This window comes from Patella vulgata, chromosome 6 (genome assembly GCF_932274485.2).
Source record: "Patella vulgata chromosome 6, xgPatVulg1.2, whole genome shotgun sequence".
Classification (NCBI taxonomy): domain Eukaryota; kingdom Metazoa; phylum Mollusca; class Gastropoda; family Patellidae; genus Patella; species Patella vulgata.
Window position 1 is genome coordinate 13291476 of NC_065884.2, and position 121896 is coordinate 13413371.

Below are 121896 nucleotides of genomic sequence, written 5' to 3' on the forward strand. Positions count from 1 at the left end.
GGAGGCGAGGCTGCTGGGGTTAGATGCTTATACCCTGGGACAACTCCTTGATTGCATTCCTCAACATGCATATATTGGGTCTTGAGCTCGATCCCGGTGTTGGCTGAGAAATACCCTCGAGATTTTCCGGTGTTGCTTCCCGTTGTCTGTGGTACAGGCGATGGGCCTGACAAGGACAGTTGTCGTGTCGTTCGGATGGGACGAAAAACCGAGATCCCGTGTACACATTGAGATGCGCGTAAAAGAACACTTGACAGTTGGAATGTGATATAGCGCCGCTGTCCGGGCAAATATTTCCTCATGGCACACTGTATGGCGTATGCTCGCCTTCATTAGCCCAGTCCGGAGCAGAACAGTAGAACATTAAACCTCATTTTATTTCATTTCGTCATGTTGCGGTCCTCAAAGTTTGTTTCCGGTGACACTCGAACTAGTCATACGATGGAAAAAAAAGAAGGGAAAGCTAAAGGGGTGAAAATCTTGAATGTGCAGACCAAAAGTCCCTACGGCCAGTCTGCGCTCTTCTACGGCGCCGAACACACGTATGTGACGCGTAAGGCTCGTGTACAGATTTACTACAATTCCCCCCGTAGACTGCCCATAGTAGCACTACGGTTGATTGTAAGCTAGGGTTAAGGTAACCGCAAGGGTTGATTTACATTAAAATTGTTATTATTATTTGCGTTTCTTTATCGACGTTTTCACGCCAGGATATTGCTTTACGTGTCATCAACACAAAGTACATGAGACACCCCCCGCCATCTCATTCGAGATTATGGCTAAGTTTTAACCGATTTTTATAGGTTTCTGACTGCTTAGGTTTACATTCATTGAGTTAGCCGGTTTGCGTAGATATTCAATCTTGGGCGAGTTTTAGTTGATCTGGTACAGTATTAATTCTTTGGTGGGTTTTATCTGCTTCGGGACGGTATTAGATTATTTCAGTTTCTTCCAGTCTGGTGTATTTTAGGTTAAGGACTAAAGGGTTATTTCTGGGCGACAAAGTAATAATAAAATTCTTAGAATTTTTATAATAGGATATAATGTTTCTTATCGACTCATAAAAAGGATTCTTCAGCTTTATTTTGTTGCAAAATGTACCATCGACACTTACCAAAATAGAAGAAATACGCTGATAGTTATGTTATCAAACTGACACGCAGATGTTTTTTGTCGAAAATCTATTACTTGATAATTTGGTCAATGCTTTATATAAGAAAGAATTCACTTGCTGTAGTTGGGAATGACATCAATTATTTTTTCAATCTAATTCTTTAAAACATGCTTATATCGAGCATTTCTTTTTCGGTGTCAGATTAAAAATTTCTATGAATATCGTCAATGAATTCCACGAATCTTGATTATAAAAAAAAGATCGAGTGACTTTATATATAAGTAACATTATATTATACACAAAGATAATCCAAGTTTTTATTAGATTCTCTGAGAGATGTTTGTTACAAAGATTGACACATTCGGACAAGAATTCATAAACTCAGACCAGTCAAGAACATTAAGCGTAAAGCAGAGTGTCAGAATAAAAATTGGAAGCTGGGTCGATTTTGATTAAATAAGAGAAATAAGAGTATATATATATGACTAAAATTGCCTCTATCTTAAAGGGGAAAAAAGACATCTTAATTATATACGTATAAAAGGAAAAAACTAAGTCGGTGGAGTAGACAACTTTCTCCTGCTGGATGCTTGGTTTGTTGACGGGGAATGCATTAAGTGTTTTTCTAATCTTGTGAAGAAAGTTGATCTCTGTGGAAATTATCGTATACCCAAACCCCCTGCAATATTAGCCAATTAATTTTTTTCTTCCATTCAAATGTGAAGAAATGTCGATCGGTTGGCGCCTCTATAGTTTTATTGGATGCTTTAAGGTCGGGGCAATTGATCTTTTCTTTTGGATTTTCACTTTTCAGCGCAAACAAATTTACTAATTTCAACTTGTTCGTATTTTTTTGTCATCTCGCGTTCTATATTTCGCCTGTTTTACACCTTGCACAAACAAACTACACACCGTAATAGTTGATTCATTATACAATTTTTGTTTCCAAAGATAATGGTTTTTGTTGACAGAATCGATCGTTAACCTATGACTTGTTACAAGCCATCAATCGCTTTCAGGACGACTTTCTGTAATCCTGAAAGATATTGTTAATGTTGTACCACTGTTCAAACAACCGGAACACAATAATAAAATGTACTTTGACTTTTTCCAAATGCCCTCATCACTTAATTAAAATGAAAGTAGAAGTTAGTTTATTTTTTTTACTCAATAACATAAACATATAGAACCTCGTAGTTATTGAATTCAGTTGAATTTTTTTATGTGCCCCGAAGGCAGCCATTTTCTGAATAAAAAAAATCCGTTAATAGAATTAAGGCCATTTACATCTAAATAAGCTTACATACAGATTTTGGTTTTTTTTATGTGAAAGGCAGCTGCCCCATTCTTTACTTCAAATTCGGTCAATATTGGATTTCAACCGATATTGAAATGAAATGAGGCTTGATGGCCAACTTTTTCTGCAGATGTCATATTGATCGACCCATATATCCGAATAAATGCAAATGTCACAGAATATCAGACCTTACACAATAAAAAGTAATGTTTCCAAAAAGTATATTGGTCTAAAATTTAATACTAATGGGTGTCTAAAGTTAACACTACATGCAACGATTCCAGTAATAAAATAACAAAGAACTCTGTTAGCTATGCTAGCTAAATACAAAATAAAATCAGTAAGAGGTAGAAAATCATTTTATGTAACATAAAATCTAGTTTAATAACGAAGAAAACCTCTTTACATTACGTGGTTGATATGTAGGCCTACCTTGTATAAAGGTATAGTCTCTGTCATTCAGACAAATATTCTACGAATAACTATTGAGAATAACTAGTAGTCCGGTGGCTGAAGGGGTCGGGGCGGCTCACCACCCGAGCTGTGAATTTATGAGACCAAGTTTTTCTAGACCAGTTTTCTGCGTAGATTCCGCATCGGTGTGGTGATCAGGCGTTTGAGGGGACGTTTCCGAGATATGGAGGGGGGGGGGATTCTGTTCACATAAATGATGATCATGTTATATATTAATAAAACATAAATTTCTAGGACTGTCATCTCTAAATATGTGTAGACCATGCCCATAGACAAATGTTTTGATTTGCGAGGTGAGGGATTGCAGATGTGCGTGTGTGCAAGAGTGGGGGGGGGGGGTAAAACTGGCAGGAAATGAGTTCACGTTGATATAAATGCTTAGGGCTTGGTAAAATCATTACTTTTAATTCCGTTGCACATCTCTAAATATGTGTATAAGATTCCCATTGTGTGTGTGTTGGGGGGGGGGTAGCAACCACTTGGTTCAAAATTGACATAAAAAGTGGCTTCTCGTTAGCTTTTTCGTTTAGTACCAATTTTGTCATTCAATATATTACATCATAATGGTACTGTTCAAGAGATCTGGATAACAAAAAACCAATGTAAACAAGAGACATGTTTAGATATTAGTTTATTCTTATAGTCTTCATCAAAAGATTCAAAATCAAAGTTCATATTATCAGCGGGATAAATATCTTCTTGATGACTGACCAAGCTCGCATATATCTTTTGGATATGCTTCAGATACCCATTCACATTGCAAATCTTTATTCCAACTATGCATTGCAAGGTCATCTTGTTCTATCATTGGTTTTGCAACATAATTGTTGCGTTTAATGTGCAGCAAAAGACCCTCACGCAAGATGGTAATAAAGAAAGAAAGGGTTGTTATTTTTCATCACGATTAAAATTCCTCCAGAAAATCGTTCTTCTAGTGTCATCTACTGATGTAAGTCGCCTTTCGCCGTACAAACAATTTATTCTAAACCAGCAATTACGTCATCAGAAACATCATTTGTTAGTCCCAGCTCTTTAAAAATTGTTAAAATTTGAAGTCAACTTGAAAAAGAAAGACAGATATTCATTACCACTGAAAGCATGTACCGTAGGCCGAGATATTCTCGACACTTTCCATAATAATCTTGACTGAATCAAGAAATATATCAAGATTAGTATTGAAAGTGTCGACAATATCATAGAACTGAAAACAAACCACGGGGACACCAAAATAGCTTACCTACTCCTCATCGCATTGCAAATTAATGGAGGCGCTGAAACAAATTGTATTTTGAGTTCTTTCTCGGGCGAAATAGACATCCCAATCATTCTCCTCACAAACGATGTTCCAAAAGTACACATTTTTATCGATAATGAGATGGGAAAAGGTTGAAAATATCCCAAAAGGCGACTTACATCAGTAGATGACGCTTAGAAGAAAGATTTTTTGGGTGGGAAAAAATAACAGATCTTTCTTTATTACCACCTTGTCGTAGTACATGGTCTTTAAACGCTGCACATTAAACGCTGCAATTATTTGGCAAAAATTTGAAAACAAGCTGCAAAACCAATGATAGAACAAGATGACCTTGCAAAGCATGGCTGGAATAAAGATTTACAATGTAAATGAGTATCTGAAGCAAATCCATAGGATATTATGCGAGCTGTTGAACAGCAACCAAGAAGATATTTATCCCGCTCATATTATGAACTTTGATGTTGAATCTTCTGATATAAAAGAATAAACTAATATCTAAACATGTCTCTGATTTACCGTGTATTTTATTTACATTTCCAGACATCTTGAAAAGTACCATTATAATTTAAAGGAGCTAAATCGCTAATATTTGGGACCTCGAAATTGACACAAATGGGTCGCAACGTATATAATAATGTAATATGAATGTATATAAACTGATTAACATTTAATCGTTTCCGCTTTTACTCTAATTTCAAATCAGATATGTTCGGCGAAATACGCTAGAAGTCTCAATCGAATGGCAGTCTCTATAGTGTCTGGTTATTCCAGTCGTCACCGATAGTATTTATTGCACATGCTCTCCAGATAAGAATATGACGTCACCGCTTGACATGACTTGTGGAATATGTCTAGCCTCGTTCTTCGAGTCCATTCTTACCAATTGTGCTGAAACGCATTATGGTACACGATTCGTGTACGAATGGTAAAATGTTTAATTTGTCTTAAATATTAGATATCAGAATCCCATCTTTCCCGGTAAGATCACAACATCAATGTTGATTTAAATTGATAAATAATTCGTGTTTTCAATGTCGAAGACTTTGGATGATATTGAGTTAGAGACTTGGCTACTTTATGTTTTGAATGACGAAACTGGTATTGAACGAAAAAGCTAACGAGAAGCCACTTTTAAGGTCAATTTTGAACCAAAGGATTTCGGTCCTCAAAATTACATGTGAATCTTGTACACATATTTAGAGATGTTTTGTGAAGCTCTTAAGGAAATTGCCATTTAAATAAACATCAACTCATTTCCCGCCACCCCCCCCCCCCTTTTACACACGTACACCTGCAACCCCCACCCCACCTCGCCACAAATCAAAACAGGCATGGATTATGGGATTTATTTCGGGAAAGTGCGCAACTCTTACTTGAGAATACGAAAAGAAACGGGCGAAAAAGTATATTTCGGGAAGGGGTGCAACTCTCACCTGAGAATACGAAAAGAAACGGGCGAATAAGTGTATTCCGGTATCGACCGTCTTCCTACCATGATTACAAATACGGATTAATATGTATAGCCCTGCATCTATCCTTTTCCCTTCAGGATTAAATCAGTGAAAGGAAACCGGAGGACTCAGAGAAAACCCACGAGGCTGGACACGTTCAAGCGGCGAACCGAAACCACCCCACTTGACTCAATGACCCTGTGATTTCATGCGTACGCGTTAAACCACTAGACCCAACCATCCTGTGAGTATGGCAGGACCCTAAATAAAATAATGATCTCACGTGGTTTCGGGGTCATTTTTAATCTTTAATTTCCGTCGCTTTTGATGAATAGATAAGCAAAGCAATCTCTGGAGGCTTCGTACTCAAAGCACCATTTACAGTCAGTTATTCAAATATTTTCTTGTGTCCTCGGGGAGAGAAGCCCTAGAGTGGAGGCATCTTACATGGTCAGGCTCTGAGGACCCCGGATACCAGTCCGTCCCTGCCAATTTGTTAATAAGTGTTCTCAAATAGCTCCTGTCCACCCACGCAGATTAATAAAAACAATTGGGTTAACAAGAAATGAGATATTCTCAAGTAGGCATCTTATTAAATACACCCCGCTCACTAGAACACTTTAATCTGACTAACAGAATTGGATTGAAAATATCTGTAACCTTGATCAACGACCAACGATTTTTCTTAAACAAAAATATTCCACAGACAGGAATACAAGGAATGCATTGAGCAGAGTCGCTGCATTGATTAGTTACGGAGAATAAAACCATAACTGGCACCTTATCGAATCTAAAACATTGATTTAATGCCATAGCCAGCTGACGACCTGCTAAGATTTATAATCTACAGCGAAACATGTCAACTATCGATGCTTTCTCTTCATTCACAGAACTCTTTAAAAACTTTCAGGAGAACTTTGCACCCCTATTCTATCATGTAAAAGTTGGTACCTTATAATAATCAATGGTGGTAAATGTTTAATATGCCCAATTGCTCATCGTAACGAGAACCTAATAAATCTTGTATTGATCCTAGTTCATGGGAAGAGACCTTTCTATTAAACAACCTGATTGTTTTTGTTTTATTTCTCTCAGAATTGCTGGGCAAATTCAGGACAACAAAGGTTTGGCTTTTTTTTCGTACATTAGGTATAAAATTGTTTTTTTTATAACAAGTCGATTCATTATGTGTAGCTTGAACATGTAATTTTTGCGCGAAAGAGTTGAAATGGAGAGAGAGAGAGGGGTGGGGGGGGGAGAGGGAGAGAGAGGGGGAATACCTTGTCTCAGACCACTCACCTGTCCAGTACATGTGGAGAGAGTTAATAATAACAGACTAACAAAACTAACAATAATTGTTCACAATTAAATCTTAAGGACGACCTGCCTCGTTTGCGAGATCCATTACATATCAGAGACCAGGTCTCAGACCACGCAGCCCCTCCAGTAAAGCACAGACAAATATATACCCATGTACAGAAAGTCTATCATAACATGATGTTAGGACTAACACGACTAACAAAAATATTTCAAAATTAAATTGTAAGCACTACCTGTCCCTTTTACGACATCCATCACCTTCTAGTCAGTTAACAGAAAGCAAAGCTGGAGAAATACTTAACTTTTTGAACGTATAATAAAGCATGTCACACAAGTCTACATGATTCTGTGTTTTTTTATCACTTGGTTTTGTCTGTTTGTAATAGGATTTGTAACATTTTCTATCAATCAAGAATTATTTCATTACAGCGAGAATAATGGCACTTTTGAGTAAGGTTAACTCAACAAATCAATTCATTTAAAGCAAGAACACGGGGGTTTTTACATTAAACAAAATTATAGATTACACAAAAACATCTCGGCAAACAGCGATACACATAAATTTGAGTTAAGTTAAATGAACTGCCGAACTTCGAGCTTTGGACACAATCGGTTCAAGGTTCTGCAAAAGCAATTAATTAAATAGCATTAATGGTGGTGACTATATTGTAGGCAAAATATTTCGTAATTGATATAATATATTGTATTAAGAAATGAAGGAAAAATAATTCACCATTTATGGCACAATAATTGGATACTTCGTGATTAAGAAACCGGGTGGGTGAAGTGAACGACACCACGGATAGAAAATGATAAATTAAATTTCGGTTAAACTCGGATCAAAAATCCCTCTGTGTCAACATATTTTTTTACTCCTTCGGCGCGGATGGTCAGATGAGTTTTTGGGTCGAGATCGAGGTTGTGCGTTTGGAGGGCACGTGTCGATATTTTTCGACGGACCCTAAAGGTGTTACGAATCATACAATACTAGTAATAGTATCTTATAGAAGAGGAAGTAACGTCATATCACTAAATGACCCCCCCCCCCCACCCCGCGCTTCGTGGTTAGTGAGCCAGCACCTTCCAATCTGAGTCATAAAGGCAATGGTACCTTCTAATATCTTAGACAGAAAGATAAATTAAAACTAGGCACAGATATCGTATTAAAATGCTTTATCTTTTTCGAAATTTTAGACCCCACCAACGTCAGCCCAGATGCGCGGCCAGAGAGAGTTGGGTGCTAAAGAATGTCCCGTTTATTTCTTTAACGGATACAAATCTATTAGCTATTCACATTGTAGACTGCGAGCTTGCTATATTCTCTATATTATGAATAATAAAACGTATCCAGATTCAGATAAGCGTATATCAACAGTACCACTAACTTTCGCGGGCTGTAGCGAATCCCTTTGGTTTAAAATCTGAATATTTTTGAACTAGCCGATATGAAATCGGGCAGACAGAAAGAAACTATTAGAGAGTGTCGAGATAATTCCAGATTCTTTTAACGTAAAATAATAACAAGAATCTTCAATTTTGTTCACAAACATCTTCACCAATCTGGCAACCTCTCACATTTAGTCTCGACTGTCATATAGTATGTAGGTAATAACACAATTAACAAAGCAATTTTTATCGGTCTTAAGCTCATTAGGACAAGTGGCTCGTTATCAAAGAGTGGAATTCATATTTCTTATAATCAATATGCCCGGCCAACCCTAACACTAGCCATCTATTAAATACACTCTACAAACCGAGTGTCTCCGTCTAATGGTCAGCCTATTATAATATCTTAGGAGCGATGCTTCGTCTCTTATTGCGACCTAGTAATCTAACGTACTTTAAGATAAATTGAACAGTACTTTAAGAACTAGATTTGTCAAATCCAAAACTGATTAAAGTGAAAATAATACGAAACGAAACGAAAAAGGATGAAAATTTGAAAGTGAAAATAAAACGAAACGAAGACGTATGGAAATTTTGAGTGAATTTTCAAACTCCTTTCGTCTTTAGAAACCCCATTACTAGAATTTGTGATTGGAAAATAACTTGAGACATAATTAAAACACCTCAAAATAAAACGAAATGTAGTTTAAACACGGTTTCTGTTTGATACTGATTAAAGTTGACTCTGTATATTTCCGTACCCTTCGGAAACATGGTGGTAGAAGGGGGGGGGGAGAGAGGAGGTCAAGTTTTCGTGATATCTAAGACCTCAAAATTATGTACGGCTCAGAAATTTGTTAGCATAAAAACTGTAACGCATACCAATCCCCATTGCTTCCAGACACCCATCAACAAGAGAATCGCAACTGCTAAGGTCACCATAATATATATGACTTAATGTAGCTGTCTTGACATAGAGACATAAATAAAAAATAAACCAAGAACATTCATAGGGTCGATTAGTCAATCATTCAATCATTTCTTGTAAGATTTCTTTCTGTGTGGTTTTATTTAAAGTTGAGTCATTCGCTTTAGTTGTAAAATGCACACAAGCGTTAAGAATAATGCTTAACATTCCGTATTCCGCACTTTAATGTGAATCATACTAATCACCGACAAAATATTTTTTTTAATTTTTATTTTTTGTTTGTATTTATTTATTTATGTATTTATTTGGTGTGTGAGGGGGGGGGGGGGGAATCAATATTTCAAATATCCATAGGTTTTTCAATATTTTATGCAATCATTTAAATCTTGGATAGGATGTGTAGAATATGCATATTTATGTGTCGGTCACTTCTTGCAATGAACTGAAAAGAAATGAGGTTTACCTTCCCATTGTTCCTGGGGTTGGATGGCCGAATGGTTAGCACGTGTGCGCTGTATTATACGGTCTGTCAATGAGTCAACTGGCGTGGTTTCGATTCCCCGGGTTCTCTGGGTCCTCCGGTTTCCTCCCACTGCTAAAGACCCCTACGCGCAAGCGAAATTATTGAAATAAAATTGAACAATGTGTTGGTCCCGAAATGACCTGGTTTGTGTCGAGTGGACGTTAAACCCCATTTCTCTAACTCTCCTACTGTTCTGTTCCGAACTGGGCTAATGAAGACGGACATGCGCCATAAAGTGGTCTATGAGGGACATTTTGCCCTGACAGCGGCGCTACGGCCTACTCTTATGTCGAATTCAAACTTCCAAGGGACCTTTCACGTGTACACCAATGAATACAAGGCACCTCGTTTTTTTTGTCCCATCTGAACGACTAGACAGCTGTCCTTGTCAGGCTCTCCGTCCTGCACTAGTAAAGGGAAACCACGCTAGAAAATCCTGACCAACTCTCTCGGCCAACCCCGGGAACGAACACGCGTCCTACAGGCTAGCGGGCCAACATCTTATTCACTTAGCCACCGTGGCTCGGTCACTTCTTGCGTTACATTGGGTACTATGGATATGAGAAACGCCCTTGTCGGTTCTTGTCGGTGAATAGTAGTGCCACACTATTTTACCACCTCTGTCTTCACCACATAGTTTTATATAAACTTTTTTTATTGCGCTGTTAATCAATATTTATCATTTATCAAAACTATTTTCACATCATATTCTACGCACTAAGGGTTCTTTCAAATTGTGTGTTCACAAACCAAATTACCTGTCAAATAAATGGATTTAATTGCATGTTTTAGCTCATTTCTCAGAGTAAAATACAGAATATAATTATTAATTAAGGCTTCAACATGTCATAACAAAGGTTAAATATTGAGATTAAGATTATATGCAATCAAAAGTACTCAAATCCATACATTCTAACCGTTTCCACGTTGGTTTCTATCCATTTCATACCAGCATCTTTGTGTAATGGTAATAAGTCTGCCATCTTTGTAATGCAGGCCAGTCCATTCTTCGTGTGTGTGTGTGTGTGTATGGGGGGGGGGGGTCTTTTATTTTAGGATGCGCTTAATTACATAATAATAATAATATTAAAAAAAATAGGTATTCTTAACTTCTGAGATATGTGAACAATCTAGATAATTTCGTTAATTATTGTGCTTAATTACATAATACTAATAGTCTTTGAACTAAAATGGTATATATTTTTGAAATATGTGATCGGGCGGGATTCTCAGTTTGATAACATGGCGGATAATATAAGAATGTATGACCAAATTCAGTGTTCAGCTAGTTAACACTAGGCTGCCAGGCAACACAGTATGTACCCACATCAGATATGTCGTCCGTGCAGTCACTAATGGTTATTTGACATGAGTTTTAAAGTAGCTAAGTCTCTAATACAATATCATCCCATAATGCGTTTCAGCCCCAGTTGTATCAAGAGACTCGAGGGACGAGGCTAGACACATTGCACCGAATATAACGGCGTATATAGACTGAAATAACCAGACGCTAGAAATTTGCACTCGCTTGAGACTGCTGGCTTATTTCGCCGAACATAGATGATTTGAAATTGGAGTAAAAACGGAAACCATTGAATGTAAATCAGTTTATATACATTCATACTACAGTATTATATGCGTTGCGACCCACTTTTGTCAATTTCTAGGCCTCAAGTGTTAGCGATTTAGCTCCTTTAAAGTAGGGTTCTGAAAAGTAGTTCCAGGACCAACTATAATAGGACAGTTCATAATTGGAGTAAATGGGCACTCACTGTAAATATATTTACACCTGTGTACATAGGAATAACTTATAATAAATATTCAGCGTTGTCTGTTGCTTAGCAATGAAATTGTGCCAACTTTAATATTGGCTTAATAATTGTTAAAGATGCATTGTTCATTTATAAAAAGTAAAAATACTTTCTAATGATAGAAACACTTTCATCATTAATGGCTTAATCGCTCAGTAATCTGTTGAATGGAACTAGATTACAAGCAAATAAGGTTAGTTGTGTTCTGTTCACACGAGTCTACAAAACGAGCACGGACGATAACTCCAGAATTAAATAAAATGCAATAGGCAGTCTTGTTTATTATCTTGTCAGAAACATGTTACGGAGAGCGAAAAATGGGGTTTAAAACCAACTCCGCAAAAAAAACTAGGTCATTTCGAGACTATCATAGGGTTCAATTCTATTTCAATAATTCTTGTTCGTGTAGAGGTATTTAGCAGTTGGATGAATACTCACGAGATTTGAACGTACACGCTGGGAATCGAAACCACGCCAGTTGACTCAATGACAGTCATTAGTACTTAAAACACATGCTTTAAGCCATTCGGCCACTCACCCCGAATAAAATATTATATTATGTACCTCATTAAAAAAATAAAATTATCTAGATTATAAAAAAGGTTTCCTTTGATAAGATTATAGACGTCTAAGGATCTATAGAGAATGATGTATTATCTACGCCGTGGATGGGTCGAGACAAAATATCGACAATACAGCTTTTAATCATGTCAAATCCATGGAAATTCTGATTTATTTATTTTTATAAGGAGCAAATACCAGAACAACCTTAATTTCGTTATATAAAATCCTGCAATTTTTAAAAAGGATTAAATAAAATAATTATGTATGAGTTTTAACAGAGTAGGGTAATTGTTTTGATTTCTCGGCTGTAACGGTTTTATTGGTAGGATTTTATTTGATCTAACCATACACCTCGCTACAACCAGAATTACATCTAGTGTTTACTCAACGAAACTTCAAAGACTTTTTTTGCGCATGATCAAGTGATAATTAAATTTAAAAATCCGAATAATTACCCTGGATGTATTCATAGCCTTTTACGTGACTCTTGACTAAGAAGTTTTTTATATTTAGTAAAACGGGTATTATGCCAATTTATTTAACAGCGGTAACGTGAAATGAAATGAAATGGGGTTTAACTTCCTACTGTTTTGCTCCGAACTGGGCTAATGAAGACGGGCATACGCCATACAGTGTGCTATGAGGGAAATTTTGCCCGGACAGCGGCACTACGGCCCAATCTTAAATCGAATTCCAACTGCCAAGGGATCTTTTACGTGCACGCCAATGTGTACACGGGACCTCGGTTTTTCGTCTCATCCGAACGACTAGACAGCTTTCCTCGTCAGCCCCTCCGTCCTGCATCACTGACAAGGGAGAACCACGCCGGAAAATCTGGATGAACTTTCTCGGCCAATGCAGGGATCGAACACTCCTCCTCCAGGCTAGCGAGCCAGCGTCTTACCCACTTAGCCACGTGAAAGCCTTTTTATCCCTGTGCAATATAGGTCTACGTGTGTCGCCACATCATTATAAGGCGTCGATAGCACGTGCATTGTTTACATCGGACCTATTAACACAGACTGTTTCCGGCAGAACTGGTGCTTTTTACTCGTTTTACGCCCTTGCGTACTATTCTATATAGCCATTTCCACTAAATATGAAATTTTTTTTTTTATCTAAATATACTTCCAACGCATTTTGTTATTTTTAATAATTTAAAAAAAATTGTTCTAGAATTTAATTTGCAGAAGAAAAACGTCAATATTGAGAGCTAATTAACCCGCCCGATGTCATCACTCTCAGTGATAGTAGCAGTCAAGTGAATATTTACTGCTGATCAGTTAGGCATTATGCCTTTAAACGTATAGTTTGTTTAGAGCCATCGGGTTTCGCATTTCTTTTACAAGAATTAATTTATTACACATGCGTATGAAATTAAATGAAATGGGGTTTAACGTCCTACTGTTCTGCTCCGAACTGGGCTAATGAAGACGTGCATGCGCCATACAGTGTGCTATGAGGTAAATTTTGCCCGGACAGCGGCACTATGGCCTAATCTTATATCGAATTCGAACTGCCAAGGGATCTTTTACGTGCACGGGACCTCGGGTTTCCGTTCCACCCGAACGACTAGAAAGATGTCTTTGTCAGGTCCTCCGCCCTACTTCACTGACAAGGGAGGATCACACCGGAAAATCTGGATGAACTTTCTCGGGCAATGCAGGGATCGAACATCCGACCTCCAGGATAGCGAAGCATCGTCTTACCCACTTAGCCACCTGATCTCACACATGCGTATGTATTACTATATATGAGTAATATGGAACGAACTAGTAACTAGGTCTGGATAGCATAGGTTATCACCTAATCATGTATTTCAACATTCTGGAAAAGATTATAAATTGGAGAAGATTATTGTTAAATGTCGTATTTTTGAATAAATATGTAGAATAGACATTCCTCTGCCTGCCGAAGGAAATAAAATGTAGTTGTTTTTTTGTTTTGTTGTTTGTTTTTTTTTTTTTTTTGACTCAATTATTTTTCGAGAACATTGTCTTACCGCCGGGTAAAGCTTTGAAGAAAACCGTTGGATAATCGAGACCCAAGACTTTCAAACCGATATATAAATACCTGGTTTGCGTGGGTCGATTTAAACATTCTACAACATTGGATAACCGAAATGGGAAATTCTTTTGAAAGTTATTTTTGAGAACATTTTCTTATCGCCGGGTAAAATTTTGATGAAAACCGCTGGATGATCGAGACCCAAACATCTATATAATATATGGCGCGGGTGGGGTTCATTTAAAGGAGCTAAATCGCTAATATTTTTGACCTAGAAATTGGCACAAATGGTTCGCAACACATATAATAATGTAATATGAATTTATATAAAATGTTTTACATTCAATCGTGTCCGTTTTACTGTGAATTGTCATCAGTTATGTTCGGCGAAATACGTCAGAAGTCTCAACCGCAAGTCAGTTTCTAGAGTCTGGTTATTCCAGTCAACACCGATATTATTTATTGCGCATGCTCTCCAAATAAGAACATGATATCACCGTTTGACATGACTTGTGGCATATGTCTAGCCTCATTCTTTGAGCACCTTGTTACAAATGGCGCTGAAACGCATTATGGTACACGATTCGTGTACCAATGGTAAAATGTTTATTTTGTCTTAAATATTGGATATCAGAAGCCCATCTTTTCCAGGTAAGATCACAACACCAATGCTGATTTAAATGTCGAAGATTTTGGATGATATTGAGTTACGGACTTAGCTACTTTAAACTTCTTTACACCGAGATAAAGTAACAATACGTCATCTAAAATATTGACCGTTTCACGGCTTAATTCACCCTAATAATATGTACTCAGATTAATAATTTAACATTTAATTAAGGAAAGTAAATCAAAATACCAAACGCTAGATAATGTCCCGGCTTGGATTCGATCCGATTTAAAACAGGCAAGTCCAATTTGATTACAATATAGATCTATATTTCGTTTCTTTTTTTATAGTTTCAATGGTCTACACTACATTAAGATCTGACCAGTTGTAGTAAAAGGTCGCGTCAGACGTCGCACGAACGGCTTTTGACCCTATGACGTCAGACATTGATTAATCAGTCAGCGTAGACGTTTCTAGAGGTTTACCCACAGTTCCGTGCATTGCACGCCAAGAAGTCGCCGTAACAGATGGTTTCATTGGCTAATCCCTCACGCCATCTAGAACGCAGGTTATATAGCAAATTTCCCAGATCCTAGCGTAGCACGGACAAATAAAACGAAATTTTGAACCATAAAAACCGAAACGAAATAGGATCTTTGTTTTAATCAGATTGAAGCCAGTTGATTCTGTTCGCCCACAAAAAAAAAATGGAGGTGAGCTTATTCCACAGCAATTTGATTAAAACACACAACCCATTTCTTTTGTTTTTTATAGATCAAAAGAAAATACAGATCTGCATTTTAATCAGATTGATCGAGCAGCATAGGTCGTTGAAATTCCAATGAACATATCTAAATACTGAAGGGAATTCAGACATTTTTGAACGATATTCCCTTTAGATGAACATTGTTAACAATATTGTAGATTGCAAGGCATTGCGATTGCGCTAAAATGAGACTTTAACAGCAGTTAGTAATCGAAAGCCCAACTTTTCAAACAACTATACATATATGGTTTGAGTGGACCGATTGAAATCGCTATACATATCTGGTTTGAGTGGGCCGATTTAAATTTCTTTGGACACAACTATCTTTGAGAACATTATCTTAAGGTTGAATAAAAGAAAACTCTTATCTTTCTGTTCGACTTTTGATTTGGTAACGAGCGAGGATTCGAGAGAAATTGGGTTTGAATCAATAATCAGCATGCAATATATAATTTTCAGGATGTCTTGATTACAACCCTACTTAACGTGTTCGTCATTGGACCAAGAGATTGACTGGATAGAAATTATATTAATCAAGATCTACATGTAATTACTAGGTTAATCATTTATACGAAATAATAGATAACCCCCATAAGTTACCTTGAGACAGTTTCATCTTTGAATTAAGCTAGTATATAAAGAGAGAGAGAGAGAAATGGGGTTTAACATTCACTCGACACAAACTAGGTCATTTCCTGACTAACATATTGTTTAATTTTATTTCAATAATTCGCTTGCGCGTAGGGGTCTTTATCAGTGAGAGGAAACCGGAGAACTCGGAAAATACCCACGAGGTTGGACAGGCGACCCTACTCCTTGTCACGTACAACCGGGGATTCGAAACCACGCCAGTTGACTCAATGACAGGCCTTATGAAACAGCACGCACGTGCTAACCATTCGGCCATCCACCCCCGCTAGTATATAAAACGTAGTTTGGGTGTTCTGTAAACATAAACATTACTCCGTAACCAGTGCGAAAATCTCATCCACAATAAAATCATACAAAATTGTGCATTGCTAACAAAGTAAAGATGTGCGAGAATGGGGTATTCTCTCTAGTTAGTGCGAAACCCGCCCCTACAATAAAATCATTCAAATTGTGAATTGTCAGTAAAATAAAGATTTGCGAGGTTGGTATTGTCATCGACATATTATATATGCCAATGGCTTTTATTATAAATCTTACGATTCAAGGATTTCATTAACCTCCCGATTCCTTGGGGTAGATGCAATCCAAACTGAATTAAGCGTTTTATCATCTGTCATTTACTATGGGTTTTTTTTAAACGAATCTGTATTTCTATTAGCATGAGAAACAACAATTTTTAAACAAACTTTTAATTTGTTATAATGAATTGGTGACAAGAAATGACAAATCGTAGAGTGAAATAATTTGGGGTTGAATGCCTAGTTGTTCTACACGAGTAGAGCGAGAGAGAGAAATGGGGTTTAACGTCCACTCGACACAAACTAGGTCATTTCGGGACTAACACATGGTAGGGGTCTTTAGCAGTGGGAGGAACTACAACGAGTAGGCTAATGAAGACGGGGAGACGCCATAGACTGACAGTTTGCTACTCTTATATCGAATTGAAACTGCCAAGACTTCTTTTGTCAGGCCCTATGCATCCTAATTTTGAGATAAAAAAAATAAATGATTTTCTTGATTATACAACCACAGTTTGATTTATTCAATGTCGATAAAAATATCGAAAATAGAATAATTTTAAACAGGGTAGCTGTACAACATTCAACACCGTATCCGTATCATAAGAACAATAGATTAATCATTGTTTCAATATAAGCCATTGTAGAGAGAACCTGACACAGTGTTTTATTCTGATGCGATCTATGTTCAAGTCAATACCATTTCCTGCTATTTCAGATTTAAAACATTAAAGATAGAAATTCATTCTTGAGATTTCCCTAACTACTGTTACATAGTCATAAAAATTATAGGAACAATGAAATGCAATAAAATGACTCTTTTCAGGATAATTTGGTTGATCTTTTGATCTCTTTATAAGACGCTAGTTTTTGTCATCCGAACATCAAACGTATCAAAAAACGAAGATAAAATTTAGCGATCCTTATTTATGTTATTATTGCCGCATCGTTAGTCAGGCATTGATCATTAGACTTGATTGGTCCATCATTGGAGTCAGATTCGGTGTAATTATAGCTTGTTACATTGATTTGACGAATGACGATCGATAAGTGGAAAGAAGATGTAGCCTATTAATACCTTGCCGCCTAGATATTATTTTCTCAAAGTCTCTGCTCTATACATCATTTATACCACCTTAACTTCCCACATGGCTTAACACCAGTGCACCACCGTCTTTAACTAACTCAACAATACGGTCAGTCATTATATACAATGTTATGAACACGTTAGTCTAACGACAAGAACGCATTAAAAGTCTGATTTAATAAAAGTGTCTTTTCTTTTAAAGAACGAGAGAAAAAATCTATCGATTTGTCTCCCGATTGCCTAAAGATATAGTTACATCGACTTCCATATTAAAAAAAAACCCTCTCCACTGAATTCTAGTTTATGCGCATGTAAGAACATGGTTCTTAAATACTGATTCTGGAATTGACAATTGAACTTTTCGTAACCGATTTTGTAAAAAATACTACGGGTACCCTTGAGATCAAATAACAAGCATAATGATGAAATGATTACATTTAATTAAATCCCTGAGATATAAATTTGATTTTGTTAACTACAATCTTCGGATCCTTACACCGGTATATATTTATCTAAAATACAAACCCTGTCCTGTTATACAGCTAGAGTAAAATTCATGGGTGAGGGGATGGATGGATTTTAAACCTAATTAGTTAGGTAAGTCACGATATGGGTGAGGGGTGGGTGGTGACGGATATTCAAATCCTGAAAACTTATATATTTGTTTTGTATATTTCAGAATATGTTTTAACAGACAGAAATTCTATAAAACACAATGTGGTGGTCAAAAGAGCGGTAAGTGTTCATCAAGTACTAGCATAAACAATTGCCGTTTGGAACAAGCTATGGTGGCCCAAGTTCCAAAGGATAATGGATAAACGACCATTCATATAATACACAGACATATACATACATATGCAGTTTTATTTTAATATTCACTCTTAATATGATGCTATGAAATGACATAAATATTTGTAAATTGTTTCACCCAAAATGTGTAGCGTGTATTTAATGTGTCTAGTAGAATTTTAAAAAAGGACATTGTGCAATGTTATCAAATAAGGGTCAAACGTTCGTTCACTCCTTCATAGGGTTTCTCGACCGCTTTCACATTTGGTGATATCACAGACAACGGAGGCCAAACGTCGCAGTGCAATACAAGTATATTGCAATACCATTTGGAGTGTGTAATGCGCTACCTCGTTTCACAAAATAATAGATAAAGTAACAACAACAAAATACATGTATAAATGTGTATTTTACAATTTATCTAGACGTTCATTAACATTGCAAATTAAATGAATGCGAGTTTTTTTGTATGTTTAATGTTATGAAATAATTCATACATAATTTCAAAGTGTCAAGTGCATGAAAACTGTTTCGTCAGAAAATTGCCGAAATTGTAGAGTATGTTTTACGTGTCTAGTAAAAATGGCAATATAACAACGTTATTTGTTATCAATATTATATTTGCTACATGGATATGTAAGTATAATGAAATCTCAATAGCTTGTGGCTTCGAACGTTTTATCTGCGTTTTGTTTGTTGCATAAATCTGTCTTTGTTAAAGAGGCCACAGCTCTATTAATTATGTTATTAGATTTTAGATTTGTTTGAAATGTATTAGTCCAGTCAGAAAAGGTGGTAATATGTTTGTTATAAAAATAACGTTTTGTCTGGCTATTTTGTCATATCAGAACAGTGTTCTGCGCTTAAAAAAAATAACGAAAAACATAAGACATCCCAGCACTTATAATGTACTTAGGCAAACACAACCCCCGTGTAAAACTTTGAATAGAATTGATGGATGTAGGAATCTATTGGAATACAATGGTATTGTGAAGCTATCGAATCAAGTTAAATAAACACACATCTCAGTGTTGTGTGCTCATCCTACAACATATTATCAGTGCGTTGGTGTCAATTCCAGTAACCGGTAGAATACCACCAAATGATTGGTTAACACGTGGTTATAATTATTGCGTCATAAAATCTTTTAGATTAAATTGTAAGACCCCGGGCTTTAGTACCCTAAGAGCAGTTTCTTGTTCACTGTTTGGAAAGAAATCTTATCATGGCTGCGCAAACAATATCATCCTAACCTAAAACTACCTTCAGGAAATTTTACAAGGGTTTCTTCAAATAGACTTAGGCTTAGCTTTTTTGGGAAAGCAAACCTTATCAAGACGGTAATATTGACAGAGCCAGCCTATAATCTATTTTCTTTCAAACATAACTAACTTAATAATTCACTGTATCTCTATTTATTTTCTTTTATTGCATTATTAAAGTTTATGGTAAGTAAACAGTTATCAGGCATGTCCATCATTATTTTCTCTATTTTTAACAATTTTACACGCTGATTTAATAAGAATTATACTTTCCTACAAAATCAATTTTAGATATTTCATTTGATTAAATTATTTTTGATCTAATTTTAAACCACTATTATTTCAATTTATTTTCTTAGTCAGATGTGCCTGCATACGGGGTACGATAGTATGCGATATATGTAACAATATAACCATATATATATATATATATATATACAAACGTGAATGCGTCTATGCTCGACTTTTCTATGCATTGAATATATTCCTAATATATCAATAATTGAATCGTTAAATTCTTTGTTTATTGTGTCTTTTATGTATGAATTATTATACATGTATTTGTTAGTGTGTTTAATTGCCACATATTTGTGAACGTTATTTTTTGTGGCTGTTTCAACGTTAAATTACCACCACGTTATGCTTTTGTGTTTTATGACACAAATTGTTGTGCAACATTTTAATGTGATCATTTAATATCACCTTTATGTTCCTTTACTTAAGCAAGCACCTGTTTATGTTTTAACCCGCTGATACCACCACACTGGTACACCAGTTCTGTTTATTTGTGTTTGTTAGTGAATTTATTACTAATGATTTATTTTAAACACCTTTTTATACGCCCATATTTACTATGGACGTATATTGTTGTCACTCGTCCGTTGATTCCTTCCCAATTTCTCGTGAACATTTGTTAGTGTGTTTAATTGCCACATATTTGTGAACATATTTAAATTAAAAAAAACCATAACAAACTTTGCTGAATTATTCAATAGGCAAACGGAACTTTTCGACCCAAAATTTCCGAGTTATCTCCTCGTGTACGTTCATTCTTATGACCTCGACAAAGTTTTCGTTGGAGGTTTATAAAACTTGATGTGGTAGTCTATTGGTGCATAATTGTCGAATCCTTAATTTGAAGCACGAACAGCGATATAGGACAGAATTTTCGATAGGTTTAAACCTTTTGTACATATCAATATTCACAAATCTGAAAATCTGCGACAAAGTTCTTGGATAACCAACTAAATCACATAAGAGTATTGCTCAGATCGAACTCCCGTTGAAGCGGTCGCATTGTTGAAACCACTAGAGTATGTCAAACAATCTTCTTCTAATGTGACATCACTACTACTCACTGTCACTTTACTGTTCATCAGTACCACGTTAATTCTAATATAAAAAGTTGTTGAATTCCCTATAACATTATTAGTTAACATCGCTTCATTCACCACGCACTTGCCGTCCATGAGGATAACATATTTTTAGACTTGGAAAACGACTTTGATGTTGATCATATGAAGCGTAAACCATTCCGTCGTATGTCGACCACTGACGGGCATATAATAGATTGCTTCATTTCGAAGGATTTTAGTAAAAAAAATAATTGTTGGTTATGTAGTCATACGCTAACGTTCGTCGGGGGGGGGGGGCTGAATGGTTTGCACGTGCGCGCTGTACCATAAAGTCTGTCATTGAGTCAACTGGCGTGGTTTCGATTTCCCGGTTGTACGTGACAAGTAGTAGGGTCGCCTGTCCAACCTCGTGGGTTTTCTCCGGGTCCTCCGGTTTCCTCCCACTGCTAAAGACCCCTACGCGCAAGCGAATTATTGAAATACAATTAAACCATGTTAGTCCCGAAATGACCTAGTTTGTGTCGAGTGGACGTTAAACTCTCTCTCTCTCTGCCAACAGCAAATACAGATTAACCCAGCAGTGATGTAGCTAGAGTTTGTGCCTTGGGTCTGTGTCCCTCTGGCACCCCGAACCACCGATCATACTTCAGCTGTTAAAGAAAACTCATTAAACAAAGTTGTGTTATTTCCGACAAGAAAACAACCGTTTTTACACACTCGTCCAATTGACCCACCGAACTTATTGGAAGCCGATAAGTACCCAACCGCCCCTACTTGACTTCGCGTTAACAAATCCAAGAAACATAGACAATTGGTCCTAATGCTTCGCTTCACTATGAGGTTCAGCGCGAAGGCAAGAATACAAGAAACAATCAGTGCGAAGCCAAAAAGTCGAGTCACGAGCGAAAGGGTACTCATCGGCTGCCATAAACCCGTCCTATAGAAAAAGGTTCCGCCCTAGCTACTATGGACGGGGTTGCATGGAATTATACATCAAATCTATGGAATTCCTACCTTTTCTTACATATATTTCTTCTTTGTCACTTTCTTTTGTGATCTGTAATATATTTAATATGTATATGTTGCATTAGTTTAATTTCCAACAGTCAACCTGTTTTTAAAAATTGAAAAAGAAAATTCTATAAATGTTTAATAATTATTCAATAATTGTTAAATGTTATACATTTCGCCCTCTAATTGTTTAATAAGTTAGGTTCTGTTAAAGATGCATTCCTACGTGCAGACTGTTTTATCTTTGTGGATATATTTGGACTAAAATATATTAAAAATAATTTATCTATCAAATCTCTATTTTAAGCTGCCTAATTTGACGCGTGACTTGATTGAGTTGGCGTTCAATTTTCAGATTGCACAATATGTCGTTACTTGCTGTCCATTCACCATAAAGTCTAAGTAAATTATTAGATCATCCTCTGCCAACTATTTTTCCGCCGTTTAATCGCACAGACTGAAGTACGTTTAAGTCTCTCACTGTTATCATAATCGCTAGCTATTCGATTAAGAAAACCAGGCGCTCACTACGCTACTCAAGCAGACAACAAACAGACAGGCTGTCAGTTAGTGGTCTCCTTACCTTTGAGTAATGTATGCGCCCCATGGGTGTTTCCACGGAATGCAGTATTTTTTTCTAGTACTTTCTCAATCTGATTAAAACACATATCCTTTTCTTGTTTCGTTTTTTTATAGTTCAAAATTTCGTTTAACTTGTCTTCACAGCACTAAGATCTGGAAGAGTTGTTATATAACAGGCGTTCTAGTTGATGTGAGGAATTAGCCAAAGAAACGGTCTTTTGCGGCGAATTCTTGGCGTGCTTTGCGTAGAACTTTAGTAAACCCCTTAAAACGTCAACGCTGATTGATTAATCAAGCCGCGCGTATGACCCCTGACGCGACCTCCAAGTACAACTGGTCAGATCTTCATGTAGTGTAGGCCATCGAAAGTATAAAATAACGATATACATCTGTATTTTAATCAAATTGGTACTTTGATTGTCTACCGAATATGTCATACTTTTACTGGAAATGACTACTCTTTAAATATTTTCGTTGGTACTTTCTATGTATACCGAATATGTCATACTATTACTGGACAAACTACCCTTTAAAACCTTTCTTGGGAATGCATCTTTAAGAGATTTCACCCTGTCAGCTCTAAGTGGTTTGTTTTTTAATTCAATTTGTAAGATTTTATATAGGAGTTCTCTCCTCGTGAGTTATTTTTTCTATGTTTTGTATCGTGAAGTCAATTTCCATAAATCTTTGATAATAATGTCTTTTGTCGTACAATTCATCATTTGTCAAGGGTTTTTCCCATAGTATATTCATGCTAGTTCGTCTATTGACGTAACGTAAATATTGTTAAATGTGTAGTCACCATGAATACTTCAGAGATTTGTTACAGATACAATTGTTTTTAAATGTCTGTTTGAATTTACGTTGGTAAATAAATGTGCAATGTAATCTACTTAAGAGCATAAAATGTATGTTTTCGTAACATTTTGACACCCAAGCATTATAAACAATTCTAATATTTTCTTTTTTTGTCTTTTTTACTCTATTGTTCCCCCTGGTACCTAAACAATGGAACAAAAGGGATTACGGGTAAGTTATCATTGATTATATGTTTAAATCTATAGAAAAAGAGGTCTTTGACCTGTTCGATTAAAATGGGCGTCATTAGTTTTTTGTTACCCACAGACGTTTTCAACGTATCAGACTATTTCTGTCTTTGGGTGGGGTGGGTGGTCGAAACGGGTCATTTACAAGCAAAAATACCACTTTTTCGTTTGTGGGTACACGATTTATGTTAGATGCGATTCTTGAGTAATTTCATTAGCGATATTCATTTGGACACTGACCAAATAACTGACAGGTTTGCCGTCCCAAACTCCCAATTTCAAAGGATTAAGGGCAGACCAAGCCCGCACAAGCGTAATGTGAAACAGTTTTCAGAGGATTATAACTTGATTGTTTTTAATATAGTCCAGATTGTTGGAAGACCGTAATAGTTGATTTTAGATTTTTCTATGATAGCTATATCTTCTGGTTAATGCCATGCAGCTATAACTAAACTAATTTTAACAAATATTTAATGATGAACCCCATTGCTTTCTCTTAATTTAAACATTTATAGTGAACTAAGTCAACTGGTAGAGCTATTTCTAGGGCAAACAAGAACCTTAGATCGGTGGCGCGTGACAATAAGGCGTACCTAACGGTTTGGGTGCACGTCAAAGAAGTCTTGCCAGTTGGATTCGACGAATGTCACTTCGATTCCGGGTTGGCCGAGAAAGTTGGTCAGGATTTTCAGCGTGGTTTCCCCCTTGCCAATGGTGCTGGACAGAGGTTCTGACAAGGACAGCTGTCTAGTCGTTCGGATAGGACAAAAAACCGAGGTCCCGCGTACACATGGGCGTGAACGTAAAGGATCCCTTGACAGTTTGAATTCGATATAAGAGTAGGCCGTAACGCCGCTGTCCGAGCAAAATTACCCTCATACACACTGTATACGGTATGCCCGTCTTCATTATCCCAGTCGGAGAAGAACACTAGGACGGTTAAACCCCATTTCATTTCATTTCATTTCTTAGATGTGCGCTCATACTCGATTTGTCATACGTACTATTTCAGCGAATCTAAATGTTATTTTTATGGAGTCTAGATCTTATTGAATAGACAGACATAAAACAAATTGATATCTATGAACCAGTGTCGTTTTCAGTCAATAAAGATTTTAGTTTTGATTAAGACTGTATGTTTAGATCGCGACATAGCTCAATTTCCATTTTGACATTTTGTCTGATTACAATACTATATCTTATTATAAATCTTATTGTCCTTGGTCTGTTTGGATTCAGCGATAATAGAAATAAAATGAAATGAAATGAAATGAAATGGGGTTTAACTTCCTACTTGTCTGTAACGACAAGGCTAATGAATACAGACATACACCATACAGTGTGCTTGCTGTGAGAGAAAGTTTGCCCGGATGTCGGCGCTATAGCGTTAACGGGGGGGTTTGATGGCCGAATGGTTAGCGTGCGCGTTGTATCATACGGCCTGTCATTGAGTCAACTGGCGGAGTTTCGATTCCCCGGTTGTACGTGGCAAGGAGTAGGGTCGCCTGTCCAACCTCGTGGGTGTTCTCCGGGTCCTCCGGTTTCCTCCCACTGCTAAAGACCCCTAAATGCAAGCGAATTATTGAAATAAAATTGAACCATGGGCTAGTCCAGAAATGGCCTAGTTTGTGTCGAGTGGATGTTAAACCCCATTTCTCACTCTCGTCCGCGTTAACGCTGTGAAACTGATTGTAGCAACAAGTGGCGTTGCTCATCGTTTGCTTTAGAGATGGGGCTAAGGTCCTGTTCTGGTAACGATTGTCGAATATAAGAGAACGGTTCTTTCAACGATTATGCTCTTTCTGTGTTTAAAAAAAATTGTGTTAAATTGCCTACAGATAAAAGATTCAGGTCCCGAGTTCACAAAGCATTCTCAGACTTAAGTTGAGAATTTACTCAACTTTCAATCACTGTTTATGAGAAATATCTTTGATCCAGAAACACAAAACGTTGCACGTATAGTTTCTTATTGATGTATTTGATACATTCAAACAACAAAAGTTTTATAAAGGAATATATTTTAGTTAAAATAAGGCAAACAATTTTGAGTAAATTCTTAACTTAAGTCTGAGAATGCTTTGTGAACTCGAAACCAGAATGTTTTGCTCTCAATGTCCCAAAACTGATCAGACCCTAGATACGTTAAGAGAAGGATAACAACCAATTATTTGAAGAACCCCCATAAAGATAAAAAGAACCTACAAATCTTTGTTATTGATGCAATTGTACGGGCTATATATTGATACAACGATAGACATTGGTATATCATTTGCTGTAAAGGAGCGGCCGTAACGAGAATTAGTATAGACTTCATCAGCGTTAATATTTATTGAGCGGACTCCAGACTTTATTTAAGAAGCGACCGGAGTTTACACAATTAATCAGAACAAAAGGAATAAGAGTAGGGTGTATGAATTTACATAGGATCGAGTTAATAGATCGGTAGTATAGTTTCTGTTTATACAACATTTAATGAGACCACTGGTTTCATTGATTATATAGATTTATGATGTGCTAATTTATTTTGACTAAGGAGGAGGAGGGGGGGGGGGGGGGGCGGGATGAAATAGGGTGTGATGACCCATCTGTCTGCAATTATCCCTCTCGGTGATACAGTTTATACAACATTTAATGAGACCACTGCTTTCATTGATTATATAGATTTATGATGTGCTGATTTATTTTGAATAAGGAGGAGGAGGGCGTGGGGGCGTAGTGAAATAGGGTTTGATGTCCCATCTTTCTACAATTTTCCCTCTCCCAGTTGGTGCTAATAGAATCTGTGACACAGTTTGTATAACATTTAATGAGACCACGGGATTCATAAATTATATAGGTTTATGATGTGCTAATATATTCTGAATAAGAAGGAGGGGGGATGGGGTTTGATGTCCCACCTTTCTGCAATTATCCCTCTCTGAGTCGGAGCTTATAGATCGGTGGCATATTTTATGTTTATATAACTGTTAATGAGGTCATTGGTTTCATTGATTATATATTTGCGTGGGTTCTCCTTGTCAGTGGTGCAGAACGGATTGCTAGACAAGGACAGCTGTCTAGTCATTAGGATTGGATAAAAAAAACGCATGTCCCATGCACACGTTAGTGTGCACGTAAAATAACCTCTGACAGTTGAAATTAGAAATACGAGTAGGCCTTAGTAAAGCTGTCCGGTCAAAATCACCCTTATAGCACACTGCGGAAACAGGAATACAGGAGCCTGTTACCTATGACTGGCTCTTCATACAAGTTTCTTAAAGACCCAATACCACTCTTGTTGTAACTGAATAATATGTCCCAATCTTTATTCTGGTCAACAAATTGTACTATTTTACAATATTACAATTAATTGATGATACAAATTTCATCTTAACACACCTAATTTAAAAAATTGAACCAAATGATTTGAAAAGCCTGACGTAAAGCTTTTCAAATGTGACTTGGATTTAAAGATATTTTTGAACCCCTTGGACAAGTAAAATAGGATTTAATGGATGATTTACACAACAGGTAGGACACTAACACATCTAGTACTTAGAATAAGGCTATTTTTTATTTTCTGGAGCTGTCAAGCCAGCAAGAGTGTTATTGTCCCTTTAAGAAACATAAGTCTGCAATATCACACTTGGTAAGCGGACGTTAAGCACTACGAATGAACGGACGAACTACTTTTCTGCGCTTATGGAGACGAGCATATAATGTGATATGAAGAACATTTTGTTCGCACAGTGACGTTTCCGCCCGCTCTTCTTCGATTTACAATAGCCAAGAGTTCTTGTATGCCAATGTTTTCGTCCCATCCAAATGACTAGGCCCACTTAAGTTGCTAGCCTCGGGACTGCTAGACAATATGACCTTAGGTTTTCGGCATATCCGATTGACTAAAGAATGTTCTTTCCCGGTCTCTTTGCCCTCAACCACTGAGAATGGAGAAATGAAATGAAATGGGGTTTAACGTCCTACAGATCTGCTCCTAACCTGGGCTAATGAAAACGGGCATACGCCATAAAGTGTGCTATGAGGGAAATTTTGCCCGGGCCGCGGCGCTACGGCATACTCTTATATTTAATTCCAACTGTCAAGGGATCTTTTACGTGTACACCAATGTGTACACGGGACCTCGGTTTTTCGTCCCATCCGAACGACTAGACAGCTGTCCTTGTCAGGCCCTCCGTACTGCATCACTGACAAGTGATCAAGGGATCAAACACCCTACCTCCAGGCTAGCGAGCCAGCGTCTTACCCACTTAGCCACGTGATCCCCCGCTGAGAAGGGAGAACCACGGCTGTAATATCCATAGGACCTTTCACACTCAGCACCGAGATCAAGCAAGCAGGTGCCACTGCTAGACAATTTGATCTTGGGTTTGAGTAAGGGATTTACCTTGATTGTCCCTCTGCCCCCAACAACTGAGAAGGGAGAATCATGGCTGTATTATCCCGATGAACGTTCTCGGTAAGTCATTCAGGACTCCTTTATAGTGGGTGGAGGTGCAAGGGAGTTTAGATCAGTAGTTTTAGACAATAATTGGAATGCATTAACTGTTGATAATCTGTATAAGAAAATTAATTTTTAAAATGAATTGGAAAGTGCGACATGTTCAAACTTCTTATAGAAATGGTAATTTAATATTTGGAAAGTCTCTTCTAAGGCTAATCGTAATAAAACACGATGGATCCGTGGGTTTGACATAAATCAAATCGATCCTTTCAACATGATGTATTTCTTAATATGTATTTAATCATCTACTTTTGTTTTCTTTTTTCCCATTTTCTTTCTGACGTTCTATCATCAGTTGGTAAGTTCTTTTATAACTATACAAACTTGAAACAGGATAATTTCAAAAGACATATTTTATATTTCATTAACCAGTTATAAAGTATGACCTATCCTGAATAATGATTATTTTTTTAAATAACCAGAAGAAATATTGTACAAAAAATATACAAAGTATAATACTGATTATTTTTACTCATAAGATATATTGTACAAAACCTATATAATGACGAATTAAAAGTCATATTTCAAATGTTTTGGTTTAGTTACGCAACCCCATTAATTCACAATTACATTGATAATAGTAAAAATAGCAAACCATATATTCTTTATAAATATATGTTATTATTGAGTTGCTGTATGACTTATTAAATTAAAATATGTTTCTTTCTTTGTCTCTCTTCTGCTGCCTTTTCCAGATGTGTGAGGTATGTGATCTTAAATATCCTGATATTAAGGAATAGAACTGGTTAATTTACACGGATATTAGAAGGCTTTCTCTGAGTCTTGGATCCTAGGTAGCACGAATAGAAACTAACTCTTTATTGTTCTGCTTCCTCTGTTCAGGTGTCTAAGATATAGGCGTCATTTTATTCTAGAGGGTACTTTTAAATTTGGCGTTAGATCTGAATACTTAATTCCACTATATATTAATCCCTGCATTCTGTGAGTCTTGGTTGCACGAATAGAAAAAAAACTCTTTACTGCCCTGCTTTCCCTTTTAAGGTGTCTGAGATATCAGCCTCATTTGTTTTTGGAAGGTACTGTTTTGGCGTTAGATCTGATTATTAAATCCACTATATTAATCCCTACTTGAAGTAATCCGGATGTTCAGTGTACATTGTCTACACGACCAGCGTGAGGGGTGAACGGCTTTTAAACCCTAAACAAACTCCTCTAACAGTTACAGATTCCATGACAGTTCAAATATTGTTGGGATAAATAAAAATTAATTTCGCTTTAGCATTATTCTATTTCTAGTAAATTGTAATTATTCTGTTTTTATTTTCATTGCAGGCTTCTCCGAGGGTAAGTTAATCCTAATATGAACGTGTTTATTTTTTAAACTGCGGGCTAACCATTTTCTTTTTTCTTAAATACATGTATGTTTTAGAATGTTCACATAAGTCCATCGCAATTGGTTCGCTCATATATTATAATTCTTTTCGCTGAAAGATAGAAGTATCAAAATAACTGCCAATAAATGAATCTATGTAGTTTAGATTGGCGAGACAATTCCAGTAAAACGCGCAGACCCAAGGCCATATATGGAATAACTTGTTGTCCAAAAAATAGTGTATTCTTATGTTATGTATTCTTATTAAATCATCGCCTTTATTTCCCAGGAGATGTGTATTAGTTCATACTATTATATATAAACTCGTGTACCTTTAAATTTACACAAAAATGATCAAGAAAATATGTTAGCTCTTGAACGTCATATTACAAAGCAAATGTCACACAATGTCGCAAGGTCTATCAATGCTTTGAAATGGTATTATGTCACACAAGACTAGAAGCATACGTGTAACCACTTTTGACCTAGACAGTATTTGATTTAAGTTTTATTAAATTGCTTTGTTTATTTTTCGTCTGCTCTCAGGATTGTCCGGGCGGTGTAAGTATATTTATAAATATCTCTTTTCCGTATTTAAACAAATATGTGTGATAACCTAGTTTTTCGTCTGTATAATACAATACAGTCTAATTAAAATTATTCGCACATTTCGTTCCGTTTTATTTTGGGTTGTTTGCATGGCTATCATTTTAAACGAAACGAAAATAACTTCAAGTTGTATTAGATTGCATAAATCGCAGATATGAATCTAATCACCGATGGCTGTTTTATGACAAGTATGGTATTTATGCCTAGAATAAATATATTTATATATCGATTTATGCCTAGAATAAATATATTTATATATAGATAGTGTAGAAACATAAGCGATAGTTGTGAAATAAACAACCTGTCACGCCCATTCATCCTCTTTTATAAACACAAAGAAAAAGTATCCCAAAACGCGAATGGTTATTTTTATACATTTGTTCGTGTTTTTATTTATTTTCAAAGTTTATTAAAGCAATAAACAGCATAATATGCTTATAATTCGTGCATTTATCTATTCCAATAAAAAAAACCCAGCCACAACCAAAGTGAATTGTAGAATATTTATTTACGCAAATAAAGTAGGTTTATTTTCTTTCTTTGCAGTTTAGAAAAAGATCTGGTTTACTTCAAGTAAGTTTAATGAAGGGGTAGTGTATGCTGACCTTATAATTATAGCAAAATATAATAACCAGAAGAACTAATCATTCTCAGACTAAGGTTAAGAATTTACTCAAAATTGTTCGCTTTATTTTAACTAAAATATAGCCCTTTACAAAACGTTTGTTGTTTTAATGTATCAAATACATCAATAAGAAACTTTGCGCAAAGTTTGTTGTTTCTCGATCAAAAATATTTCTCATAAACAGTGCTTGAAATTTGAGTAAATTCTTAACTTAAGTCTGAGAATGCCAGGTTGTATTTTGCATGTGCTCTAATTGATTAACTCTAAACACGAAGTTACTGAACGACAACATGTTTCCGCTCCTGGTCCCAGGTGCAGGGATACCCTTTATAGGCTTCGCATGAATTCTATGGCCTCATGATATAGGGGGCCTCCGGCTGTAGTCTGAAACATATGGCATCATCCTCTGCTTTGTTCAATTGTGTTTAAAACACACTTACATCTTCCTTTTGTCGTGAGGGTGGGGGTTAAAGAGGTGCCAAAAGGGCTAATGAAGGTATGCATATGCCATGCATAGGGCTATGATGGAGCCGTTCCCTGACAACGACGACTCCGTCTACTCTTCATCGAATTCCAACTGTTAAGGAGTCTTTTACGTGCACACCAATGTCTTTTCGTCCCATTCTAACACAAATGAAAAATTCCGAGGATCTGTCTCGGCTATCTTAGAAACCGGAGGACCAGGAGAAAAGCCACGAGGTCGGACAAGCGATCCTACTCCTTGTGACGTACAAGCGGGGAATCGAATAAAACGCACGCGTTAACCATTCGGCCACCCAAGGCCCCATTTCCGTATGAATACATTCAATCTTTTAATATCAGTACGTAAAAACACAGAGGATGAAACAATCCTTTGACTGAACCATCATTAGCCGAAACGTCCTGGCCAAAAACGTCGATGGTCAAAACCTCCTACTTGTACATCCCGGTTGGTCTACTGAATGACGAATGGATGAAAGTATAACTTTTATTTTATAGATGCATTATGTAAGAGCCATATCTGCATATTGTGGGTCGTTATTTTAGCTTCAAATGTTATATAAGCTGTTATTTAGACGTTTCTTCATATGACACGGTTATAATCAACTCTCTAGACCATCAGATGGCGGAGATTTAAACGGATTAAAACACGGTCGCCATTTAATAATTTAAATTAAAAATGGCGAATCGAGGATAAGTCTCGAATAACAAGTACCATTGTTACGATAATAAACAATCTATACTACATCTTTTCAAAACTTCAAACGGTAATAACTCAGAATAAAGTAATTTAAACGAAATTTTCAATATATTTATTTTGCGTTATCTATTTTGGAACTTTTATAGCAAGAACGGTCAGCTGTTTATTTAAATCTTACCAGGAGCTAAGTGGGAGGGACGCAATGACAAGCTTTGCGTCATATGTTTGAGTTTTTGCACCCCCTTGAGTTTCTGTGCCCCCTGGCACAAATGCATCTTTAACTAAAAACAAACACAGCATTCAATAATAAACCGTTGCTATCGCTTTTGTGTAAAGGCGCATAGTTGAATAATATATGATGTAGTCCATATCCCGTTATATTTCAGAAACGAAAATCTGTAGATGAGACGCAATTTGATGCTGAAAAATTGTTTCGATTCCTGCTGTACAACTTACGACAAGAAGAACGTAGACGATTAGAAGATTCCAGTCCGTTAAACATGCTGGGTTTACGATCAAACAGAATATTATCACAGGAACAGAGCAGATAATTGGTGAGTTTCGGTTTCCTTAAACTTTACTGGCAGTTTACAAAATTGAAATGACGTGAAATGCGAGTTAACGTCCTACTGTTCTGCACCAACCGGGATGATACATACGGACAGACGCCATGCAGTGTGGTATGTTGGTAATCTGTCCGATGTTCTTTTGCGTGCAGACGATGTTCCTTGTTTCTCGGCCAACGCTGGGACCTCCGTGTACGCGAGCTAGCGCCTTGCTCATAGAGCCACTGGTAGTCACCCCATACTCACGCCGGTCACTTATCAGGGACTTACCATGAACCAGGCTAAAAAGACGGGCATACACCATGCGGTGAGTCATGAGGAAAATCGACGTGTTCGACTATTCTTTATCGAATTCCAACATCCAAAGGTTTTTATGCACGGGACCACGGCTTTTCGTATCATCTCAATGATTAGACGCGTTCTTTACCAGGCCTTCCGCTGCCAGGTCTTCCGTTCTGTACCATTGACAACGACAAACGACGCTATTTTCTCGGCCAGCACCAGAATCGAACTCGGGACCCCCTGGTTAGTGAGCCACCGTGGCTCGTTGTAGAATTAATATATCTATGTTTTATATATGCTATAAGTAGGGTAGCGACAGGTGGTAATATTCCCCAATCTCCATTGATGCCACAAATGAAGCCACCATTACTCTTGAATCTAACCTTTGAAACACGGCTGTTACCTTTCCATAATACATTAAAGTTCGAGTACTCATTAGACTCGTCTGTAAATCATATAGATTTGGGTTGTCTGGCACAAGAAACCGTTCTTTATTAACATCAAAAGTATCAATATTGAATGCATTAAGAAGATATCGTAGACAGGATTAGTCAGCCATTAACCAAACGGTTATGGTCAGTATAATATGAAAGGAACTTCGTTTTCATAATCTGAACAATTAATAATCCTTGGCTAATAAAATCCCCGTCTTCGATAAAAGCAATTAAAGATTTTTAATATTTTCTTTTAAATAGCTTTTAAAATTTTCTTTTTAGCGACCGTCCACGGACCCGTGGTCGACAGCAACCACCACCACCAAGACGCTTTAATCAAAATCATCTGTAACCTTTGAACCACCATCGACTGAAAGCTTCTAGAAAACCATTTCATCACAAAGGATCATCAACATTATGATTTAGAATATGTTTCATTTATTATTTAAAAATTGCAAGAATCCAAAATTCATATTGATCACTAAATGTCTCTAAATCTAGCTCGATTTTGTTAAGAGAGGTTTCTTTGTCAGGGATTCTGAAATAACATGAAAGTCGTATTTATTAATAAAAAGTCTAAATTTGTCCTCATTTTAGACAGCATAGTTCTTGAATCTTTTTGCTAAGTATCATTTAGCATCACTATGAAATTTGTTTTCTGATAATGTATAGATGGTCGTGTACACGCTTTAATGAGTTTATATCTAAAATATTATTATTTCAAAGAAAATTTTTTATTTATTATGTTCAACTAATAGCATGTCTAGTAGATAAAACTGGTGGTAGTTGATGATTAAAGCATCAATCTAGGGGATTTGCCAATGATAAATGGTATTGCATAAAAGACTGTAGTTTTCATTTCTTATCTAAATTTCTTTCTGTCTATTTCGTTTAATTTTGGCCCTTGAAACAATATTGAATACTATTTTATATAGAGAACAACAAGAGTAATTATTATGTTTCATATTTCTGTCTGCATTATGAACACTTCTTTAAGCTGCAGGTTTGAGTTATATAATTCATTGCCAATACCGATCATAGATTATTAGATAGATTGATCAGTCTCTCAGTGTACATACAAGAGTATGCTTACCCCTGCCAGAACTCTTTTGATACAACTTCACCATTGCGTAGTAAAATCTGAGTAATTTCTGACTTACAATAACTCGATTTTTTCTAAGGACTCTTCCGGAAAGAGTATGCTTACGCCTTCCGGGACCCTTTATACAACTTCAGTATTGGGTATTTATTACCGAAGCAATTTCTCATTAGAAGATTTACGTACCATTAAAACTCTTTGTAATAGCTCACCACTTAAGATTTACTGCGTACAATATTGTGTTAATTTTCTCTAAATTTTTCTTAATTTGTTCACATGATTCGTTAGTATTAATATCCGTTTCTACATAATTTAAATAACTTTATTATGTGCTTACAATTGATAGTTAGTTTCACGGTAACGCTGTTATCGGCATACTTTTACTTTTAAGATAAAGAAAATAATAAAAGCCGTCTTTTAGTGCTCGGCATCGTCTGGACAAAATATTAGAATTGTCACATATCTGTCAGATTATTCTACCATGTAAAATATTTCTCAGACAAATAATTGAATTGCTTGAGAGATGTAATAACCACGTGGCAAAATTGAATCAAAGTCCCATTCAAAATTTATAACCTTAAAAATATATCAGACATTGCACACCTTATAATGGAATAAAATGACCATTTTATGACCAAGTTAAGAGATCAACAAGACTGGATTTGAAATAACATGACCATATAATGAAAAGGTTAGTACGATCCGATTTCATAGAGCAAAGGGATATAAGCGTAAAGATATAATTCAACAACATTTATGCTTAGTAAACAGTTGAATTTGTTCAGAGATTAGACGGAATAAATTTATTTTAGTATCGTATTTAGAACATTAAACATTATTATTTGATGTAAAACTTATTGATTTATTTTAAGATTAAACATTATTAAACATTTGATGTAAAAGGTATTGTTTTATTTTAAGACTAAACATTATTAATTATTTGATGTAATTATTCCATTATATATTCATATAAATATAAATATACATATTCTGCTAAACACCTATATTAAAGCCTCGGTTGACTTTTATATGCCTTGTTCGTTTTCATATTTAATGCGATCATATATTGTCATCAATCTGTCTGTCTGTCCAAAATTACGGGTAATACAATAGGTACGGTATTGTAGGTCCCTACAGCTTGAATTATTACGCGATCATATATTGTTGTCAATCCGTTTTGGCTGCCCACAATTACCGGGGGGGGGGGCTGTATGCAGAAGACCCCTAAAACTTGCGTTATTACGCGATCATATATTGTTGTCAATCCGTTCTGTCTTCCCACAATTACGCGAGAAACTGTATGCAGTAGAACCCCACAGCTTGAGTTATTACGCGATCGCATATTGTTGTCAATCTGTCTGTCCGTCCAAAATTACGGGAGAGACTTATGCAGTAGACCCCCATAGCTTGGGTTATTACGCGATAATAAATTGTTGTCAATCTGTCTGTCCAAAATTACGGGTAATACAATAGAGACGGTATTGTAGGTCCCTACAGCTTGGGTTATTACGCGATAATAAATTGTTGTCAATCTGCCTGTCCGTCCAAAATTACGGGTAATACAATAGAGACTGTATGCAGTAGGTCCCTACAGCTTGAGTTATTACGCGATCATATATTGTCGTCAATCTGTCTGTCTGTCCACAATTACTGGGGAGACTGTATGCAGTAGGCCCCTACAGCTTGAGTTATTACGCGATCATAAATTGTTGTCAATCTGTCTGTCTGCCTACAATTACGGCAAATATAATAAAGACTGTATGTAGCGGATCCCTACAGCTTCAGTTATTCAGCGATCATAACTCAAGCTGCAGCTGTTCGTCTGTCCACAATAAATTATGGGTTAATTCTGCAACAGCGACTGCATGCAGTACAGCTTGGATTATTATAGAAACTTACAGTCGGTTCAATTTGTAAACGGAAGTACCCTACTAACATTTTCCCAGGAAAGCCGCCGGAGTTATACTTCTTGATAACGAAACCTTGTTAGCGCTCTACGGGTAATAATCGTCAGTTGACGAAGCCTTATATTGAGGAATTCCAATGATAATTCTCGGGGTTGGCCCGCAGTTACATTAGATCTTTATCAAATTAAATAGTTTGTTCGGTCAGATTGGTAAAATGACAAGCCCTGTTTATTTTCCTAAACATACATTATGAAAGAGCTAAATCTGCCTATTGCAGGTCTTTTTGGGGCCTTAAATGTTATCTAAATTATTCATTGACTTATCCAGACCATAATCAACTCCCGATGGCTTTACTAGCCCGCGATATTTATTGGATTAGAACTCGGTCTGCTGCTTCTGATTAAATCAAAAAATGGATAATCGAGACTATGTTTTGTTATCGTACCGACTTTTTTAACAATTAAAGTGAGAACAACCGGCTCCTTATCTAATCTCCCATAATGTATCTTTAAGTTTTCTGGCAGTTGTTACTGTAGTATGCCCATTGAATACAACATTGTGTTAATACTACGGATTACGGATGCTCCAATTGAAGCTCTATGTAATTTAATTATAGGGTTCCGTTTCGAAAGAGAAATACCCATATTGATTGATTTTTGACTTCAAACAATTGGTCTCCGACCGTCTCTGATCCAGCCTCCTTGTATTATGGAATACTATTCTTGAATTTAAAAGAAGTAAAATTTAGAAGTCCATGTTCCAATATGTGTCCATATTGTTCCAGATAAAGACACCAGGGTCCTGTTTCACGAAATTTTAACTGAAGATAAAATCCAAAGTTTAGTAGATACTTCAATTTTGATTGGCTAAGCACTAAAATCGATGTAATATTATCCAATCAAATTACTAAAATTTGGATTTTATATTAGTTAAAATTTCGTGAAATAGGCCCCGATATCATTTCTAGAAGCGTCGCTCCTTTTAAATCCACCACTTGTATTTCCATAAAGAAATGAAATGATATGGGGTTTAACGCTTTACTGATCTGCTCCGACTGGGCTAATGAAGACGGGCATATGCCATACAGTGTGCTATGAGGGACATTTGTCCGGACAGCGGCGCTACGGCCTTATCTTATCTCGATTTCCAACTGTTCTTTTATGCGCATGTCAATGTTTACACTGGACCTCGGTGTTTCGTCCCCTCCGAACGACTATACGTTGTGCCTTGCCAGACCCCCTGTTCCGCATCACGGAGAAGGGCAAAACACGCCAGAAAATCCCTATGAATTTTCCCGATAACAGGAATGGAACACTGGACCTCCAAAACCTCCACTGTGCCAAGTAGTAGGCTCACCTGTCCAACCTCGTGGGTTTTCTCCGGGTCCTCCGATTTCCTCCCACTGCTAAAGACCCCTACGCATAAGCGAATTATTGAAATAAAAATGAACCATATGTTAGTCCCGAAATACCTAGTTTGTGTCGAGTGGACTTTAAACCCCATTTCTCTCTCCCTAAAATGTCACTTAAACAATTTAAACTTCACCAATATACTAATCAGAATGTGTAACTAACTGCACACAACTGAAACATTTGATTATAATGATCATCCACGTGCACGCCCCCACTCCTCTAATCAAATCATGGCATGACGTGGACAAAAACATTATTATCACGTGCCCTGGACGTGTTTTCAGTTCAAGAATAATAAAAAAATACTTGTATAATCATTTTCAAATGGCAATATCAATAATTTCTGCTTTATATATCGTTATCGATATTATCTTATCGAACCGAGCAGTTGATGTGTGAAACTACACTACCGTATCCTCCACACGAATGACAGATACTTCCCAGATCGAATTGTCCATCTATTATATCGCTGATAACAATCTCTCACTATGATCGATGATAGTATCTCTTTTCAAGTCATTTCTTTTTTTATTTATGAGATTTTTCTTTAAAAGAATCTCCTATAAATCTTTACAGATTTAAATATCTATCTATATCTTTTGGCATTTTTAAAGAGACTCGATCATTCAACGGTTTTAAAGGGACAATAACACTCTTGCTGACTTGAAAGCTCCAGAAAATAAATAATATCTCTATCTCAGTACTAGATGTTTAAGTGTCCTACCTGTTGTGTAAATTATCCATTACATCCTATTTTACTTGTCCAGAGGGTTCGAAAATATTTTTAAATCGAAGTTTCATTTGAAAAGGTTTATGTTGAATTTTTCAAAATTTTTAAATAAGGTACGTTAAGATGAAATTTGTATCATCAATTAATTTAAATATTCTAAAATAGTACAATTTGTTGACCAGAATAAAGATTGGGACATATTATTCAGTTACAACAAGAGTGGTATTGAGCCTTTAACTATTTTTGATGATTTTCAAGGGATTCGATCGTTGTACGGCTCTAACGTATTTTGACGTTTCCCAAGGGACTCGGTCGTTCTATGGTTCTAATTTATTTTGACGTTTTTCAAAGGACTCTATCGTTCTACTGTTCTAACTTATTTTGATGTTTTTCAAGGGGCTGGATCGTTCTACCGTTCTAACTTATTTTGATGTTTTTCAAGGGGCTGGATCGTTCTGCGGTTCTAATATATTTTGACGTTTTTTATATTTTAAAGACTCGATCTGTCTAAGGTTCTGACTGTATTTTCACATCTAAGTTTCTGACTTTTTTCGAGGCCAACACGAAAAACGCCAAAGAATACGGGTATACGCCATGTAGTCAGTATGCAATGGGCCACGGCGTACCCTTAATCAGAGCCGCAAAGCAGTATATTCGATTATTTCGATTTCTATATTTAGAAATATACGCGAAAAAAAAATCTTTTGGTAAAATAATGGAGCCATGTCATCAATTCTTTCCTCAAGTTGTAGGTTGCACCTGTTCCCCAATCAGGGCCTGACAAGAACAGCTGTCTAGTCATTCGGATGATATGACAAACCGAGGTCTAGTGCACTCTTTGGCGGGCACATAAAAGTTGGAATTCGATATAAGAGTAGGCCGTGGCGCGGTTGTCACTGTATGTCGTATGCCCGTCTGTATTAGCCCAGTCGGAGCAGAACAATCGGACGTTAAACCATATTTCATTTCATTTCATCTTTTTGCCCAATCTCTATTCTGAAACCACCTATCTGAACATAGGAAAATATCTTAAAGTCCGTTATAAAAATCAAGAAAATGGATCAATTATAAGTTACTATTTTTATCTTGGTTTCCTTTAACCATCAATATCTTTTGACAGATGCGAAACTAAGACTTGACCTATGTGTGCATAATAATCTATATATGATATATTGCGCAGTCTCGGAATAAAGAGACGATATTTAGCGACACCATCGACCAATAATCACATTTAATCAATTTGATTTATGAGCACATTTATTGCTCCAAAGCGCAATTGCTAGTCATTGACCGGAAGTGGTTTTCAAAGCGTCTTTATGATTCTCACAATGTCTGAATTGTTTAACGTCACGATACGACCTTTATATCTTAATGATCGCAGACATTTTTAAATTTAAGTTAATCAAACACAACAGCCTCAAAGATAAACGCGACTATCCAATCTAGAAAATTACACATCCATGTGGATACGAAATGAAATGAAATTGGGGGCTAATGTCCTCCTTTGTTAAAGACGAGCTTATGTCATGGAGTGAGCTATGAGGGCAATTTTACTCGGACAGCATGCACTACGACCTAGTCTTATTTTGAACTTAAACTGTCAGGGATTCTTTTAAAGATACATTAGTTAAGTGTTTAATAAAGAGTTGGTCATTCTTGCTATAATAATTCAAAAATAGATGATAAAAAAGAAAATATTGACTGATTTCATTCAAATTACTTCATTCTCAGCCAAGTTATCATTGTTTGTAGTTTTGACAAGATGTGTGCACAGTCCTAACCAAAGCACTGGTATATTCGGGACTTAGCCTCGCTTTCCCATTTTTAACTTAAATTTTTAAATGGCGAACCGTTTTAATCTAGTTAAAATCTCGAGTATCCGATGCCATCGAGAGTCGATTATGGTTTTGTTTTGTTAATAAATGTCTAATTAATAGTTTATGTAATGAATAATGGCCGAACCGTTTTAATCTAGTTAAAATCTCGAGTATCCGATGCCATCGAGAGTCGATTATGGTTTTGTTTTGTTAATAAATGTCTAATTAATAGTTTATGTAATGGATAATGGCCGAAGACTGTCCATTATGTAAATAGAAAGAACAACTGAGGGGCGTTAGCGCCGAAGTTTTTCTTTGTATTTACATAATGGACAGTCTGAGGCTATTATCTAACTTAAACCATAGACACTCTTTGTTTAAAATAATAGACATCTTAAAATAATAGTGTCTTGTAACACCTCAGAAATAATGGACAGTTACTTAAACCAACACCGCAGTCATGTGGCTGCCACCGAGTGATTTGTTAACAATTAATACAAACAAAACAAGGATATCAATACAGTCATGTCTTCCAGTGGAGAGGATATATTTATCTCCCAGTCAAAAATTGTTCCTAGTTATGACAATGACAATGTTTGGAGTGACATATTGGATATGGGGGAGAATGCAAATCCAAGGATTGACCATCCAAATTTTAATATAGGGTAAAATATTTATTCTGATATATCGGGTGTGGATACAAACCCTGACTCTAAAGTGGAATACAAAGTCCATAATAATCCTAGTAATTCCAGATTTGCTGAACCGTTGCAACAATTGGAGCTATAAAAGTTAGTTAACGATGGATTATGTTCCCCAGCAGAAAAGAGTGGACAGGAGCATAGGAGCTTACGTACTGTTGGCCAATATTCTCAATTAACACTTTGACAGTAAAGGGAGGAAATACATACAATACTGTAAAGATGTGTCAAAAACCGTTCGGGGTGGCTTGGACCAACGCAGAATACAACCTAAGGTCACTAGAGCGTATCAAAACCTGCAAAATCTACAATACGTCTTTATGAAAAAATACACGAGTTTAAGGTAGGCTACTACTATATGGTTGTTTATTTCGCTCTTTATTACCCAGTCTAGAATCATTTGATGAATATGTACACATTACAATTATTCTAAATTCAGAAGCATTTTGATTGGCTTTTGATTAAATGGGTCGTAAAATTAACTTTTTATAAAATGAATTGACTGGTGATGATTTAGAAAATCATGTTAAAAACCAGATTATTTCTAATTTTCAGACCGACTGATGCTTTTTATCTGAGACCTAGGAAGCTACCAGATTCTAATGTATGGTATGGTGACTCGCCTATGGGAATTCATTTATTACAGCAGACAATAAAACACATCTGTCACGTGGCTAGATTCAAACGGAACTCTACGGACCACTCATTGAGAGCTATCGCAGCTACACGTTTGTTTGCTGCAGGAGTAGATGAACAGCTCATTGTAGAAAAACACTGGACATCGTTCAAGTGAATATAAACGGACACGCGACAATCAACTATAGGACTTGCGTAACATTTTTGTAGCTGAAAACTGTCCAAAACTGTGTCAACTATCAAGTCCAAAACAAAATAATTCAAAAGTGTCCAGTGATTCCAGGGAAATTAACATCCATTCTTCGGAAATTTCAATTTAATTAAAATTTTGTAAATGTTGAAAGGGAAATTAGTAATAAATGGACAGGTTTTTTTGATTTCAGTTGCTTAATATATAATGACTACACTTTATTATTAATGTATTTTTCACTAATAATGGACAATGTCTAAAAATAATGGACTAATTCCATTAATAATGGATTGTTTTCATTAATAATGGACTGTTTGTTTAGACACCAATCCATTCCTCATTATAATGGATTAAAAGAACAAAGGATGACATCATAGCTGTGGTTTAAATAACATTTCAGGCCTAAAGAAAGAACCTGCAATAGGCAGATTTAGCTCTTGCATAATGTATGTTTAAGTGCAGGCAATGCAATGAACACAAATATTTTGTGGCTCTATACACATGTAAGAAAGGGACACACAATTATGCCAAGATGTCCCATAATAATATTGTAATATAGGATTGGGTGTCAATTTCAAGTGTTGATGGAACAAAAACGGAGGGCTAACAATATGCCCCTTATGTCCACGTCAGGACTCCGCTAATACTATTTCATTGTGCACACAGAGAACTGACTACTCTACTTCGAGAACAGATCCCTGCCCTAAATGGCCACCATACCCAACAATTAGTATACTGTTTTGTAATGTAGTCCTACACCGGTTATACACAGAACGATTCATTATACCTTTTCAATTCTAGTAACTGAAAGCAGAATATATACTTCTAAAAATTCTCGAAGAATACTTAATTTTTTCGACTAAAATCTTCGATTTAGGACTTAAAATGTCGGTCAACAACCTTCGTGTCTAATCTCAAGCGGCGCTAACTGTAGACAGACAACGTAAGTTTAGTTTAACACTTTTTTGATCCAGGAACTGATTCCATACAATTGGTAATCTTCTTCTTCAGGGACGCTTTTTAAAAACTAAAGCCTAAGGCTCCATCAATTTGAGTTTGACCAACATTAAACTTGGAATGTTTAATCTATGGACAACTGCGCATTGATAGACCAACACCGATGTTTGATAAGACGACACAATCCCCCGATAGTTTCCCTGACGTCATGTTAGGCTCCCTGGGCTATTGCTATCATTTATTTAATTTGCATCAAATCGATAGAAAAAAACGAAACAAAAAACCTCATTATACACCACCCACATCACAATAGTTTTTTGGGATGAATTTTACATTTAATTATTTATACGAATTCTTAAAATAATATATAAATGTCGAAGAAGTGGGCGTCAAAGCGATCGTTTTCTTTTCAACAACCTGTCGAACCATTATTATAGTTTAACATTTTACCAAAGTTACAATATAAACAGCGAACGGAATACTAGTATATCGATAAAAAAAATAATGTTTGGAGCTGTGAGGTGATAATATATTCAATTTCAGGTATAGATTAAAAAAAAATAACCTGTTCAATATATCGATTTTGTCATTAAGAAAGAAATGTGTAATTATAATATAGATTTTTATCAGAATTTTTTTTTAACAATAGAGCCGATTCACTTTGATCGTTACAATATGGTGTCTTTTGGCTTAAAATATTCATGTTGATAAAACACCTCACATCATCTTAGAAGGTAGCCTTATATTCTTTCTCCAAAACGTCAGTTCAAGGCCTTTGATATATTGGTGATGGAAAGAGAGTTTAATACCACAGATATAGCGTTACCTACAGTATAGCAAGGAAGGAAAATGCAATTGGGTTTAACGACTTACGTTTTTGCCAGAGATATAACGTTACCAACGTTTTGCACCGACTGGGTTACGGAAGATTGGCATGCATACAGTGTGCTATGAGGGAAAGTGCGCCCCCCCCCCCCATGACTTACTCTTATCTCGAATTCCAACTGTCAAGGGTTCTTTTAAGTATGTGTCAACGTATAAACGGGACCTCGATTTTTCCATCCCATTCGAACTTCTAGACACTGTCCTTGGCAGGGCCTCAGGGGAACTTTCTCGGCGATCAACAGGATCGAAACAGAATCTCTTGGTTAGTGAGCCAAAGAACTGAGAAATCTAGAGTCAATGTGGTATAATTTTTGGTGGTTCAGTGATATTTAAGTATTCATCCTTTTGGGGGGACTCTCGGGTTGTCTGCGATATCACCATTGTTGGAAGCGGGCGTTAACACCCACCAATGAATGAGCGAACGGACATGTCTCTCGCCAGCACTGGATTTCAAAATAACTAACACAAATATTTGTAAGCTTCAGTATACATTTAATAAAATCAAAAATCTCGTATGTAGTTCCAGAAACAGGGGTTATACAGAATAATTATACTTTTTATCACAGTTCAGCGGGAGAGTCTCAACTTAAAAATTATGTCGTCATAACGATATAAATAATATCGTTATTAACGTTATAGATAATATCGTTATTAACGTTATAAGTAATATCGTTTAACGTTATAAAAAAATATCGTTACTAATGCTATACATAACATCGTTATCAACGTTGTAAATAATATCGTTATTAACGATATATATAATACAGTTATTAACGTTTTAATTAATATCGTTGTTAACGTTTTAAATAATATCGTTATTAACGTTATAAATACATTTACTACATATTGCTAAATATTTAGCTGTAACATAAAATATAAACAAACAATTATCACGACAAAATGTTATTGCCAATTACGTCTGAAGTCTACAGAATGGAACATGAAATTGCGTATATAGCCTACATAAACATGTCAAATTCGAATATTACACACATAAATATTATGCAAATTCGAATAATAACGTTATAATGTTATTCAAATTTTAAAAATACACAAAACATATAGATTTTTTATTTAGATCTTCTGTTAATTTATTAGGACTATAAATAGAATCTTATTTTTTCCCCCTTATTTCGGAGGGAAATTCCCTCTGAACATGAACTCACCATCAATTGGTTCCTGTGACCTCGCGTAGGAAAAAAAGTAAATCGGGATGACCAACCCTCCTTTAACATCGTTATCAAATATTATTCTGACATATTGGATATAAACATTAAGACCATTAAGATGTTGCAGTCCGAGAAATGTCATTGAATTAACGTTGAAATCAAAGAGGAGAGAATAGCCAGTCAAAATAAAATCAAGTTATCTCCCCTTTTAAGATCAATACTTCAATAATTTCAGTCTAAATCAAACAAGTCATACATCTGAAATGATATATTTCAGGTCGATTAAAATAATAGTATCGAGGCATTAAAGGAGAAATCGCACAAAAATAATATTATTTGCTCGTCTCGCTATGAGACACTCATTTCCTATGTAGAATATTACCATATAGAATTGGGTGCTTGGATGGTCGAGTGGTTAGAACGTGCGCGCTGCGCTGTATCATACGGTCTGTCATTGAGTCAACGGGCGGGGCTTCGATTCCCCGGTTGTACGTGACAAGGAGTAGGGTTGCCTGTCCAACCTCGTGGGTTTTCTCCGGGTCCTCCGGTTTCCTCCCACTGCTAAAGACCCCTACGCGCAAGCGAATTAAAATTGAACCATGTGTTAGTCCCGAAATTACCTAGTTTGTGTTGAGTGGACGTTAAACCCCATCTCTCTCTCTCTCTCTCTCTCTCTCTCTCTCTCTCTCTCTCTCACCATATAAAATTCGAATTTGTCCATGAAAGAGTTTAGAAGAAGTCAGAAAACAATGAAATTATCACGTTACTCAAGGGAGATAATCTGTGTTAGAGACGTTAATGAACTTACTTAATGAAGCAAATGACTGGGATTAGTTAAATTGTGATTATTGTACACACTAAAAGAAACACTAAACTGTCGCTCATACAATTTACATAATAATGCTGTTTGGTAAAGTGTCGTAAGTTGTTAATAGATGTAATAAAATACTATACATACACTTCTAATATAAACACACTATGTACAAATATCACAGTTCTTAGCATTCAGGATAGCAAATACTACTTCCATCTACGTAGTTTGAATTATAAACAAATAAGATTCCCTATATATAATCATATTCGTTCGAAGATCCTCTCAATGGCGGTCGATTATGATATAAATTATTCCATCTTGATTTTTTTTCACTGGGGATATATGAATTGAGTAATTCTTCTTGCTTCTCTATTCTGCCGAATCACATATTTGTCTTCACATCATTCATACCCCTCGGCACTCCCTGTACGTCATTTGCCAGGTGATCTACAAGTCTCGTACGCCATTTGCCAGATGATCTACAAGCCGAGTACGCCATTTGCCTGATGGTATGCACGCCTTGTGCGTCATTTGTCAGATGATCGATCTCGATGAAAGTCGAGTAAATCTACTCCCAGGTAGTTTTAGTTCTTCTAAGTTTCTTCTTCTTCCTCCTCTTCATCGGACGATTCTTCTATTTCTCCAAAAATATTTTTACCATCGAGATCTTCTTTATTGTCCGCAATCGGAGGTTCATCTTTAGCTTGAAGTTTCAGAATTATAACTTCTGATTTCTCATAAAGTCCAAATGTTATCAATCGTCCATGATAAGCGAGTTCACAACACATAATTTTCGTATCCGGGGTAAACACCGCTAGAACTGTTGCATTTTGTATATCCCACACAGAAATATCTCCCGCTAAAACAATCGCTCTCTGTCCTTCATCAACAATAAATATCTTACTGCCCATAGAAAAGCGTAATCCCGAATACCCTTTGATTTTTTGCAATTGCTTCGTTCCCATTGGATCCCAAATGTGCAATTCGCTTGGAGATTTCCCAATAACAACACGATTAGCGGTATCCGTGATAGCTACCGCGCAGACGTCACTTTCATTTTTCAATCGTCGTTTTACATCCCCCGTTTTACAATCCCATAACGTGACGTAACTAATTTTGCTCTCCTCGTCATAGTTTGCGTGTACTAAATGGCTACCGTCATAAGTTAAAGCAGCGACATGCAGAAACAGCATTGAGTATTCGTTCTCTAAAATTTGAGTATGACGTTGAGAGGGGATATCGAAAACACATAAATGATGAGCGAAATAAGAAGCAACTAACGTCTTTTGATCTCCACTAACGATGAATTGTTCCATTGAATTTTCCTTTTCGTTCTTAAGATTCTGAAGTCTAGCGCGTTCCATTTCTCTTTCCTGCTGATCACGCCGTGTCTTAGCTGATTCTGACTCTGCTCGTAGATCCCATGGAGTCATCGACTGGTCTGAGTTGCGTTTTTTCTTTGTTCCCCCAACTCCCAACATGGCCATACCTTTTGCGAATTTTGTTTTAACGGGTTTTTCTTTGAACTCGGGTCGGATTCTGTACACAACGTGTCCAGAAACTAAGTTCCACACTACGAAATGAGATCGGTTATCGGATGGTCCCATCAGATGTTCGTCGTCCAAAAGTACATATTCATGAGACGGTGCCGGCACTATGTAACAACTAGACAATTTACGTTCATAACGCTTTGTTTCGAGGTTATAAATTAAAACCGTTTGGAAGACCGGTTTAGAATCATCGGTAGCATTAGAGAAACCCCGATCAGTGAGAATAACAAGCTGGCTATTTCTAGCAATAACAACGTCAGAAGTGTCAGTCATCCCCCTTTCAATTCGAACAGCAGTTTGTAAACACTTAGCTTTAGCTACATTCCACACGCTGATGGGTCCATGATTCACTGCTTTGGCTACGACGTAACGTGGATTTTCAACCATCGGGAATATCTGGCCGACTCCCATGGATTTCTTTAGTTTTGGTGCATGTTGATTAACCTTTTTACTTAAATTCCAGATGCGAAGAGTATTGTCATCTTTAGCAGCTGTTAAGCAGAATCGGAAATCACAGCAAGCACCAATGGTGGACAGCCGCGCGTGGGTGGCTAGATGTTTGTGATCCTCGGTTTCCAAGTTCCACAGAGCTATGTCCGACGTGTTGTTCTTTTCCGAAGTACAAACGGCTATAGCATGTGAACCATGCAGATTAAGATGTAGTTCTGTTATCTGATCATGCATACACCCACGGACACTACGGATATAGTAGCCCTTCTTGGTATCAAATAGCTCCAGTTGATGAATTTCATGCAACTTCATGTACTGCTGTCTACATCCCAAAACAAAATATTCGGCAGTTATGGCTAAAGCTACGATTGAGGAAGATTCCTCGTGGCAAACAAGCTTTTGAAGCACTTTCTTCGATCTAGCACCTATTACGAGAGCATAACTAGCACTCCTAAACGCAACCAGAACTCGTTCAGTCGGTGAGTTATCAGCAGCAAGAATTGAGCGATCTTTATGAATACAGGTTCCAGGAATACGTTCCTCTCCCATAAAGTTTAGACTTCTCAAATCCCAAGTTCGAATCATGTTGGATCCACAGAAGCAGGCGACCAGCAATGTTCCATCTCCCGCCGTTATTGTAACAGCGGGATCAACGTATTCGGCAATTGTAAACAGACACGCACCACTACTCATGGACCAGATCTTGATGACGTTTTCTTCGTTTGTTATAATGTACGTGTTATTCATAGCAAGTCGTATTCTGGTTACCCGGGAACCAACACCTACTATTGTTTTCACCACTTTCTCTGACCGGAGATCCCAGAGTTTGATAGTTGTATCAGCTGATGCTGTGACTGCTTTAAACCCATCATTAGTTAGAGTAACTGCTGTTATTGGTTCAGTGTGTCCTGACAGTAAATCAAACAAAATGCCACCAGGTTCCGTTAGGCACGCTGCCGATGGTATCAAAGCTGGTAGGGACGATTGTTGAGCTTGTGCAGCTAGCTGGTGGAGGTATGGATATCTTCGTGGATCCCCTGCTGTTGCTGGTATGTCTCTAGCTAAAATACCATGTAGCCTTCCAATAAGCTGAGAAGCTAGCTGTCGAGGTTCGCGTAGCAGAGCAGTAGTTGATAAATGGAGAGCGTCGGACAATGCCTTGAAATCAAAATCTTTGGGATCAATAGTCAAAACATACTGATATTCTTCCAACAGAGCAGTTAGAGATGTTCCGCACAATTTTGCCAAAATCCATTCAAAGTTACAGAGTGTTTCGGACTTGAGAACGTCTGGTTGATGGGAGTTTACAAGATGATATGGTAGCTCATTTATCTTTCGTAGATTGTAAATTCGATCTTTCCCATCTTGTTTAGATCCCTCAGGTTCAAAATAAAGTGGTTGAGGAGACACAAACCTTTCTGATCCTTTATCGTTACCGGGATGTGGTTTTGGTTTTTCGCACCAGATTCCACGGAAATACTCTGCTAGAGCTCTGTGGTAGGATGGTGCTTTATCTCTTTGGAGTAAGTATCTTTCTTGGGCAGCTTCAAAGAAATCAACATGAGTCCAACAAAGCGTAGTTGTTTTATCTGCAGATATTTTTAATAAATAATCCCCAAGATCAGCTTTCAAGCTCTCCCATCTGATTTGAGGTAAACGACGCTTGCATGGTTTATTGAAAGCCGTCACATCGTCCATAACAACATCGTCCAATGATAAAAGATCTTCCATTTCAGAATCTGTAATACCATTTCTAGAAGCAGTGATATAACCTAAAGCTCTGCGAACAATTGGTTCTCCATGATCCCTCTCCAGACGACCAAATTTGATAGTAGCGATCTTTTTAACAGTTTCGCCCAACTTTATCATATCGGGATTCGTATAAGAAGTCCATTCGAGTGCATCTTGGAAAGCTGTTTTTAGATATAGCGGTGTAGGACAGTTGCCAAAAGATTCCATAAGTATGTCGTATTGGTGTTCTGTTAACCCCTTCTTCTTAGAACTCAACCAGTGTTTGAGAATAGTGGCAGCATCATCTGATGGCAGTTTAGAAATCTCCAAAAGACAATCTTCGTTGCCCTCATACTGTTTTTTCAGTATATTGTAACATTGGTATTTTTCATCTGGTAAAGTTGATACAATAATATGAACATAGCGTGGTAGTTCTTTAGGCAACCAGATTAACTTTCTACCATCATGAGCATCTGAAGAAAAAAAAATTCCTGATGAATTAGTAAACTTAAAGTTATTCCGATGATGTAACTTATCCAGGGATTGGATAATATTAGCTGCAGATGATATGATGGTACAATATACTGAAGCATGTGTCGGTGACTGGCAATAATCATGCATATGGCAGGATGTGCTTATCTTTTTCAGAACACTTGCTACCAAATCTGTATCAAAGAATAAGAAAACATACTGCTTGTAACCCTTTAACGGTTTAATGCACACTAAAATAATAATAAATTTGGATTTTTGTGGTCCATTTTTGTCTGAATTGGCTAGCCTGGAGGTCGGGTGTTCGATCCATGCATTGGCCGAGAAAGTTCATCCAGATTTTCCGGCGTGGTTCCCCCTTGTCAGTGATGCAGAACGGAGGGCCTGACAAGAACAGCTGTCTAGTCCTTTGGATGAGACTAAAAACCGAGGTCCCGTGTATATATTTGAATGCACGTAAAAGATCCCCTGGCAGTTGGAATTCGATATAAGAGTAGGCGATAATGCCGCTGCCCGGCAAAATTTCCCTCATAGCACACTGTATGGCGCCTGTCCGTCTTCATTAGCCCAGTATAGGAACAGAACAGTAGGACGTTAAACACCATTTCATTTCATTTCATTTTGTCTGAATTATAAGCACCTACCTGATAACCTGTCTATAGCATCTAGTATAATGACTAATGGTTTATCTTTACTGGCCTGCTCCATTCTATAACTAAAATCATTTATTACACCTTTATAATCCTGAAAATAGAAATAAAAAAAAACAATAAACAACAGCAGAAAGAGTTTATATGGTTCGTTTACCAACCACTTCAAACAATGAACACTTTTAAGTCATAGTTAAAGATATTAATTTTCAAGCAATCACATGACTAGCGCTTTTGGGTAGTTAACTGGAAAGAGTGCGCCCTGCGTACAAATTCATAATCAGGGGCAAATCCAACCCCTAACCCCCACCCCTGCTCAGCTACATAAAAAAATTGTAAAACAACACTTTTATGTGAAAAGTGTCACGGTCATGTGTTTTATCGTTTATCATCAGATGGTGGGATGTGATGGGCATTTAAAGCGCGAGATAACAATATAGACATGTGTGATATCACAATTAATGCTTTGCATCAATGAAATTGAACCGCAATGTGCTCCTATTAATTCATAATAAAAATTGACGTCAAAAAGCTCAGTGTGTATGTATGCCTACGTTATTTGAAAACTATGATGGCTTTATGCATTATCAACTGTCAAATGTCCGTAACACGAATCAGGTAACCCCCTCCCCCCTCCTCTTGCAAAAATTCCTGAATCCGCCCCTTATATTTTATAAAAACACAGACTTTATTTCTTGGCGATATAAATCTGTATTTTCTCAGTAATGTATTATTAGCAGAATCAGAAATTAGTCTATCACAGATTTACAGTATTACACTGATTTGAATACAAAACTGAGACATGTTCTTATCTGGTCTAATCTTCGTTTGATGAAACGTACTTTTTACATATTTCCAATTTTGCACAGATATTGTCTCGCATTAAACATGTAATTCAACATAAACATTTGGCGTGTTTTTTTATCTTGTCTGTTTTTACTGTTATATGACACAGCAAGCAAAAAATTGCCTTGCATTAGAAAAGATATAAGGTATATTTTTTGATAGTGTCGGAATGTAAGTAAAGCGGGGCGGATGTAAAATGCATGATAAACTGACAAATCCGTTCATCTATTTGTTCGCGTCAGTTTTCTTAGTATTATCGCAGTTCTGGTTTTTGGTAAGTGTCTTGCCAATGGTGCTGGACTGGGATCCTGGCAAGGACCGTGTCTAGTCCTTCGGGTGGTATGGAAAACCAAAATCCGGTGTACACAGTGTCGTGTACCTGAATGAATTCTTGATAGTTGGAATTCGAAATAATAATAGGCCTAGCATAGGCTCATGCGCTGTCCGGGAAAATTTCCCCCAGAGCACACTGTAAGGGGTATTCCAAGTCGGCGCAGAAGAGAAAAGAATGTAGAAAAGCGATGTACCCTTCTTTATTTTTCAACCAACTAAAGAAGAGTACATCGCTTTTCTACATTCAAGCGCAAAGATAGACTCACAAGTAGATAAGGGCAAAATTAGAAAAGTGGAAATTCCTTTTGAGTCACTGATCCCCCTCGAACCGTAGTGATTGTTAAGTTTAGATACACTATGAACTGATTGTAATGTTGAATGTGTCTATAATCGCTTTCTTGTTATGTACTTGTATGTTAATGTATATTACTGTATTATATTACGAATTACAAATTACAGTCAATAAACCAGTTTTTAAAACAAAAGAAAAACAAAGAAAAGAAGGACGTTGACCCACCCCCACCCCCATGCCAATTCATTTCAGTTTCTCTTTTCTATTGTATTAAATAATTGCTTGTCACTTCATGAACTTGGGAACTTGGTCAATAGTGGGTGTTGATTAGGTTGTTTTTACCCGTTTCAAGATGCTAATCTAATAACGGAATTTATTTCTTGTTTAAGTGGCATTTAGAATTATCGACAGGTTTTAACAGTAACATAGGAAATGGTACTAATTTTAATGACTATTCACAATTCCAATAAAAAATATTGGATTATTTGTTAGCGGCTCAATATTAAACTCGTTAGTCATTTAACAATCACACAAAGTTAATATTTTTGAAAAATTTATTTGGAAAAAGTTAAATTGTTTTATAATTTTCCGTCACCTTATTTTCGTTTCGTTTTTGTTATAGCCCGCCACTTAAAATACATCAGGGTGAATGCCAATCTTTTTCCATTGCTACATTTTCTTGAGCCAATATAAAATGTATTACTATTTTTGAAATACTGTGTTGGAAGAGACATCTCTTTTCTGCCACCTATTGCTTTTGACTTCAGGTTAGTGATGCAGGACGGAGGGCCTGACAAGGACAGCTGTCTAGTCGTTCGGATGGGACGATAAACCGAGGTCCCGTGTACACATTGGCGTACACGTAAAAGATCCCGTGACAGTTGAAATTCGATATAAGAGTAGGCCGTAGTGCCGCTGTTCGGGCAAAATTTCCCTCATAGCACAGTGTATGGCGTATGTCCGTCTTCATTAGCCCAGTTCGGAGCAGAACAGTAGGATGTTAAACCGGATAAACCCCATTTCATTTCATTTCAATTTTACTTCAGGTTACTAAAATCCGCCATTTCGGAAGTTCGTGATAAACGACAGTTAAGACCAGCGGACATAGTGTATCCAGAGATTTTTCCCGGACAGAGTCCTTTTCGCGTACTCCTCATCGTATTCCATGGTTAGAGAGTGCGCGTTGTATCATAAGGTCTGTCATTGAGTCAAATATATAAAAATAAAACGAAACTAAAGAACTAAAGATTAAAACATTGCTAAAATCTGGAAAAACCTACCCTTGCGACCTCCGAGTACTTATTATCAAATATTTCACACATTTGAAGACAAATACTTCTAAGTAATGTTCTGATATTGGTAGATGTCACAGTTGTAGCTATCTGTCTGTAGATTACTCGTATATCACTTCTAAAAAAAACCCAAAAACATTAATCATATTATATTATATTGAACATATTTATCATTGTATCAGATGGCTGGATTTTTAACTGGGTTAAATTCTTTCAATATTAAGACGAATGACGTCTCCAGAGGTAGTGTAATCCGTTTATAGATTGTGGGATGTTCAATAAGTCATGTTGACTCTTGTTTGATTACTACGTTAGCTCACATGATTCTATTCTTTTTGTAATCTTATTACATATATATGTATTTTAACACTTTATGTACCTGGTTCTGGGAAACCGATTTATATGTCATTTGCATATTTCGCTATTGTTTGAATCAACTACGCGAGAAGTATTATCTGCGATATCACCTTATTGGGAAGCGGGCGACATCAAGTCAAGTTATGGAATATCACTTACCCTTTAAACCATCTATATATTTCTTTTGATGTTTTAGCTAATAGCGCCGATTTACCAGTACCTGATTTACCATAAACAACTAACGGTAGGGTAGTATCTGATCTCATGTAGGCTTTTATTGTCTGTAAAACATCTTTACAACCTTGAAAATGGGCAGCTCTATAAAACAAAAACAAAATACGTTCGTTAAATTATTACTGATATGCCTTTACGACCTCAACAAAGGGAAATTCTATTAAACAAAAAGAATACGTTAGCTGAATTATTAATGATAAACTTTTTCATAGCGGTAATGCGAAAGCCTTCTTATATCGAATTCCAACTGTCAATGGTTCTTTTACGTGCACCCCAGCGTGTACACAGGACGTGGTTCATTTATTCATACAATCCGAACGACTAGATACTCTTGTTCTGAACCAAAGACAATTATACACCACGCTGAGAAATCAGCGCCTTATTCACCGAGCTACCGCGACTCCTCGGTAAATTTATTCAAAATTGTTCGCCTTATCTTAACTAAAATATAGCCCTTTTATAAAACTTTTTGTTATTTTAATGTATTAAATACACCAATAAGAAACTATGAGCAAAGTTTTGTGTTTCTGAATCAAAGATATTTCTTATAAACAGTGAATGAAAGTTGTTAACTTCTTAAGTCTGAGAATGCTTTGTGAACTCGGGGCTCGGTGTGTTTGTTTGGTTATAGAATATATAGTAGCCTAATTTTTTTATAATAATTGAATAAACAAGTAATATGTTACTAATAACGTTAATTAAAGATACATTATGGGAGATTCGGTAACGAGTTGGCAGTTCTCGCTATAATAGTTAAAAGCTAGATAATGTATAAGCAATTTGGTGAAAATTTCATTCAAACTGATCCACTATGAACCGAGAACTAAGCGACTGAACTTCCCATAAGCCTCGGTCATCATTACTAAAGTCAGTACGATAAACAGCATAGTCACGATTATCCATTTAATCGTTTAATCGAGAAGGAAAGTTATGCTGTAAATCGGTTTACAATCCACGAAAGATCGCAGGCTAGCGCTGCCATCTAGAGTTGATTATGGCCTGGATAGGTTAATTAATGTCTAATTAATAATTTAGATAAAGACCTGGGCCCTTATTCACGAAAATTTAAACTAAGATACAATCAAAATTTTAAGAAATACTGCAATTCGATTGGCTGACCAGTAAAATCAATTTGCATATATCCAATGAAGTTGCAGTATTTCTTAAAATTTCGGTTGTAACTTAGTTTAAGTTTTCGTGAATAAGGGCCCTGAAAAAGGCAGATTTAGCTCTTGCATAATGTATGTTTAAGTGTATAAGTCGAAACATTGTCAGTTCCCGTTTGCGAGTTTCAGGTCAGAAAACAGACGGCAATGGAACGGTGCCCAATGGTTAAGCCCACTCCAACACAATCATTTAACACTATTATGTAAAATACAACGTCCACTAGATTGGATATCTAACCTTTTATGGCACTGAGCAACGTGTTGAGCGACTTCATTACAAAGTTGTGTAGCTTCATTTATCTTTTTATCTTTTTTCTCTAGAGCTGTGCCAATCTCTCTTTTTAACGTATCAAATACAAGTTTACACAATCTTTCTGTATATACAGCATGCTCTCGTTTACCCAGGGGATTAATACCGCCCGTATGCCATTCAACCTCTATATCATTTCGGTATAGTTCCGGTACCTAGAAAAACAAATCACGATCATCAAATATAAATGTCCGTAGTGCAAAAAAACAAAATGACGTTTGTCGACTTGTCAGTTTGGAACGTGATTAAATGTCTGATCACGAGAAGATCTGGTAATTGTGTGCAAATTGTACTATTTCTACAATTGCATCCCATATTCCTTTAATTTCTAACTAAATACTGACAGAATAGCCGCTGCCGCCATCATGTTAGGCTCAATCGATCCAGCCCAATTGGTTTCGGTTTCGATTAATTAAAATCACCCGATGACCTATGACGCAATATAGGCAACTGACCCTATTTTGACCAGACCAATATTCATTGTAGTCAAAGCGGGGTTCGTTCGTTCGTGTGTTGGGTTTTGCGTCCGCTTCCACCTTGGGTGATATCGCCGACAAGTGATTCCTAAGAAACTTGCTAGAGAATCCACATAATAGGCTTAGTCCAGCTTATCAAAGCGTGGAATTTTTTTTCTTTTTGTAGCAGGGTGTTATTTTACCAGAACTTGTATGGGTTGTATTATTACCTTTACGGGTAAGACCTGATCACGTAGATGTTGGATTCTCTCGTCTCGTGAATTATCCATCTGTTGACTTCTGGGATGAGTGACGTCAAGATACTTGGCGGAAGCGACGTCAGCTAGGCTGTTTCTAACGCCTGGTATCGTTCGCTTGACCAGAAAACTATGTGGTCTGGAAGTATCTGTCTCTAGACCATGTTCTAATTCCATATCAAATACTACCAAAAAAATCGTTAAGGAGAACCATATGAACAAATACAGAAACGGCACATCTTCAGAGGGTATTATCAAGAATAATAAAGGGGCATTATGTAAGATTGCATAAAGATCTGGCAATTCTCGCTATAATAGTTAAAACATTGATAATAAAAAAGGAATATGTTGAAAATGTCAGTCAAATTACGTCACACTGAGTCGAGTTGTCGCCGTTAGAGGAACCGTGTAGACGCGATTGCCATTGCTACCGTTGTTAAGATAATAAACAAAGTCTCGATTATTCATTTTTAAATTAAATCATTAACTGCCAATCGTAGTTAAATCAGTTGAAAATCAAAACCATCCGAAGTTTTAGAGAGCTGATTATGGACCTGACATACATGTATAATTAATGATTTATATACTGATGTGCAAAAGAAAGTATACACACTAAAAGTATGACTAAGTTTTGTTTAGATTAAAAACATCTGATAAAGCATTACTGAGTTTGTCTCTTGCGTCCAAACTCAACATTTCTAAGCAAAATAAAAATGTGAAACAAATTGACATTCTACCCAAATACCGTATACCATGGAAAAACGATTTTGCTTGATGCAGCACAAAATGCACAGTGCATACTTTCTTTTGGACATTAGTGCCAACGGAAGATCTGAATTAGGCAGGTTTAGCTCTTGGATAATGCATCTTTACGCATAATAAAGGAAATGGCCTATTCCTTAAAAATCGGAATTATCATCCAGGTCCGTCATAAAGAAATTCGGGGGGGGGGGGCAACTAAAAATACATATTTGCAAATTATTGGGGGATGCCCTGTCATCAATTCTTAATCTAATCAGTAAGAATGGAATTGGCTTTAAGATCTTGATAATTTTCAGACTAACATACGGTAATCCTATTTCTATCCAGGTGGTCATTGTGCGTGGATTCCGGAGCTGCCTGACAATGGATCTTTTACGTGCAATGCGAATATATACAGGGGGCATGGGTTTATTGTTTCAACCAACCTATTTGTCAGCACCTCCCTACCGTGATTGAAAATGGGAGACAGTTGGTTAGTTACAATGCAGGTTAAAGGGAGATAACTATAGCTATTCATCCATCAGTCACCACTCGCGGTTGATATTTGGTAATTACACATCTCAAGAATATTTATACCATAGCAACTTTTGATGTTTTTAATTGTCTATTCCTCTGCATCAACATTCTGTAAAGTGATTAAGGGTCGATATTGGGGTAATAATAACCCCCAATAACCACATAATTTGAATTTCACATACACAAGGAGATCATCTTTACTGTTTTGGTCGATGTGTACGTTAAATAGCAATCTGTTTCCACAATTGTTATCCGAAATATAACCCGCAGGCTCCACCTGCCCTTTAGATCAAAAGGTATGTCACAGGGTCAAGTGGTTTCGACAAGATAGGTTCGCCTGTCAAACCTCGCCTGTACAACCTCGTGGGTTTTCTCCTGGTCATAATTTATCTACTTACTTGACAGAAAATATTTTCTTCTTTCTTCAGGGGATTCAACAACCTGGGTTGCATATTTTTGTATTGTTTTCTGCATTTTCTTCACCACCGATATATAGTTATTCTTTGCTTGATTTCTTTTAGCAAAATCTTTGTTTAAAATATCTTTGTAAGATGAACTGAAATGTGACAAGAAGTTGAGATTATTGGTCATAATATTCTGCATAACAGACTCTTAATCTATGGATTGCTAGTCAGGCGTGTGTTTAAAATAAAGAAATTGAGAAACCTCATGTTAAATTTCTGAAGTATAGGAATAGTTGATATTGGCGATAATTTACTCTATTCCACGGTGTATGTCTAGACTGTATTATTAATATTTCGTTTCGTTTTATTTTATTTTCGTTCCGTATAAAGTTCTCAGTTTATCATACCGCGTCAAAACTGTACAGTAATATTCATGCTTCGTTTCGTTTTATTGTTTTTCTGTTTTTAAATTCTCGTCTTAGATAACCATGGCAAGGACGGCGACCAGGCCTAATTAAAGTTATGCCTTTGGTTGAGTGTGCATTACGGACAGAAGGTGGACCTCAATTGCTATTACAGGTCATTGCTGAGGATCTGAGGTCTGCCCATTCGGTCCAGACAATGAAAAAGGTTCAAACATATCAAATCAGTACATTATTATGATATAACTAATATTTCCATAGACTTGGGATCAGTTTAGTTTCTGTTAAACATGCATTATGCAAGAACTCAATCTGCCTATTGTAGGTCTTTCTTTAGGTCTTAAATGTTATATAAACTATTAATAAGACATCTGTTAACATGATAAGACAATAATCAACTCTCGATGCCATCTGATGGGTACGATCGATTTTAAACGGATTTGAATCCGATCTGCGATTCAACGGCTGTTCATGATTACTCGTAAAAATGGATAGTCGAGACAATCGGGGCTACAGTGTTTTTGAAATTTCTCGGCTCAGAGTGAAGTAATTTGAATGAAATTTTCAGCATATTCTCTTTACGTTATCTATGCTTTTAACTATTATAGCGAGAACTGTCAGTTTTTTATCTAGTCTTACATAATGCATCTTTAAATAGAAAATAGAAATACTGTCAGTGTTTATGTTCCATACAGCACAGATGAATTCATGTAATTACTAGAAATACTGTCAGTTTTTATGTTCCATACAGCACGGACGAATTCATGTAATTACTAATACCTAATATTTTGTAAGCGGTAAACAGGAGGAACACAATTTTCATCCAAGATGTACCACTGTTCTAACATATCCGTATCTGGTAGGTCTTCTTCTCGAGCTTTCAAATCTCTAATAGATTCCTTTTTGACAAGACTTGCCCGTCTTCGTTGTCGTGCAGTTGGTTCCGGATTACCGTCACTAAACCGATCGGATTCCGTCTTGTTATCCGCGCCGTCGCCGCCCTCCACTTTTGAGTCAATGGCTATCAATTGTTCTTTGATTGACGACAGTTCGGTTTTGTGGAAGGCCTTAGCAGCTGATAAAATATCCTCAAATTCATCCTTTGGTATTTCATTTGGTAACATATACGTACCATATTTCTCACCACATATTATCTATAATATAAATCATCACAGAGTTAATATCTAACATAATGCCAAACTTAAGGTTCAAATTAACAATGCTGTCTCAATTTTTCGTCATCTTTAAGGCCCGCGAACGAGTCACTGCTTTTTTTAACGATGGAAGTATCATCAATGCAGTTATTAAACCTAGAGCATTGTCTCATGAATGTCGATTAAAGACCGAAACGTTACCATTAAACCTCGCCTAAATCTACACTAGCCTCTGTTCTTCTTGGGTTAAGGGATCCTTAACTTACTTATTCTTAGATGTTTTACTTATTATTAGATGTTTTACTTATTCTTACTTTTACTTAAACCTAGAGGATGCTATCCATAACATATTATATTGCTTTCACTATATATCCTTTAAAGATATAATACACAAATACCTAGATGATACGGTATGGTTCTATGGAAGTTCAATCCAGTATACTAAATCGTTGCTATCAGTGGACATACACAAATTTACGCAAGAGTATCGATTAAAAGACAATAACCCACGATTTAATCTGATTTCTTCTACAGCTAGAATACCAGTTATATTAAAACCTATTTTGATTTAGAATTGTAATTTACAGATACCAAGATCGTATTTCCTGTTGGGGATTAAACAATTTTAATTTTGGTTATTGAAAATAGTTGTGCTTGTATGAGCCCAGAAACAAAATTAGGCTGTTAATACTTTAATACTGTAGCTTACCAGAAAGTCTATAGCTATCGAATCTTCCTGACATTCTTCTATAACTTTCTTACATAGTGCTGGTATTTTATGACCATCGCTGATCTCATCCTGTAGCGACCAGTGTAGATCTATAGCTCTGAAATCATACCCTAGTTCCTGGCAATATCTTCTTACTCTAGGATACACTTTCTGCATTAAGATCGTATTTTCCGTTTCAGTTCCTGTAATAAAAAGTAACCTCAGTTTCCAATCGAGTATTATAAAGAATGGCATCTACTTGATGCTGAGGACGAGAACTATATCTCCTTCAAACCTAGTCAAGCGATATTATAATTTTTAGATTACCCTGGGTGAAGGGTGGGGGTGGTCTAACGCATGTACTTTAGATCATGAGGTCTGTCATTGAGTCAAGTGGCGTGGGTTTTGATTCCGAATTTGTACATGACAAGGAGTAGGATAGCCTGTCCAACCTCGTGTGTTTTCTCCAGCGCCTCCGTTTTCCCCCCACTGCTAAAAGACCCCTACGCGCAAGCGAATTATTGAAATAAAATTGAACCATATGTTAGTCCAGACATGACCTAGATTGTGTCAAGTGGACGTTAAACCCCATTTTACTATTTCCTCATAATTATAGTTCTTTACACGCTTACATTGCCGATTTAATTTCTTGTCCTGATTATAACAATCTGATTAAAACACAGATCATATTTCGTTTGATTTTTTTATAGATCAAAATTTCGTTTTCCTTGTCTTTACTACACTAGGATCTGGAAGAGTTGTTATGTAACCCGTGTTCTGGTTGAAGTGACGGGTTAGCCAATGAAACGGTCTGTTACGGCGAATTTTTAATGTAACAAAGAGAGAGCATAAAAGATTTACCTGCGAACTCAGAGCAGACGTAAAGATTTATTATCCTTGATTCTGTTCGACATCGCCTTTGAACGTATCCCTTTACTATCTGCTTCATTTTATTTACAGTTGACAAAGCTGTGTTTTCTCGGGTTTCAGGTCGGAAAGCTATTGGAGTTGTTACTGGACTAACGTCGGTAAGCCTGAACCCGACTCTTTTCTCAACGATCGGTGTTTCGGGTGGTTTATGTTGCGTCAGCTCAAAAACTTCTTTATCATCTTCGTCCATGGATTCAGCTTCCGTGGTCGTTTCGCCAGCAGTAGTTGCCGCCATCGTAACGGATTTCTTTTGTTTAATTTCCACACCTGGTTCGGGTGATACTTCTGATTTGGACACGGTGTCGTTTTTTTGTTCGGATGGTTCTTTTGTTGGCTGATTGTTATCGCCATTATCTTGGTTGGTTTCCTCGGGAAGTTCGTCTTCTGGAGACTGATTACCGTTGACGATTTGGTCATTATCATTCTGTTCAACCGATTCATTGGTTGGTAGAGGATCAAGTTTAGGTTTGCGGGGTGAATGGCGTGTTGTGGAAGTGGTTTTATCGCTATCGCTTGAAGGTTGTGATTTTACCAGAATTTTTTCTCCAGTATCGGAATATTTACTGAATATATTTCTTTTGTCAGGAAGCTAAAAAAATAAAAAAATCACAGGTTTTTACAAGATTAAATGGATTTCCGGACAAATCAGTTTTTAGTGTTTCATTTTATATAAAAACCTAAGCCTGTGCTTAATTTGAAACCATATTCAAACAATTTTTCCGTCTTCATTAGCCTAGTCGGAGCAGAACAGTAGGGCGATAAACCCCATTTCATTTCATTTCCTTTCAAACAATTTAATAAATTGTACAGATATAATTCTAACCCACCTTTCCTGTTTGCTTCGATTTAGCTTGGGACATTCGAAGGAAGTACTCAGCATCCAAGTCATCATTTGTATCACTGTATCTCTGTTCTATACGTTTACTTAATTTACGCTGAAAACAAAATGAAACATATCGTTACAATGTTTTGTGCCATGTCATAGGTACATGTAGGAAAGGAGTTCCCTTACCGTGACTTGGGGGGTGGGTGCAAGTTTACAATTCACAATCATCTAACGCATTAAAGCAAAAAAGGTTCATTAACTACTGATTGCATCAAGTGGTATAATGCTAACCGTTGAACTTTGAGGTATTGTGCCGCAATATGTTTGACCGGCAGTATTTAGAATAGTACAGTTTCTTCTGTTACCCCCCTCCCCGCCCCCAAACATTCACAGGTTTCCAACAATTTAATACATGCCTTAGCTAGATTTGCCATTTAATACGATATCGTTTTAACTTACGCAATTAAAACCTCACGTGGTGCCGGACAACACAGAGTATGAAAAGCCTTCAAGGACAAAAATAAAGGGAAGCATTTTTGTCATCACCTGCAGCATGATAATTATCAAAAATAATTTTTACTTTATTACTTTGTGGCCTGGACTTTTGGCTGGCCCTGGCCCTCGGGCACGTGCCGTATTGGCCTAATGGTTTTGAAAAACTAAATAACTTACCCTCAAATGACTTACAATCTTTTTATCTAAATCTACACTAATCTTCTTATATTTTCTCTGTAGAACACCTTCAATACCAGCAACCTTTAGATAAGGAATAAAAATAACTGCATTTAGTAATAAAAATTAAATGAGGTTTAATTTGACGTCTCTCTTCTGCATTGACATGGCATAACAAACTTAGGTTATATGTCAACAGTTACCTTAGACACTAAGCTAGCTGAACGACATTTTAAGTCCTAAATTGAAAATGTTGATTTAGTCTTTTTGTGTATGACGGATTAGAAACGCATCACAAATCAGTATAGAAATTTAGGGCAGAGATCTATTCTCGAAAAATACAGTAGACGGACACAGATCCTATTTCGTTTCGTTTTTTTATAGTTCAAAATTTCGTTTTACTTGTCTTTACTACACTAGGATCTGGGTGATGTGAGGGGTTAACGAATTAAACGGTCTGTTACGGCGGGTTTTTGGCGTTAGGTGCACGGAACTGTGGGTAGCCCACTAGAAACATCAACACTGATTGACCAATCAAATTTCTGACGTCATAAGGGTCAAAAGAGGCTCGTATGACATCTGACTCGACTTCCCACTACAACCGCTCAGATCTTCATGTAGTGTAGGCCATCGAAAGTATAAAAAAATGAAACGAAATATAGATCTGTATTGTAATCAGGTTGATATTACAAGAAGATTCAGCAACCCAAAGCCTGCTCCCTAAATTTGTTTCCATGGTAATACAAAATTTATTTTTTTAGAAAAATGTAATTAGTAAAATGCACACCCATAAATAGGTTAATGTATGTGTAAATTAATTTCATAAAGATGACTTTAACTTGAATTGTTCATGGGATATGCTCCGGACACAAAACTGAGACGAAAGAAAGAAAGGTATCCAATTTAGAGAGAGAGAGAGAGAGAGAGAGAGAGAGAGAGAGAGATGGGTTTAACATCCACTCGACACAAACTAGGTCATTTCGGGACTAACACATGGTTCAATTTTATTTCAATAATTCGCTTGCGCGTAGGGGTCTTTAGCAGTGGGAGGAAACCGGAGGTCCCGGAGAAAACTCGCGAGGTTGGACAGGCGACCCTACTCCTTGTCACGTACAACCGGGGAATCGAAACCCCGCCAGTCGACTCAATGACAGACCGTATGATAGTACCTCTCACATAAAATCGTTCAGTGCGGGATACCGAACATGACAGAAAGTAAACTGTCATGGGAATACAAAATTTATTCAAAAAATGTAAATTAGTAAAATGCACACGTTTAAGTAGTTTAATGTATTCAAATTGTTATAAAGATATTTTCAGTGGTTCGTGAGATGTGTTCCAGAAACAAAACCGGGACGCAAGAAAGAACGGGGCCAAAATTAGTACCTCTCACATAACATCATTCGGTGCAGTCAAACGAACATGACTGAACGTAGACTCGCGGATAATAGTGAGATTCATGCACGATGCAAATTAGTTCCAACAGTATTATATACTTACATCTTCAGTAAAGGCGTGAACAGAAGCTCCTTTCTTCGGTGCTCGATAGAAACTGGATTCTGTTTCTAAAGGTGGTAAAATATTACTTCTTCTTCGACCTTCGTCTGCTAACTGTAAGGAAGAAGATATCACATGCTGGTTACTGGCAACAAGTAATTAAAAATATAATAGCAATTATCGAATCCTACTAATCATTTATTGTTTTAGTCAATATCACCCAAAGATTTCATAAAACATTGACAAAATTATGGATACGTGAAATTGACAGATGAAACGCTCTCGTCGATCCTTAGTAGGTGATTAGTAGAACTGATGACCCTTGTTCCGGTCAACTGCTGGAAAATCAACCATTGTATGACACATTGTAAACAGTAAACTTAGTACATGATCAATTTCGTAATCAGTTATTTCCGTATCAACTCCAAGTTGATTGACGCTTTGTAATAACTTGGAGATATTTCGTAATCAAAAGCCCAACATTCATTACAAGCACGTGTTATTTTTCATAATATGTTATTGGGCATTTAAAAACCTTAAGACTAATTTTGTGACCACGTGAACAAGGGTAGGATGTATGAAGCTGAACAAAATATACGGTTTTGAAGGTGTATCACACAATTAAAAGCTAAAACAAAAGATATGTATTTTTATTTTGTTTCAACGAATATCAACTAAAAAGCTATACATTGGACCAATTGTTGCCCATTGGGCTTTGTGCCCAAGTGGACCCCGAGACTCCTAGCCACGACAATCTACTTCGAACTATTAATTATAAAACATATTTGGCAGTGAGCCTTTGAGGTGGGGACACGCCTTTCGCTACCCTACTGTTAAAGTTCTATTTTACAACTTAATAAATTAAGACACAGAGTGAAATCGAATTGACAATCGATCCTCTTCTGACCAGCTATGTGTGTTTCTTAAAGGGTGTATGTCTCTTTTTTAGAACTTTAAAATAGGCGAAAATTGGTCTAAAAGCACTTATTAATGTAATATGAATGTATGAATAAATACGTGAACAGTCCTGCTTAGTCCATTCTAAATGTTTGGGTTTTTTTTTTTAATTATTTATTATTAATTTGACGTTTGTGAATCAGCCATTACTAATTTGCATTGAATATGGTTTTCTATGTTTACTACAAATGGCATCTGAAACCATAGAACACGACCCGTGTATTGAATTTAAAATGTTCATTATGTCTTAAATATTAGATATTAGGATCACACATTTTCACATCAAGATAACAACATCATTATTGATTGAAATGGACCAATATTGAATTTTAATTGGTGTTTCTAATTTCGAATTTTATAGAAAATATTAAGTTACAGATTTAGCTCCTTTAAATCGTTGACAAAGGATCATAATATTGCCCTTTTACACTCTAATTTCTAATTCGAATGGTTGAAAATACAAAACAATTGACCTTGAATGAAAGAAGATCGGACAAAAAAGCGATTAATTATTTCTCTATTATGAAGATAATGTACTTAATATTAATCCGATATAACATTCGTAACCTTTCAGTGTTCTTCGCACCGGGCTTCTACCCCCATTCAAAGTTCGTATTCATCAAAAATAATTAAGACATGTTGCCGGTTTTAGAATTCTCAATGGTCTAAAAACATCAATCAATTGAAATAAAAGAAAGGCGGAATGAATGGGGATTATTTAGACTAGTGGTATAGTCATTAATCAATGAGAGGCACTTAATGATCGTGTCTTACAAGACACTCGGGAAAAATAGTTTCTATGTTGAAGGGAAGGTCGGTTCATTAATACATATTATACCTTTTGCCATATAAGCACTGAATGCATGTTTACTTAAATGTATGAAATGGGGTTTAAAGTCCTACTTTTCTGCACCGACTGGCTGAATGAAGACGTTCACCAGGTGCTAAGACTATGAGTGAAATTTTACCCGGACAGCAATTGAATTCACACCAAGCGTTATTTTACGTGTCCTACCCGAACGACAAGACGCTGTTCGGGGTATTTTTTCGGCGAACACCTCGTGTTAAGTTAAAAGTAAAGGTAAAATAATATATAATGTAAAATAATTTTTAAACAATATATTCAAAATAACCCCATCCCCAATGTAAATATCGACAATCCAAGTATACACAATAGGCCGCTACAATCACTGAGAAAGGTGACATCGGTGGGGGTTAATTAACTTTTTTCCACCTGAAAATTAAATTCTAGGACGTTTTCTTACAGTATTAGAAAAATGAATAAACGTGTTTGATGTATATCTGGATAAAAAAAATAGTTCCTATTTAGTGTAAATGGGTATATAAAATGAGTAAAAGGAACCATTCTGCCCGAACCAGTTTACGCTTATCGAGCCAATGATTGACGTCGTGTGATGTAACGTCACATGTAGAGGACATACTTGAACTTATAAAGGTCAGTCGTGTTATACAGAGTTATAAGAAGGTTTTCGCAATACCTCTGTGAAATAGATTGTCGAGTATACTGACCTACGCGGAGTAAGACAGATTTCTTAACTGGCGTAGCAGGCCTGAGAAATGGTACGATGTGAGTGTCAGTGGAAGTGGGGGCAGGTATGAAGGGGTACAAAATGTCGCTTGTACGATGTCCTATATTAACCACTAATTAATAATTATGTCATTCAATTACTGCTTATTACTGAGCGACGTTTCGACTAGAGAAGCCTAGTCGAAACATCGCTCAGTAATAAACAGTAATTGAATTCCATAAAATTGTTACCTGTATACTCCAGTTCAATTACTAAATGCCAATGAAACAGTTTAATTATGTCCTACCTTTTCACGGTTTGTATTTCTACTCAAACTTAAGTGACAACATATCATTGCTATAACATTTAATCTCTACAATTATTTAATGTAGTTCATGTTATTGTTATTTGTCAATTTATTCAAGTTTAGTCAAATAGAGTAAAATCATGCCAACACCAGTTGAACTCCTTGAAAACCACTAAAACAATTTTCATGCGACCAAAGCTGAATAGTCAAATAACGTTAAATAGAAAAAAATAACTCTTATTAAAGTGGCGTTAGGTAAGATTAGATAAAGAGCTGACTGTTCTCGCTATAATAGTTAAAAATTAGATAGTGGAAACAGAATATGCTATTAGCCATTCAATTTTAGGCTTGCCTCGATCGTCATTACAACGTTCATACGATAATACGAGATTATCCATTTTTACGTTAAATTATCCATCACAAAATGTATTCAGATCCACTAAATATCGCAGGTTAACGATGGCATCGAGAGTACTGATGATTATGGTCTGGATAAGTTAATTAATGTCTAATTAATAATTTAGATAACCTTTCAGGTCTAAAGAAAGACCAGCAATAGACAGATTTAGCTCTTGCAAAATGCATGTTTAACAGATTATCTACAAGAGGTATTATTTAGAAATAATTCAATAAGATATATTTCTTATTGTTCTTTCGATTTATGTTTCAATATAAACAAAATAACTTTAATTTAATCATCCATACCTACAAACTCGTAATAGTATAGGTCTGTAAAAATCCAACATGGCGGCTTAACATCATATAATATAGTCATTGTTGTATTATTATAAATAACTCTTCACTGTTCATTCAGCTAGATTAACTTTTATATCTTTTAGGGCTTCAATATTTTACGCTCAGTTATTCTCAATTTAATGGAGATCATATGTATTTTGTAAACAAGCTATTAAATGGAAATTGTATAGAGATAAAATGAGTTTATGTATATCGTTAATCATTAGATCTTGAATAATTTAATAGAGATCATTGTGTATTTTGTAAACAAGCTATTAAATTGAAATTGTATACAGGAGATGAAATAAACTTAGTATATCGTGATCATCATTTCTTGAGGTTTCGGTATGACAAAATTGTAGTATACCGTTGATCATTGACTATTAAGAGGTCTTCGTATGACAAAACTTTACATTATTTGTTTATGCTTGTTTCATATTAACATTATATTTCAACATACGTTTATATCTTATCTGCTTTGTTGTTCCATAGGATTATTAGAACGTAACGTATTTACGACATACAAAGCTTGCCAACCGCAACGTTTGTAATTATATTTCAACATACGTTTATATCTTGTCTGCTTTGTTGTTCCATAGGATTATTAGAACGTAACGTATTTACGACATACAGAGCTTGCCAACCGCAACGTTTGTAATTATATTTCAACATACGTTTATATCTTGTCTGCTTTGTTGTTCCATAGGATTATTAGAACGTAACGTATTTACGACATAAAAAGCTTGCCAACCGCAACGCTTGTAATTATATCTCATATTTTTACGCCCACTTCCACCCCCAATAATTCGCTCTTTCAAAATTTCCTATAAGACACTCGTATTGAGTCCACGATTTGGTACGTGCAGATTCGTTCGGATACATTTCGATACGATTAACACGATTGCTACGACTGACCTGACAGGATCATCACGATTCCTCTACGATCAAAACCACGATTTCAATCGCAGTGCGAATCGTGATAGTTGGAACCTAGCATAACCTCCAATAATTGGCTCTTTGAAAATTGAATATGAGACACTATTAGTTTTATCCTATCACAAACCTGTCAAATGTCACAAAGTTTTACAAAAATGTTCATGGATACGACTAGCCATAGAAATGAAATGAAATGGAGTTACTGCGCCCACTGGGCTTATACCCCCGTCAGACCGGGGTAGCGTCCTTATTGCGTTGCTACAGCGACGGAAAATGATCTCAGGGCGCGTCAAGATCGACATCAGCGTGGTAAAAGCATGATGGAAACGCTAGATATTGTGCTGTGGTCTCCATGGTCGCCAAGTTTCTACGATCTGACCTGAAAGCTGTGAGAACGCGGTGGTTTTCAAGTTTGTAATTTTTGGGGACATTTTAACGCGTTGTGTTCACGTTTGACGACGACCTTGTGCATTTTCTGGTCGCCGTACGGTCGCAGCAGCGCAGTAAAGACCACGGTCTGATGGGGGAATAGTGACGACGGGGCTAACCTAAGTAAAGCTAAACGAACTGTTGGACACAAGCGGGGACAATAATAATGGTAGCCCGAAAATATTTCACATATACAATGATTTGTTAAAATATCATAACGGGTTCGATGGATTTATTGTAGCAAATGAAAAACGGGCATATGAGCATACGCCATGCAGTACACCATGAAAGGTGAGCCACGGTGGCTAAGTTGGTAGGACGCTGGCTCGCTAGCCTGGCGGTCCGGTGCTCGATCCATGCATTAGCCGAGAAATTCCATCGTGGTTTTCCCTTGTCAGTGGTGCAGGACGTCGGGCCTGACATGGACGACTGTCGTGTCGTTCGGAATTCGATATGACATGCATGTGAAAGATCCCTTGGCAGTTGGAATTCGATATAGTGCCACTGCCCGGGCAACATCTCCCTCATAGCACACTGTATGGCGTATCCCCGTCTTCATTAGCCTAGTCGGAGCAGAACAGTAGGACGTTAAACCCCATTTCATTTCATGTCATTTCATTTGTACGCCATGAGTGCAATGTTTGGAATTCTGACTGCCAGGGGTTCTTTTACGTGCACCGCCAATAATATGTACACGGGGCCCTTTGCCTTGGCATACTGTATGGCGTATGCCCGTTTTCATTATCCCAGTCGGTGCAGAAAAGTAGGACAGTTAAACCCCATTTCCTTTCTCATTTATGTTATACAAAATTCTACCTTTATGTTGAATTACCTGAATGAGTTTATTAACTCTCTTGTTGGTTTCCTGAACATCAACGATTCCTTTTAATTTAACTTTATTAGATTTGGGTCTTTTTGAAACCGATTTTAATTTTACTCCTAGTTTTTGTTGGTGAATGTTTGATATCGGTGGAAGGAAGGCTGCAACGGGCGGCATTTTAACGGTATTCGTTCAGTTTATCCACAATGTCAGGGGTAATATAGGACACGCATATTCTAGTCAGTGCACGATATTACTGAAAACTGCATCCTCTCCATAGCAAAACATACCACAGTAACTGTTTTAGATTCTATATTCCAAGTAACTTTTATTCCATATAACTGTGTCATATGTGTCATTCTATTCAGTTACTAAATGCCGCTCAAACAACAATGAACCTTTTTAAAAAGAGTGAAATATCTAGTATCTAATTTTAACTGGTTTATCCAATATTGGAGAAAATCCTTTTATCCATAATCCCAAATAAATCACTTATTATCAACTATTCAAATAATTCCTCGGACAAAACAATTGCCATTTCCAATCAGAAGGACTACGGTTTTAAAATGAACAACATATCCAAGAGACCGACCATGCACGTCAACACTTAATCATAAAAGACATAAAGTTATGTCTACATGTCAATCACTCGTGTATTATCTATCTATCAGTCCATATCAGTATGTATGTAGGTATATTCAAATAATACCTACTGTAAATACTCATGGTAGACAGTTTTAACCCTTTAGACGTGATCGCTATGTAATAAAATAATGTCATATATTACACTTGACACCGGCTACTTGAAATATAAAGAATTAAATTATATAGGAGTTCAATAATAATTCATCTTTACACCCATCACTGGTGGTTCTAATCTACAGATTATATTTTTTTTCTCACGAAATCCATGTGATGTAGTGTAGATTTTAATTTCTTTTAGTCTTACCAAATTGTTCAATTTAATCTCACCATTTTGCTTAGTTCGATCTCACCGATTTGCTTGATTTAGTCTCACCAATTTGATTGGTTTAGTATCACCATTTTGTTTAGTTTAGTCTCACCATTTTGTTTTGTTTAGTCTCACCAATTTGTTTAATTTAGTCTCACCAATTTGTTTAATTTAGTCTCACCAATTTGTTTAGTTTAGTCTCACCAATTTATTTAATTTAGTCTCACCAATTTGTTTAGTTTAGTCTCACCAATTTGTTTAGTTTAGTCTCACCAATTTATTTAATTTAGTCTCACCAATTTGTTTAGTTTAGTCTTACCAATTTGTTTAATTTAGTCTCACCAATTTGTTTAGTTTAGTCTTACCAATTTGTTTAATTTAATCTCAGCAATTTGTTTAATTTAATCTCAGCAATTTGTTATGTCTCATCAATCTGTTTAATTTAGTCTCACTAATTTGTTTAATTTAGACTCACCAATTTGTTTATTTAATTCACACCAACTTTGATACATTGTATGGTACTTTAGAAATAATACAATATAACATTAAAGCTATCATAATTGCCATTCAAATTTAAATTAAGAGCTGCTTCTATTATTAAATCAAACAAAATAACATTAAAATTATCATAAATTTGAATGATGGGCAACTTTCATTGTGAAATACAGTAAAAGATAAAAATCATCATCAATAAACATAGGTTGCCGGTTAGACGAAACCAACGCTTCATACATATCGGGTTTTCGTAATACATAGTCTACAAGTTTGTCATCTTTAAACTGAAAATTAAATGGAAGATCACGCAAGTTATCTTAATAACAAAACAGAGTATTATTATAAAACAGCGCGTGCTTATACATATTCAAAGGGTAAACAGGATGTTCTTTAAACATAGCAATAATAGAATACTTCAATCTCAACTATTTACGTTATATACGAGTGCGTGTTCCGAGAGACGAAAGAAACGTTTTACATTTGCTAACGTGAAATGTATAATATGTTTATTTAAGGTCAAAGTTTAATATTTACTTATATTTTAAGTAATAGAAAACATGGTTAGGTCAATATTCAGGGTTTTGAGTGAATATTTTAATAGATAAGTGTGGGTATCACATTTCTTAAGAACGAGGTGTGACCGGGAAGGATCTAAACACTGTCCGTACTCAAATGAAAAAGAATTTCGAGTTCGCGGCTTGATAGACAACCCGACAACGCGGCAACCCGACATCGCGACATTAGGACCCGGAGATAAACGATGAGGTTCGACAGGTTACCCTAGAACAACCCAATGGTTTCGACACATAACTATGTCATTTCGGTACTAACATATGGTTCAATTTTATTTAAATAATTCGCTTGCGTTATAGGGGTCTTTAGCAGTGAGAGGAAACCGAAGAAAACCCACGAGGTTGGACAGGCGACTGTACTCTTTATCACGTACAACCAGGAATCGAATTAGTCCACAGAAATAAAAGAATACTTATATTAATGAATTAGTCCACAGAAATAAAAAAATACCGTATATTAATGTTTCACTAGAAAACTTGTGATTTTGAGACTGGATCGTTTTAGTTTTGTAATAGACATTAATTCAGTGAAAACCGATTTCAAATTGATAAAAAATATTATGATATATATTCGGATAAAACATATTTATACCTCGCGTGACTTTTCACAAGAAAAGTTTCAATTCACAGAATAAATTTCTTTAATTTTGTAAAAGACATTATTTCAGGGAAAATTGATTTCAGATTAATAAAATATATTTATTTTTGCATTTTATCATAATACTTTCGGATTAGACATATATAGACCACGGCGAATCGTATTTACACAAGTTTTAGTACAATTAATATAACTACCTTTATTGCCATCATATTTTACAATAAACATTTTAATCTTTCACACGTATAAGTCGACGGTTAATCTTTAAAATCCAATTCCATCAATCATATTCATATAATATAGATATTTAGGACATAGTTTAATACTTATTCCAACATATTTTACAATAAGCAGTTTAATCTTTCACACGTATAAGTCGGCGGTTAATCTTTAAAATCCAATTCTATCAAACATATTCAGATATTATAGATTTAGGTCACAGTTTAATCCCAATTCTAATATATTTTCACCTCAACAACTAATTTATATCTAATGTGGAATATATCCTTAAGATTCTGTCAATCTTAAGCTTGGAAAAACTCCTATATTTAGGACACATTTCAATACCAATTCTAACATATTTTGACCTAACAATCTCGAAACAACTAATTTAAATCTAATATTATATCACATATCTTTAAGCTTCAGTTAATCCTAAACTTGTATTGGGCTAACTCCAATAAAGCGCAGTACCCTCAAAACCGACACGTTGGTCCAACAAAATTATTCCCCCTTACTGCAACGAACGACTATAATTTTTAAAGAAACAAATATATGTGATAATGGTCTTATCCAGAAATTTCTGTTAATCTTAAGAGTGGGAAAATTCCAAAATAAAAAAGCACAACACCTTCAAAATCAACACGTTGGTCAAACAAATTAATATTCCTTATTATTACAACCAATGACTATAATTTTCAAAGGTATATATTATATGACATAAATTCCTATTGGTTGCGAAAAAAATGAATTGCCAATCTGGCAATGGAGCAAATAATGCACGTTCAACACAGCACACAACACCCAAACATCCTAGAAAAATGAAATGAAATGGGGTTTAACGTCCTGCTGTTCTGCTCCTAAACTGGGCTAATGAAGACGGGCATACGCCATACAGTGTGGTATGAGGGAAATTTTGCCCGGGCAGCGGCGCTACGGCCTACTCTTATATCGAATTACAACTGCCAAGGGATCTTTCACGTGCACGCCAATATGTACACGGGATCTCGGTTTTTCGTCCCATCCGAACGACTAGACAGCTGTCCTTGTCAGGCCCTCCGTCCTGCATCACTGACAAGGGGAAACCACGCCGGAAAATCTGGATGAACTTTCTCGGCCAATGCAGGGATCGAACACCCGACCTCCAGGCTAGCGAGCCAGCGTCTTACCCACTTAGCCACGTGACCCCCACTTCTTCCTAGAAATAAATTATGAAACATTTTGTGATCCAATACGTACACCTACACACAAATAATGTATAATCCTGTAGAATATCAGAATACTTTAAACTTGGATGCCAAATTGATATAACTGACTGAAATACCAGATTGTGAAAAACGTCACATCAGAGTGTTCAATTTTATATTTACGACCAAATAGCAAGGTTCAGGAATTTTTTTTAAAAAAAGTCCACATTAGCAGCATTAAACAACTTAATAAATAAGATGAACATTACGAGAAAAAAAACCGATTAATCCGTTCAATAACAAGGTTCACGAATTAAAATAAAATCCACTTTAAACATCTTAATGACTAAGATGAACATTACGAGAAAAACAACGATTAATCCGTTCAATAGCAAGGTTCACGAATTAAAATAAAATCCACTTTAGCAGCATTAAACATCTTAATGGCTAAGATGAACATTACGAGGGAAAAAACGATTAATTCCTTCAAACTAGACGTGATTAATAAGACGATTTGAACATTCTAGATCCAGTCACACACGACCTTCATTGTTACAATATACACACAAAAATTGAAACATTGCATGACTCTTTGTCTCGGCGACTCCATTAACGTTTCTCCATTACGTTAAAAAATATAATACCGGTGTCAATCAACGTAAAGCTAAAAAATGTAACGTCTTTCAAGTATACAATTGACACTGGATCGAGATGTATAGTCCCTACACAGTAAAAAAACTCAACTGTTATTTCCTATCGCCAGGATTGGAATTTCATGAAGCATACTATATCCTTAGCCTGGGTCCCTTGGGTATATGGGGGCCCACTGAAACTCATTATTCGCTCAACGTTCCAGCGTATGATCTTGTTTCAACATTTCTATACAATTGAGGAAATCTATTTCACAGAGTATTACGAAAGTATACTAATATCTCTGTAAAAGATGACTGCCTTCAACATATGACGTCATATCACGCGGCGTCAATTATTGGCTCAATGGCGCGTGCATTGTTCACATAAGACGTTACAGATTCGATCAGAAAGGCGACTTTTACTCATTTTAATACCCATTTACACTAAAATAGGAAATATTTTTTACCTACAAATACTTCAAAAGCCTTTATTTATTTTTCTAATACATAAAAAAAAAATGTTTTAGAATTTAATTTGTCGGAGGAAAAAGGTTAATATTTGTGGCTCATTAAGTCGCATCGATCTCATCCTTATCAGTGACTGTCGCGGACTAGCGAATATTCATTGCTTATCAGTGTGCAATTGAGGCCCACTGATGAGTTGGGGTAATCCTGCCCTGCATAGCATCATGTATCTATCAGTTACATTTCATTAAATGAGAAACAGAGTTTTACGGTGGCTCGCTAACCGATATTGGCCGAGAAACTTTCTTATGATTTTCCGGCACGGCTTCCCCATGGCAATGGCCGAGGGCGAAGCGCCTGGCAACGAATAATGATTAGTCGTTCGAATGAGACGAAAAATCTAGTTCCCATGCACACATTGGCGTGCGCAAAAATTAACCTTTGACATGTGGAAATCGAAATAAGATTGGAAATAGGAAAACTGTTATCGATTCCATGTTATTACCAAACCTAAAACCGATAATTTAATTTAGTTTCCAGCCACCTGTCATGTTGCCCATTTAATCATATATGATTTGAAAATTCATTGTTTAGCAGCCTTTTTTTATCTAAATGATCTGTCTATCATTTTGTGGTGGAGGGGGTGGGGTCACTGGTCTAGAACGTGCGTTTTAGATCATAAGATCTGTCATTGAGCCAATTGGTGTGGGTTCGAATCCCAGCTTGTACGTAGGAGTAGGGTCGACTGTCCAGACTTGTGGGTTTTCACCCTGTCATCCGGGGTTTCTATCCAGTGCTTAAATATCCTACGTGTAAGCGGATTATTGAAATCAAATTAAACCGTATGAGTGGACGTTAAACCCCGCTCTTTCTCTCGCTCGCGCTCTCTCTCTCTCGCTCGCGCTCTCTCTCTCTCTCTCTCTCTCTCTCTCTCTCAAACCATGCAATATAAACAACCTGGGAAAATTAATATGGCCTTGAACTTAATATATAAATATTGCACGCCGTGGGAAAGTTAAATCTAACATTAATTTATCACAGTGTATTGAAGTAACAAATATGACATTATTCAATAAGTTTACCATGTGAATCATACTTTAATACCTTTATAATACTGTGTTATCTAGTTATTATCATACCTTACCGCTACTTCATGAATAATCATGTTCTAATGTTTTAAGCTCTAATGTGTATGGAAACGTGACAATGGTATGATTTTCACCTTTTTATGAAATGAAATAGGGTTTAACGTTCTACTTTTCTGCACCGACTGGGCCCACCTTTAGTAAGGATTGAGCTATAAGTTAAGTAAACTTATACTGAATATAGGAGACTATATAGTAATCACACTGGTCAGCAGTGAATATTCGCTTGGCTGCTACAATCACTGAATGCGGCTTAATGAGCCCCCAATATTAACATTTTTTTCATTCTGCAAATTAAATTCTAAAACATTTTATTTAACAGAGTGGCATGACGAGTCTGAGCCAAGTTTAGAACGAATTCCAAAATGGCTGCCAATCTCCCCAACACCAGGTTTGAAAAAGGAGCAGTATTTTCAACGCTTTCAGAACTGAAGGCAGCAATCAAGAGATGGGAAGGGTTAGGGTTAGGGTTAGGACTATTTTTACGACTATTCAGTTTTTAACTTCGCCGATGGAGGGCTGTGAAAGTATCGTCGTTACAATAGTCTGAGGACTATTTTTACGACTCGTCGTAACAATAGCCACTGCCTTTTTTTAAGCATTAGAAAAATTAATAAAGGTGTTTGAAGTATATGTTAGTAAAAATAAGGCCTATTTAGTGTAAATGGGTATTGAAATGAGTAAAAGGCATCACCACACCAGTAACATATTTAAACAATAAACATGCCTTTGAACCAGTGATAGACGCCCCGTGATTTGACGACACGTGTTGAAAGTAGTCATCTTTTATAGAGTTATTAGAAGACTTTCGTAATCCTCTGAGAAACAGATTGAGTAATAATATGATTAATTTCTTGTTTTAAAATCAATTCTGCGTAGACGTAACTTATTCGATGGGTGCATGCGGCAGAATGGTGTAACTCTTCTTCTTCAGCTCACAAAATCTCCCATTGAGTCAAGTGTCATGCTTTTGATTCCCATCTTGAACGTTAACATTGAATAGGGTCACCAATTCAACCTCCTGGATTTTCGCAGGCTCCCCGGTTTCCTCCCACTGCTGAAGACCCCCTAACGGCAAGCGGGGTATAAAAATAAAATTCAATCATGTGTCGTGTCAGTCCCGAAATGTCCTAGTTTGTGTAGAATGGACGCTAAATTCCCACCACTGCTAAATACCACAAAGCGCAAGCGAATTAATGAAATAAAATTGAACCATATGCTAGTCTCGAAATGACCTACCTTGTGTCGAGTGGACGTTACCCTCCCTCCCTCCCTCTCTCTCTCTCTCTCTCTCTCTCAGGGTGAATGAACTGTAGGGTGTAAGGAGTTCATGGTGAAGATAATATATACTTTGTGTATAAATTAAAGATTAGATAATATATACTTTGTGTATAAATTAAAGATTAGACTCTAATCCCATCGTAAAGAAAGAACAGGGCTATTACAATATCTCATGTCATTGTTAAATTATCCCCACTGAGAAAAACAGAGGAAAAGAAGATAGCGCAACGAATTTATTCAACTCAAGATCCCAACACTACGAATGTCATTTGGGATATCGCGGTGTTTATGGCCTGGGTGGTGGCGCGCTTTGTACTGCGTGTCCCCCCCCCCCCATTGTCCATAGCGCAAGACGGACGGCCTGGGAGGAAAAGCGTCTAGCCGTTTGGATAGAAGATAAATCCAAGGTCCTATGAATACAATTGATAGTATGTTAAAGACATTTTGGAAATGAAAAAAGGCCGCTAACCTGGCATAATTGGTCTATTAACAAACTATATTGTGCATGTCCGTCTCCATTAGCCCCATTGCATTAGCAGTAAGGTCTTAGTATCGTCAATTAATTAAAACAGGAAATCTAAAGGTACTCGATCCTTACAGATTTTCTTGGACAGAAGGAACGGAAAACTTTTCGTTAATCATATGCTAAATATTCAATAAAATCATCACAGATCTTGTAAATATGGCCATGAGGGTGGGTTTTTTTTATTCTGCTCATAGCAACACGTGTGGTCATACAAATAACTATTCTTCTCAGCGGGAACAATACGGCGTACATTATCAAGAGGTGTATAATGTAGATAACAAAAACATAAACTTAATCTAGACCGGTTTATTGATCCGAGACATTCAATAAAAAAAATAACGATCCCGGACAGATAATGAAGACGTAATTACAACTTTAATGTTTCCTATAAACTCTGATTGTATTGTTTAAGTGTTGTCTTGGTGAGACTTTAGTCCCAGAGATAATATATGTACTTAACAAAAAAAAACACAAATTAGATTTAGATCTGCGCGGTAAATCCCCTCAGTGGGTATATTCAAGTAATTGCACGTGTCAACTGAAGGCGGGATAACTCTGTTGTCTGTGGGGGTGGGGTGGGGTGGTACTCATCTTCTTGTTCATCTTTGGTGACGCTCTTCGAAAAAAGTCAAAGGCTTCGCAAGTTCATCATCCTCAGTATCCCCCGTGTTACTGGAGTAGAATGGAACAATACCAATACGGATACCGAGAATGTAGGTTCATGAACGATCGATATGAAACTTAGCATTCTGGTTCCTTTGACAATTGTGCAAAGATTAACTGATTCGACATTTGATATGACGTCTTCGATAACCGCATATTGATCCATTGTACGGTGATACTTGTTAAAATATGGAGGGTTATTTTTATTTTATTTTAAACAACCAAAAACATTGTCCTAATAAATAAGCAAATTTCATGTAATTAATAAATAAAATCTATGTCTTTATTTACGTATTGAGTAAAAACCACGATCTGAAAAATCAAACTAATTGAGGGGAGATAATCATGTTTTCATAAACCCGTTATGAACACATCGATCTACTTAGTAATTTTTAAAAAAAAAACGAGAGAGAGAGAGAGAGAAATGGGGTTTAACGTCCACTCGACACAAACTAGGTCATTTCGGGACTAACATATGGTTTAATTTTATTTACATAATTCGCTTGCGCGTAGGGGTCTTTAGCAGTGGGAGGAAACCGGAGGACCCGGCCGGAGAAAACCCACGAGGTTGGACAGGCGACCCTACTCCTTGCCACGTACAACCGGGGATTCGAAACCACGCCAGTCGACTCAATTCAGCCATCCAACCAACAAACAAACAAAAAAAAAAAAAAAAAAAAAAAAGCTTGAGAATGTATAATGAATAAATCACATGAGTATAATAACTGAACAGGAAAAACTTGTCCTATAAAAGTAGCTATGCCTATATACCAATCAGATGGGACGAAAAACCGAGGTCCCGTGTACACATTGGCGTGCACGTAAAAGATCCCTCGGCAGTTGGAATTCGATATAAGAGAATGCCGTAGTGCTGCTGCCCGGGCAAAATTTCCCTCCTTGCACACTGTATGGCGTATACCCGTCTTCATTAGCCCAGTTTAGGAGCAGAACAGTAGGACGTTAAACCCCATTTCATATCATTTTCTTCAGTCAGTCGCCAATTATAAAACGCAATAAAATGAACAACAGGTAATTTGATATATGGGTACAAGTGTGAAATATATGATATTATAACCTACAGGTATTGACATGTGCTATGCTACTACTTTAAAGATACAGGCACTTATATTTATATACTTTATTTATGTTCATGAAAACAAGACATTCTCCAGAAAATAAATTAATGTATATAATTCTTATAATTAAAAAGTTTTTCTCCGATGAAAGACATTATTAAACATGCATTATGCAAGAGCAAAATCTGCTTATTACAAGTCTTTCTTTAGGCCTGAAATGTTATCTTAATTATCAATTAGACATTAATTAACTTATCCAGACCATAATCAACTCTAGATGGCCTCGCTAGCCCGCGATCTTAAGTGGATTGTGAGCCGATTTACTGCATAACTTTCCTTCTCTATTAAACGATTAAATAGATAATCGAGACTATGCTGTTTATCGTACTGACTTTAGTAATGATGACCGAGGCTAGGCAGAAATTTCATTCGGTTAGTTTTCGGTTCATAGTGGATCAATTTGAATGAAATTTTCAGCAAATTGCCTTTACGTTATCTAGTTTTTAACTATTATAGTGAAAACTGCCAACTCGTTATCGAATCTCCCATAATGTATCTTTAATACATTTATCTATGAAGATAAACATTAATAGTGAGCGCTAAAATTGTATTCAAATGTATAACGCCACAGTGCACTACACACAACGTAGTTCACTTCCATGTACCTTTAGAAAGGTCGCTGCTCAAGACTATTTTTCCGAATTCCAATTAACGATTCCGCCATTCGAAGAAAGCAGGGGACTATCTGAATGGGTCCATCGGTCCATCCGTCACACTTTTTGGGATACAATAACTCTCCTTCTAATTGAGGTGGAATGTTCACATTTAGTGTAGTTGAGATTAGGCGAATGCCTTGATGGAGTTCTAAGCAGAGATAAGCAATTTGAATGGTTGATGTTTTGAGAGACGATAACTTTGGTTCTAATTACAGGAGCTACGTCGCACCTAGAAATTGACACAAATGGATCCCAACGCATATAATAGTTTAATATGAATGTATATAAACTGATTTACATTTAATCGTTACTGTTTTTAGTGTTTCCATTTGGTCTTAAATATTGGATATCAGTGTTGATTTAAATTGACCAATAAGTCGTGTTTGCAATGTCGAGGACTGTGGATAAAATTGTTGCTGAACTTAAATTTGTCGATATTATGACCTATACCAATGTTCCGCAACCAAAGAATTATTATGTGCCTTTCCCTTGGTTTTGTGATGGTTTGAAATTCTAAAATAGGTCATATATTTCGATCTTTACAGGTCTTATTTAAACTCCCGAAAGTTGCATATTGAGGCATATCGTCTTTAAGGCTAGTGCACTACGACGTAACTATTATTCTTATAGTTTGGTTTCGTTAAGAAATATCGATGAATCAGAACATGGCGCCGCCTAAAGCCTTTTTAATCTTTGAAATGTTTATATTATTTTTAATTCTTCAACACAGAAGTCTATTTTAATAGGGTATGTATTATGATTAAGTTTAGGCGACCTTCACCTTTACCTTTAAAGGGATAAGCAAATCTATTATTATTACTGTTTTAAAGTGACTTACACGTCTTTTCTTAAACTGTTAAGTTAGTAGACAAGAGGATAGAAAGTTATGCGACAATCTGATTAAAATACAGATCTATATTTCGTTCCGTTTGTTTTTTTCATAACATGAAGATCTAACCAGTTGTAGTGGAAGGTCGCGTCAGGGGTCATGACGTTAGACATTTGATTAACCATTCAGCGTTGATGTTTCTAGTGGGGTACCCACAGTTCCGTGCACCGCACGCCAAGAACTGTTTTATTGGCTAATCCCTCACATCAACCAGAAAAAGGGTTGTATAACAACACTTCCAGATCCTAGTGTAGTAAAGACAAATAAAACGAAATTTTGAACTATAAAAAAACGAAACGAAATAGGATCTGTGTTTTAATCTGATTGGACATGCGAGAACTTAAATGAAATTTTGATATTGCAATAAAGAATAATTGAACCAAAATAAGTAGTTTAGGTAATCGCTGTCCATCGATGTAAGGGAGACAACAATCCATCATGGGAGTGGTATGATTTGTCAACATTTCACTGGCTATGACTAATAGTTATATTAGTAATTCGGTTATTCGGCAATATTTGTTGACTTTTGGTTTACAATCGAAGACCAATTTACATTTTAGGAAAATTGTCTGGGACGACTGAATTAATATATTGGGAACACCCCATCGTCTTGTGCATCATTAAACATACATTATGCAAGAGCCAAATCTGCCAATTGCAGATCTTTCTTTAGGCCTGAAATGTTTTCTAAATTATTAATTAGACATTAATTAACTCATCCAGACCATAATCAACTCTCGGTGGCATCGCTAGCCTGCGATATTTACTGGATTATGATCCCATTTGCTGCTCGACTTCCATTCATAATTTAATCATGAAATGGATGATCGAGACTATGTTTTTTTTTATCGTACAGACTTTAGTAATGATGATCGAGGCCAGGCCGAAATTTCAATCGCTTAATTCTCGGCTCATAGTGGATCAATTTGACTGACATTTTCAGCAAATTGCCTTTACATTATCTAGTTTTTAACTATTATAGCGAGAACTGCCAGCTCTTTATCTTATCTCCCATAATGTACCTTTAAGTGTAGGTATTTAATTTCTTTAATGTATATTGTGTCGATGGCTTACGAAATTGTTACTCCACCATTGCAAACAACAGAAACTACAGGCATATTACATAGCGAGCAACGTATATTGCTGAAATTTCAATTCAACATATCTTTGTAAACACGGAACAGAATTGAACCACTTTTGGATAGATATACATATTAGAGGTCCAGCTTTCACATTATTGTAGTTTGCAAGGGATTATATAGCGCTAAAATGACGCAGTGAGGCTTTAATATTGCTTGTAAATGGAATAGAATGGGGTTTAACGTCCTATTATTCTACTCCGAATGGGCTAATGAAGACGGGCATGCGTCATACAGTGTGCAATGAGTTATATAGAATTCCAACTGCCAAGGGGTCTTTAACGCGCACGCCAATGTATACACGGGCCCTCAGTCTTTCGTCCCATCCGAACGACTAGATAGCTGTCCTTGCCAGGCCCTCAAGGGGAAAACCAAGTCGGAAAATCCGATGAACTTTCTCGACCAATGCAGGGATCGAACATGCGACCTCCAGACTAGCAAGCCAGCGACTTACCCACTTATCCACCATAGCTTTAATATTGCCTGTAGTAATTTACTACATAAAGATAAATCATGGTAACGGTATAGTTAAAATGTTTACATTCAGTGTAAAAATATAGACATATATCTATAATGGCTTGTTGGCAAGTTAAACAAGTTACAATAAAAATCGTGTCAAGATAGCACACGACTCGCATATAATCTATCATACAATTTTATTACAGTATAAGATCATTTTTATACTCAATTGTCTTTCTTATAAGCTAAGTTAAGATTCCAATCATATTGTAAAATTAAACTGACGCTTTTATAGTCCGCTTCAAATTACTTATAAATGTTGATAATACGAAACTTGCACATGTGATAATGTCTATAATTGCCTGGGAAAGGAGAGGGTATTGTACACGTGGTGAGTCAATATGGCGATGCTTTGATTCTTTAAGTGTCTGATAAAAATAAAAGTCGTAAAATAGACGATGGAAAGGATCGGTGAGTGCTAGCAACAATTTGAATTTTATAGGTCATTTTGTAAGTGCGTTGAAGGACCCCCTACCTCACAACACTGTTTGACAATTATGGACCAGAGAGAAAGAGAAAACCCAATAGGTTGGACAGACTTCCCCATACATTGTCACTTACACGCGGTGACTCGTTAGGCAGGTGGTTAGGCATGTACAGCGCCTTTTCAACAGAAAATTTAGGACAATTAGTGTCCAATGGCGGGTAGGACAATTTCCGCCTTCTCATCGAATTCCAAAGGGTCGGGGGCTCGGCTGATATGCCATATGAAGGACTAAATAGTAATTTACGTTTCATACCCACAGGTGCCACATCTGACAAGTGGAAATCGGCGTTTTAAAATCACAGTTTTTATCATCCCAAACCGAGGTGTGAACCAGAGGCATTATCCATGTAGTTCTATTAAAATCTCCACTCACAATATTTTACATCAATTATGTACGATTTAGATAAAGAGAGAAAGAGAGAGAAATGGGGTTTAACGTCCACTCGACACAAACTAGGTCATTTCGGGACTAACATATGGTTTAATTTTATTTCAATAATTCGCTTGCGCGTAGGGGTCTTTAGCAGTGGGAGGAAACCCGAGGACCCGGAGAAAACCCACGAGGTTAGACAGACGACCCTACTCCTTGTCACGTACAAGGGATTCGAAACCACGCCAGTTGACTCAATTTAGATAAAGAGCTGATCGTTCATTTTATTAAAGTTTTAAAAGAAAGATAATGAAAAATGAATATAATGAAAATTTCAGTCAAACTAATTTATTCTAGGCCAAGTTATGAATGTTTGAAGTTTTTTTTACAAAAATGTAGTGTAGATTGCTTATTATCTATTTCATCGTGACAGACATCACATCCATCATCATCATTTATTTATTGTTTGCAATTACCATCTGTGTTTGTCATCATACAGTAATATTATTCTAAGATATAAAGTTGACAAATACTCTCACAGATTCGTGTTAAACCTACTTGACCACAATATTCATTCCATTGTATTGATCTTATGTTCTTAGCAATCATCTTGTACTCAACCAGAACACTGCCTACATATCATCCCAAGAAACATGGCCATTATAACTATTGAATTGGTAATTTGAAAGCATCAAGGTCGTTATATTCTATGTCTTTCAGACATTCCAAAACTAGGTTTCCTTAAAGATGCATTACTCAGTATCCAAGTTCGCCTGTTGTAGGTCTTTATTTTGGATTCAAAAGTTATATAAATCATTATCATTTATTGAGATTGCAGTTCTTTAAATAAGTGATTAGGAGTTTGCCATGGATACGGAACACAATCAATATATATACTCTAACTTTCAATTTAAACTGGGAAATCTGACTCATATTGCTGGGATATGGTTTGCTTCGAATAAATATTTGAATTTTTTATGTCTGTCGGATAGGGGTGGCAACTGTTTTGGCGCCATCACGGCCTTATAAAAGAAAATCTTAATGAGAGAAAAGTTCCCTAGGCATGACATATACGGGGGTATTGCCCTAATTAAAAGGAAAAATCTTACAAAGTGGTCCAAGTTGTAACTATCATAAAGTCTGTCATTGAGTCAACTGGCGTGGTTTAGATACCCGGTTGTACGTGACAAGGAGTAGAGTCGCCTGTCCAACCTCGTGGGTTTTCTCCAGGTCCTCCGATTTCCTCCCACTGCTAAAGACCCCTACGCGCAAGCGAATTATGGAAATATAATTGAACCATATGTTAGTCCCGAAATGACCTAGTTTGTGTCGAGTGGACGTTAAACCCATTTCTCTCTCTCTCCAAGTTGTAACAACAAGGTAGGTCATATCATTGTCCCATGCATGATGTCCTATCGACAATGTAACCTATCTAATCTGCAAGTTTATGGTTCATTCCAAACTGGGACAACTTGGTATGTTAAAGGAAGAAGGTAAAATATATTTTCATTGATAGGATCACTGATTGATTATTAAACAGATTAGCTATCAATCAAATCGGTCACATGATCATTCACTTGTCGACATGGACTGGGCTAATGACAATATAATGTAAACAAATTGAATGGAAGACCATATTATTTTTATCATATAAATCGACATATCATATTCTTAAAATAGAAAGGTTGGGCGTTCACCAATAACTAAAATATCCATAGTGAAGGACCGAGGGTCGAAGATTCCAAAAGAATCGATGATTTTTACCTCTTTTGCCAAACCCTAATCGCTAATCGCGTTCATCTTATGCATTTTAATCTTACACTGCAATTGATATGGGGTTTAATATCCCAATTTTTTCTGGTTAATATGCCAGCGTCTTGCTCACTGAGCGGTCTGTTGATTTTCCGAATTTGAAAGGCGAAATCTGTCTTTTTGGAATTTCAGTTTCACCTTTGTTTTATTTTTTATTTTACTAGTTTAAAGCTGCATTATGTAAGATTTAGATAAAGAGTTGACAGTCCTCGCTATAATAGTTAAAAAAATAGATAACAAAAAAAATAATATGTTGACAATTTCAGTCAAACTACTTCATTCTGAGAGGAGTTATGGCCGTTGGGAGAGCAATGTAGTCTCGATTGCCATTGCCACCGTTGTTACGATGATAAACAAAGTCTCAATTGTCCATAACTAACAATCGTGTTTAAAGGAGCTAAATCGCTAATATTTAGGACCTACAAATTGACACAAATGGGTCGCAACGTATATAATAATGTAATATGAATGTAAATAAACTGATTTACATTCAATCGTTTCCGTTTTTACTCTAATTTCAAAGCAGCTTTGTTCGGCGAAATACGCCAGAAGTCTCAATTCAATGGCAATCTCTGGCGTCTGGTTATTCCAGTCTACACCGATAGTATTTATTGCGCATGTTCTCCAGATAAAAATATGGGGTCATCGTTTGACATGACTTGTGGCATATGTCTAACCTTGTTCTTCGAGTCGCTTGTTACAAATTGCGCTGAAACGCATAATGGTACACGATTCGTGTACCAATCGTAAAATGTTTATTTTGTCTTAAATATTGGATATCAGAAGCCCATCTTTCTCCGGTAAGATCACAACAACAATGTTGATTAAAATTGACAAATAATTCGTGTTTTCATTGTCGAAGGTTTTAGATGATATTGAGTTAGAGACTTAGCTACTTTAAATATGTTGAAAATCAAAACCATCCGATGGTCTAGAGATATGATTATGGGCTTGGCATGTGCCTAAATGTCTAATTAATGAATTATATAACATTTGAGGGGCCAAAGGAAAGATCTGCATTAGGCAGATTTAGCTCTTACATAATGCATCTTTAAGAAGGATGACCCTTGATTCCCTTTGATGTCCCAGGTTACTTCTGCATTTTTTATGGGCTTGATATACTTAATGTTATATTGTCGTTATACAATAAATTACTAAAAAAAGTTTTGATAAAGAGTCGAGTAATATTCAAGTATATTATGTCAACACTGATATTTATAAAGGTTCTTCATTCGAAATTAAAATTCAATATGGAAACAACAACCTGAAACTTTCCAAATTTTGTTACCTTTATTTCTTACTTCATAAGCAATATTTTATTCAGATTTGTATCTAATTGGTAGACAGGCATAGCGTGTCGCGTGTACGATCCCTGCTCTGGCCGAGAAGTTTCAATCCGACGTGAATTCCCCTTGTCTAGTCGTTCGGATCGGACTAGAAAACAGAAGTCCCGTGTATACATTGACGTGCACGTAACAGATCCCTTGGCAGTTGGAATTCGATATATAAGTAGGTCATAGTGCCACTGCCCGGGCAAAATGTCCCTCATAGCACACTGTATGGCTTATGCCCGTCTTCATTAGCCCAGTCGGAGACGAACAGTAGGACGTTTAAGCCCATTGCATTTCATTTCATTTTTCCAGAAGACTGCAAAACGAGATAAGAGATATTTTGAAACGCCGAAACTCACTTTAAGCGGTTCAGTCTCACAATATGATTAAAACAAAAGTTACTTTTAAAACAGAATATGTTTTATGAGAGTGTATCTTACCTTAGCGAAGCCATTAGGCAGACTCATGGACACTTCATGAATTGGTACAAAAGCTGAAACCCTTGTTTTGGGTTTAGCCTTGATGAAGTCCGGAAAATCGTCCATCTTGATAAAGATCACCGAAGCAAATAATTTAAATATCTAACTCAAATCCTAAACGTATTAATAACAATGAATCAGTTATTGGCCAACAAGAAAATGAATCTGTTTTTAAGAAAATCGATACCAATCGAATGCTACACTGCACACTATAAGTCAACAAAAACTGAAATTAGCTGCACAATGCAGAGGCCTGTTTTCTGGTCGCAGGTTAAAACTTGATTTCACTTCACATCCTCGCTTGTTCCCGACCATTGTTCAACCACATACAAAGTTTACATAGCGGCTACTTCTTATTCCAAGACCAGTTCTTTCATGATTAGGAATATCCTTGTTATTGAATTCCTTTCATAAAAACCCATTAAGATTCATGTCAAAGACTTGGGGTCATTACTTATACGTGTTGTTGTCAACCAAGATGAATAGTTCCAGAATTTCTCCACGAATGGCAGTCGTCATGGGTTTAAGATGGCCGATATCCGGTCGTAAAGCAGACGACAAATGAATACGTCCACTTGAATTATAACATGCTAGGCTCTCAAGATTCTCTAAGAACAAACTGAACAACTCGTTCTTTTAAATAATTCAGAGAGTTCTTAAAAGCTTCCATTGCATGTCAATTGCATGTCAATTGCATGTCAATTATAAATAACAAACTTTTAATTGATTACGATAGATATGCGCAGACAATAATTAAAGTATCATTTTACAGTCGCGAGCCCGGCAGTCATTCCATTAATTTCCACTTCTCGAAAGTTCTTTATAATTACCTCAACACTTTACCACTTTTAAGAAAAAAAATCGAATACACGAAATTCTTAAATTTTTAACTAATCTCCATATGCGTTAATATGACACGGCAGAAAGATGCACCATTAAATCCCTTGACAGAAACAGGTCATAAATGAAGAAATGTAATGAAGGTACAGCTAGTTAAATGAAAGCACAACTTATCGATATGAGTTTACATATACCTATTGTATGTAACTAAGTATCCAATCATAACCCAGTGAAACGTCTCGCTGGGTTTTTTTTATTGTCGTACAGTAGGACATTCATAAAAGATAATAGAATATTTGTAAGAAATGGAAAACAACTATTCAATATTCTATCAGCGACAGACAATAACCTTTCCTATTATTTACTATAACAGTTTAATAAAAGAATTTGCAATTCGTGGGTAGATATTAAAAGCGTATATGGTTGACATTGATATATGTGTGTTGTGGACGTTTCTACAGGAGATATTGTTAGTGGAATCTTGTATAGAGGTTTCTTTACACGTCTAGTTCGTTTTGTTTAACATTTTTTACATGGGACTTGAACAAACTATTGAATCATTTATTCTATACAATCTGACTAGTTATTATATCTGACGTGTGTATTACAAATGAAATGAAACGAAATGGGGTTTAACGTCCTACTGTTCTGCTCCTAACCTGGGCTAATGAAGTCGGGCATACATCAAACAGTGTGCTATGAGGGAAATTTTGCCCGGGCAGCGGAACTATCGCCTACTCTTATATAGAATTCCAACTGCCAAAGGATCTTTTACGTGCATTCCAATGTATACACGGGACCTCGGTTTTTCGTCTCACCCGAAGGACTAGACAGCTGTCCTTGTCAGTCCCTCTGTCCTGCATCACTGACAAGGGGAAACCATGCCGGAAAATCTGGATGAACTTTCTCGGCCGATGCAGGGATCGAACACCCGACCTCCAGGCTAGCGAGCCAGCGTCTTACCCACTTAGCCATGTGATCCCCCTATACAATCTAACTATATAGTTATTATATTTGACATGTGTATTAAAACATACCAAATATATATTTATCTTATTATTATTTGAGTATGTTTCTTGTCTATTTTTCGATTACCCGGTTGTACGTGACAAGGAGTAGGGTCGCCTCTCTAACCTCGTGGGTTTTCTCCGGGTCCTCCGGTTTCCTCCCACTGCTAAAGACCCCTACACGCAAGCGAATCATTGAAATAAAATTGATCCATGTGTTTGTCCCGAAATAACCTAGTTTGTGTCGAGTGGACGTTAAACCCCATCTCTCTCTCTCTTATCTATTTTATCAATCAAATGCCTGTATTACATCAAAACCAAATAATGACAAAGCCTTTTCACCTATACGTACATATCAAAGTTACGTTATATTACACTCTTTTCGGGGTGTTTTTAATTAATTGCAAATACAAAGATAGGTTGCCAGGTAACAAAACATGCGCCCAATGAGCTAAATCGTCCGGGCAGTCAACAAGAGTTGTCGCATATTCTTACTTTTGTCGATAATGAAACAATTAAAATACACTAAAATCTGATTAAGAGAAACAAATCATTAAGTAATCAGAAAATTGTTAGAATTTGTTTTGCCCATACTAACGTTTAGTATACAAAACATTTAATATCATGGACTTAGCTGTTCAAGTTATCAAAATTCATTGAAAATCAATACTTGTTCGTCTGAATACCTTAAACTCTGTGTATCAACATTGTGTATAAATTTAAAGTCCATCGGATATTAACTTTAGCCCCTAGAGCGTCCAGAATATTTTTCAAAGTGAACAAAGGCCATAACTCTGGCAGTAAATATCGGAAATCAATGAAAATCAATAGACGTCTTCGTCTCATGGCCTTAAACACTGTATATAAATTTAAAGTCAGTCGGACATTAACCTTAGCCCCTTATTAACAAGCAATTGCGAATGCCGGACCGATGGTCCGGCGGACGGGGGCGATGACAATATTCGACCACATTTCAATGTGGGCGTATAAAAATGAAATGGGGTTTAACGTCCTACTGTTATGCAGGCAGTCGGGCTAATGAAAACGGGCAATTCGTCGTGGCATGCTCCTAATCAACCGTCCAATCACGATTTGGGGTAATCTGACCCACTGCTCTTGCAGTGCCACGGCCAATTCTTGCAGTGTTGTCGGTTGACGTTGACATCGACGAACACGTCTCCCGATCAAATTAAACGTAACATACTAAAGCAAAGATACTCTAAACAGTAAATTTTATGCAAGAACCGATAGGAAAGCAAACATGGATACATAAACCAGCATGCGGCAGTTTTCATCAACCTTTCCTTGAAGTGTCAAATTTGACAATGAACCCCTCCCACGTGTATGGCGCTATTGCGTGTCGCATGTGCAACTCAGTGGTTCTGTTGGGGCGATAAGTTCTTCATCTGTGAACATACTCTCAAAGCATTCAAGTTACCATGACTATTTATCATATCACAACTTGCATAGGTATTTGCATTTCAATATCCCCTACTTTTATTTTGAAGAGTATATATGAGCGATATAAATATCTTGGTGACAATATCAATATTTATAACATCAGAACAGGAAGTACCCGATAGTGTTGTTAAATTACAGCCCTTTGATTTGTGTAGACATTTAGTAATATATTGATATTGCACGAGTGCGTTAGTTAGCACGAGGGCTATATCTATATATTACGCAATGTCTTGCACGAGGCCATTAAAGAGGAAATTGCAAATTTTCTAAGAAAGTCAAAACGTAATTATTTCTACGTCTTTAGCTCAATAGGTTGTCAACTCACAATTATACGATCATAGGTGTCATTCTCGCACTTAAAACTCATTTACACAGGAAATAATAACACAATTACCTCCCAATTACCTCCCTTGTTTTATATTCTCCACCATGGAGTAGCTTTTTTCAAACGTTAGAAAATGAAGAAGAAAATGATATTTTTGCCAATTTCTCAGCTGGCAATAGTGAATTATAGGATTAACAGAATTATTCTTTAACAAGGTAGGACTGTTTTTGGAAATTTTACAACCATAAAAAAAACGAAACGAAATAGGATCTGTGTTTTAATCAGGCGTTATTTTAATAAATTTTTAAAATATAACTTAAAAATTTGCAATTTCCGCTTTAAACAACTTAAAATACAGACACTATCCAGCACGTGCATTTCAATGAAATTTGTCACGCGGAACCGATATTTCAACTTTTATAAATAATGTTTGCTTGGCACATTGTGTTGTGCTAACATCAAAGGATGACGTCACATCTGTATTTCGATTGGATATAAAGTACGTGCTATTATTCTCGGGTTATCTTTTCAATAGGTAATTCACGATGGGCATTAGTTCAAAATGTCTGACTCCTTGTTGATCGCTGACAGCTAGAGAAAGAGTCAGTCATTCGTTAAAATGTTGTTTTTTTTTTCTGATAAACATTGCATAACAGTATTAAACTCATTTTAATACCCAAAAATCTTGACCCCATTTTAACTGTCTGTTAAATTGGATGGGGCCCCCAGTACACGAAAAAGGGCTCACTGGGTAATTTCGACTCTGCTTGTAGACATCTATATGTTTATATTGCCGCCAGTTTGTCAGATCATTGATTTCTTGCTACGCTTGGACAACGAACACTAATTATTGGAATTTTCTAAACCTGTACACTTGATACCATTGATTGGGGCTTATAAACTTGAGGTTTGGCTAAAGGTTTCTCATATATAGCATTTTATTAATGTCTGTCTGCATTCGTACCTTGACAATCTGATTAAAACACAGATCCTATTTCGTTTCGTTTTTTTATGGTTGTAAAATTTCCTTTTACTTGTCTTTACCACACTAGGATCTGGAAGAGTTTTATTTAAGCCGCGTTCTTGTTGATGTGAGGGATTAACCAATTAAATGGTTTGTTACGGCGAGTTCTTGGCGTGTGGTGCACGGACCTGTGGGTTAATCAACTTTCTGACTTCTGACAAAACGAAACGAAATATGGATGTGTATTTTAATCAGATTATACCTTGATTGAAGTTTGAAACATAATTATGTTCTAATACGAAAAGAAAGAGAGAGAGAGAGAGAGAGAGAGAGAGAGAGAGAGACAGAGAGAGAGAGAGACAGAGAGAGATGGGGTTTAACGTCCACTCGACACAAACTAGGTCATTTCGGGATTAACATATGGTTCAATTTTATTTCCATAATTCGCTTGCGCGTAGGGGAGGAAACCGGAGGACCCGGAGAAAACCCACGAGGTTGGACAGGCGACCCTACTCCTTCTCACGTACAACCGGGAAATCGAAACCACGCCAGTTGACTCAATGACAGAATTTATGATACAGTGCGCACGTGCTAACCATTCCACCATCCAAACCCCCTTCACCAAAAGAAGAACAATAACAAGATGAGTAGCGGTTACCGACCAGTTCCTTGTTCCTGGTCCAAAAAGGATCAATATTTATATTTTCTTTCTTTAACTTGTGTTACTTGCCCAGAATAAACCTTACAATGAACCTAAGGAAATATATTTTTCATATTTGCAAGGGGTGGTTCGCACACCTCCCTCGGGGGTTTTCGCGCCAACTGAAACCTCCCGGGGTTTTTTTTCTTCATTCGTGTATTACAAAGATTATGATGAATTTAACAACTCTAACCGTTCATATAATTTTTGTTTTAATTTCTTGATTAAATGTTAAATAATCAACTTGAGTACATCAGCATTTTAGATAATTTAGGTCTTAAAAATTATATATACAACGCAAAATGCACAATCTGGATCGACAACGTTAAGAAATACAATCTGAATCGACAACGTTAAGAAATACAATCTGGATCGACAACGTTAAGAAATACAATCTGGATCGACAACGTTAAGAAATACAACAAATGTAAATTGTAGCCATAAATCATTTTTAAAATGAAATGAAATGGGGTTTAACGTCCCTACTGTTCTGCTCCGACTGGGCTATTTTGCTCGGGCACCGGCACTATGGCCTACTCTTATATCGAATTCAAACTGACAAGGGATCTTTTACATTCACGACAATGTATACATGGGAACAAGGGGAAACCACGTCGGAAAAAATCATTTTTAGTCGAGAGCCATGGGATACAAAATGAAATGAAATGAATTTGATTTAACATCCTACTTTTCTGCACCGACTGGGCTAATGAAGACGGGCTTGTGCCATAACAAACTTCTATCAGATAAAATTAATGGATCCAAAAATGAAATGGGCAGGGGCGTAAATGTTCTGCTCCGGCTGGCCTGATGAAGACGGTCATACGCCATACAGTGTGCCATGAGGGAAATTTTGCCAGGACAGCGGCGCTACGGTTTACTCTTACTGTCAAGGGGTCTTTTACGTGCACGGGGCTCAGTTTTTCGTCACATCCGAACGGCTAAACATTGAGACCAACATTGTTGTACCTCTTTAAAATGTACATAAAATTTATAAGACAGCTTTGTTATATTAGACGTGTTGTTGCTAACATACCGTTAAACAAACCTCTATATTTATAACTATCTTGTCATGGCGTGTTCTTTACTGTACACTATGATCAAAAATAGACTTCTGTATATACGACCCTTATCATTACAAACACTTAACCTATCATATGAACTATTAATTCTATGTTTACAATATCATTAAAGTTTTTTTTTAAACGAGTTGTCAGTTTAAAGAAAAGGGGGGTGAATCCATTAAATCTTCAATACACCTATAGACAATTATAACTGAATTAGATCATTGAAAACCGTGTAAACAGTTGCCTAAATATGTCTAAGTCCTAAGTACTCGAGTGTAATGCCCAGTTAACAGATGAAAGCCAAGAAAATAATTCATTTTTGACCTGGTATTCCATTATGTTCCAACTATATAATAGAGCTCTGATATGAGCTGAACGAGGTTCATTTTAGTCAAGTTCGCGCTGACACTGTTCGTCGCGTTTCAGTTCATATATAGAGTAACAATCAAGGATATTTGCAGTTTACATTATTGCCCAGTAGGTGTCTTAGAAATCGTGTTTATAAGCATGTATCTATTATAGGGGGGGGGGGAGCTGGGATTTAATGTCCACTCGACACAAACTAGGTCATTTCCATAATTTGCTTGTGCATAGGGGTCTTTAGCTGTGGGAGGAAACCGAAGGACCCGAAGAAAACCCATAAGGTTGGGACTGGCGACCCTACTTCTTGTCACGTACAACCGGGGAATCGAAACCACGCCAGTTGACTCTATGACGGACTTTATCATACAGCGCGCACGTGCTAACCATTCAGCCATCCAACTCCCCATGTATTATAGGTCATTATTAGATATTACATTGGTACCTACAAATGGTCTGTTAGCATCGGAAAATAAAGTTGGGGTGGGGGGAGGAGGGAGTAAACGATTTCTTGAAAATAAGTTATACATATTGCCTACAAGTGGAAGTGTACGTTAATACCAACGAATGAACGAACGAACAAACCCAATAGTCCTGGGCCCTGTTTCACGAAATTTTACTTTAGATACTTTAATTTTGATTGGCTAAGCACTAAGATCAATCGAATATTATCCAATCAAATTGGAAGGGGAGCATGGTGAGAGATTATGTATTCTATGAATGTATACTGTAGTTTTGGAGAAAGGGATGGAGCTTTCTAAATTCGAGCAATTGTTTCATGATTCCACGACTTTCTATTCATTTCTTAACATTGGTCCCTAGCAGACACCCACTGGCGAACCACGGGTTATTCGGGGTATATTCATTTGTGGACAGATGATAACGCAGTTGGGCAAACTTCGGTTATGTGTGTGGGGGGGGATCTTAAACTAAGGAACAAATATTTGAAAATTATTGATGGGGCTGAATTGTTCCGATGGACCTGATTATTCATTCAAAACGTTGTCAAAATTGCCGATTCAAAGATCGTAGTCGTACATATATTTCAATGAACAAAACTGGTTAATTCTGTGTGGCGGGCTCTTAAAACCTTTTGTCGAGTCTCAAATCACTATCTGATGATCTGTCAAGGAAATGCCATCGTTTACTCTTCAGGGGGGTATGAACTGCTTGACTAAAAACCTGTCCATTACTATGTACTGTGATAACTTCCCATTGTACTTATTTTGTTCTTTTCCAGCGAGTAATCTATTTCATCGTGTTATTGCTGCGTTTTATTTACCCCTCAGCAAAGTTTATATTAAATAGTCGTATTTTTCAGTCCAACTCAGTGAAAAAATGAAGGTGAGGGCTTTGATAGTGTACGGGAGGACTGCATCAAGAAATAACAAGAAACCCAAAGTGCAAACCCGCGTTCAAGACAAGACAATGCATACAACATATACGGAAATCGTAAGCAATAAATTTAAGTAAAACGTACTGTCAAATCACGTAAAGGAGGGGGTGGTAGTAAGCGATGTATGTGCTGTGCAGTCTCTAAAGAGTTACGTAATATAAATTATTTGTCGGGTCAAAACCTTAACATTTTAAACTAAGTACGCCTAAATGAACTGGGTTGTGTTTTTGGTTTGTTTGGAGACACAGTACGAATGTCTGGCGGATTGTTAAAATACATTTACTTCACTTGTAGTGAGAATTTTATTTTTTTTAAAAAAACAACATATATTTAGGCAAGGTGAGTATAGGTAATCTTACCCGAGTTATCTCCCTTTGAGATCTGGCAGAATGACTAGATGAACATCTGGCTGGTATGTTAGATTCAGATATACTATTGACTCCTAAAAATTTAGATTCAGCAATTGTCAGTGGAGTGTCGTACTGTGGCATTAGCCTGGATGTCAGTTCCGACACGTTGATATTTTGTCCGTCGACATAAGCTGATGTTGGCCGACGACAAGCGGATCGACTCCCAATCGGTGTATAGAGACTTTTTCGAGACGAAGAACGAGACGAACTTCTTGTTGATGAAAGATTCTTGCGATTGCTGTTTTCTGAAGCACTTCTTAAGTATATGTAGTTTTTGCGAATTTTGTTCTCAGAATTTGTCGGTGGTTCTAAAATGGTGACAGAGACTGATGTTTTCCTGTTGACGTTATCAATAGATTCGTTTGATCGTCTGGCTGTATTGGCGCCATTATCGTCTGACTCTAAATCACGTGACACTTCCTCGAGCGATTCAGAAATCGTATGACCATATTCGATGTTACAAAGTGGTGTGTTATACCCACTTATATCACCACAACTCGACTGTGTTGAAGAATTAGACGATATACTTCCCATCGTTGGTGCCACCGTTCCAGTGCGTTGATTCGGGGTTTGCAGAGCATCACGATTATTTGAAGTATTATTGGTCCGTGGTTCAGGATTATGCAGGATACACACAAGATGGTCTTTTGTTGAAGTTGCTTCTGTCACGGATACCGGCATCTTCCTTTCACTCCTTTGATGCTTCTATAAATGTATCCAAATTCACGACGCCCTTGCCACACAGTGTCTCTTATAAAATAATATAATAATAATATCCCATAAACACACGAAGATTGTTCCTACTAAAATGTTTATCTCCTATGAATCACTAAATCTTAAACTTCGAACAATTTACCTTCACTCCATGAACTAAACTAACGAAACCCGCCTTTGGACAAAATAACCCACTGAATTTAATAAGTCCATAATCCAGGCAAGTCTGTGAGATTTTGTAGTGAATGGTTATTAATCGCTATGTGACTATGATACACATCGTTTTTAAAAGATGGGTAGTTACAATCCGTATGCAACTAACGATCATTAATAACTAATCAGAGAGGATTAAACCCAATCCTAAATATCTGTTAATCCAAATGGCGACAAAAGTACAATTTATGACGACAGTTAATTAACTACCATTGACTACTGTTGAGTTTTATATATGAAGTTAAAATTATTTTGAGATAATCCTCGGAGTTACAGGTGCGAGATAAAAGACTATACGACGTGACCAGACTATACAATTACCTGTAATATTATACCTGTGTTAGTAATTACTGAGCTATTATTTCACAAATTCTAGTGGCGGATTTGAATGGATTATTTTATATAGATAATACCTATAGAGCTAGATATATATTTACCTATGCAGGTCTTATCGATTATGGCAGTTGACTGTGAACATATAAATTGACTGATTTTCTTTCAAATATTCATTTGAAAGATTTCACGATATATATATTTTTAAAAAAATTATTATGGAAAGAATTAAGAGACTTTACAATGCTTTACTTGTTGGGTTTATGGTGGATAATATATTTTATTTTGCTCTGTAATGAAATATTGTATGTGCTAGATAGAAATAAATATGTCATAAATACAACACGTATGTATAGTATATATTTATCTATCCAAAAAAGATAAGTACCAAATACTTCCTTAGTTAAGATTAATAGACTATAAACAAGAAAAAAATTGTTGGTTAAAAAATAAAACACCCTTTAATTTATTTGTGGTGCAAAGACACCATTGGCGTCTTCACACGGGTCGACATAATTTAAAATATATTAGACTACAAAAGAAAAAAACTGTGATTGTTAAAACAAGTATGATCGTACTTTGGATCAAGAAGAAGCATGCCAATGTTCATGTCGATCGGGCTTGAATTGACAGCGCCTTGGGCCTTTTTGAAGAGCGTCACCCCAAGAACAAGAACAAGAACACGATGGGTATAGCGACCAGTTCCTGGTAAAAAAAAACACTCTTTAATTTGTGTCAACATAATTGCAGTCTATTTCACTGAATTTTCTTAAATTACATAATGAAGGAAGAATAAAGGCAATAAAATATAATTTATAATACATGTAAATAAATATTGTATATCTGGTGGATTGAAATATATCTACCATACGTCCACTATATTTGTCTATGTAAAAAAGATAAGTATAAAGCACATCCTTGGTTAAAATTAATATACTATAAACAAGAAAACAAAACAGTTAAAAAGACACCAGCCTTTACTTATAGTTGAGGGGGGGTGCGTATGGTTAGCGCGTGCGCGTTGTACAATAAGGTCTGTCATTGAGTTTTCTCCGTGTCCTCCGCTTTCCTCCCACCGCTAAAGACCCCTACGCGCAATGACCTAGTTTGTGTCGAGTGGACGTTAACACCCCCTCTCTCTCTCTCTCTCTCTCTGTCTTGTCTATTAATATACAAGAAAACAGAACAGTTAAAAAGACACCAGTCTTTACATAAAGTTGATTGCGTCGCAAGGGTTTTATGTTACGGGGGAGGTGTGTGTGGGTGTGGGTGTGTGTGGGTGGGTGTGTGGAGGTGTGTGTGTGTGTGTGTGTGTGTGTGTGTGGCGGGGGGGGGGGGTGTCAGTGTATTTGACAAAATTTTGTGAAATTCCATAATAACGGAAGAAAATGCAACGAAATGTAATATTTTAATAACTGTGCCTCTTAAGTGTTATAAAAAATATACTTTTTATGTTGTCACTTACGTTTCAATAGAAATATAGACCCGATGGGAGGGGGTAACCATTTAAAGGTAAGGGCCAGGGTATTATCATTCATAGGCCAACGCCAAAAGAAAAATCTGCGTCCTTTATACGTGCTCCTGCGGGCGATTGCCGCTCCACCCTACCTGTTACGCCACTGCTTCTAGTGGTAATAAATACTAAACCTTCTTATTAATTATTTCTTAATGTGGTTTAGGTGTGATTTTTTCGAAAGTGTCTATAGCAGTTTCCTAATGCATACAGACTAATTTACACAAACTCTGGTCTGCTGAAAAATAGCCTAGAGTATGGAAGGTACATGAAATGAAATAAAGTGTGGAGTGACGTCCCGCGGTTCTGCACCAAAAGGGATAATGTATGAGAAAGATTTTGCCAGGGGAGCCGCATTGCTGCCAATTGTTCCTCCAACAGACAAGAGTTATTTTATGCGAGACCCCGGTTTTTTGTCCCATACGACAAGAGGCTTTTCAACGCAAGGCCACCCGTCCAACACTTATAGTGACCAGACTGGAAACACCGGACTTAATATTAATCAGATTAAGATGTACATGTATAGCCAGAAAAAAAAATATTAATTTAACATGAATAGCCAGAACAAGTTTACTAATTTAAAATGAACATTAATCCGATTAAGATGGCAGCCAGAGCAAGTAGCCTATACTAATTTAAAATGGCCATTTATAAGATTTAGATGTATAGCCAGAACATTCATACTATTTTAAATGAACATTAATAAGATTTACATGTATTAGATGTATCACTATAATCCGGGTATCATTTAATCGTGTGTATTTAGCACTAATTTCTTTATTAACATTCATCCACTATCAAATCTTTGTTTAAAAATTCGTAAAAACCGTTTAAAGTCAGTTTAAAGCTGACCATTAAATTTTGATAATGATTGTCCAATTTACAAGCGTTTAATTTCTTGATCACTGTTAAAAAATAAACAACCCAATTGATTAATTTTTGAACGGTGGTCAGGGAATTAAATACTGTAAATTGGACACTCATTATCAAAATTAATCAGTCAGCTTTAAACCGAACACAAGTACAAATTAGATGATATTGGGTGATTTTAAATGATTTTTACGAATTTTTAAACAAAGATTTCATATCAAACGAATGTGAAAGAAATTAGTACTGAATACAATGTGTAGACTATTTAATTCATACAAAAAATAGTGTTCATTTTTATGATACAAATATTGCTTAGTTCGTGACTCTTGGTTTGGGTGTTAGAAACGTAGCCATTTTATCAATCTATTAAATTAATATATCAGTTAAAGGCTCTCGGGTTTGATAGTGGATATTTTTTATCTGTCGGTTTGTTCTTTATTTCGTAATTGTTGTTAGGTAGAATTAAATATATCATATTATCATTATTGCAGCGGAGTCTTGTCGTACAAGACGAAAGAAAGCAGTAGTGGGACCATTTCTACCCTGCTCCTGAGATAAAAATATCAAACTTTTTCTAAAAAAATATAAGAATGTAGGCTAAATACAGGGTTGGCGAAAAAAAAATGTTACCCATTCAGAGAAGGGATGCATGGATTGGGCATATCATTAACTATTGACCCCCCCCCCCATTTATTTTTCCGGGGGAGGGGGGGGGGTCTGAATATACTTGGACCCCCAAAACAATTTACAATTATTAGGATTAGTTAAGATTATATCTGTATAAAACCTGTACATATCCCAATATGGTTTATACTGCCAAAATAAAACACAGAGATAATCATCCTGGAAACGTGTGTGAAGTGAAAAGTACCTGTGTTCCATAAAATTTTGTCTAGTTAGCCTGTCAGTAATATTTTGTTAATTTTTTTCTGCCACTTATCAGAGTTAATCGCATGTAGGTACCCAAAAACATAACCGCCTAAACCAAATATTTATCGCCCGCTCAGCCAGCAACGTAACCATAATGCTTTTGCACGCGGTGTCTTGGTAGACAGCATGGCCACATGGTGTTTGTTTATATTTTTTAGGGGTTTTAAAAAATGGGTTAGGGTTAGGGGTTAGGGTTGCGAACGCCCCCCCCCCCAATATATATTTCACGGCTACGCCTCTGGCTATTGGTATCAAATAAAAACTTATGCTTGTGAAATTTTTCTGAAAAAAAGTTTTCACATTTATAAAAGTACCGTAGTGTAAAATCAGAATGGGTAACAGTTTTTTTTGTCCCACGCGGTATATTTAAACTTGAATTAAATCTAAAAATATATATAGTTTTCATATTTAACTATTTTTTTAATATCTATTTATTCATATAATTATTTATTTTGTATAAGTACCGTGCGCAAAACGTGCCGATCTGTTTCACAGAGGTATTGCCAAAGCCTTCTTATAACTGTATGAGATGACTGACCTTTATAAGTTCAAGTATGCCTTCTACATGATACGTCACGTCATACGGCGTCGAGCACCGACTCGATGGCGCGTGCATTTTTTACAGACGTAAGCGTAAACTAGTCCGGGCAGAATGGAGCCTTTTACTCATTTTATATACCCATTTATACTAAATAGGAAATAGTTTTATCTAGATATAATTCAAACACCTGTTTTATTTTTCTAATACTTCAAAAAAATATTATAGAATTTAATTTGCAGAAGGAAATAACAATAAGTATTAACCCGCACCATTGTCATTCCTATCAGTGATTGTACTGTAGCGGGGTAGACTAATCACCTGAAACATCGGAATTCACTTATAAAAACCAGAATTCACTTACAAACACCAGAATTCACCAGAATAAGTATTTCTAGCATTCTAGCATAATTACTGAAAACTAATACCGATTCGGACTGTTGTAAACACCGAAATATGTTTGGAAACCGTCAGCATAAAGGGCTCGGGGGGTTAATAAGTAAATAAATATAATTGTGTTGGAAGAATGTATTCCAACATAGACCTTAGGTCCATATGGTTCCAGAAAAAAAGGAAATATTTCTTAACCCAAAATGGATATTTTTGAAAACGCACAGAATATAAATATGAACAAATATTAGATTCTATTCATGATAAATAAGTAAATAAATATAAGTGTGTTGGAAGAATTTATTCCAACATGGACCTTAGGTCCATATGGTTCCAGATGAAAAAAGAAAATTTTTCTTAACACAAAATGGATTTTTTTGAAAACACAAAGAATACAAAAATAAAACACACTTATATGGATATACTACTTCTGAATTTATTAACATGCTACGTTTCGATACACATACAGATATCGATATAAGTGTGTTTTATTTTTAGTGAAATCTATTTCTATATGTCTTATAAGGACAAAGAATACAAATTATATGAACAAATATTAGATTTTATTCATGAGAATTAACAAATAAATAAAAATAATTGTACTGCATTGGTGCAAACATTGCAGCATAGAAATATAATTGTGCAGGAGATTTTGCAGATCTGAAATTTTGTAACCTGTAGACCAAGACTATTAGTTCTGAAAGAGTTGTCTTTCCGGAAAAAGAATTTTGTAGTCTATTTCAACATGACTTTTTTTTAAATCAATGTGTTTAGACTAAACTTGGATCCAATTACCCTTTAACCCTCTTAAAGGGTTAGGGTTAGTATTCCCACAAATACTCATTGATATAAAGCGGCCAGTGTGGACTCCGGAAATTCCCGAACCTCCCCAACCGGCCTACAAAATATTGGCATCTCCCAATGTGTTTGGATGTTCGAGACTGTGAATAAAGTGAAACTGAAAGTACGATATTGTGGAAGTTTGTTTTGAATTCGTAGAACTGAAAATGGCAACGAACACCAAGGATAATATATTAGACTACCTGAAAACCTGCCAAAACAATTCTTCAGAATTACACAGAATTATAAAACACATTAATTTACCTAAGAAGACTGTAAATCACCAAATCTACGAACTTCAAAAACAAGGTTTGGTGGAGAAACTGCAGGTATCGCCACCGATTTGGCAGCTGACTTCGCGTGGAGAAATCACAAAAAATGCCAATGTGAGTCTTCTGAAAATAAAACATTTAAAATCTATATCATTAAAAAATAGAATGCCAAGAAGAGGGGAAAGAGTGGTGAGTAAATTGTGAGGAGAGATAACTCAAACTGCAATTAAAGGAGCTAAATCGCTAATATTTGCCATTTGGGACCTAGAAATTGACCCCAAAATGGGTCGCAACGCACATAATAAAGTAATATGAATGTACGACGTATATAAACTGATTTACATTCAATCGTTTCCTTTTTTCTCTAATTTCAAATCAGTCATGTTCAGCGAAATACGCCAGCTAGAAGTCTCAATCGAATGGCAATCTCTAGTGTCTGGTTATTTTATTGCGCATGCTCTCGAGATAAAAATAAGAGTCACTGTTTGACATGACTTATGGAATATGTCTAGCCTCGTTCTTGGAGTCACTTGTTACAAATGACGATAAAAAGCATTATGCTACACGATTCATGTACCAATGGTAAAATGTTTATTTTGTCTTAAATATTGCATATCAGAAGCCCATCTTTTCCCGGTAAGATCACAACATCAGTGTTGATTGAAATTGACAAATAATTTATTTATTCATTTTCGAAGACTTTGGATGATATTGTGTTAGAGACTTAGCTACTTTAAATTAAATTGTTTGTCTCTAAATTGTCATCCAGGTTGATGTCACATCAATTCTACCATATCCATAAGAATCAGTGATCCAAACCCAATTTGATCTACTTTATACTTTTGATTTACTCTGAATATGAAAAGAAAAAATTACCAAAAAGCTTTGTGTTAGGCTGACCTTAAAAATATCTTTGTTTCACCAAACCCGACCCACAATCGAGGAGAAGGGTCGGTAGGTCGGGGTTTTTTCAGATTTCTTTTTAAAAGCTAATTTGACAGCTTGATAATTTTCCAGGTGCAAACATTCGTCTTCTTTTATTGTCAAACAAATCAATGACATCGGGATTTTTCGTGATGCACGACTCGCACACGAATTGCCAGAAACTGACGTTTGAAACTCCCTCAACACTTTTTTTAACGATCGTGCGGGTTGTGCCTTCATTTTTCTCGAAAACGGATATTCAATATCCGTTTTCGAGAAAAATAGAGGCACAATCATTTCGTGGGAATGGACGTGCTTTCGTCTACAACCATTTTGTTGAGAAGCGAAACCTATGATGCTTTCGTCTTGATCAACCAGTTTCAATAATGAATCAAACCATAGCCATAGTAAAGGGAAATAACTCTCGTGATATATTTCAGGTTGACACACAAAATAAAATAAAAAGATCGCGGAAAAGTGCAATAAAATAATTTAAGTCGGGGGTGGTTTTAGTTAGTCGGTCGCGTTAGGCGAAACAAAGATATTTTTACGGTCAGCCTTATCTCTAATTGCTTAAATATTCCAATAAATAAAAGGGTCCCCCTTTAGTAACCTCCAGTCCGTTATTTCTTAATAGATTTATTTGTCATGAGTGAATGCAAAGAACTCTCTTTACACCAAGCACTGATTTATTCTATCTTTCAAGTACCCATGTAGGCCTGCTGTCAGTGTGACTTGTTACCAGTGACTGAAGATGCTTGTTGAGAATAATTGTTTATTCACGCAATACAATGTACATATTCCAGCTTAATCTGATAAAGTGGCAAGGATTAGGGTCGCCTGTTCAGCCTCATGGGTTTTATCATGGACCTCTAGTTTCTTTCCACTGCTAAAGACCCCTACGCATAAGCAAATCGTTGAAATAAAATTTAACCATAAGTTAGTCCCAAAAATGACCTAACTTTTGTCAAGTGAAGGTTAAACCCCATTTCTCTCTCTCTCGATTTAAGTGTGGTCTCTGATGATCGGTATATTATGTGCTTTTATTTTGTATATGTAAAACAGGTTTATATTCTATTGTATTTTCAGTCCTAATATATATAGTATAAAGTACAGAAGTTGATTGGAAAAGAACGACTGCTCAATTTATTCCTGTTTAAGAATGAATATCAGTTCTCAGTATTTTACCGAACAGAAAATGAAATGGGGTTTAACGTCCTACTGTCCTACCAAACAGAAACAGTCAGACCTACAGATGTACACATTTGATATTAACATGTCATATGGAAAGCTATCGTTCGTTCATTGTGCATGGTTAACTTTAATTTCTTTTTCTCTTTTAGGTAGTGCAAAGAGGTAGAGGTGGAGCAAGGGGTGTTAGAAGAGGGTCCAAAAGAGGTCAAGGACGTGGAAGAGGTCAAGGAAGGGGTCAAGGACATGGCTTTGGAAGGGGTCACGGTCCAGATGTAGGTTATGGTGAACCATGGGGAGTAGTTCAAAGAAACCAAGGGAATCTGGAAACAGGAAACAGATGGGTAATCGGTAGAGGTAACAATTCCAGACATGCAGGTTCAGAACATTCAGTACATGTACAAAATCCAGTACCAATAGAACCATCACAGGCTGGTGGTAGGGACACATCTGAACAAATTATGAAAGTGATTTCTGATTCTACAAAACCACTTACTGCATCTAATATTTGTGATTCAATAGGCACTTACATTACTATTGATATGGTTAATAAAACTCTTAGAGAATTAATAGAAAAAAACCTAATTACAAAAATTCCTTCTCATTCACGCGAAAATGACTCCTACACCCTTAAATTGTCCATACAAAGACAACAAACAGACATTGAAGAGGAAATGCAAACAGACAATGCACAGGCGCCATTCCAAGAATCAGTAAAACAAATCAGTATAAAGGAAGAGCCACCATTACTGGATTGTCCACCTTTGAATGAGAAACCACTGTCATTGGATAGTCCCCCTTTGAAAGATGAACCTGTATCAATGCAAACAGACAATACACAGGCACCATTCCAAGAATCCGTAAAACAAATCAGCATAAAGGAAGAGCCACCTTGTCCACCTTTGAATGTAAAACCTGTGTCATTGGATTATCTCCCTTTGAAAGATGAACCAGTATCAATGGACTGCCCTTCATCTTCAGTTGGCTTCTTACCTGATATTCAGAATAATCCTATGAAAACAAATGGTAAGAAACTTATTAGTTTTCAGAATTACACATAAACACGTTATTCCAAGCTGATTGTAGCATTGAAAATGTTAAATTTGGATGGCCGAATGGTTAGCACGTGCGTGCTGTATCATGAGGCCTGTCACTGAGTCAACTGGCGTGGTTTCGAAACCCCTGTTGTACGTGACAAGGAGTAGGGTCGCCTGGCCAACCTTGTGGGTTTTCTCCGGGTCCTCCGGTTTCCTCCCACTGCTAAAGACCCCTACGCGCAAGTGAGTTATTGAAATAAAAAATTAAAACCATACGTTAGTCCCGAAATGACCTAGTTTGTGTCTAGTGGACGTTAAACCCCATTTCTCTCTCTCCAGGCCTACATTACATTACTCCCTGGTCCATATATCCCTGGGGGGTTGGGTGACTACTGACTGAATGGTCAGCTGTGTCATAAAGTCTGTCATTGAGTCAACAGGCGTGGTTTTAATTCCCCGGTTGTACGTGACAAGGAGTAGGGTCGCCTGTCCAACTTCCTGGGTTTTCTCTGGGTCCTCCGGTTTCCTCCCACTGCAAGCGAATAATGGAAATAAAATTGAACCATATGTTAGTCCCAAAATGACCTAGATTGTGTTGAGTGGACATTAAACAAATGACAGTCACAAATATTAGCATAGATTATGAATTCATTTATCAGACCAGGGATTAATTTCTTGTGCACGAATCTATTTTTCCAACTTGTTGAATTTATGTTTTTCAGAACCTCGTGTGAAAGTTGAACCAGAAATTACAGAACATAATGATAATTTCGATTTAGAAGAAGATGGAACCTCATTTAACAGTATCTCAGCCACAACTTTATCTTATGTAGATCCTGAAACCGAATTCATGAATAAAGTTTTAGTTACGCTTGCTAATCGATGTTTTGAAACAGCAGCCAGTTTTGTTCTTGCTAAAGATCTCAATGCAGACCAAAAAGATGTAGAAAATAGCCTTAAGGAATTGGCTTTTGAGAAACTAGTTGCCAAAACAGGGACTGCTTGGACAGTGACAAAAAAAGGTGATACATTCCTTGCTGAAAATGGATTGAAAGTGAAAAATGATGCGTCACCAACACAAAATTTGGGGAGAGGTCAGAGGTTAAAACAAGCTATTTCTGGTCCTCCTCAATCACCTCTAGCTCTTGTTCGATCAAGTTCGGTTTTTGGAAGTGATTGTGAGAAACCCCCTCCTTTGTCAGAAGTAAAGTCGTTTCAAATTCCAAAGCCTCCATCCATTCAGTTACCCCCTAGTGTCACACAGAATTCATCCACGCCTTTTCAAAATCGGATCAATACAAATTCCACATCTGTCAATCAAGATCAATCACAGACGTCATCGTTATTGAGTGGCGTTCAGACTAATATGAATATAAACCGTGGTATGGGACGTGGCTGTCAAATCGAACAAATGCAGAATTTACTAGCGCAGATGTCACCAAATGATTCTGGAAACAGAGTTGTAAAAATTCCACCGACTCCTATGCAAGTCATAAATCAGGAACAGACACAATTTCAACCCCAAAATCAACCCAAAAATGTCGAACAGGGAATATTACCTGCTACGTTATTAAACTCCACGCAAACATCATCAAAAACTTTAAATTCTGTAAATTTGCCGCCCTCATTGTTGCCATATTCCCTCAATAAAGCACTGTCACATCCATCAAATATCTCACCATCTTCACAGTCATCCATATTAATGCCATCATCTTCATCAGCCAGTGATTCATCCAACAATTTACAAATCAGCGCAGAAAGTTTTTCAGCAGTGAATAAAAATCCTATAAGTGCTTTAATGGAGTATGCTCAGTCCCGTCACTTAACAGCAAAGATAGAAATACTTGGCCAAAGAGGTCCATCACATAAACCCACGTAAGTATTGTCAAGAACTATGGGTAAGAAAAAAAAAGATCTTTTTTAATATTATCAATCTGATTAAAACACAGGTCCTATTTCGTTTTGTTTTTATAGTTTAAAATTTCGTTTTACTTGTCTTTACTACACTAGGATCTCGAAGAGTTGTTATCAGTGACATGTTCTGGATGATGAAAGGGATTAGCCAATGAAATGGCCTGTTTCGGCGAATTCTTGGCCTTGTTATGCACGGAACTGTGGGTAAACCACTAGAATTGTCAACACTGATTGATTAATCAATGTCTGGCATCATAGGGTCAAAAGCCGCTCGTTTGACCCTGTAATATTATGGAATTGAAATGGGGTTTAACATCCTAATGTTCTGGATCAACTGGGCTAATGCAGATGGGAATATGCCATGCAGTGTACTATGAGTGAAATTTTGCCCGCGCAGCGTCACTACGTCTTGCTCTTATAAACCCACATAAGTATTGTGTCAACAACAATGGGGTAAAAAAAAAATAGATCTTATGTGAATATTATTAAAGCTAACCATATATTTACGAATTTATTGTCATATATAAGGGCAAAAAAAAAGGGGGTTCTGTTTCCTGTAACGGATGGAAAATAGGGTAGGGTCGGTAGGTAGGTTTTTTTTTTTTTTTTTTTTTTTTTTTAAACAAACAAACATTGTTAGATCTAGTAGATGTGCCGTAGCATAATATTCTGTGCGAAAATCTTCAATTTTATGTTAGGTTGAGTCGGCGCCGAGGAACATGAAGCATGAATAGATTGGTGGATGGAATTCTTGGATAATTGCTTAAAATGTATCAGAGGCTAGGTTATGATTTAAATATTCTCTTAGGGGGCAAATGGACTTTTTAATCGTTCTATGCTAAAAAAAAAATAGCGTAGGGAGGCCATTTTTTTCAAGGGAAAGAACTCGCGATGAAAACTTAAAAAATTGTATCGTGCCATCGCACGAAATAGGTCCGTTATAAATTTATTTGTCTTGTTTTAAATACCAATCGAGCAGATCCTATCCACCTGTTTGAAATATTGTTTTGTCAAATTGCGTGCCGTTACTTTATAGCAACAAATAATAAAGCCATTTTCACGAATCCGGTAGGCTTAGAGTATTTTGAACGGTCGCTCGTTGAACAAAAAAAGTTTTTTATTTCCCTTGTTGACACTAAAAAAAAAATTGAGTCGGCAGGTTTTGTAATGGGTCAGTCGGGTTAACGGAAACATAACATTTTTTTTTTTGGCCTAATACCATGTTACTGAAAATTGAAACCACTTGAAGAGTCCAGAGGAAGAACGATCTAAGACACATTTTTGTCTTTTCGCATAAAACGCAAAACAGATTTTTGGACGTGAATGCTTGACATGAACAGAACAAGTGGGTTTAATTAAACTTCAAAATGATGTTTAACACGAATCATAATTACCAGTACAACTGACTTCAACTTTTAAAGGGTAAGATGGACTTGTATTTGTCCGGGAGGCCATTTCAGAAGGGCCTTGGTTTGATGTGACTCCGATCGTTTTAACCTGAAATTGATTGTTCCACAGAAAACTTATACAATTTGCTACCAGATGGCACCATTAACTAGGGTTCGTTGAAAAAGTGACTTAGATCATTCTTCCCCTAGGCTCTTCACTTATATTCGACCTCTTAGTTTTGCTGACAATTGAATTCACTGTGACCAAATTTTATATAAGGGAGGTAACTCAAATTTCACAGTTGACATTCCTCATATACACCAGTGCAGGATGAGTCGTCTTGTTTTTATTTAATCAACAATATCTATGTCACTACTGAGTGGGTTTTAGAGGTCAAATTTTTACAGTTTGTCTTTTAAGAAGCAAGAATATGATTAAAAATAATAATTTATACCAAGTGAAAACTTTCAGCCATTTTACTTATTCTACTGTTTGTTACAGGTTTACTATAGCAGCCATTATAGGTTCTAGAATGTTTCCTAAAGTTAAATCTCATAACAAAAAAGAGGGTCGTACAGAAGCCGCTGATGTAGCGTTAAGAACTCTTCTGTCAGAGGGGGAATACAAAGTGAGCCAGGAACCCTCGCCAGTAAGTAGATATACCTCGTCATTTAACTAAACAAAAGGTTACTGGTAATCGGAATCTTTGGATTCTATATATGACACAGATGAGTCCTTTTCCATATTGAATGATTTTCAACGCAACACAATTGAACTTGCCCAATGTTTTGTCATGGAATGAAGTGGGGTTTAACGGTTCAATTTTATGTAGTAATAGGGAACGAGCACATGCTCAGACAGCGACACTACAACCTACTACACAGGATCTCTGTTTTTTTCCGTCCATCTAGACAGCTGTCCTTGCCAGACCCTCCTTCCTGCACCACTGACAAGGGGAAACCACACGGGGAAAATCCTGAGGTACTTTCTCCACTAGCACCAGTTTTGAATCCAGGACCTCCTGTTTAGTGATGAGCCAGTGCTGAATTACATTGAGCTACCATGTCTCCCTTTTCTGTCATGACAAGATGATCAGATGTGGAGTAGAGTATTAAACTTTACATAAGTTGGATCTAAGTGGACTGACCAATTTTATCTGACTTAAGCAAAGATCTGAGTTAGCCGAAGAGTGAAATTCAATCTTAGCTTGATTAGAAATAAACTGCAAGAGTCGGATAACAATTGATTCCAAGGCACATTTCAAGCTTTTGTTCGTATGTGCGAAGAGATAACTTCTGTTTTTTCGCCATCCTTGAAAAATATCCTAAATTTTCCCGGAAAGTGTCTTGTACAGCAGACAGCAAGCTTTGAATTTTCTGGGAAAATTCTATTATTGCAGGCTGATTTGAGTCAAAATGATAAGGGAAAGTATTCTGGAACTCTGTGTATTGAATACCTAACCGCGTTTTACGCTTGGACCATCGGGACGAAACTGACTTAGTCTCTCATTCATTATTTTTTATTCTTTTTGGGTGAAGCCCCGGGACTGTAGAGTGCAGTGGATGCTTACGGCTGGCCCCCAGATCCATTGACTTGATTTGATGTGTTCTGGTTTATTTTCCTGCAATATCTATGTAGTTTGTCCTGTGTGTAGGTTCGTCTTATTGGTTCTGTTTTGTGTTTAGTGCTGTCTTCCTGCATTTACTATATACAATATGAATGTAACTTTCTATTGGTATAATTTCAGGCTCCTGTTATGGCTAATTTTGACATGACCCATTTTGATAATATGGCTGCTCTAAGTCATCAATCCTTCAACAAATTAATTGCTTCAATACCAGAGAAGTTTGCCGGACGTAAGATTATAGCAGCTTTAATAATGAAGACGGGGAAAGATGATGTAGGAACTGTAATCAGTGTTGGATCAGGTTTGTTTATGTTGGTAATTTTAACGTAACAATTCTAAAGAGGCATTAGTCCATTGGGAAATGAAATGAAATGAAATGGGGTTTAATGTCCTACTGTTCTGCTCCTATACTTGGCTAATGAAGACGGGCATACGCCATACAGTGTGCTATGCAGGAAATTTTGCCCAGACAGCAGCACTATGGCCTACTCTTATATCGAATTCCAACTGCCAGGGGATCTTTTATGTGCATGTGATGTCAGGCCCTCCGTCCTGCATCACTGACAAGGGGGAACCATGCCAGAAAATCTGGATGAACTTTCTCGGCCAATGCAGGGATCGAACACCCAACCTCCAGGCTAGCGAGCCAGCGTCTTACCCACTTAGCCACGTGATCCCCCTAGTCCATTGGGAGATCATAACGTATTTTGAATGGAGAAATATATAAATTCTAATGGATGGATTAAAAACTACAGGCGTGGTTTCGATTCCCTTATTGTACGTGACAAGGAGTAGGGTCACCTGTCCAACCTCGTGGGTTTTCTCCGGTTCCTCCAGTTTCCTCCCACTGCTAAAGACCCCTCTACGCAAGTGAATTATTGGAATAAAATTAAATAATACCTTTGTCCCAAAATGACCTAGTTTGTGTCACCTGACGTTAAACCTCATTACTTTCTCTCTCTCTCTCTCTCTCTCTCTCTCTCTCTCTCAAGCAGTTTAATAAATACTCAAAAGAATAGAAATACCTTATTAGAAATGAACTATATTTTTGGTGACAGCAATATTGCTACTTTAAACAGGAATTATGCAAGAGCTAAATCTGCCAATTGTAGGTCTTTCTTTAGACCTGAAATGGGAAATTTAATACAGCTTACAGTTTTCACCCTAGTTTTGTATTGGAAAGTTCTCCTTATGTATCTAAAGTTTACAGCCATTCTTTTATGTAGTTATCTCCCTTGGTTTTAACATGCTAGCAAAAAATTTGAATAATAATTAGTATTGTTGTTTTGTATGTAGGTAATCGTTGTATAACTGGTGAACAATTAAGTTTAGAAGGTAATACAGTCAATGACTCACATGCTGAAATCATCACAAGAAGAGGATTTTTACGGTAAGTATGACAACATAGCTTAAAATGAATATGACACAGAAGTTTTAATTCAGACCTGTCACTAGAATATGTTTCCATAAAACTAATCCTGACCAACCCTTGAAAATATGTTACAAGGGTTTGAGAATAACCTATGCAATACGTATATGTATGCTAAAATAATCTAGTGAATGTTATACATAAAGCTGTCTGTTATTAAGTATAGCTTTCACTAAATACTCTTTAAAGATAGTATTAAATATTATGCAATAGCTAAATCTGGCTAATGCAGAACTTTCATTTGGCCTCAAATGTTATATAAATTATTAATTAAATATTTCTTCACATGCCAGGCCCATATTCTACTCTCTAGATCAATGGATGCTTGTGATTTTCAACGAATTTAAACTTGATTGCCAGTCAATAATTTAATTTGAAAATGGATAATCTAGACTTTGTATATTATTGTAACAACGTTAGCAATGACAGTCGAGACTACACTGTTCTTCAAATGGAAATAACTCTGCTCAGAATGATGTAATTTGACTGGAATTTTCAACATATTCCCTTTTCATTATTTATTTTCTAACTATTATAGCGAAAACTGTCTGCTCTTATCTAAGTCTTACATAATTACCTACAAAGGAATAAATATGCGACAACCCTTGTCGACCGCTCGGACGATTTAGCTACTGTGGGCGTATGTTTCGTTGCCTACCAACCTATCTTTAACATTTTTTTTGTTTTTACAGATATTTATATAAACAATTAGAAACATATAAAAAAGGTAGTGAACATGAATTTTTTGAAAGCAGTAATAATGGAAAGTTAAAAGTTAAATCAAATATAACATTCCATCTCTATATATCTACAGCACCATGTGGTGATGGTGCTCTCTTTTCACCAAGGTAAGTTTATTTGGTTTATAAAGAGTTGTGTCCCTTCATTTGAACATAAAGGCCATACAAAAAAAAATTCTGGCACTCGGACAATCCTTCCAAAAAATCTGATGCAGGATGGAGGTTTTTGTTTTTGTATTTTTAATTTGTCAAAGGATGAAGTCACTACTGGGCTAAATAAATTCTCACACCACATTTCCAGGCAATTCATATATCTCATCATGTTGATTATAGAGAGAGTTAGAGAAATGGGGTTTAACCACTGCACCACCAAACCCCCCATATTGTTTATAGGAATGTATGATTATCTAGTGTCATTCATGATTGCTAGCAACATTGATCAGGGTTGCTACACTTCAAATTTTTGCTACCTGTAACTGAGGAAAAATATTTACATGAGATAATTAAACATGCATTATGCAAGAGCTAAATCTGCCTATTGCAGGTCTTTCTTTAGGCCTGAAATGTTATCTAAATTATTAATTAGACATTAATTAACTTATCCAGGCCTTAATCAACTCTCGATGGCATCAGATTTCTCCGATATTAAATAGATTAGAATGGTTCAGCGATACTTTGATTTAATCAAATATGGAGGACCGAGACTTAGCTTCGATCAACCAGTACAGTGGTTGAAATTATTGCACACGTCGGTCAAACCTTCAAAGGCTAATATCTTCGCTTGCAATAGAGTAATTTGAATGAAATTTTCAAATTATTCATTTTACATCATCTACTTTCGAACTATTATAGCAAAAATGGCTAGTTCTTTATCTAAATCTTACATAATGTATCTTTAATGAGATTGTTTTTATTTTTTATATTTTTAAATAAAAACCGGTCATGCGGCCCTTTTTAAGCGACACAGAAGTATATGAGAACCAGAATACTTGTTTGTATGGCCCAATCTTATTAAAACACAGATCCTATTTCGTTTCGTTTTTATAGTTCAAAATTTAGTTTTACTTGTCTTTACTACACTAGGATCTGGAAGAGTTGTTATCATTGATGTGTTCTGAATGATGTGAGGGATCAGCCAATGAAACGGTCTGTTGGTTAGTCAGATGGCTAACATCATAGGGTCAAAAGTCGCTCGTATGACCTCTGACGCGACCTCCCCACTACAACTGGTCAGATCTTCATGTAGTGTAAGCCATCGAAAGTATAAAAAAACAAAACGAAATATAGATCTGTATTTTAATCAGACTGTGTATGGCCTTAATTTAAAATCTTATAATTTCTTTCAAAGTTCTCTTACAGAGTTCATGTACTCAAATTGATTTTTAAAAAATCAAAATTTGAATGGCAAATAAACATTTTACTCTTATAGGTAGTGCTGGTTTGTTTATATCGTTCAAAGTATTGTCAATCTGAATCAGTAGCTTTAACCTAGTTCTTTATGTAACAATGTTGTATCCATCCTTGGTATCCCCAGTGGTTTCATTCCATTTCACTCCACTATACCCTGGGTTCATCCATGGGGTATTCACATAATCAAATTATCTGCCCTTCACCGTAACTTGATTCTACGAACCAATCAAAAAAACAGTTTACAAGCCAGTCTTAGCCTCATTATTTACATTCACAACAATATGGCAGCTTGTTCGCTCGATTATGAAAAAGTTTGCAAGAAATTTAATATAATAGAAGTGACCTGCACACAGAAAGATGTGATAAAACATCTTTTTGATGGCTAAGATGTTTTTATGTCAATCAAAACAGACAGTCTCAAGTTGTTACGCTCTTAAGCATATTGTTTGATAAAAATAGCACAATCATCAAGGGGAGATCATTTGAATATGTGTCTCCCCCATGGATAAACCCAGGGTATAGTGGAGTAGAACGGAATGAAACCACTGGAGAAAAAGAGGGTGTGGTGTATCATGTTAGTACAAAATTGACCTAGTTGTATTGAATGTTTGGGAATATATTAAAAAGGTAAATATGAAATATATTTTAACAGAGATGCCGCTTCTAATCGGGGACCTGTATCTAATGTAGAATGTCATGATCATGAACCAACATTTACTAGTAATGTGCAGGGTTTATTACGTACTAAGATGGAAGGAGGTAAGAATACAGAATAACATTTTCTTTGTTGCGGAGCCACAATGGCTTACTGACTAAGACACTGACTCGCTTGCCTTGAGGTCGCGAGATTGCTCCCTGTGTTGGCCAAGAAAGTTCATTGTGATTTTCCGGCATGGTTTCCCCCTTTTCAGTGGTGCAGGACTGGGGGGGGGGGGGCTTGACAAGGACAGCTGTCTAGTCATTCGGATGGGACAAAAAAATCAAGGTCACCAGACAGAGGGCCTGACAAGGACAGCTGTCTAGTCGTTTAGATGTGATAGAAGAATCAAGGTCCCAAGTACATATTGGTGCACAATTATTATTCCAGAGCATATCTTAGAAACTAATGAAGATAATTAATGTGAATTTTGATTAAATTAAATTTTGTAGACTTTTTTTTGTGTCATAATTGAATGCATTTTAATTCTTTTCAGGTGAGGGCACTATTCCAGTTGAAACAGATTTCACAGTGCAAACATGGGACGGTATCGTGCGTGGAGAGCGGTTACGTACCATGTCTTGCACTGATAAGATCTGTAGGTGGAATATTGTCGGTATGCAGGGGGCATTACTCTCTCACCTTCTTGATCCCGTTTATCTTAACTCTTTGACATTAGGTAAGTAGTACTATTATTTCTATTATGGAAACTTTAGGACTTAAATGTTATATAAACTATTAATTAGACATTAATTAACTTATCCAGACCATAATCAACACTTGTTTTCCTCGCTAGCCTTGGATATTTACTGGATTAGGATCCGAATTGCTGCTCAACTTTCATTCATGATTTAATCATGAAGTGGATAATCGAGACAATGTTTTTATCGTACCAAATTTAGTAATGATGTTAGAGGCTAGGCAGAAAATTCAATCCCTAAATTCTCTGTTCAGAATGGATCAATTTGACTGAAATTTTCAGCAAATTCACTTTACATTATCTAGTTTTTAACTATTTTAGTGAAAACTGCCAGCACTTTATCTAATCTCCCATAATGTATCTTTAAAGGATATTTGTACGATCATGGTCATCTATCTAGAGCTGTTTGTTGTCGTGTTGGTAAAGGTACAGACGACATCAATCAACAATTACCAGATGGTTATCATCTCAATCATCCCTGGTTAGGGAGAATGACAGCCTGTGAACCTCAGAGAGAGACCCAGAAAACCAAAGCATTGAGTATTAATTGGTGTTTAGGTGATGAGAAACCCGAGGTGATTGATGGTGTACAGGGAAGGTGTTATACGGGGTACGTATTATTGTCCTGAATCATGGCAACAAATAAACAATCTGATGCTATTATTCTGACAAGGTTTGAGAAAGATTAAAAATGAAGTGTTTTATTAGTCAGCAGTCTTGTTCTGTTTGCAAATGAATAAATGACTTAAAATCCACAAGGACTATCATCCACCATTATTACAAGCTAGATATTAATATGGTACTGTAAAACCACCTTATAACGGTAGGGCCGTGACTAGTGCACGATTTGTTCTAGGAAATCTACTAAGTTGGTGTGTTTCTATTCACACTTACATGTGACGTGGAAATAATGTCCTGTCCAACTTCATGGGTTTTCTCCAGGTCCACTGGTTTCTTCTCTCTTTTTAAAGACCCCTAAGCACAAGCAAATTATTGAAATAAAATTGAACCATATGTTGATCCAAAAATGACCTAGTTTGTCTCTCTGTCTGTCTCTCTCTCTCTCTCTCTCTCTCTCAAATGGTGATGACAAGTTTCTTGTTTCAGAGTGATGTGGACTGGGGTCTCAAGGCATCCTAACAAATAAAGAACTCTTTGGAACTTACTGGCCTTGATTTCAGGGATTAAAAAAAAATGGCTTCCAAAAAGCACAGGTCTTTGTGTATTCTCCTATGTATTTGGGGGGGTTGGATGGCGGAATGGTTAGCGTGCGCGCGCTGTATCATAAAGTCTGTCATTGAGTCGACTGGCGTGGTTTCGAATCCCCGGTTGTACGTGGCAAGGAGTAGGGTCGCCTGTCCAGCCTCGTGGGTTTTCTCCAGGTCCTCCGGTTTCCTCCCACTGCTAATGACCCCTACGCACAAGCGAATTATGTAAATAAAATTAAAACCATATGTTAGTCCCGAAATGACCTAGTTTGTGTCGAGTGGACGTTAAACCCCATTTCTCTCTCTTTCTCTCTCCTGTGTATTTGCAACATGTTAATTCATTAGTATGCCTGCATTAGAATGCTTAATTTTTCCATTTCAGTGTAGAAAGCCATTTCTTCTCGCGTGTTTGTAAAAGAGACCTGTTCACAAGTTTCCAATCAGTGTGCAATAAATTTGGTCGCACAGATCTTCTTGCAGCAAAAAGCTATAACGATGCCAAGAAGATGTCAAAAGACTTTCAGAATGCCAAGAGCATTATGTTAAAAAGACTGAAAGATAATGGGTTTGGCATCTGGGTGTCCAAACCTGTAGAAGAAGAAATGTTTGGATTATGAATCGTGAATATGTGAAATAGCCAATCATAGGAGGATCGTCTCAAAACTTAATGAGTATATTATGTGACCTGTGAAAGCAAAATGAGTCGGAAGTCGAAAGTCTTTTACATTATGAACAAAAATATTAGAATAAGCTAAAATTTAAATGATACAACATGAAAGGTAAAAGTTTAGATTTGACAAATAAAGCAAGCTAAATTTTTTTAATATTTTTATTTTGACATTAAGAAAGCAGGAGACAATTCATCCCTGGTTTCCTCAGTGGTCGCATTCCGTTCTACTCCACTATACACTGGGTTAAAATAAGCTAAGATTTAAATGATATAACATGAAAGGTAAAAGTTCAGATTTGACAAATAAAGCAAGCTAAAAAATATTTTATAATTCAACATTTTTTTGATATTTTGTTAGTATAAACAATGACTTCCGACTCATTTTGCTGTCATAGGTCACATATGTATATACCTTTAGGGTTGGATATCGCTGGAATGAGACCATGTTTAATTTAAATAATTCTCTAAATGGGGAACAAAAACGGTTTGATATGTAAGGTAAATACACATAATGTGCTGACAGGTATAGATGATGTCTGAAACAGAAAATTAAAACATATTTATTATAGGACCCGCATTCTATCCTAAACAAAAAAAATACACAATATACAACAAAATTAAAACAATAGAGTTAGATGTGTAAGATGATATCTGGTGTTCCGTAAAATTTTTCCAAACCTAATGTTTAAAACATAGCAATTACATGTATATCTAGGTGATGTGTACAAATTTTCCCACTGAAACAGAAGATATTTACAAGATATTAATATCTAAAAGATAATCAATGTAACAAGAAGGTCTGAGAAGATTGTGAAGAGTTTCAGAATTACTGTCTGGAATTTGGTCGTACTTTTCAGCATAATTTATGCTTTTACCTTATAGTTGTTCCACCACAAAGAAACATGTGAAGCTCGATACTGTTGATGTTATGCAAAGATCTTGTGATGTATGATGTCATTAAGATATCTCCAAAAGGCCAAAAATAAAAATAACTGTGTTTATGGTTAATTGGCCACATAAAAAAGGGTTTGTTGGTTGGAAAATCTTTTTTATCAGTCAATTTAAATCAACATTGATGTTGTTATCTTACCATAAAAAGATGGGCTTCGGTTAGGTTATTTTAAATACTGGAAAGTGTTTATTATTTATTTGGGCTGAGGTAGGTCGGTAACCGTAAACACAGGTCATTTTTGTTTTGGCCTAATCTAATGACTTGATGCAATCTGATTAAAACACAGATCCTATTTCGTTTCGTTTTTTTATGGTTTTAAAATTTCGTTTTACTTGTCTTTACTACATTAGGATCTGGAAGAGCAGTCGTATAAGCCTCGTTCTGGTTGATGTGAGTGATTAGCCAATGAAAAGGTCTGTTGCGATGAGTTCTTGCTGTGCTGTACACAGAACTGTGGTAGAGATTCACAGCAAGACAAAGAAAAAGTTGTATTTGCAATTACCCACTAGAAACATCAACGCTGATTAGTTAATCAAATGTCTGACGTCATAGGATCAAAAGCCGCTCGAATGACCTGTGAGGCATCCGCCCACTACAACTGGTGAGATATTCATGTAGTGGAGGCCAGCGAAAGTATAAAAAAACGAAATATAGATCTGTATTTAAATCAGATTGGGGCAGATGCTTTGCCTATGTCACCTGTTGCAGATTATACTAAAGGTTGTTAAGTCCGTGGCTAAAACACCTGTGCTTCAAGGCGATAGTGTAGTTAGTGAATGTAAAGATGTCTTGCAAAATGGACTGATATAAACTATGATTATTGTAAATTTATCATGAATTTTGTAAGCTCACTCCACGCTGGAGCTGCTAAACATTCCAGTGTCAATTCTCAGCTTCGTTAATCATGTTTTTCCTCCATGGTGAACATCTCTCACATAAAATTAAACAAGACAAAAATGTTTTAAACATTTTCCGACAATGGATGATTGCCCAGAATAGAGTTGGTGTCAGACCACCAATTAATCATAAATGCATTGTTATGTGTCACTTTTAGCTTAGATTTAATTATTTAGAATTAAAATAAAAGTTTAACCAAACATAAGGTTTCAATATTTTTTTTAAAATTAAACCAAACATTGGATTTTAATATTTTTTAGAATTTAACCAAAGATTAAATTTTTTAGAATCTAACCCAACATTGGATTTTAACATTTTTTAGAATTCAACTAAACATTGGATTTTGAAATTTTTTAGAATTTAACTGAAAAATTAATATTAATGTTTACTTATATCTCGACTTCTAAATAGTATCACCAATACATGTAAATTTTTATATTTAGTGCTAGAGAATTTATAAACTATAAAATGATATCTGTTGCAAAAAAAAGCTTTATTTTAATATTTTTTAGAATTTAACCAAAGATTAAATTTTTTAGAATCTAACCCATCATTGGATTTTAACATTTTTTAGAATTCAACTAAACATTGGATTTTGAAATTTTTTAGAATTTAACTGAAAAATTAATATTAATGTTTACTTATATCTCGACTTCTAAATAGTATCACCAATACATGTAAATTTTTATATTTAGTGCTAGAGAATTTATAAACTATAAAATGATATCTGTTGCAAAAAAAAGCTTTATTTTTTTTTTTTTTTTTTTTTTTTTTTTTTGCTCGCTTTTTCCACACAGCATCATTTTTGTTGTTGTATATATTCCTACACCTGCTTGTACTTGTGATTACAATTATCATCCAATCATGTGTTAACGTTTGTGCTACCAAGTAGCCAATCGAATTTCAGCAATTTCTGTTTATAAGTTCCAGCTTTCTTTTGACCTTGATCTTGTGTAGTAGTATAAGTCGCTGTCTTCTCACCCATTTTTGGATTATCAATTTTGAAAGACTTAATCTAGAGTTATTGTTCTTGATTATGTTGTAGAATCTTGTCAAAACAGCAAATGATATTTATCAATATAAAGATTTTGTTTTTTATTTGCCAAAAAATAAAAACACTACAACCATCATGGCCTAAATGGTTGCTGTTGGCATATGTTTGGTTGTCTGTAACCTTATCTTTTTTATGGATAAGCTTTAAATACTCCAAAACTGGAACTAAGTTAAATTAAGAATGCAGTCTTTATTGGCCAAGAGCTAAATTTTGTACCAAGATTTCAACTCTCAAACAATGAAAAGGCTGCCTACTTAGACTATTGTATATCAAGTTTTCGAGAATAAGGCTCCAGTACTGATTCTCTTTATTCAACTAGTAAAAATTGTTTTAAATTGATTTTTAGGATATATTGATGAAGATATTATTCTGTTTTATAGTATTTGTATTCAGGGTATCAAGTAGAACCATGAATAATGTTCATTTAATTTTTATTGTTGACACAAGGAGAAATTATTCACTTGAAGCCTGGGATAACCAACCCAAACGATCTTGGAACTTTCAGTCCCATTTGGAATGAAATATAATTTGTACTTGGGATTGTATCGTTTTAATATTAGGTCATGAATAAAATATTGTTTTTTAAAATCAAATTGTCCTTTAAAGGATAGAAATATCTTTGGATTTAGATGATGATTTAAAGGGTATGTAACTCTTGATTTAATATTATCCATAATATTCGACATTACGAACTTGTGGTAGAAATCAGTATTTGTACATTGCAATCAATATTGATGTTGGATATCAGCATCCTCGGTATCCCCAGTGCATTGTTTCTTGCTGACCTACACCACTACCCTCTGGTTTCATCCCTAAGGTATTCACGTATTCAGATTTTTTGTCCTTGATGATTGTGCTTTTTTTTTTCGACCAATTAAAAAGTTTGGTAAATACAAAGGAAGTTGGCAAAGGGAAGTAAACTTTCTCATGCACGAGCAAACAAGTCACCATATTGTTGTGAATGTAATAATGAGACCAAGACTGGTTTTTAAACTGTTATTGATTGGTTCGTAGAATCAAGCTACAAGGACAGACAATTTGAATACATGGATAAAGCCAGGGGTTAGTGGAGTAGATAGGAATGAGACCACTGGGGATACCGAGGATGCTGATATCCAACATATAATATAAGACGCAATAATCACTATAAAATCAGTTCCTGACGTCGGGTTCTCTATAGCTTTGAGTGTCATTTGTAATGGAGTAAGCAGCTTACTTATAAATTATTATAACAACATTTTAAATGTATTAATAATTATGTTGAGTAATGTAATAAAAAAAAAAATGAAAATAAATAAATTCGTTTCGTCTTCTATACTTCAGAATTTCGTTCTTATATAACCCACGTTAGTCACGAAATGACCTACTTTGTGTCGTGTGGACGTTAAACCCAATCTCTCTCTCTCTCTCTCTCTCTCTCTCTCTCTCTCTCTCTCTCTCTATATATATATATATATATATATATATATATATATATATATATATATATATATGTATATATATATATATGTATATATAAATAAAAAAATCCGTCCAGATAAAAAATTCTCCACTTTACTTCATTCTGACATACATTAAATCATATAAGCTAACTGTCTGCCTTCTATGGGCGTCTTCAGATATTAATAATGTATATATATATATATATATATATATATATATCCCCGCGTTCTGATTGATGTGTGGGTTT

General features: G+C 36.2%; 2 protein-coding genes and 1 long non-coding RNA gene across 5 annotated transcripts; 2 read left to right on the forward strand and 1 right to left on the reverse strand.

Moving 5' to 3' along the window:
• Positions 1–29599: 29599 nt before the first annotated feature.
• Positions 29600–35464, forward strand: LOC126825289 (uncharacterized). Its single transcript, XR_007681866.1, has 5 exons — positions 29600–29613; positions 30188–30202; positions 30797–30823; positions 32442–32609; positions 33620–35464. It is a non-coding gene; the product is annotated as an uncharacterized LOC126825289 (long non-coding RNA).
• Positions 35465–44148: 8684 nt separating this feature from the next.
• Positions 44149–88155, reverse strand: LOC126825248 (uncharacterized). 2 transcript variants are annotated; one of them, XM_050554818.2, is made up of 14 exons: positions 87186–88155; positions 63962–64072; positions 62462–62545; positions 61791–61898; positions 60895–61552; positions 60034–60236; positions 58951–59324; positions 57743–57900; positions 56040–56251; positions 55283–55509; positions 53804–53962; positions 53276–53405; positions 50519–50618; positions 44149–49858 (listed from the first exon to the last, which is right to left on the reverse strand). In XM_050554818.2, exons 1-14 carry the CDS (start codon positions 87288–87290, stop codon positions 46248–46250), a joined length of 6240 nt encoding a protein of 2079 aa, XP_050410775.1. In that variant the 5' UTR covers positions 87291–88155; the 3' UTR covers positions 44149–46247. The 2 variants fall into 2 exon arrangements, with proteins under 2 accessions (XP_050410775.1, XP_050410774.1); XM_050554817.2 differs by lacking the exon at positions 87186–88155 and adding an exon at positions 69684–69863.
• A 13839-nt stretch (positions 88156–101994) lies between these two features.
• On the forward strand, positions 101995–121515 carry LOC126823767 (uncharacterized). 2 transcript variants are annotated; one of them, XM_050552736.2, is made up of 11 exons: positions 101995–102556; positions 104635–105508; positions 106242–107394; positions 109324–109471; positions 110570–110750; positions 111746–111839; positions 112571–112726; positions 114681–114787; positions 115222–115404; positions 115795–116035; positions 117016–121515. In XM_050552736.2, exons 1-11 carry the CDS (start codon positions 102263–102265, stop codon positions 117248–117250), a joined length of 3666 nt encoding a protein of 1221 aa, XP_050408693.1. In that variant the 5' UTR covers positions 101995–102262; the 3' UTR covers positions 117251–121515. The 2 variants fall into 2 exon arrangements, with proteins under 2 accessions (XP_050408693.1, XP_050408694.1); XM_050552737.2 differs by having other exon boundaries at positions 101995–102481.
• The last annotated feature ends 381 nt before the right edge of the window (positions 121516–121896 follow it).

Excerpts from the sequence above, each read along its gene's own strand:
- LOC126825248 (XM_050554817.2), bottom strand. The coding sequence starts at position 69,848 with ATGCCGCCCGTTGCAGCCTTCCTTCCACCGATATCAAACATTCACCAA. Across the intron at positions 62,546-63,961 it reads TTCACGCCTTTACTGAAGAT|GTTGCTGGTATTGAAGGTGT; the intron begins GTAAGTATATAA and ends CCTTATCTAAAG. Across the intron at positions 55,510-56,039 it reads ATCAGGTCTTACCCGTAAAG|GTACCGGAACTATACCGAAA; the intron begins GTAATAATACAA and ends TTGTTTTTCTAG.
- LOC126823767 (XM_050552736.2), top strand. The coding sequence starts at position 102,263 with ATGGCAACGAACACCAAGGATAATATATTAGACTACCTGAAAACCTGC. Across the intron at positions 105,509-106,241 it reads TAATCCTATGAAAACAAATG|AACCTCGTGTGAAAGTTGAA; the intron begins GTAAGAAACTTA and ends TATGTTTTTCAG. Across the intron at positions 109,472-110,569 it reads TGAGCCAGGAACCCTCGCCA|GCTCCTGTTATGGCTAATTT; the intron begins GTAAGTAGATAT and ends GTATAATTTCAG.